Genomic DNA, 144,179 nt, shown 5'->3' on the forward strand with positions numbered 1-144,179 from the left:
TCACCCATAAATTTTTTTTTACCCTTAGATTAATGCTCATTTTGTCTAGGGGAATCGGCTAGTTGTTTTAAAATCGAAGCTGTACTTACCGTTTTAGAGAGCGATCTTCTCCGCCGCTTCCGGGTATGGTCTTCGGGACTGGGCGTTCCTATTTTGATTGACAGTCTTCCGACAGGCTTCCGACGGTCGCATCCATCGTGTCACGAGTAGCCGAAAGAAGCCGAACGTCGGTGCGGCTCTATACTGCGCCTGCGCACCGACGTTCGGCTACTTCCGTCGGAAGCCTGTCAATCAAAATAGGAACGCCCAGTCCCGCAGCCCATACCCGGAAGCGGCGGAGAAGATCGCTCTCTAAAACGGTAAGTACAGCTTCGATTTAAAAAAAAATAGCCGATTCCCCTTGACAAAATGAGCAGGAATCTAAGGTTAAATTTTTTTATTTCCGGGTGAACCTCCACTTTAACTCTCTTGTATTGTATTGTAACTGTACTGTTTCCATTAATATTTTAAGGTAAGTGCACTGCAAACTGTTGGTGCCATATAAATCCCGACATATAATATTAATAGTAATAAAAATACTCCCAACTTGTTCTGGGGTCATTGAACGCATTAAAATCTTTCAATCAGCAATTTTCAATATTGGTTTTCTTTAATGGAACTAATAAAATAAAAGGCAGAACATTACAAGTCTTTTGTTTTTTTTTGGATGTGCAAAGTGACAGACACTTAACGTTCGCTATTTGCTGTAGACTCGTATTGTTAATCTTTATTGGAATGTACAGAGAGTTGGTTTGTAGAAGAAGTGCAATTGATTAGGTACAGTTCACGTTCTGCATACGTCACTGCTCAAGCACCTGGGACGAATCTGGCAGTGGGACGGCCCTTTCGCTGATTTCTTCTAGTGCCAGTTGTAGCTATTTCAAGGCTCTCGTCTTCCGCTGAGCATACAGAGTACAACTAGACAAGAATAACTTCCCCATACTTCTCGCAACATGTGCTAGGTTGAAGATGGCTTTTCAAAGTTCACATCTGAAAATGCTTAACCCAACTTAACGTCTTGAGTTTTTTTTTTTGTTTTGTTATGAAGAAGAAACCCATTTATTTTGCAAGAACAATATTATATTCGACTGCAATTTTTTGGCAATGCCTCACTCCCGTCCAAGGAGCCCAACCAATATTCCCGAGGTCAACTGGGATACCGGACTGAAGGAAATGAATGAGACCTGGAAAGGAGCCGTCGCCTGTGTCGGGGTCGCAATCTTCTTCATTATGACAATTGGAATTATCTACTGGCAGGTGATGGACCAACCTAACAAAAACTGGATCTTGAAAGGACGGGTCAGTGGACTCATTTGGGAGAGAAATACTCACACTTTGATACTGCAGACTTTGAACGAAGAAAAAACTTTTGTGGAGATAGACGTAGGCAACTTTCCTGATATGGAGCAAAATTTTGTTAAGAATTTGTGTTGGCTCAATAAGACCGAATTTTGTTATACCTGGGATTCCATTACGGACCTGAAGATTAGTTTAGAACACAATTACTCAGCTGGTACTGAGTGTTATAATATTATCTGGACCCCAATACACTGTGATGTGAAGCTCAAGGTATGTCTATCGCGTTCTTATTTACCTGTTTGACGTTTGAATCCTAGGCTTCAGCAATGTTGTGTGCAATTGCCTTGATGTGCAAACATTTTAACCACTTAAGCCCCGGACCAAAATGCTGCCTAAAGACCCAAGGTGTTTTTACAGTTCGGGACTGCGTCGCTTTAACAGACAATTGCGCGGTCATGCGACGTGGCCCCCAAACAAAATTGGCGTCCCTTTTTTCCCCACAAATAGAGATTTCTTTGGGTGGTATTTGATCACCTCTGCGGTTTTTATTTTTTGCGGTAAAAAAAAAATAAAGCGACAATTTTGAAAAAAATGCTATATTTTTTACTTTTTGTTATAATAAATATCCCCCAAAAACATATATAAAAAAATTTTTTCCCTCAGTTTAGGCCGATACGTATTCTTCGACCTATTTTTAGTAAAAAAAAATCGCAATAAGCGTTTATCGATTGGTTTGCGCAAAATTTATAGCGTTTACAAAATAGGGGATAGTTTTATTGCATTTTTATTAATTATTTTTTTTTTACTACTAATGGCGGCGATCAGCGATTTTTTTCGTGACTGCAACATTATGGCGGACACTTCGGACAATTTTGACACATTTTTGGGACCATTGTCATTTTCACAGCAAAAAATGCATTTAAATTGCATTCTTTATTGTGAAAATGACAGTTGCAGTTTGGGAGTTAACCACAGGGGGCGCTGTAGAAGTTAGGGTGCACCTAGTGTGTGTTTACAACTGTAGGGGGGTGTGGCTGTAGGACTGACGTCATCGATTGTGTCTCCCCTATAAAGGGGATGACACGATCGATGCGCCGCCACAGTGAAGCACGGGGAAGCCGTGTTTACATACGGCTCTCCCCGTTCTTCAGCTCCGGGGAGCGATCGCGACGGAGCGGCTATAAACAAATAGCCGCGCCGTCGTCCCGGATCGCTCCCTGAGCGAACCCGACCGCCGCATGTAGCGGGGGGGGTTCCGATCGGACCCCCCACCCGCTAGAAGGACAGGACGTACATGAACGCCCATGTGCCTGTACGTGCCATTCTGTGGACGTACATTTACATGCGGCGGTCGGGAAGTGGTTAAATACTGTATTTATTGGCTTATAACACTCACTTTTTTACCCTGAAAATAGAGGGTAAACTGTGCCTGCGTGTTATACGCAGGGGGCTGTGGAAAGTTTTTTCCCTGAAACTTCTCTCTTAAAGTTATACGCCTGTGCGTGTTATACGCCGATAAATGCGGTACGTTCTTGGTTTTTTATAATATTGCATATACTCAGGGCTTTCTCAGAAAATAGGTGCAGGAACTCAATCACAACCCCCTCCCTCCAGGGGTGCGTTACCTGCAGAGTTCCGGGGTGCACTTGGTACATAGTACAGAGTTTAGGGATGCACTACATGCAGAGTTCGGGGGCGTGCTATGTACAGAGTGCAGAGTTCAGGCTTCATCCACAGCTGCTTACCTATGCATCCCCCATCCGCATTTCACTTTCACCCCTCTTCAGCTCTGACCTCTGCATGCAACTCCCCCCTCACTTCACCCATATTCCACCCCCCCCCCCCCTTTAAAAGATCCACCACCTTCCACATAACTTACTTTTGTTGCTGTATTAAAGGGGTTGTAAAGGTAAAAGTTTTTTCACCTTCTATGCATTAAGGTGAAAAATCATCTGTGGATTAGCGGCCCCCTGAGCCCCCCGTTTACTTACCTGACCTCGAAAGACCCGCTCTGTAAACGCGCAGCAGCTCGGCCGGCTTCTCGGCTCATTCATAGGTTGATTGAAAGCAGCGCAGCCATTGGCTCGTGCTGCTGTCAGTCACATCCAATGACGTAATGCGGAACGCCGGGGGTGGGGCCGAGTCATACAGTGAGCTGCTATAGCCGTCGGCTGTATCACTGGACCGCACCCGAAGGAACTCACCACCATGCGAGCTCGCTCACATGAAGGTGGTGAATTCTTACGGAGAGGAGCCGTGACAGCCACCGAGGGACCCCAGAAGACCAGGTTGGGGGCTACTCTGTGCAAAACGAGCTGCACAGTCGAGGCAAGTATAACATGTTTGTTATTTAAAACTTTTTTTTATCTTTAGTGTTCCTTTAAGCCAGGGATCTCCAAACTACAGCCCTCAATCTGTTGTGGAACTACACGTCCTATGAGTAGGGTGACCACATTTCCAAACTACCTTTCAGGGACACCCTCCCCTCCCAAAAATCAGCTTTTGCTGTAACGAATCACAGCACAGTGATTGGACAAAAGAGGCAGGATTTATGATTTCTCCAATCACAAGCAGGGGGCTGACATTCACAGACATGACTAGGCATGATGGGAATTGTAGTTCTTGAACACCTGGAGGGCCATAGTTTGGAGACTCCTGCTTTAAGCTGAAGCACCCACTTGGAAAGAGTAGGTAAGGGTTAAAACCCTTTAACTTTTTCTTTTTAAAGTCAGCAGCTACAAACACTGTAGCTGCTGACTTTTAATAAGGACACTTACCTGGCCAGTGAGCCCGCGATCCGTCCATCAGATCGGGTGCCGGTGCCACCATTTCAACTAAGGAAAACCGCCAGTGGTGCCTTGCGGCTTCACTGCCCGTTTCCTACTGCGCATTCGCGATTCGCATGGCGCTTTGTAAATGGCCAGCTGTCTTTTGGGGGGGACACAAGTCCCAGAAGACGGGGGGGGAACGAGGGAGGAAGTGAACTCAAAGCTCCGTGGTATTGGAAGTGGCAGCTAATATAAAAAAAAATTAGGGCGGATCGTCGCTTTAAAGCGGTAGTAAACCGCTGGGTGTTTTTTTTTTGTACACTGCAAGGTAAAGGCATAATGTGCTAGTATGTATCGCTGTGTGACTGACCGGAGCAGCAATGCAGTTTACGGCACAAGACTCTAAAGGAATGGCCCGGGGGGCCATTCTTTCAGAGCGCATGCAACGGTGACCTAGCCGGCAGCATGTACAGTAAATATCTCCTAAATGGTGCAAGTTTAGGAGATATTCACAGTACCTATAGGTAAACCTTGTAATGCCGCGTACACACCATCACTTTATGTGATGAAAAAAAAAAACGACGTTTTAAATCATGAAATAAAACAACATTTTCAAAAACGACGTTGCCTACACACCATCGGTTTTTTAAAATGCTCTAGCAAAGCGCGGTTATGTTCAGCACTCTTTTCCATTGAAGCTTGCTTCAAAACTTGCTTCTGAGCATGCGTGGGTTTAAAAACGTTGTTTTAAACGTCGTTTTGCCCACACACTATCATTTTAATTGACACAAAAAACTACGTTTTGAGCCACCCATACATGGGTCAAATTCCCCCAAAAAATCTTTCAGAAATCGTAATTAAGAACTTTTGCTTGAATTTCGCACCATAAGCCGGCCTGCTCAATGGCCGATTTTCGCCATCAAATTTGAGTGATCAGGCATGTTGGACATTTTTTGAAAAGCAAACAAATTTCAATTCAATGATAGGAAATCGTGCGAGAAATAAAATTGAAAAATAAATGTACATGAGCTGTGACCTGGAACTGGAAAGAAAAGAAGATTCCCTACCACAAAAATATTTTCTGTAACAACATGAGGTGAAATTAAAGGCTTGGCTGGTCGAATTTTGAAATCAATGGTGGCACAGACGGATCACTAAATGCATGAAGTTTCTTATCTGGACATTTCTCGTTCGGAATTGTATGCCCATTGCCCATGTATGGCCTGCATTAGAAAGCTGTTTCCAAAACAGTTGTTTTTCAATTGTAAGTTTTTCTTACACTTCTTGTTTTAGTCACAATTATACAATTTTGTACTTCATATTACTTTCTGTCCTGTTGACCATTATGTTCAGGACATATAGATAAGGTGGATCTCGCCAACAGAGATGCAGACAGCACATTGGAAGATTTTCCCATTACTACTGTTTCAGTGACTACACCAAGATTTAGATTTTTCCCTCATGCCGCGTACACATGACCGTTTTTCGGGTTTTAAAAAATTATGTTTTTTTTTTTATGTCGTTAAAAACTATCTTGTGTGGGCTCCAGAGCATTTTTCACGATGTTAAAAATGGGCAATAAAAATGCTCTAATTTTTCACGTAGTTTTTAACGTTGTCGTTTTTGACGTCGTAAAAAATGGTCGTGTGTGGGCTTTAACGACGTGAAAAAAAACGTGCATGCTCAGAAGCAAGTTATGAGACGGGAGTGCTCGTTCTGGTAAAACTACCGTTCGTAAGCACAGTAAGCACATTCATCACGCTGTAACAGACTGAAAAGCGCGAATCGTCTTTTAGGATGCATTGAGGTGAAAAAACGCAAAGCTTTACAACCCCTTTAAAGTGTAAGTTCACTTTTTTACAACATTTTTTAAAGGGAACTAACACCCTACATCAGCCTTTCTCAACCTTTTCAACACAGAGAAACCCTGAAAATAACTTTCTGGTTTCAGGGAACCCCTGCTAAAAAATTACTATTAGCTAGATTCAGAGAGATTGCCTTAACTTTAAGGCTTAGCGTATTTACGCTACGCCGCCTTAAGTCAGAGAGGCAAGTACTGTATTCTCAAAGTACTTGCCTCCTAACTTACGGCGGCGTATCGTAAATGCGGCGGGCGCAAGCGCGCCTAATTCAAATTCAGCTGAGGGGGCGTGTTTTATGTTAATATGCTTTGACCCGACGTGATTGACGTTTTTTTGCAACTGCGCATGCGCCGTGCGCCTACATTTCCCAGTGTGCATTTCCTAAGTCCGCCGCACGGGCCTATTGATTTCGACGTGGACGTAAACAACATAAATCCCTATTCAGGGACGACTTACGCAAACAACGTAAAATTTTCAAATTTCGAAGCGGGAACGGCGGCCATACTTTAACATTACTATTCCAGCTATTTGATGGAATAACTTTAGGCCTGATAATGCGTTACGGAAACGGCGTATCTGTTCTGAGTCAGCCGGGCGTACGTTCGTGAATAGGCGTAACTAGTGATTTACTTATTCTACGCCGACCGCAATGGAAGCGCCACCTAGCGGCCAGCCAAAATATTGCACCCTAAGATAGGACGGCGCAAGCCGTCGTATCTTAGATAGGTTTAAGTGTATCTCTGTTTGAGAATACACTTAAACCTAGGTCGGCGCAGATTCAGAGTTAGGTTGGCGTATCTACTGATACGCCGACCTAACTCTACCTAAATCTAGCTATATATCTACACGCAAGATACATTAGTGTGATGGTCACTGGGAAGAATGCTCCGTACACTTTTGGACATTGGGAAGAATTACCCCTTTACAAATACCTAAAAGGATCAGTGGTGTCAGTGGGAACCTATCTGAGAGGCAGAAGTTGCTCATTGCTCGAGGAACCCCCAGCAATCACTGGAGGAACCCTAGTTGGGAAACCCTGCCCTACACCTTTACTACCCCTCAGGCCCTACCTCCATGGATGATTAGCCGTCACTATCAACGCACACGGTGCAGCAGTCTAAGGATTTAAAAGCCATGATCTTCATCCCTTCGTTATTTCCTTAGAGCTTTTGGGATGGATCAGAGCGATTCCAATTTGTCAAAGTGGTCACGTTACAGCACATGACCAATCAGAATTGCTCTGATCCATCCTGGAAGCTCTAAGAAAGGAAGGAAACAAAGAGCAGGTCTTTCAAAACCCCAGACCACTGCACCGGCTGCATAGGTAGTGACAGCTATTCACCTATGGAGGTATGTGCAGCGGGAACCTGGGGGGTGGGAAGGGTGTAGGGTGGTAGTTCTTCTTTTCATTATATGTGAAATAGGGAATTTACACTTTCAGGGCTTATTTAGTAAGACAAATGTACAAAAATATTAAGGTGCAAATTTCTGCACTTAGGCAAAAAATAAGAACTGTAAAAATATATATTCAATATAAAATAATCAAAAGTGTATCCAAATAAGGGCAGCAGCAATCAACAATATTGCACAACTATAAATAAAAAGGATATTTAAAAAAATTAATGTGCTATCCCTCCAGAATGATTAAATATTTCATATATAGGTATGCAAACAGTGCTATTCCAATGTGATTAAAGCGGTAGTTCACCCTCACTCACATGATTTTACCATCGAGACAGGCATTGTAGCGCGAGCTACAGTATGCCTGTCCCGATTTTTTTAACCCCGAACTCACCTTGTAATCGTACATTGTAGATTTCGGCTCCCGCGGGGAATGGGCGTGCCTATGGAGAGGGAGGATGATTGACGGCCGGCCCTGGCACGTCACTCTCCCCGAAGACAGCCGGAGTAGGTCTCGGCTCTTCACGGCGCCTGCGCACAGGCTATGCGCAGGCGCCGTGAAGAGCCAAGCCTATTTCGGCTATTTCCGGAGAAGCGTGACGCGCCAGAGCCGGCCGTCAATCATCCTCCGTCTCCATAGGCACGCCCATTCCCCGGTATCTTCGATGTACGAGTACAAGGTGAGTACGGGGGTAAAAAAATCGGGACAGGCATACTGTAGCTCGCGCTACAATGCCTGATTTAATGGTAGAAGAAAAAAATATATATTTTTTTGCGTTCATAGGGTGAACCCCCGCTTTAATAATCAAATGGAAAACATAAAGATAGGATAAAATGGAGAACTCAAATAAATATAATCAATACATATATATATATATATATATATATATATATATATATAATCAGTAGTATTAGGGATGAGCTCGATGTTTGAGTTGAAACGTAAGTTTGACTCGAACATCAGGTGCATCGATGTCTGCGAAATCGCGGTGCATTGATGTCTGATGATTGGCCAAAGCATGCACCTGACCTGCATGCTTTGGCCAATCACAGTGCGCTCTGTTGCAAGAGCCTCGAAGCTCAATTTTTTTTTTTTTATGTTCATGGGCTCTGCTTCACCTGCCTTCCCTGACTGCACGTCCCTGCTATATACCCAAACACATGCACTCTCCGCGTCTCCTAAGACTCCCACTCTCTGCTCAATCCTCAGTCACATAGAAGGGACATAGAAGGGGCGTAATGTAGATGGAAAAAGGAAGGGACAGACTCATTGCGCAACATTCTTATACTCTAGATTTATTAAATTACAGTAATACAGGAAGGAAGATAGTAACATGCATGTATAATGCCACAATGTTTGGCGTCCCTGCAGACGAACTGATGCAACTGCTACTCTTGACTGCCCGACGTACGTTTTGTCCTAATGGACGTTGTCACTGGGGCGACTGAAACTATAAATGTACAAAAATGCAGTGAACCTGTACAACTAGTCAGAGTTGATCTGACATCAGAAAACTAAAATAGATTGATTGTTTGTATTATACTTTAAAGGCTGTTGCTGTCTTGTGAGTGACTAACTAAATAAGCCTGTTAGCATTCCATCAAAAAGTTTTAAAATGCCATTTAACTTTTTTTATTAGCCTGGGTTCACATTGCTGTGGGTTAGAAATCATGCAAATTCAGCTGAACTCGCAAGATTTCAACCCTGCAATGCAGTCCGACTTCGGGGCAATTTGACAGACATCTGTGTGAGTTCCTGCACAGATGTCTATACAAATCGCCCCCCGAAGTCTCCAAAAGTAGTACAGGAACTACTTGTTGGAATCGGGGGGGCACCGCACTGATTCGGACGGTGCCATTGCCGACAATAGCCGCCGATTTACCATTGCCATGCGATTTGACAAATGTGAACCTAGGCTTAGGGTGGATTTACTAGCAATAGAGACTGTTCTCCTGGCAAAACGAATGTCCACCTAGCTCAGTGAGCAAAATAAAGCTGTATTCACTTCAATAGATATGCTAGCTAAATTCCAGTTTATTTTATTTATTTTGCAGGTGAAAGAGTATTTACACAACACATTTATTTTGCTAAATGAATGGCCTAGACTCAAATACCGAATACACATTTTAATATACTTACTATTCTTAAGAGATTGCACAGCAGACATTGCTTGCTTTGCAGTCCACTTTGTCTAATTGGAACCTCACTCTCTGCTCATATCATTACCAATCACATTCATAGTTTTAAGGCTGGGTTAAATAGAATTAGTGTCTGTGATAAACTTAAAGGGTCACTAAAGGAAAAAAAATGTTTTGCTGAAATGACTGTTTACAGGGTATAGAGTCATAAAAGTTAACTGATTCCTTTTAAAAATGATTAAAAATAGATTAAATTCAATCATATAATGTGCCTGCAGTTTCACTTTTGTTTTTAAACTGGTTTCATGTTTCTGTGAAGTAAAGAGACCCACAGAACAAAAACAAACAAATCCAGGGCAGTGTTTTGTTTTTAAAATGAATCTGAGGCCTCGTACACACGGCCGAGGAACTCGACGTGCCAAACACATCGAGTTCCTCGGCCAGTTCAGCCCTGAAGCCGCCGAGGAGCTCGGCGGGCCGAGAGCTCCCATAGAACAACGAGAAAATAGAGAACATGTTCTCTATTTTCTCGACGAGTTCCTCGGCGGCTCCATCGGGCCGAAAGTGTACACACGACAGAGTTTCTCGGCAGAATCCGGCTCTGACCGAGTTTCTCGCCGAATTCTGCCGAGAAACTCTGTCGTGTGTACGAGGCCTCACACACAGCTTGGACCACAGTGAAAAGCTGCCATGAGATTTTTCATAAGGAGCCAGACAAGCAGGAAGTGTGAAGATCACAGCAGAATTATAGCAACTTCAAAACAAAAACGAACAATGAGGACATGAAACCAGGACTGCAGTAAGGTAAAGGAAGCTATTTAGCTATTTAGCTAAAAAAAAAATTCCTTTAGTGATCCTTTAAGCCAGGTACAGAAGGATGCATGAAAAAAAATGTCAGCTCTGGTCGGAGCAGCAGTACTAATCATGCAAGGTTAGTTCAGTGATCTCCTCCCATTGTGTTCTGATTGTGGGTTTGAACCCCCTGTCAGAACACTCTGAACATCGCTCTCTGCCATTGGCTGAGAGCGCTGATCGGGAGTCGGACAGATGCTGATTTTCCAGCATGCGCACCCAACAGAAGCCAGCAGAATGCCAGGCTTTTTTTTTTGCACCGGCAAATGTCTCCCGAGTCACGACATTCTGCCCGTGTGTACGGGGCTTTAGTCCCCGCATCCTTTTTATCAGTCTGTGCCTGCAAGGATGGTGTTCCATTATCCCCAGCAAGTTGTTTCTAGAATTACCAAATTACTGACAAGGCGGGAAGCCCCGTACACACGATCGGTTTTCCCGTTGGAAAAAGTCCAATGAGAGCTTTCGGTCGAGAATCCCGACCATGTGTATGCTCCATCAGACATTTTCCAACGGAAAAACTGCTGGAAAAAGATAGAGAGCAGGTTCTCTATTTTCCCATCAGGAAAAAATCCGCTTGGAATTTCCTATCGTGTGTACAAATTCTGACGTGCAAAATTCCGACGCATGCTCGGAAACAAATCGATGCATGCTCAGAAGCATACTACTTAATTTTCTCAGCTCGTTGTAGTCTTTTACGTCACCACGTTCTTGGCAGTCGAAAGTTCACCAAACTTTTGTGTGGCCGTATTTATGCAGGGCAGGCTTGAGCGGAATTCCGGATGGTTTTTCCGATGGGAAATCCGCTCGTGTGTACAGGGCAGTAGAGTGGACAGGCTCAGTACAGCAGTGTCTGGATGAAAAATGGAACTGTTGAGTTACTGAACTACTTTTTTTTGGTTGACTGCAATGTATCTAATTACATTGATACAAATAGATTAACCACTTCCGGACCACCGCATGTACATTTACGTCGGCAGAATGGCACGGACAGGCACATCCACGTACCTGTACGTGCCTGCCTAGACGTGGGTCGGGTGTCCGATTGGGACCCCCCGGGTACTTGCGGCGGTCCCCGTGGCTTCAGGAGCGATCCGGGACGACGGCGCGGCTATTCGTTTATAGCTGCCCCGTCGCGATCGCTCCCCGGAGCTGAAGAACGGGGGGAGCTGTATGTAAACACGGCTTCCCCGTGCTTCACTGTGGCGGCTGCATCGATCGAGTAATCCCTTATATAAGGGAGACTCGATCAATGACGTCAGTCCTACAGCCACACCCCCCTACAGTTGTAAACACACACTAGGTGAACCCTAACTCCTACAGCGCCCCCTGTGGTTAACTCCCAAACTGCAACTGTCATTTTCACAATAAACAATGAAAATGACAATGGTCCCAAAAATTTGTCAAAATTGTCCGAAGTGTCCGCCATAATGTCGCAGTCACGAAAAAAATCGCTGATCGCCGCTATTAGTAGTAAAAAAATAAATAAATAAAACTATCCCCTATTTTGTAAACACTATAAATTTTGCGCAAACCAATTGATAAACGCTTATTGCGTTTTTTTTTACCAAAAATAGGTAGAAGAATACGTATCGGCCTAAACTGAGGAAAAAAACATTTTTTAGATATGTTTTTGGGGGATATTTATTATAGCAAAAAGTAAAAAATATTGCATTTTTTTCAAAATTGTCGCTCTATTTTTGTTTATAGCGCAAAAAATAAAAACCGCAGAGGTGATCAAATACCACCAAAAGAAAGCTCTATTTGTGGGGAAAAAAGGACGCCAATTTTGTTTGGGAGCCACGTCGCACGACCGCGCAATTGTCTGTTAAATCGACGCAGTGCCGAATTGTAAAAACTCCTTGGGTCATTTAGCAGCATATTGGTCCGGTCCTTAAGTGGTTAAATATACATACGCTAGATACAGTACATCATCAAAAATACAGAAAATGATAGTACTATTCATGTACTGAAATTGTAGATGAATAGTAGTTTTCCTGTTTTAAACGATCATACAATTACAGGCTTATTTAGGAACAGTCAGTAAATAGCACAAATGTTCTATAAGCCATGGCGGCCTGCCAGACATTTGCTTCCCTTAGCCCATCTTGGACTGCGTTCATCAGAGCTAATATCACACAGATCTGGTTTGTATGGTTTTAGACGATAAGCCTATTACTGGTTGCAATTTGCTAACACATGAGTCACATGGATTCCATTAATCTGACCTGCTTTGCAATTCTTGGGTTTTTAAGCTTTTCACCCACTTCAACACTGATACCAGTAGTTGCTGTTTTACAGTTTCCAAAGCAAACAACCTTTGTGCATTCATCCGTGAGCCTCATTTACTAAAGTAAATTAACAAAAGCAGGGTTAAATCAATTGGGTATGCTTACATCGCAGGTTTGCACGAATGTGAGGATGTACACATGCACAGCCAGTGCAATCCCTGAACCAGTCTAGCTGATCCTACGCTGATGTTCAATGCATATAGTGCAGGTTTATTTGCCTTGTGCATTAAGGCCCAGATTCTCGTACGAGTTACGCCGGCGTATCTCCAGATACGCCGTCGTAACTCTGGGTTTGAGGCGTTGTATCTATGCGCCTGATTCTTAGAATCAGTTACACATAGATTTGTATTAGATCCGACCAGCGTAAGTCTCCTACGCCGTCGTATCTTAACTGCATATTTACGCTGGCCGCTAGGGGCGTGTACGCTGATTTACGCCTAGAAATATGTAAATCAGCTAGATACGCCAATTCACGAACGTATGCCCGGCCGACGCAGTACAGATACGCCGTTTACATTAGGCTTTTCCCAGCATAAAGTTACCCCTGCTATATGAGGCATAGATGAGGCGTAGATGAGGCGTAGCAATGTTAAGTATGGTCGTTGGAACAGCGTCAAATTTTTCACATTTTATGTTGTTTGCGTAAGTCATTCGAAAATAGGGCTGTGCGTCATTTACGTTCACGTCGAAAGCATTGGCTTCTTGCGGGTTAATTTGGAGCATGCGCACTGGGATACTTTCACGGACGGCGCATGCGCCGTTCGTAAAAAGCGTCATTTTTACGTGGGGTCACATTAAATTTACATAACACACGCCCACATCTTCCACATTTGAATTAGACGGGCTTACGCCGGCCTATTTACGCTATGCCGCCGCAACTTTGGTTTGAGAATACAGCACTTGCCTGACAAGGTTGCGGAGGCGTAACAAAAATAGGATACGTTACGCCCTCACAAAGATGAGCGCTTCTACGTGAATCCGGGCCTAAATATCTAATAATGCCGCTTTTGTGCATTCTGTTATGATAAAGTTTTTATCATTTCTGTTTTTGTAAAACTGTGACCAGTTTACTGAAATTAGCATATGCCAAAATAGGGACAGTTCTTACCAAGGGCGGCTGGTGCTCAAAATTTTTGGGGGGCCGCAAACAAACTTTTTTCCTGCACTGCAAGAAGATCACAAGGGTGTTCGCACCTATAGGATCCGGTTCCGGTAATCACGCTGCATTTTTGGCAACTGTTTTGGGGTGTCGCTAAGTTAACATTGACACCCCCTGCGGTTCACATGAACTCTGTGCAATTCAATGTGGTACAGGAAACGCACAGCATTAGCTGCGTTTCCCACACCGCATATATGTGAACTGAGACATATATAATTGCCTAAAAGAAAAAGTGATGAGCGCAACCTCTATATACACTCTCTAAAAGGGATCCGTGAAATTGGCCAAATTTTAAAACAGCTGTAAATAAGTGACCAGAAAAAATAAATTAATATTAATACGTACCACATGAGAATAAAGTGCAAGCGTGTAAACGATACAGAAAACTAAGGGGGGTGTGAAGGGTCACAGGACCCTTAAAACCACAGTGAAATAAAAAAATAATAGTTGTGTGAAGCCTAACCAAATGGCTGGTACTCCCAATCACACCAAAAAAGAACAAAAAACACAACAAAAAGCAAATGACAAATCAGTCCAATATAATCTTGCTCATGTATTGCCATAAAGTGTTTCAGGTAATAATCTAAAGTGCTTCAGATGATGATCCTCCTTACATGTGGGCTCACAGAGCGCTCACCTCACCACCAGGAAAAAACTAGCCTTAGATACTCTTAAACAGCTTGCTGAGAAGTTGGTAATCGTTATACACAGCTTCCTGATGTCCTTATTGCTGGCGACGATCTCCAGTAAAATGGAGGCTCACAATGTAGATGGGGAAAGATAAAAGAACAAAAAAACTCTCATTGTGAAATATGTAAAACAAAGAGCTTTAATAGAGCCAAAATAGGGTGCTTAAAAGCAGCATGAAAAAAACGGGCAGGGATATAAAAAACGTAAATACGGATGAAATTCATTTCACTTCCGGTCACATGCAAAACGTTTTTTTTTTCTTTTTTAGGTGTAAGCTACAGTTTAAAGCAAAATTGTTTTTTTGATGGAACCTCCACTTTAACCAGTCAAATTCCAAAAGGGGCCTGTCCTTACCATAAGTGCTGGACAGAAAGCCTAATTCCAATTACCCATTAAGGGCATATCCCATTACAGCAACTTAATGATGGCAAGGTCAAAAAACCACAGCTAAAGATGTGACAAACCATCCAAAGAGGGAAGGAGGGTGGGCAGCTCTTCAAAAAAGGGTCAGAATTCCCTGGGGGCAGTCCTTTTATTGAGCTCAGGCCCAACCCCATCACCCTGCGCTTCCACCAATCCTCTTTTGCCACTTCTATACCATATACTCCCAGATCCTGGCCATGCCCCCATCAGTCAATGCTCTCTTACCCTAAAGGGGATCAAGAGGCCTTCTTTTTAGTACCCTCTCTATGCATACGCCAACGCTAAGCATATCCTGACATCATCTGCACATCTTCTGCTGATCACACATTGTGCTTGCAGTGCTGGATGAGAAATACTGCCCATGGTATTTGCTGACTAGAGATGTAGTAATGTGAGATGGAAAATCCAAGTTAGTTTGTATATTATCTTTACTGCAGAGTATATAATGCGTGGTGTAGGATATAGGGGTGCAAGGATCAGCTATAAATATAGCTGGTACAATTTCACTGACAACTTGGAATAAAAATTTTAAGCAACGGGCAACTGGATTTTTGCTGCCTATGTTACAGGTACTACTATGGTCACCACTCTATGCCAGTCTGTAAAAATATAATTTCTTTTTTTAAACCAAACTCTAGGAAAACTGCTAAATACACAGATAGAATATAAAAATTGGAGCTGCTTTACCTGTTACACGGTTTGTATTTCTTTCCATCTTATCCTGTGGCCAAAGAGCAAAGCTACAGTGCCTTGACAAAGTATTCATACCCCTTGAAATTTTCCACATTTTGTCAGGTTACAACCAAAAACGTAAATGTATTTTTGGGATTTTATGTGATAGACCAACACAAAGGGGGTTATTTACGAAAGGCAAACACACTTTGCACAAAAATTGAAATTGCAGTGAAAGCGCACATGGAAGTGCAGTCGCTTTAAATCTGAGGGGTAGGTCTGAAATGAAGGGAAGCTCTGCTGATTTTATTATCTAATCATGTGCAAGCTAAAATGCTGTTTTTTATTTTCCTTGCATGTCCCCCTAAATAACCCTCAAAGTGGCACATAATTGTGAAGTAGAAGAAAAATGTTTTTTATTTTTTTTTTACAAATAAATATGTGAAAAGTGTGGCATGCATTTGCATTCAGCCCCCCTGAGTAAATACCTTGTAGAACCTCCTTTCGCTGCAATTACAGCTGCAAGATTTTTTGAGGGATGTCTCTACCAGCTTTCCATATTTAGAGAGTGCCTTTTTTTATATTTTTGATATCTTTGCAAAATAGCATAAGCTCTGTCAGATTGGATGGAGAGTGTCTGGGAACAGCAATTTTCAAGTCTTGCCACAGATTCTCAATTATATTTAGGCCTGGACTTTGACTGGGCCATATTAACACATGACTATGCTTTGATCTAAACCAGGGATCTCCAAATTACGGCCCTCCAGCTGTTGCGGAACTACACATCCCTTGAGGCATTGTAAAACTCTGACATTCACAGACATGACTCGGCATGACGGGAATTGTAGTTCCTGAACAACTGGAGGGAACATAGTTTGGAGACCCCTGATCTAAACCATTCCATTGTTTCTCTGGCTGTATATTTAGGGTCATTGTCCTGCAGGAAGGTGAACCCCCTGCCCCAGTCTCAATTATTTTGAAGACGCTAACAGGTTTTCTTCTAAGATTGCCCTGTATTTGGCTTCATCCATCCTCCCATCAACTCTGACCAGCTCCCCTGCCCTGCTGAAGAAAAGCATCCCCACAACATGATGCTGCCACCACCATGTTTCACAGTGGAGATGGTGTGTTCAGGGTGATGTGCAGTGTTAGTTTTCCACCACACATAGCGTTTGGCTTTCAGGCCAAAAAGTTAAATTTTGGTCTCATCTGACCAGAGCACCTTCTTCCATGTGTTTGCTGTGTCCCCCACATGGCTTCTCGCAAACTGTAAACAGGACTTCTTATGGCTTTCTTTCAACAATGGCTTTCTTCTTGTCACTCTTCCATAAAAGCATTTGACAGGCAGTGAGGAGGCATATTGCCTCTTCATCACCTGCTTTACCTCACACTAGCGCACCGCAACTGCGTGCTTTGCACACAGTTGCAAGGTGCTTGCAGAGCAGCGCTATTCACTTAAAGAGGACTTGTTTAACAGGGGGTATAATATCTGACATGGCATAGCACCGGGGCTGTAACATGTGTACACCCCTATCCACTGTCTCTGTTGTTAAAAAGGGTAGCAGTTGGTGGGCAATAAAAGCACAGCTCAACTGTGGGGTTTTACTGCCCCCCAACCTCACATGCGAAGGAGCCCTAAGGACTAAGGCCGAGTACACACGGTCGAACATGTCCGCTGAAACTGGTCCACGGACCAGTTTCCGCGGACATGTCCGACCGTGTGTACGGCCTAGCGGACAGGTTTCCAGCGGACAAAAGTTTCTTAGCAAGCTAAGAAACTTGTCCGCTGGAAACATGTCCGTCGGACATGTCAGATGGTTAGTACACCTAATCGGACATGTCCGCTGGTTATGACGTGTAACCAGCGTCCCGAAATCCCGCGCATGCGTCAAATTGATTCGACGCATGCGTGGAAGCATTGCACTTCCGTGTTTGAGAACGTCGGTGTCTTCTATGTCACCGCGTTCTCTGTCCGCAGGAATTTTGGTCTGATGGTGTGTACACACATCAGACCAAAAGCTCCCAGGAGACATGTCCGATGAAAACGGTCCGCGGACCGTTTTCATCGGACATATCTCCTCGTGTGTACGGGTCGCACAGGTACTAAGTCGCACAGGTACTCTGACACTGACACAGGTACTCTGACAATGACAATGACAGGTACTCTGACAATGTAAATAAGTGAATTGTTCATGTAGATGAGGTCGCCTGGTACTATAAAGGGAATTGACGGCTGTACGAACATAGCCACAGGTTCTAATTTGACAGATGTGCAGGTGTGAGTGAGTGGCCCTAAATGCACACTGTCAGTGTTCAGGGTTGTATACCTGCACCCACATGCCTGTCACAAACGGACCCGAGGTGTTCATACAGCAGCTGCGTTTCCATAGCGTAACAGTCTGCCTGCACACATCTCCAGGACATTCCACCTACATAAACAAACCACTGATTCACACTTTTATGCCGCGTACACACGATTGCACATTCCGACAAAAAAAACGTGGATTTTTTTTCCGATGGAATGTTGGCTAAAACTTGTGTTGCATACACACGGTCACACAAATGTTGTCAGAAATTCCGAACGTCAAGAACGCGGTGACAACACTACGACGAGCCGAGAAAAATTAAGTTCAATGATTCTGAGCATATGTCAAATTGATTTTGAGCATGTGTAGGATTTTTGTGCGTCGGAATTGCAGACAGACGATATTTCCGACAAGACCTTTTGTTGTCGGAAAAATTGAGAACCAGCTCTCAAACATTTGTTGTCAGAAATTCCGACAGCAAATGTCCGATGGATCGTACACACGGTTGGAATATCTGACCAAAAGCTCACATCGAACATTTGTTGTCAGAAATTTCGATCTTGTGTACGCGGCATAACAGGGCACAGCACCCATCTGAAGACCTCACTCACACCAGAGCTTAACCACTTCCCGACCTCCTCATGTACATATACGTCAGCAGAATGGCACGGACAGGCACAATCACGTACCTGTACGTCCTCTGCTAGACGTGGGTGGGGGGGTCCGATCGGGACCCCCCCGGTACATGCGGAGCGATCCGGGACGACGGCGCGGCTATTTGTTTATAGCCGCTCCGTCGCGATCGCTCCCCGGAGCTGAAGAACGGGGAGAGCCGTGTGTAAACCGTGCTTCACTGTGTCGGCGCATCGATCGCGTCATGCCCTTTATAGGGGAGACACGATCAATGACGTCATTCCTACAGCCACACACCCCTACACTAGTAAACACATACACAGTGATCCCTAACTCCTACAGCGCCCCCTGTGTTTAACTCCCAAACTGCAACTGTCATTTTCACAATAAACAATGCAATTTAAATGCATTTTTTGCTGTGAAAATGACAATTGTCCCAAAAATGTGTCAAAATTGTCCGAAGTGTCCGCCATAATGTCGCAGTCACGAAAAAAATCGCTGATCGCCGCCATTAGTAGTAAAAAAATAATAATAAATAAAAATGCAAAAAAACTATCCCCTATTTTGTAAACGCTATAAATTTTGCGCAAACCAACCGATAAACGATTATTGCGTTTTTTTTTACCAAAAATAGGTAAAAGAATACGTATCCGCCTAAACTGAGGGAAAAAAATGTTATATATGTTTTTGGGGGATATTTATTACAGCAAAAAGTAAAAAATATTGCATTTTTTTCAAAATTGTCGCTCTATTTTTGTTTATAGCGCAAAAAATAAAAACCGCAGAGGTGATCAAATACCACCAAAAGAAAGCTCTATTTGTGGGGAAAAAAAGACGCCAATTTTGTTTAGGAGCCACGTCGCACGACCGCGCAATTGTCTGTTAAAGCGACGCAGTCCCGAACTGTAAAAACCCCTTGGGTCTTTAGGCAGCATTTTGGTCCGGGGCTTAAGTGGTTAAAGGGTTTGTAAAGGAAATGTATTTTTTTTTTAAATAACAAACATGTCATACTTACCTCCACTGTGCAGTTCGTTTTGCACAGAGTGCCCCCCATCCACGTATTCTGGGGTCCCTCGGCGGCTGTCTCTGGTCCTCCCTGCAATTAGTCACCACAGTCATGCAAGAGCTCACATCGTGGTCACTAATTGAGGGCGCGCTCACGTGATACAGCGAGCGGCCATAGCCGCTCACTGTTTCACTCGGCCCCGCCCCTCGGCGCGCCGCGTCACTGGATGTGATTGACAGCAGCGCCAGCCAATGACTGCGCTTCTCTTAATCCATCCACGCTAGCCAATCAGTGGCCAGGCTGATCGGCGAAGAGAATATTGGGACCACACGGGACTTTCGAGGGGTCAGGTAAGTATAACGGGGCTCGAGGGGGGGGGGGGGCGGCAACATCAGATGTTTTTTCACCTTAATGCATAGATTGCATTAAGGTGAAAAAACATTTTTCTTAAAAACTCCTTTAATTTTTTAACTCATTACAGTTTTTCTTTTAGCTTTAGCAAGAATTTTGTTAATGATTTTAGTGTATTTTTAGCAAAAATATCATTTGAAATTTTTAGAGGTGGTCCCTGTCAAGTAGGTTGTACAGGACCCCATGATTTCTAACAGCAGCCCTTAATATACATAATGACAATAGTATTGTAAGAAGGGTTATTTTTACTAAACTGGTACAAAAGACGTGCACCAGGCCCACCAAAACACAAGGCCCACTTTCAGAACAAGTATTCGAGATCAGAAAGAAGGCGTGGTATAACATTTTTTTAGGCAGTTTTTTTTATTACTGGAGTTCTGCTTAACCATTTTTACCACCTCTGGAAGATTCATCCCCCTCAGGACTGGGCCATTTTTTTGTGATACGGCACTTCGTTACTTTAACTGACAGTTGCACGGTAATAAAAGCTGTACCCAATAATATTTATAGCATTTTTTCCACAAATAGAGCTTTCTTTTGGTGATATTTGCGTTTTGTATTTTTTTTTATTACAAACAAAAATACAATATTTAAGCCCCATTCACACTTTGGCAGCATGACTTTGGGGGCGACTCGGCAAGGCGACCTGAAGACGACTTCAGAGGCGACTTGCAAAATTACTTCTTTATAGAAGTCAATGCAAGTTGCCCCGAGTCGCCCCCGAAATTTGTACAAGAACCTTTTTCTAAGTCTATTGAATAGAACGGGACGTGACTTGTCAGGCGGCTCTCGCCCCTGACGAGTCGCCCATGTGTGAATGGGCTCTTAGGAAAGTAAAGCCCTTGGAAGGAAAGGGAAACTTGGTTCAAAGAAGTGCATAAAAGATGCTTTTCCTGCTAACAAAATCAAGGCAGGTAGCTTGTATTGTTTTGCTCTTAGGCAGGACATATACCTTTAAAATGGCTGACAGGTTCACTGTAGGAGTCCATCCTATGATGAAAATAACGTGACAAAATCTCTGTAGGAACGTTTATGCTTTTTTGTATTAGGTCTGTTCTGAGCTGTATTAAGAAGTTGTGGGAACTATTAAATCTCAGTAATCCAATTAGTACAAAACAAGGATTATTGACCTCAAAGTATACGTGATGTAAGAAAAGCTATAATACAGCATGGTTAAAGAATCTCTTTGATCTTCCAATTAAACCCCCTTTTTTCTATATGGAAAATTCTGTATTTACACTCTAAAACTCATAGCTAAATAGTTAGCAGACCCATACCTGCTTCAATTCTGCATATATTGTAGTAGGCATTTCAAATGCACTTAAAGTGGAGGTTCACCCTAAAAAAAAAAAATACCCAAAAAGGCAAAAAAAAAAAATATATACATTTTTATACTTGGTCAAAGGAAGAGCTGCGCTGTTGTAGGCTAAAATGTGACACTAGTGACAATGAAGTGCTAGATAAATATCAATTAAAATTATGAAACACTGACTGAGTGAAAAAAATTATATCTGTAAATAGGTCTGTGAGACCTCAATAAGATAACAAGAAGGGGTTAATTCCTAAATTAGGTAGAAACCTGAAAATTATCAAGTGAATGAATACCAGTCCGTATGATCAAACCAAAAAAATCCTTAGGAATACCATTAACAAAACGTCAAAGGTAACAAAATCTAAATATAATAAAAAACATTAATGCAGAGTATCCATATAAACTTAAACATCCCCAGTGTTCAACCAATCCAATAGTCCAGGAAAAAGTGCTGACAGGATAGTGCCTCCACCAAACAATAACACTGCCGCTTACCAGATGGATGTGATCTCTAATTATAGGAGATCAATATGCGCATATGGTTGAAATCCCAGCCTGGGGTCTCTATTGCTAGCATAAATCCCTCAGTGTGGTTCAATATTGCATAGAAGATGTCTCAAACAATGTAGCAATTCAGGATGCACACATAAAAAAAGGAAGGGTCTGGCATAGCGTAAAACCCTTAAAAATTTAAGTAACATAAAAATGAACACTTACATTGAAAAAAAGAGATAAGGCATATCAAATACAATCGAGCCGGCCGCCTCTTCGATTCAGCAGCCCGTATCTTCCGGGTCTGGCGCACGACGTGGTGACGTCAGAACGTCGTTCCTCCCAATGTTTTGTCACTAGAGGGACATGGTCACGGGATCCCGTGACCTTCTGGGACACACAGGGCAGTGTGCCCATTCACAAAGAGCCGCGCTTCACTGCCCGTTTCTCTTAGTGAGGATGGCGGTGCCAGGCCCTGGTCTGAGGGACGGATCGGCCTCGGTGGCCGACATTGCGGGCAACCTCAACAGGTAAGTGTGCTTATTAAAAGACAGTGTTTGCAGCTGCTGACTTTTACATTTTTTTTTACCGCCACACCTCCGTTTTGAGTTTTTTTGTAAAATATCCGCGCTAGATGTGTATATAGAAAAAAACACAAGTGATAAAAAAACAGCTGCTATCACAGGCCAATAGACAAACACCTGAAAACAATTACAAAATATAAAATGTAGCTCTATTGAAAAGTGAATAAAAGTGACATGATTTCAAAGAAATATATAAAACAATGTGACAATGTATAAGTGACAAACTCAAATTCATGAGCTTGTGGCGCGACTTCCTCCTGCAGGCCAATGAACTGAAATCTAGGTTTTTGGATAAAGGTTACCATGAAAATGGCCTAATGTCTACCATCAGGGAAGTTGGTCTTATGGACAGGAGAGATTTTCTGAAAAACAATAATTGTAGAAACAGTCCTAACAAGTCTTTTAAAAGTTCTTTCATTACTACTTTTTCTACCCAGCATTATGTTTTGAAGAGTATTTTCAGAAGCACTGTCCAGTTCTCAAAATGATAGTGTGCTGGGGCCTGTGCTTCCAGAAGAACCTTGTGTTATTTTTAGAGGTGTACCATCATTTAGACAGAAAATTGCTCATAATGTAATCGACCAGTGAAACTCATGTTTTTTCAGGAATTGAAAAGCTTTTTCCCATGTCGCAGATGTAACATCTCTGCACTCAATTATTTTAAAGGGAGAAGAATAGAGAGTTTTTGGTCTCAACTGGGCGGTAATATACCATCAATTATTTTATTACTTGTTCCACTAAGAATGTGGTTTACATGTTGCAGTGTAAATGTGGGAAACAATATGTGGGTCAAACCATTAGAGCCCTACAAGTCAGATAAGGTGAACATGTTGGCAACACGAAAAAGGGTTTCCCTGGCCATAGTGTTTCTAAACACTATGACCAATACCACCATATATAGGAAATTGGATTCTGTGGATGTATTTGGGAAAGTTTTTTCGCTACAGTTCGTTTGGCCTTACCATAAACTTGGAGGCCAATATGGTAGGCTGCTACCTTCTATATTGTTGGTGTTGCAAACGGACGATCTGGGGATGTTGACTCTCCTATGCATGCAATCATTAATTTCCGTTTCTCGTGGAACCTGCTTTTCTGGGACACTTGATTTTCTATTTTTTTGCTGATTATAGAGTTCCCCTTTTTTCTATTTTTCTGGACTTATATGGACTTTTTTTTTGATGAATTTGAGTTTGTCACTTATAAATTGTCACACTGTTTTATATATTGAAATCATGTCACTTTTATTCACATTTCAATAGCCCTGCACTTTATATATTTGTTTTTAATATAATTAGATATGTCCACCCACCATACCAGTATAGTAAATTTGAAGGATAATTGTACTCAAGGGCTTGTCTGATATGAAGTGAGGTTAGAACTTAGCCTTAGGCAGCGCTCTTTGGGTACAATGGGGGCATTAAGGGATATTTATCAAGTAGCAGAGCATTCCAGCACCACCAGAGTGCCAGGTGGAGAGATCTCTTGTATGACAGTCACAGTCTAATCCCAACATCATCCGAGGCAGGGCAGCAGTGCAGAAGCATTCCCACAGGTAAGTAACCACTAAACACCAGTACTTATTCTTATTCTTACAGACACCAACGTATTTAATAAAAATGCTAGAATTTAATGAAAAAATACATCTTATGGGCCGTACACACGACCGAACATGTCTGCTGAAACTGGTCCGCGGACCAGTTTCAGCAGACATGTTCGGTCGTGTGTAGGCCTGAGCGGACAGGATTCCAGCATACATTTGCCCGCCGGGCCTTTTCCCAGCGGGCAAATATTTCTGGACTTGTTTTAAAACAGCCCGCTGGAATCCTGCCCGCTCGGACATGTTCGGTCGTCTGTACAGACCTACCGTACATGTCCGAGCGCCCGCCATCCCTCGCATGCGTCAAATGACTTTGACGCATGCGTGGAAGCATTTAACTAGCAGGGCCGCCCACGTCGCAGCATCATCGTCGCGGCGACGGCGCGGACACGCCCCGCGTATTGTTTACGCGCGGATTTCTATATGATGGTGAGTACAGCCACCATACAGAAATCCCCGGGCAGACATGTACGGTGAAAACGGTCCGGCGGACCGGTTTCATCGTACATGTATGCTCGTCTGTACGCGGCATTAGAGTTTATTTATTAAAATGCTCAAATATATCCAAGGCCAACGTAAAAATTTGAAATTGTATTTATTATCCCAAGGACTTTACAAATGCCGATTAGGCAGCATTTGTATTTGAAGGAAAGAAAATGTATCTGTTTTGGAAAAGGATTTTTACATTAAGAGAGGTAAAGCTGTGGAATGCTTTAACAAAAGAGGTAGCGAGAACAATGGATGATTTCCTGGTAACTGATATTTAAAGATATAATTCACTAAAGGCTAAAAGAGCTATATATATATATACACACACACATACATAAAAAAATCACAAGTGGTGCAGCCAAGGTGTGTTCAGTCACCCATAAAAGTAAAAACCTCAAATAAAGGCCCTGCCAGTTAAATGCTACCACAATAATGTTAGCATAACATAAAAAAAAGCAATCGATAAAAGTATTCTCGACATGAAAAAATATAGTGACACATGTATAGACATGTACCGTACCTATACAAACTGAAAGATTTGCAATATATGTGAAAAAAAGTGAATACAAAATAACAATAAATATCCTTGTGTGCATAAGTCCTCAAAGTGAGATATATGTAAAAAAAAGAAACAATTGCATAACAGCAGTGCTCCAATGAACTTTAACAACTTCTTGTGTAAATAAAGTACTTCAAGCAAAATCTGGCAACACAGTGAACCACCACCTTACACTCTGGCCCCTTACCTTACATTTAGACCTACAAAATGGTAAGTTCTAACAGTGCTTGTCTCAATATATGGTATATGTCCACAGTCTCCACAGATATCTTCAGCCCCACTTGTATGCTATAGGAACACTCTTTATATGACGAGACTCCCATCAATGGGGAACTAGCAGACCTAAAGGAACCTTTTGTAATAATTTAACCCATCCCCACAAAGTGTTCAGCCTACATATAGCTAGATGACATGTCAGTTTTGTCCAATGAACTGGGATTGAACTGTGTTTGAAACAGTCTTGTGTCTTAGCTGAAGGAGGGGTTAGGGGGAAGAGAGGTAAGCTGCACTGAAAAAGCATTATGGACCAGCAGCAAGGGTGTTTTGGTGGTGCTGAGTAGGTGCATACCTTCTGATGGAGTGCCACATACACAATGGTAGCCTTTGAGTCTAAGGCCGCGTATACACGGTCGGTCAAAACCGATGAAAACGGACTGAAGGACCTTTTTATCGGTCCAAAACAATCGTGTGTGGGCCAGTAATCCTTCGGTCAAAAAATTTAGAACTTGCTTTCAAATTTCACCGATGGACGCCTAACCGATAGGTCAAAACCGACCGTTAGTACGCACGACCATCAGTTAAAAATTCACGCATGCTCAGAATCAAGTCGACGCATGCTTGGAAGCATTGAACTTCGTTTTTTTCAGCACGTCGTTGTGTTTTACGTCACCGCGTTCTGACACGATCAGTTTTTAACCGATGGTGTGTAGGCACATCAGACCATCAGTCAGCTTCATCGGTTAACCGACAAAAACGGTCCTGGCCAAAGTGTGTACGCGGCCTTAGAAGCAGAATACTAACTTGAGCCAGAAGGGGGAGATTTTTATGTGAAAATATTTTACAGCATTGGGTGCACAATTTAGTCAGGTGGTATTGGAACGGGCTATTTGGCTGGTACAAATGACAAATTCTTAAACATGCCACCACAAAGCATGTAAGTGTTTTTTTCTTTCCCTGGGACGTGCAGTATAGTGTGCATGTTGTGAGCATAAGTTAAGAGTGTTTTAGTTCTGCACAAAATTAGCGTATAGAGGCCATAAATTTAGCTATCAACTCTCCATCCTAATACTCACATGGCAGAAGATGAGTCATGTAAATTATTGCTGTCACCAAATTTAGACTTTGTTTTAAGTACAAGAGGTCACCACATTGAACAAGAACCTGATAGACAGTGTAAACAAATTATTTAACAGAGCTATAAGAGAGGCAGCATATAAATTAGGGCAATGAAAGGGCTGCACACATGCGTAAGGGGTATGAACAGCTGTAGTGAAAGGCTGACATGACTTACAATGTGTTTCCTTGAGACAAGTTGCTAACAATGCTGAAAAGGCAAATTGTTTGAATAACTCTTGTTCATGTGTCTCTCGGAATTAACTTGGACTCAAATACACTGCTAAATACCCAGAGTCTTTATCATGGTTTAGTATCATGCTTTACTCAAAATAATATAATTTAGAAATGCTGACATATTTCCCGATGGCTAATGTAAAGTCATGACAAACATAATATCCAACAGGGACATTTTCATGGGTCATAGTGCATACAGCAGTTTACATTCTGCATGGGCATATAGGTCTGATAATATATACTACGTAAAAAGATCATTCATTTGCCGCTCTAAATTGCATAGCTTCCAACAGGCTCTCATTTGGCGAAACATGTTAATTCCATACGCTTAATAATATCTAAGACTGACTGTCTAACACTGTATTGGTTTTATATGATATCGTTTTACTTTTGATGGACCTTCATCTTCTGAATGTGTTATAATAAAATTATGTTTTTTTAGTTTCAAAGTTTTTATTATTATCAAAACACAAAAAAAATGACATGAGATACATCAAAATCAAGATACAATGCACCATAACATAACAAAAAAATACCTCCCCTAGGCTTGGAGGCTTGCAAGTTCAGAAGGTATCTCACCATACACTTGCCTTGTAATTCCTGGTTTCAGAAGCCCTGAGGAGCTCCCCGACACCCCCTAAAAGGATCAAACTGTGCCGGGACAGCCACCCGGAGTGTAGCCAATGTCAATGGTGGGTCAAGAGACCCGCGAGTGTTGAGTTGAAATGTACTCTTAGCCTATGAGCCCCTAGGGGGTGGCTCTGAGATTTGAGAGCCTGGAGGCATTTTAACTTTATTGATAAACGGAACGTAGTTTAGGGCTACCCCATACCTAAGCAAGGTGGGTCAAAAAATTTAAGAAATAAATCATAAACAAAAAAGGGGCAAATAGAAGAAGAGAGGGGGGGGGGAAGAAGAGGGGAAATAACGACGATCCATTCAGCAGGAAGTGGGTTGGAGGGCAAGTGTTGAAGCTTACTTGTTATACTTGCATCCCGGGGAAGAGGGAGATACCCACGTGTTTGGCCCAAGGTTCCCAGGTGGATTCAAACTGTGCTTTTGAGTCTAGCAAAACCCTTGTCAATTTCTCTTGGGACATCATCCAAGATATTTTGCACTTGGCGGGCGAGAAAGAGACCCTGGGTTGTTTCCAGGCCTTCACAATACTCAGCTTAGCGCCAAAAGAATGTAGTGGATTAATTTGCAATTCCATTTAGGAGTCTTAGGGATATTAGCATTCAGGAGGGCTATTGCGGGGGTTCGAGGCCCATCACTATTTGGATAAGGTTAAACATCCTCTTCCAGAATTACCTGATTTTGGGGCATTCCCACCAGACGTGGGCCATGGAGCCATTCGTTTCACATTCCCTAAAGCACAAGGGGTTTGCAGAGGGATAGATGTGGGCTAATTTAGTAGGTGTAAGATACCATCTGGTCATCACTTTGAGGTTAGATTCTATTAGGGAAATATTATTTATCCCTGTAACGGTCACCACCGTTTACGATTTTCCATTCCACCAACCCACAACAGCTTATCCGACAATCCAGCTGACAGGACCCATTCTATTTCCCAGAATAACGAGACACAAAGCTCTGTTACTGGTTCCAAAATGAATGAATACTTTTAATGGTACACTCTCGGGTTTACAGTTACAAGCATGCTACAGTAGTTACAGGGACAATGAAACTCTCCACCCAAAACATCACACAATGGGTGGTTAACGAGTTCCCCCTCCAATCCACATCCAGACAGACACTCTGGCACAGCATTTAGAGGGGTTAATCACTACAGCTTGACAAGTCACATTCCACATCTTATCATCAATAGACTTTTCACACAAAACAGTGTCATTAGCATACACAATGAAATATCTCAGGAGCAGACCTAATTAACAAAATGGACACAGAATGCAATCACAGCAACTTAAACATCCCACAATAGGCAGCCAGACTGGCTACCAAGCTCCAATTCACATCACCACAGTAGCAGACTTAATTAGCATCTCAACAGTCTATGAGACATTCTTATTGACCTGTTGGGGGTCAGAATAAGCAACCTGTAATATTCCAAGATCCTGCAAGACATGAATTATCATTAATGTCCCATCTCATGTAATCCGAGATATCAGTTCTCAATCATCCTATGCCCAAAAGGGACATAGGATGAGCCTAGACCCAAGAGTCATTAGTGCAGCTTGCACAGGAGTACCCCCCATCCTTCAAAAGTCTCTGGGTGTCACTGGCCATTCCATTACAATCCCCTTATAGGCTCTGGAAAAGGATGTCCGCCATTTGTCAAGATTCCATTGAATTTGGAGATCGTTTTCCCATGCTGACATGTAAGGGGTTTTGCCTGCCTGCAGGGCTAGTGACTGGTTTATAACAGAGATTCCAACCCTCTGATCTGTGGCTTGTCCTGACCATAACTCATATGAAGTGAATCTAGGTGGGATGGGTTTTCCTTTCCATATCACACAGCTTATAAACCAGTCCTTCAAGGAAGGCAGGGTGCCCTCCCAATTGAAACAGGGCATAATAAAACCCATCTTAAAGAAACCCACCCTTGACCCCAAAGACCCAAAACATCGTCGTCCCATAACAGGCCTAAGCGTCTTCTCCAAGGTAATGGAGAAAGTAGTGGCACAACAGCTGCAACAGCATCTAGATACCCATAATTTGCTTCATCCTTTTCAATCGGGTTTCCGTCCCGGTCACGGGACAGAAACAGCAATGCTTTAAATATGGGATGATGTTCTCGAGGCCACAGACGAAGGAGAATCTTGTCTTCTGGTACTGTTGGACCTAAGCGCAGCTTTCGACATGGTAGACCACAAACTACTACTAACTCGGCTAGCTGAAGTAGCCAGAGTCGCGGAATGTGATCTATCCTGGTTCTCCTCCTTTTTGGAAAACAAATAGTGAAATTGGGACCTTTCACTTCTGAAAAACGCACGGTGTCATGCGGGGTCCCGCAAGGACCCCCCCTGTCGCCGGTACTGTTCAACATCTACCTCCGCCCTCTCTTTAAAATCATCAGTAGCCAAAAGCTACTTTACCACTCTTATGCAAATGACACACAACTGTACTTTCGCATCTGCAACAAAAAGGATCATCATCTAGGGCTAGAGAAATCCCTCTCTTTGATAGAAAACTGGATGACAAAGAGTTATCTTAAACTCAACGGATCGAAAACAGAACTTCTCCTGTTTCACACCAATCGAAAGAATCAACTGGTAACAACTTGGACACCCCCGCCCATTCTGGGCCAGATCATCACCCCTAGCACCAAAGTCAAAAGTCTTGGAGTCATCTTCGACACCTACATGACAATGGATGCACAAATAGGGTCAGCAGTCAGCGGATCGCACCATCTGCTGCGCCTACTACGCAGACTTATTCCATTTACTCCTAAAGAGGACATTGTAGTCGTGGTGGGAACAATTGTTAACTCCAGGCTGGACTATGCAAATGCTCTCTACCTCGGACTCCCAAAGTACCAAATCACCCGTCTGCAAGTCGTTCAAAATACGGCTGCTAGACTGGTGACTGGGAAAAAACCTTGGGAATCAATCTCTCCTTCACTGAGAACCCTTCATTGGTTACCAGTAAAAGACAGAATTACTTTCCAAGCACTCTGTCTGACGCACAAATGTGTTCAAGGAAATGCCCCCCAATATTTATGCGAAAAACTAAAAGCTCACAACCCCAATCGCATTCTGCGATCCACCAATCAAAACCTACTCCAAATACCAAAAACCAGATACAAGTCCAAGGGAGAACGAAGATTTGCGCTCCAGGGCCCCAGACTATGGAACGCTTTACCAACCAGCATTCGGTTGGAGGAGAATCACTTGACCTTTAGGAGAATGATCAAAACCCATCTCTTTTGAGTTCAAAGGAGAAATGGACAAACGAGCGCCCAGAGGCGATTTAGTTTGCATGTGCAGCGCTATATAAGTTTCTCACTCACTCACTCATATTTTGTGGAGAAAGTGTTGTATTTGGTGAAACTTGAATTGCTCCCCTCTCGGGATTCCAAGTTGTTGTTCACAGAATTTTATAGTCATTGGGCCTGTTGCAGTAAAGAAGTGTCCGATCTGATACAACCCCTTGTCTAGCCACTATTTAAAGAATTTTATGTCCTGACCAGGAGCGAAGTCAGGGATGTTGAAAATGTGGGCCAGGGGACGGCAGTTGGAGGTTAAGGAGGTATGGGTTTTCAATGTATCCCAAAGCATGAGGTATTGCGAAATAGTAAATAGTTGAGGGTGTAAGTGGGTGCCGTCTGTCTCTCTATTTGGATCCAGTCTGGTTTTTCGGTTCTGGAATAGACTGCAGAAAGTTAAGCAAGCCTTTGCCACTTGATAGTACCAAAGTAGTCTTGGCAACCCTAATCCACCCTGTGTACGCTGTCGGTATAGAGTGTTTCTTGGCAACCTGTGTCCAGCTCCTCCCTAGACAAACATGATAACTTTCCTTTGGAGAGATAACAAGTGGTCTTTCCTTAGTTTAATCGGGATAGCTCTAAATAAGTATAGCAGTCTAGGGAGGAGTGTCATTTTTATTGGTCCGCAACTCCGACTCAAGTCTCTGGTAGGTGAGTGGGAAGTTTGCGGAATACAGTTGTTCTATTTTGGCAGTAAGATTAATCCCTAGGTATTCTAGTGAAGAGACATTCCATCTAAACTTAAAGGAGCTTTTCAGCGTCTCTACTGTGGCTGGTTTAAGAGATATGTTGGGGGAATGGGATTTGTCATAGTTTACCCGGAGACCTGATGCCATTGTGAAATCATTCAGGAGTTTACAGAGGTTTTGGTGGGACGTGATAGGTGAAGTTATGAATAAGTAACATGTCGTCTGCGAAGAGGCCACACTTGTGTATTTGGGAACCACAGGAAATTCCTTGGATGTTGGGATTGGAGCGAATCGCAATTGCCAGTGTCTCAATGGCTATAGCGAATAATAACGGGGATAGGGGGCATCCCTGTCTGGTGCCTCTTGCTATGTTGAAAGGTTTAAAATGGTGCTCGCTGAGGTGAATCAGTGCTGTTGGTGTAGAGTAGAGGGAGTGTAGAATGCCCAGAAAGCAATTTCCGAATCCCCATTTCTTCAGTAAAGCGAATAGATAAGGCCATTCGACTGTGTCGAAGGCCTTGTGCAGGTCTAGGGATAAAAGTATCCCTGTCCTATCCTGATTGTAGAAGGGAGACTAGATCAATGGCCCTCCTGATTTGGTCTGGCCCCTGTCTGCCTGGAATGAACCCCACTTGATCTTTGTGGACATATCGATTTATAAAGGAGGCTAAGCGGTTGGCCAGGATTTTCGCCAAAATCTTGAGGTTGTTATTGATGAGGGAGATTGGTCTATAATTCTCAACTTCTTCGCGGGGGCCTATTTGGTTTGGGGATCACCGTTACATAGGCAGTATTGAGCTGAGGGTCTAAGGGAGACCCCTGTGCCTTTGGGTTAAATAATTTTTCCATGTGAGGCACTAACGTGTCTGCAAAGGCTTTGTAATATGGTGCGGATAAACCGTCGGGCCCAGGAGCTGAACCTATTTTGAGGTTTTAAATGACCTCACTTATTTCCTCAGCAGAGATGCTTGCCTCCATAACGTCCTTGTGTTCAGTGGTTAGAGTTAGTATCGATAGGTCTCAGAGAAAGCCGGAAATCAAGGGTTTCTTATTCGAGGGGGACATGCTATAGAGGCTGGTGTAGAACCCTCGGAAGGCCTCTAGAACCTTATTGGGGTCGGCAGAGGGAGGATTGCCTGCGACTCTAATCCTAGGTATGCAATGGATACGAAGCTGTGGGGAAAGCTTAGAGGCCAGCATAGGTCCAATTTTATATTTTTTGGGTAGAATTTAGCTCCACTCCAGCGGATGTGTTTCTCCTCTTTTGCTGTTGGAGCCAAATTCAATTCCAACCTGACAGCGTCCAATTGCTCTATTGGGGCTTTGGAGGGACACTTCTTGTGTTGGATTTTGATGGCAGTAAAAGTTTTTTCATGTTTTTTAATGTCTATTAGTCTTTCTATCTTAAGGTGCGTCACTATGCTGATGATTTTACCCCTAATGGTGGCTTTGTGGGCAGCCCATAGGGTCTTGGGGGAGATGTCATCTACATTGTTGACAAGGAGGTATTCCTTCAGGGATTTCTCTATTTTGGCGGTTTGAAGGGGGTCACTCAGGATGGATTAGTTATGTCGCCAGTGCGAACCCGTCGACCTAGCGAGGGAGTTTTGTATATTATGTAGTACTAGAGAGTGGTTTGAGAGTGGTTTGACCAGGCAGTGTCAATTATGGTCGCCTTCTGTGTCGATGGTATGAGGGTGGGGGGTACCAGAATATGATCTATTCTCGCATATGACTGATGGGGGGCTGAGAAGTGTGTATAGTCCCTTTTTAAGAGATTAAGTTCCCTCCATATGTCGACCAGGCCGTGAGAGTAAAGGGTTTTTGCTATGTTCAGGCTGGCTTTGGTGAGGCGTGTCAGTTGGGCCTTGTGGGGTTCGATTTGTCGAGTGCCTGGTCGAAAGCTATGTTCGAGTCCTCTCCAAAGATGACTTTTCCTTCAATAAGGGGTAGAAGGGTTTTGATGAGTGTTTGAAAGAATTTGGTTTGGCCTTTATTGGGGGCATAGTAAGAGATTATGGAGTAAATGTTACCTTCGGTAGTGCCTTTGACTAGGATAAATCTACCCTCAGGGTCTCTGTGGTCAGAGATGTAGGAAAACTTGCTATTCTTCAAGAACAGGATCGCTACTCCTTTAGTTTTGTTTGCGGCGTTCACCAAATAGAGTGTTGGAGTGTAGGAATTTGGGGTTGTAATGGATCGGAAAATGTGTCTCTTGGACCAAAACTATGTCTATTTTCAGGGATCGGTAATTTTCAAATGCTATTCTACGTTTACAGGGGGAGTTCAAACCCTGTGCATTGTGTGTGGCAATTCTGAGATCCTTCCCTGTCATGTTCACATTAGACATGGACAGAGGGGTGGAATGCTGTTGATGTAGCTGTCACTTATCCTTTGATGTCTTCTCCTTAAGGGCCCGGGTGTTGAAGAAGCTTTGTTCGGACCGATTTTGGGGGTCTGTATCATCAAACTTCCTGCTGAATGGCTCGAGAAAGGGGAGAGGTTAGGAAAGTAAGGGGAGGGAAAAGAAAAACAAAACAGAGAGCAGCGTCTTCTGGGAAGACAATCGGCACCTGGCGTGTAAGAGTCCTACCAGGTACCATCCAAATGGCATCGGCAACCTCTATCAGAGGGCCGATGACCCATACCACAGAGGAGAAAAATCTGTGTCTGGGAATGGGTGGATGCGCAAGGGTGTGACCCCTGACCCTTGCTTCTATGTCAAACTTAGTAATAACATAACTAACACAGCATAAAGTCCACATTTTGAGTAAGCATGGGATATATAGTGCACTGAGATCACAGTGGACGACCTGTGTGGGGTACCCCTGCAGAGGTCAACCCTACATTCCCCATCCCTCATATTGGGAGGGGAGGGAAGATGAGGGGTATTCCCCTGGATAATGGGAGTCGTTTAGTATTGTTGCGGCCGCCAAGGTCAGGACCCTGAGCTGGATCCAGCCGAGACCCCTGAGTACGGAAAGTTCTTAGAGACTTGGTTCACGAGACGAGGTGAAGAGTCTGTAGAGAGGGAACCTAGTTAGCAAACGTGTAAGTTCCTGAAAGTCGTGTTGTGGCTTGCAGATCAGACTTGAAATGTCCACATGTTCTAGGACGAGTGTTGAAACGTAGGAAGGCCTAATGATCAGCAACAAGAATTAGGTTTGAAGCTCCGGGCTCCATCAACAGAGGGGACTACTGTCCCGGGGTGGGATGCCCTATTGAGGGCTAATTGAAGAAATAGGTTTATGAGAGCGTCTTATGGGGGTCTGCCATCTTTGGATTTCTTGGTTTTGCCATTATTCCAGAGTGGGGAAACTGGGCATGTTGGAGGGGGTCTCTTGGTGGAGCCTCCTGGTACCGAAGTGAAGTCCATGGGTGCTTCCTGGGAAATCAGCTTGAGGTGGAGAAGGAGTTTTTCACCCTATGTGAGGGTAGAAAAGGAGTAAGCTTTACCTTGGATGGTAAATTTCACTCCAAAGAGGAAGGCCCGTCGATATTTGATATCCTGTTGGGACAGTACAGTAGGGAGGCCTCGGACTCAGAAGTTATATCACCCCCTGGACCTGTTCTCAAGGTCGTCTATCCTGGAAAGGGTAGTGTCCAGTTGGTCCTGGAGGATCTGGATATAGGCAGCATTCTGGTTGGTGTGTTTGACAGTAATGTCCAGTTTAGTTTCTATGGCTTCCATTCTGGGGCCGAGGTTGGCAAAATCAGATTTAATGTCTCTGGTGATTTGAGAAGCAGTATTAGCTAGACCCCTCTCCAAAAGGGTAGATAATTTAAGAAAAAGGTCATCCTTGCTCGGCTCAGCAGGGATTCAGTGGAGGCTGGGGAGAGAGCTAGAGGGTGTTGTGGGGTTCCCTGGGCCACTTGGGAGTATGTGAGTGTGGCTGCATAAATCACTTGCCTCAAGTCCTGTGAATTTTCTCCACAGGCCGCGTGTGGCTGTGCTGAGGAGGAGGATGCGGCAGCCGTCTTGGTACACCTGCCGCGGCCTGCTCGTTCGAATTTCCGGACCAAGGTCACATCTGGCAGGCAGGCCGGACATCCAGGGGGGGTCCCGGGAGTGTCCTGGTGTTGGATGGGGTGATCGTGTCCCGTTTAGGGACGTGCTGAGCCCACTGTGTGGATCGTGGGGCGGGGGTGATGCGGAGCTCCCGGCTCAGTCAGCCATCACGGAGCATATAAAATGATGTTTTTATACTATTGAGGTTAAATTTTTTTCCTCATTGGTTGGCACAATTAAAGTCATTTCCCCTGTGGTTGTTGAGGTCCCCTCCTCTTTTTTAGAATGTGGCTCTCCCTCTTACAGGGGTTATGTTGTGGTTTGTTATGTACTTGAATGGGATGGTGCCTCGATGAGGATTCATTTTATACCTTTGCCTGGCTCACACCTTCATTTGCATTGATAGGTATAGTCATATCCTGACTATACAAAACAAGGTATTTGTTAAAATGTAAGTTGACTGTATTGTATACAGACCCTCTGACTCTTAAACTGTCCACACAAAGTTGGATTTTGAGATTTGACGAAGGCCAGATTTTCAGTATTTTCTTTTCTCCCATAGGTCAGCTATTTTGTGTCACCCCCTTTGTACCTCTCCAACAACTGTTTTGGATACTTTTGCCCCACAAATAAGCACACACAAAAGACTCATACACAGAAGGGATTAAATAACAACTACTTAAAGCAGAGTTACAGTCATTTTAACAGGAGTTGGTTGGGCTTAATAAAACACATACAAACACAAAACTGCATTGACTTCATTGAGTATTTGAATTAAGAACAAGTTAGTATTATTAATTTATTCCTTAGTAAATAGGCCTTCAGGATTTGTCATTATCAGTGCCCTCTATGTTAAAGAAATATGCAGAGATTTGGATAATTACACATTAGCAGAATACAAAATTACAAAATACTTGGGATATGTTTGGAGGCCAGTGATTAGGAGCATTGGTCTTGAGGAAAGCATTTAGAAGGTTTATCTGCTATGCGGAATTCAAGTGGAGGAACACAGTCAGGATAAGTATTTCCTATGTTAACGGTGTCAGGATAAGGTTGCGGACATTTGTTACAGCTCATAAATCAGGGCGAATACCAAGTGATCAAAATTCAGTCTGGTTCACATTATACTGTGGTATTGTATTGCCTTTACTACCATATCCCTATTTATTTAAGAAGGTGCTACATTACTAGCCATGTTGGAAGCAAGTCAAGTCTTATTTTACACCTAAAAAGGGTGCTCTGTAAAATTATTTTTTAATTATTGTAAACAAACAATGAAAACCAATAAATGTATAGTCAGCTGCGCTACTCTGTGTAATGTTGTGCTGTGCTATAAAAACAGTGTTTGGGGGTCTGCTGCTATATAACTGTTGCGTGTTAAAAAATTGTAAAAATTAAAACTCAAAATGGTATAGCGCTCCCCTCTTCCTATCTGATATATTGCTATATAAATAAATACAAAACATAAACAATGACACAATACACAGTATAAAAACAGCACATAAAGAAATAGTTGTATAAATACAGTACAGACCAAACGTTTGGACTCACCTTCTCATTCAAAGAGTTTTCTTTATTTTCATGACTATGAAAATTGTAGATTCACACTGAAGGCATTAAAACTATGAATTAACACATGTGGAATTATACATAACAAAAAAGTGTGAAACAACTGAAAATATATTTCATATTCTAGGTTCTTCAAAGTAGCCACCTTTTGCTTTGATTACTGCTTTGCACACTCTTGAGTGAGTGAGTGAGTGACTTATATAGCGCAGCAAATGCGAACTTAATCGCCTCAAGGCGCTTGACATCCAGAGTCGTACCGGTCCTTCAGAAGAGGTGGGTCTTTAGTTTTTTCCTAAAGGCCCGATGGTTTTCCTCCAAGCGGATGGTAGTGGGTAGAGCATTCCAGAGCCGAGGTCCTTGGACCGAAAATCTGCGTTCTCCCCTCATCTTGGCATTCTCTTGATGAGCTTCAAGAGTTAGTCACCTGGTGCAGCACCCCATCACTCTCCTTCTTGGTCATATAGCCCTTACACAGCCTGGAGGTGTGTTTGGGGTCATTTCTCTGTTGAAAAATAAATGATGGTCCAACTAAACGCAAACCGGATGGAATAGCATGCCGCTGCAAGATGCTGTGGTAGCCATGCTGGTTCAGTATGCCTTCAATTTTGAATAAATCCCCAACAGTGTCACCAGCAAAGCACCCCCACACCATCACACCTCATCCTCCATGCTTCACAGTGGGAACCAGGCATGTAGAGTCCATCCGTTCACCTTTTCTGTGTCGCACAAAGACACTGGGGTTGGAACCAAAGTTCTCAAGTTTGGACTCATCAGACCAAAGCACAGATTTCCACTGGTCTAATGTCCATTCCTTGTGTTCTTTAGCCCAAAAAGTCTCTTCTGCTTATTGCCTTTCTTTAGCAGTGGTTTCCTAGCAGATATTCTACCGTGAAGGCCTGATTCACACAGTCTCCTCTTAACAGCTCTAGAGATGTGTCTGCTGCAAAAGGTGGCTACTTTGAAGAACCTAGAATATGAAATATATTTTCAGTTGTTTCACACTTTTTTGTTATGTATAATTCCACATGTGTTCATTCATAGTTTTGTTGCCTTCAGTGTGAATCTACAATTTTCAAAGTCATGAAAATAAAGAAAACTCTTTGAATGAGAAGGTGTGTCCAAACTTTTGGTCTGTACTGGAAGTGTCACCACTAGGCCACAAATGTTCAGGAAATATAAAGTGCTTGTGCATATGGGCCAGTGTTAAATATACTGGTAAAGGATAAAAATAAATGAAGAGACAGTAAAGTCCAAATCGTGAATCTGTGGGTATTGTGCAAACAAATAACACCTTCTCCCCCTTCCGCCTTCACATCTATGCACTCACCTCCATAAGAGACCAACGACTGGTCACCATGCGCCTTCCCCTTTAAGGGGTATATAGATCCTTTGGTAGATGATTATAACCTCCTTGGGTTCAAATTGATCCTAGGTAGTCCCCAGCAGTGGTGCTCATGGAAGGATAAAGGAAACTAACATTGTGCTAAATCGTTTTAAAACTTTTATGAAAAAATTCACAATATTAAACTCACATATTTTTGTGCACTAGCACTGGTGCACCCAGATCGCTTGCATCGCACATAAAGGGTGCTTTAATTAAGGAATATATTACAGTATTTTTGATGAAACTGATGACATAAAAATACCCTATGTAATATAAAGGGGTAACAGTACCTGCCATTGTACTAACAAGTAATGGTTATCGATTCTTGGCAACAAGCTGAAAAGTAAACAGTTTGTCAGTTGTATGTCATCTACCCCAACAACTACATTTTGCACTGCCTGGTTAGGTTTAATTTGACCATATTGTACATAAATGTATATTGGATATTGGATATAATACACCTCTTATATTTTAGGATTGCTTTTCAATGAAGAACATATCATGGTATGGTGGAGCAATCCTTAGTGCTCAACGCTGGCCGATGAACTTTGTCAATGCGGCTTTACAGCCATTTGTGATCAGTAACCTTAAATCCAGTGCTGGTGCTTATGGATCTGTTTTAGAAAGATATTTCCTGGGATCAACTGGTAAGATAAATCCACTCCAATGTAATCTGATATTATTACACTGCTTGTTTAGAGGTATGATCATTGGCTAAAATCAGTTCAATGACTGTAATACCAGGAACTTTTTTTCAATCAGAGTGAAAAATCGTATAGGTGAAAATATGAAATGAAACACCTAAAAAATCAAGTAAAAAAAATAGTGACTGTAACAAGCACACTATGAGGGAGATTTACTAAAACTGGTGCACATTGAATCGGGTGCAGCTGTGTATAGTACCCAATCAGCTTCTAGTAGAAACACACACAGATCCATAGCTCCACTCAAGACTGGAATCTCCTGCTCATGGACCACCTGGGTGTCGACCATCATAGTCCATCTCCACTCTTCAATAAAAATTGTAATAATCAGTGCATTGACTGCATACAATGATATCTCCAACCCAAAACCAGCCTTCCTTGACACGTTTTCATCACTGGCTTGTACACAATGATAGGAGATAGGACTTGCAAGAAATGCTAACTGGAGCACAGTTGATTTTTTTCTATTTTCAATCAGATTCTAGGTTTTAGGCCAGGTTCACACTAGTACTACACAACTGTTGTACGACTGTCATCCTACTTTGCCAATGCGACATCGGTCCTACTTCAGTCCTACTTTCATCTGACCTAAATGACCAGGATATGATTTTGCTCCGACTTTGAGATAATCCGACTTGTCCTTTGACTAATCAAAGCAATCCCAGTGTGACATACATTTATTTCCCTGCTGCTGTGGTCACCATGTCGATTGTCACAAGTCGGATGGCTAGGACGAGGATCCGACTTTGATCTGACTTCAATGATATTAAATGGGCTGAAAACAGACCAAAGTCTGACCAAAGTAGCGCAGGAACCTTTTCTAAAGTCGGACCAGTTAAGATGGCTCTTATAGGGAACCATTGATTTATACACGTCATGCAACGCATGCTCCCAAAGTCGGAGCGTATGTCGCACCAATGTGAACCGAGCCTTATCGGCAAAGCTTGATTGAACAAGCCGAAATTAGAAGCTATATGGTTACTATGCACAACTGTATCAAATTCTTTGTGCACCAGTTTGAGTAACTCTCCCATATAAGTAACAAGTGCAATACATACTGTAAAAAAAATGTCCATATGCAATCCAATTGTTTTGCAAAGTGATATCTGTAATGTGAAAACAGTGCACACTTTAGACTCAAGTGCTAAAACCAAATGATCTATTGTGCAAGAAAGGAATCACCAAGACTTCCACATGCCCAACGAGGACAGGATAAGTAAGTAAACCTTTAGGAATTGCAGACCTAAGCTTATTTGGTGAAGGTATATTGATGATGTCCTTCTACTGTGGGAAGGTAACATACAATCACTAAACAACTTTATACATGATTTTAATAACAACGATTGTGGTATATTTTTACAGCATGGTGCAAGCCAACAGGAGGTCTATTTTGTGGACTTGAGAATTAGGATTAAGAAAGGATCTATTTACACTACCACTTACTCATTTCGCTGGACAGCTGTCACCACGCCACATGTCTCAAATCAGTCCCCAAGTGCCAGTTTATTAGGTTGTAGCATACTTATATATTTTATGATGATTATTTATAACAAGCAGAATCTTAAATTACGGTTCTTGGGAATAGCATATGATAATGATAAACTGGAACAAGTTATAGCAGCGGTAGGTTGTAAGATGCTCTACGATAGACAAGAGATAAGATAAGATAAGAGGCTTAAAGCTAAAACGGATAACATTAGTCCTGATATACACAATTGGTCTTTTTTTTACAGTTATCTCTACTCATAATTTTCTTTTCAGAAACATTAAATATCAAGGTTATTTCCCCCCTTCTACTTAAATGTCCTTCAATTGTGTATAGGGGTGCTATATGTTATTGAGTGTTATTGATTGTTCTGTAAAACCAGTGGGCCAGATTCACAGACTTGCGTGGCGGCGTAACGTTACACCGCCGCAAGTTTTACGGGCAAGTGCTTGATTCACAAAGCACTTGCCTGTAAACTTGCAGCGGCGTAGCGTAAATCCGTCCGGCGCAAGCCCGCCTAATTCAAATGGGGCGTGTATCATACTGTATCAACGTACTGCGCATGCTCCGTTTTTAAATTTCCCGCCGTGCTTTGTGCGAAATGACGATGCACCGACGTAATTTTTTGAATGGCGACGTGTGTTACGTCCTTTCCTATTCCCAAACGACTTACGCAAAAAAAAAAAAATTGAAATTCGACGCGGGAACGACGGCCATACTTTAACATGGATGGTCTAATTTTACACCACCTAAATAGCACTCGTAACTTTATGATGGGAAAAGCCGACTAGCGACGACGTAAGAGAATGCGACAAATGCTGGTACCTTCGCGGATCGCCGTAAACAGCTAATTAGCATACCCGACGCGGAAAACGACGCAAACTCCACCCAGCGGGCGCCGAAGTATTACATCTAAGATCCGAAGGCGTACGAAGCCGTACGCCTGTCGGATCTTACCCAAATGCTGTCGTATCTTGGTTTGAGAATACAAACTAAAGATACGACGCGGGTAATTTGAAAGTACGCCGGCGTATCAGTACATATGCCGGCGTACTCTCGCTGTGAATCTGGCCCAGTATTTTTCCAAAATCTGAATGGTTTCTATCCTTGCAACAAATGTGCAATCTGTAAGTTAATTAAATTTAAGGGTAGAAGAACTTCATCACCTGCTCATCAAAAAAATTGTTTTGTATGCTCCAATGTCTATGCAGCCTACAATACGTAGGCCGCTGTATGTGTATTTTTCAAATGCACCTAAATGACCACATTGGGAACATTAGACAAGGTTTTTCATGCCAAAGTGTCTCTAAAAGAGTCCAGAGGGTACCATTTTTATGGGAATTGTTAAATTTCCCTCCAGCTGGAGAGAGAGTCTTATTAGATGTGAAATATCTAAACTGGAATCCCAATGAATGTATAATTTTAAAAAATTCACCCAAAATTTTGATGTAAATTTGTTTCACCAATAACAGTTAGGGTGGTCCCTTATTTCTGACAATTTTGGGTTTTCTGGTACATGATTTTTAGTCAAAATATATTACAGTAATCGCCTGTCTTTGTTTACATTATGCATATGATTTTTTGGCAGTAAGTATATTTATTCCTGTATATGGTGGGTAATACAGTATTTGGTATTTTATATATATACTTATACATTTATAGCAAATATGTTCTTATGTATTCTATTAAGGATAGTGTTTTTTTAAATCTTTGTTTTATTTTTTATTGCTGGGTGATACTTCTTTTGAAGAGGTTGCCTGAAGCATACTATTTAACAACAAGGTGGCATTAATAATGGCATCTATAAGTGGTTTTCTCTTTAATGCACATGGCAGAGGGGAACTTTCTCTTTCTGGATAATGGTATTTATATTGCGTGATGATCGTCATCGTATGATGAAAGGTATAGGGCCGAGCCTGACATGACGTGATGTAATCTTGCAAGCAACCGCAGCTTGGATTATCAGAGCTGGTTTCAAACTCATGAAAGTTGCACAGGAGGAGGACATCATCAATATACGTTTGCCAAAGAATAAACTCAAGTCTGCAATTTTTTGTCCTGTCCTCTGTGGAGATGTGGAAGTCTTGGTGCTTCCTTTCTTGAACAGAAGATTGTTTGCTCTTAGCACTTGAGTCTAAATTGTCCGCTGTTTTAACATTGGAGTTACCACTTTGCAACACACTGGGATTCCATATGGAGTGATAATATTTATGGATGCTTTTTTGCACTTGTCGCTTGTAGTGTGATTGTTTTGGTCACTATGTTTTAACTATATTTCGGTAATGTTTCATTTAATATTGTCACGTATGTGATTTTTCACTGTGATTTGAAATAATTGTTCAGTGCTTCACTTTTAGTTTTACTATATATTGAAATTTTCCATCAACAAATTGTGCTAACTTTTTTTTTATTATTAATGGTCTGAGCACAGGGGATATTTAATTATTTTTCATATTAAATGTTCAGCTGTCAGGATCATGAGCGTGGCTCAAGAAAAAAAAGGTACCCCATGTGTAAATCAGTGACCCTGGGCCAGATTCACAAAAGAGATATGACGGCGTATCTCTGTTTTAGGGCCGTTCTAACTATGCGACTGATTCATAGAATCAGTTACGCATAGCTAGCCCTAAGATCCGACAGGTGTAATTGAATTACACCGTCGGATCCTAGGATGCAATACTTCGGCCGCCGCTGGGGGGAGTTTGCGTCGTAAACCAGCGTCGGGTATGCAAATTAGCAGTTACGGCGATCCACGAAGGTTTTTCCCGTCGTTATATCGGCGCAAGTCTTAGATTCCCGTCGCAAAGATAGGGCTGCTATTAACATGGTGTAAAATTACTCCACCATGTTAAAGTATGCCCGTCTTTCCCGCGTCGCTTTGGATTTTTTTTGTTTTCCCGGCGTAAGTACGTTACGCACGTCGCGATTCTCAACACGTCGGCGCGTCGTAATTTCGCGCAAAGCACGTCGGGAAACTTGCGAACGGAGCACCCGCCCCATTTGAATTGGGCCACCTTGCGCCGGAGGTGTTTACGATACAGCGCCGCAAGTTTCCAGGTAAGTGCTTTGTGGATCGGGCACTTAGACTGAAAACTTGCGGCGGTGTAACGTAAACGGGTTACGCTGCGCCGCAGGTACGAGAATCTGGCCCCATGTACCAAGTACCTAGTGTAGCCCAGAAGAACCCACTTGGGGGTAGGTCTCTCATATGACCCATGCCTGGTGCCCAACAAGGAGGGTAACATGGAGGACGTAACAACCACCTTGTTACCTTGAAATGCCCACAAGTACACCTTTCTCTCTCTGGATAGTGGCACACTGAGAGGCAGAGCCAGCTGCTGGTTAGGAATCTGGGTGGATCCAGACATTATTATCAAGATGCCTCCAGAGTCTGGGCTGATTTTGGGTCACAGGAGAGCACAAGTAAGTGCACATCTGTGACATACAAGAGAAGTATGGCAAAAAAAGCTTTGACCATACTTCTCTTTTAAATAGTAGGTAGCATTAGCTACATACAGCATGCATCGCTTCTGTTCTGCAGCAGTTTAGGTGAAAAGTGTGATATCATCATTAATAAAAATTGGTGCTGAGTTCTTGTCCTCGGCTACAACGTGTTTGGTTACTTTGGAAGCTACCACTACTTACTGAAAATGTATGCTGACAGCATCTCAGAGACTAGTGTGCTAAAGAAACTGCTAAATTTCCAGAACACCAAATTGTGGCTCTATACTCACTGATGCCATTTTCTCTCACTTGATGTCATCTGGCCATTCTATAGCTTCCGGGGGGTTATGAACTGACCAATAACATCATTTATTCAGGTGGTCCCATTAGGTAACAGCCCATTTCTGCTTTTTTAGGAAATTGTCACCATGCTTTGTAGTAATGCATGTTAAAAATGCTTTTTTATTGTGTGTTGCAGAGCTCTAGGTTACTATCATTCATTTTGAATGGGCCCCAAAATTGCAGCTCTGTGGTGCACTGTAGCATAGGTGCACTCTGTAGATGTACCGGGGTGCAAATGGGCCATAATATATTTTTTTCAGCTTCCCAAGACATTTGGAACAATTTCATGCTCCCAACTTTGTAGGAACAGTTTGGGGATGGCCCCTTCCTGTTCCAACATGACTGAGCACCAGTGCTCAAAGCAAGGTCCATAAAGACATAGATTAGTTAGTTTGGGGTGGAGGAACTTGACTGGCCTGCACAAAGTCCTAACCTTAACCCGATAGAACACTTTTGGGATGAATTAGAATGGAGACTGCAAAAAAGGCCTTCTCGTCCACACCAGTGCCTGACCTCACAAATGCGTGTCTGGAAGAATGGTCAAACATTCCCACAGATACACTCCTAAACCTTGTGGATAGTCTTTCCAGAAGATTTGAAGCTGTTATAGCTGCAGAGGGTGGGAAAACTCAATATTGTACCCTACAGAGTAAGAATGGGATGCCATTAAAGTTCACGTACGTGTAAAGGCAGGTGTCCCAATACTTTTGACAATATCGTGTATCTCTCTTAAAGCGGGAGTTCACCCATTTATTAATTTTTTTCTCTTTTCCCCTTAGATTCCTGCTCGTTTTGTCTAGGGGAATCGGCTAGTTGTTTTAAAATATCAGCAGTACTTACCCGTTTTCGAGATGCATCTTCTCCGTCGCTTCCGGGTATGGGTCTTCGGGAGCGGGCGTTCCTTCTTGATTGACAGTCTTCCGAGAGGCTTCCGACGGTCGCATCCATTGCGTCACTAGTAGCCGAAAGAAGCCGAACGTCGGTGCGGCTCTATACTGTGCCTGCGCACCGACGTTCGGCTTCTTTCGGAAAATCGTGACGTGATGAATGCGACCGTCGGAAGCCTCTCGGAAGACTGTCAATCAAAATAGGAACGCCCATTCCCGCAGCCCATACCCGGAAGCGACGGAGAGGATACATCTCGTAAACCGTAAGTACTGCTCATATTTTAAAACAACTAGCCGATTCCCCTAGACAAAACGAGCATCCATCTAAGGGGAAATAGTGTATTGTAGGGGTGAACCTCCGCTTTAACTTTAAATGTCATAGTTTTAAGATTTTGTAAAGCTTGTTGTGTTATGACCTTGCCCTAAATTAGAGGCATGTGCCATTTTAGTAGTGAAAGTATACATTGGCAACAAGCCGGGGGCTTATATTTTTTTCCGGATTCTGCAGGCTATTCCTGTCCACCTTCCTATGCTGGTTATAGTTCCAGAGGAATGTACGAAGAGCTCTTCTTCTTTCAGGTGTGGGGTTACATATATTATAGAAAGAAGTATACAACATGAGATGAAAAAATCAATTAGTTGAGAGTTGTCAAGGTCTTCATTGGAGATTCTCATAAGGAACACATTATTAGGCCTGATCCAGACCTATGGCATTTTTAGTGCTTTTTGCATTTGCAGGTTTGCACCAGAATGTGTTCCATCGGAAACCATGTTAAATGGACTGAAGTGAAAATCTGCAAAACGCAAAAAACACAAATAGCCAGATTCAGATAGACTGGCTTACTTTTGAGGCGGTGTAGCGTATCGCATATACGCTACGCCACCGTAAGTCAAGAGGCAAGTGCTGTATTCACAAAGCACTTGCCTCCTAAATTACGGCGGCATAGCGTCAATGGGCCGGCGTAAGCGCGCCTAATTCAAATGAGGATGAGGGGGGCGTGTTTTATGTAAATTACTCGTGACCCAACGTGATTGACATTTTTTTACGAACGGCGCAAGCGCCGTCCGTGTACATATCCCAGTGTGCATTGCTCCAAAGTACGCCGCAAGGACGTATTGGTTTCGACGTGAACGTAAATGACGTCCAGCCCCATTCACGGACAACTTACGCAAACGACGTAAATTTTTCAAATTTCGACGCGGGAACGACGGCCATACTTAACATTGACTAGGCCAGCTATTTGTTCGACTAACTTTACGCCGGGAATCGCCTTACGTAAATGGTGTATCTTTACTGCGACAGGCAAGCGTACGTTCGTGAATCGGCGTATCTCTCTGATTTACGCATTCTAGGCGTAAATCAGCGTTCACGCCCCTAGCGGCCGGCGGAACTAGACAGCTAAGATACGATGGCGCAGGCCGTCGTATCTTAGCTAGGTTTAAGTGTATCTCAGTTTGAGAATACACTTAAACATACGACGGCTTAGATTCCGAGTTACGACGGCGTATCTACTGATACGCCGGCGTAACTCTTTGTGAATCTGGCTAATAAAATGCATAGGTGGGAATTAGGCCTAAGTGTAGGGTTGCCACTTTTTCTTCAAGCAAAACCCGAACACTTTAGAAGCGCACAGCAATTTTTTTTTACATAAACTATAGGATTGTAGCAGACCTGGGACACCTTTGGGTGCTCCAAAGAGAATGGTAATGTGGCATGCTTAGTGCCCCCTCACCCTCCTATAAGGCTTCCTATAAGGCCCTGTTCTAAATCACATTCCTGTTTGAATATTGTGTCTGGGTTTCAGGCAGACTGAAACCCGGACACATGATTCAAAACCTGAACTGCCCGGGTGAAACCCTACCTAAGAGTTAGAATGCAACGTACATAGACTGAACAGTTCTCCTGGGCTGTATTAATATTATTAATATTATTTATTATTATTATTATTATTATTATTATTAATAAATAAATAGTAATGTGTGCTGGTGCCTAATAATATCATGCCCCATCCCCTATTTGCATAGCCAAAGAACTAAGGGGCAGATTCACGTAGAGCCGCATAAAATTGTGCGGGCGTAACGTATCTGATTTACGTTACGCCTCCGCAACTTACACAGGCAAGTGCTGTATTCTCAAAGCACTTGCTCCGTAAGTTGCGGCGGCGTAGCGCAAATCGGCCGGCGTAAGCCCGCCTAATTCAAATTTGGATCAGGGGGGCGTGTTTTATTGCAAAACTACTGTGACCCGACATGATTGACGTTTTTTTGGAACGGCGCATGCGTCGTCCGTGGAATTTCCCAGTGTGCATTGCTCCAAAGTACGCCGCAAGGACATCATTGGTTTCGACGTGAACGTAAATGACGTCCAGCCCCATTCACAGACGACTTACGCAAACGACATAACTTTTTAAAATTTTGACGCGGGAACGACGGCCATACTTAACATTGGCAGGGGCAACTTTACGCCGGGAAAAGCCTAACGTAAACGTCGTAACTTTACTGCGTCGGCCGCGTGTACGTTCGGGAATTCGCGTATCTAGCTAATTTGCATACTCAACGCGGAATTCGAAGCGCCACCTAGCGGTCAAAAAAAAATGCAGTTAAGATCCGACGGCGTAAGAGACTTACGCCTGTCGGATCTAATGGATATCTATGCGTAACTGATTCTAAGAATCAGGCGCATAGATACGACGGCGCAACTCAGAGATACGACGGTGTATCTGGAGATACGCCGTCATATCTCGGTTGTGAATCTGGGCCTAAGTTCTTTGTATTATTAATAATAATATTTATAGTGTCATCATCTGCTCTGGTGCTATACAATAGAAGTCATACAGAGAATAAGTAATTCATACAGACAAGGGAGTGTAATGCCGGTAATGGAAATAAGACATTTCTTTGAAACAAACAAAGGTGAGTAATACAGATGACAGAAATGAATAAAAGATTTCCAATAATAAATACAGCTGTACATGAAAAGCACAAAGCAATAGACAAAGGCACAGGACAGAAACTTGTCTGTAAGCGATTACAATTATAAAACAGTCTACCAATCCTTAAAGTGGAGTTCCAACGACAATTAATATATATATATATATATTTTTAAATTCCTAAGTTAATAACATTTCAAAGTATCGCTCACTTCTTTAGTCAAATTCATCCCCCGATGTACGGTTTCATCTAAAAAACGAAGTTAGGAAATTTCTTCCTGGTCATTTTCATCTTGCTTGTGGGCATGTGAAGCCCACAAGCATACAGTTCCGGGATATAGTGCTGCTGAGCTTAATGATCAGGCCATTTTTTGCGATACAGCACTGCTTTACTTTACCTGACAATTGCGCAGTTGTGCAACACTGTACCCAGATAAAATAAAATTCCCCCACAAATAGAGCTTTCTTTTTGTGGTATTTGATCAACTCTGCGGTTTTTATTTTTTGCGCTATAAACAAAAAATGATTTGGAGCAATGTCACTCTGTCCCTTTTTCATCCTCATTTGTCCCTCATTTTGATCTGATCCATATAGTTTTATATAAAATGCACTTTTTATCCATCATAAAGTGTTTCCCAGTGCTAAACCTTTAATCTGATTTCCATATTGCCGCATCTGTAAATTCCAAAAGCCAATATAAAGCAATAGCAGTGGTAAAATAAAGCTTTTGTGGGTTTAACCAATCTTATTTTTTTGTACAATTCTCTTTTAAGGGGGCGTGACAAGGGGTGTGTCCTATGCCTGCATACTTTTGCTGATAGGTGTCCCTCATTCCCATCTCAGAAAGTCGGGAGGTATGTGCCACGGTTTACTACCGCTTTAAAGCAACCCCGTGGCCCCTGTAAAAATACAAGCGGTGTCAGCTCCAATTTTCTCTATGTGACAGGGGAATGGTGCCACTGAATTCTGATACCTGTGTTCTCTTCTGTTAACCCAATAAAGTTTATTTACTTGTAGAACTGTCCCCATAGGGCTTGCTGAATGTTGACTTCTTAGGCCTCATGTACATTGCTGCTGGTAAGCGGACGTTTAGGAGAAGTTGGGCATTTTTTCCAACTGCTCATGAACTCTCCTCTGTGTTATCTTATAAGTACATGTACACACAGTCATTTATAGTAGGCAGTTGAGTTTAGAGGCTTTTTCTGGAACCCTAATAAAATTTGTTCAGAAGCTGTGTTTAGAGGCATTTCAAGCGCCAAGTGCGGCTAAACGTGGTAACTTGCGTTTGGCAGCGTTTCATTCATAGACGTTTTTCATTTTAACCAAAAAATTACTAGATGCAAACGTGGCTAAACGCGGCATGTAAACGCAGCTAAACTGACGTTTTTAGATGCTGGTTTCTAGCTGTAAAGTTAAATCGTTCAGAAGAGGTTCATAGCTCCCAACTGTCTCTGAATTCGAGGGACTGTCTGTACCCGTGTAGCGCTACCCCCGCAGGAGCCGCTGGTTTGTTTTTGGGATCGGCATATTGAGTTACCTTAATGTGGCGTATGGGTGCAGTTGGAGAACAAAGCAGTGAGCAAAGGTCCAGACAGTGAATAAAGGGTTTTCCAATGCTTTTATTTCCTGGCCAACATGGCCAACATCAACTTCAAATAGGAAGAAAAGGTTGATGAGGAGAAAGGGAGAACCTTGCGATATCAGGCCTGGATATGAACGGAGCAGTCCTACTCTTAGTAGTATCAACTTGCAATTCATCCCCACTCTTTCTGAGTGGGTGAAGTGCCCCCGGACAGACCCCTCTCACAAGCCTGGCAGCCGAGGTGTCACTTAGATTTGCTGGGAGGAACAGATCTCTCTAACAGACCTGGCTCTAGGGCCTCGGCCACAAGCCAATTACTTTAGGTGAGCTAGATGGATAAATGGAGCGAATCCTCCCAGTAGATTTTAGCATAGGTCACCAGATGACAGCAAAGCGTACCTGTCAGCATTCCGGTCACCAGATCCCAGATTGGTTCGTTCAAGCCCTGTTGGACAACCTGCCTCCGGATTCTCCTCAAGCCGACCCCCCCAATCGAACGGCACCCAGCCTGGGATCCTTTCAATAGAACTGGGGACCCAGTAAGTCACTGGAGTCCCCTTTTACCTCCGGATGAGGTTCTGTGTAGCCTGCAATTCTGGCCTGGTGGGCCGCGCTGGCGGGGTCCATGGATGCGCGCACCCTGAAGGTGGATGCCGCACCTGGAACCGGGACCCTGCGAAAACTTGCCTAGCGCATGAGACCTGTCACAGATATATCCTCCCCCAGCATGCCCCGCAAGGGAAAAGCTCCTCTAATTGGCTGCTGGGGAAAGTTGCTCTGCCAGAACCCCTCTGGTGCCAACTGCTGGCAAGGGATAGTATTGCATCCCTGGAGCACAGACTGACACAGTGGACGTTTCTGGAGTGACAGAAGTCCCAATTTTAGCAAATTGTGAATGGGAGCAAAATAACTGTCCCATTACCCACTAACTTTAGCGTAGTGCCCATACTGAAAGTAAGGGGGCGCTACACCTGATTTGGAGCAATGTCCCTCTGTCCCTCATTCCTCCTCATGTGTCCTTCATTTTGGTCTGATCTATATAGTTGTATATAAAATGCACTTTGTATCTATCAAAAAGTGTTTTCCAGTGCTAAACCTTTCATCCAATTTTTAAATGGCTGCATTTGTAAATTCCAAAAGCCAATATAAGGGAATAGTAATGGTAAAAAAAGCACTTGTGGGTTTAACCAATCTTTTTTTTTGTACAATTCTCCTTTAAGGGGTCGTGACAAGGGGTGTGTCCTATGCCTGCATACTTTTGCTCATAGGTGTCCCTCATTCCCATCTCAAAAAGTTCGGAGGTATAGAGGTTGATCAACGTCCCGTGTACATGAAACCTTATACCACCTACACACGATCGGAATTTCTGATGAAAAAAGTCCATCTGACTTTTTTCATCGGAAATTCCGATTGTGTGTGGGCCCCATTGGACTCTGTTCCCATCTGTGTTTAGAAATAGAACATGTTTTATTTTTTTCCGATGGAAAAAAAACGATAGGAAATTCCTATCGTCTGTGTGCAACTCCGACGGAGAAAAAACCACGCATGCTCAGAATCAAGTCGACGCATGCTCGGAAGCATTGAACTTAATTTTCCTCAGCTCGTCGTAGTGTTTTACGTCATTGCGTTTTGGACGGTTGGAATTTGGTCCGACAGTGTGTATGCAAGACAGCTTGACCTGAATTCCAACAAAAAATTCTATCCCATCGGAAATCCTGATCGTGTGTGCGGGGCATAAGGCCTCTCTATAGTTACCTGCAGCTCGATCAGATAAACTTTTGCTGTTGGATTCGAACTTCTTGTGGCAATCATAAAAGGTTTTACCAATGCACTTAAAGTTCATCATTATTAAGTGGTAGCAGCAATTTTCGATCCTAAACTACAGTTTGCTTTTTATATGACATTCATTCACCATTCTGTAATAATCTTTAATCACTTATAAAATCACATTTAAACAAACCTGTTATTGAACGTCTTGATGGAGGACTTGGTCATCAGCTGCTATTATTACCACTTTCTTTCTGTTTGCAAAGATCTAATAGATGTATCCCTTGGATTTTCCTACTGCGCACACATCTAAACCATTTTAATAAATGTTCGTTTCAGGAAATTTGGCACCCATATGAAACACAACCATACAATTACAATCAAAACAAGGTAGTCATCTAATCAACAGTTCTTGTCTCTTTGGAACTATCATGATTCGTACAGTACCAATAACACATTCTGTTTTTGAAATGGACAACAAGTTTAACAATGTAACTTCATCAGAGATTTCCCAATGCGCTACCTGTAACTTACACTTACTATCCCCATCTTTCCTGGTCTGCTGAATGAGCTAAAATAACAAACTCGCCAGCCTAGCAAATACATCTCTGTCCTGATGTCATCTGGCAAAAGCAAATGCACTGCCTCCTGGGCCAGCACCATCTTTTTTTGTGACATCATCAGGAGGCCGTATGTCTCCTCCTAATATTTGGTCTCCTGATATTGCTTCACTGTGAATTAGGGTGACCACATTTCCAAACTGCCATTCAGGGAACCCCATGCAGAGGCGTACTAATGGGGGGGCAGGGGGGGCGGGCCGCCCCAGGTACCACACACTGGGGGGGTGTCAGGCCGGCACCCCCCTCCGCGATTTAAATGGTGGTATGTCCGCCGCGGGTTTAGACAGCGTCGAGAGGCGAGCTATAGGAGTGGCGCTGTGCTGTGCTGTGGCAAATTGGCGATGCGGGGGTGCGCAGGGTGGCACGACTGCGTGACCTACTATCCCCTCCTCTCGCGGCCGCGGGCTGCCTGTGCGATCCCGGATTACAGGCACAGCCCGGCTGAGTGAAGCCTCCCCCTCCTCTCTGTTTATGTGTAAAACAGGGGGAGGGGACCTGCTGTGCATGTGCCGGGCACTATCCGACGGACGGACACTTATCGACAGGACACCCGCGGCCGCAATGCTGATCAGAGGTACTGAAGGGGGGCTGCACTGAACGAGGGCTACACTAAAGGTGGGGGCTGCACTGAACGGGGGTTACACTAAAGGGGGGGCTGCACTTAACGGGGGTTACACTAAAGGGGGGGCTGCACTGAACGGGGGTTACACATGCACCTGCCCCCCCAAAAAAGAAATTTTTCTTGGCAAATTTTTGGACAAACAAAAGCAAACGGTGGTCACAAGTTTAGACAGGTGGTATACAATGTGCACTTGCTTTAACTAAGTCACTTCTAAAGCCTCGCTCTGAGACTCTGCAAATGTTATGGCACTGGTTGCTAGATGCCAGACAGGGCGGCCCTAGCAACCAGTTTGGAAATCAGCTTTTAGGGTGGCTGTGTCTCCTCATTTCATTCCGGGACACTATATTGTCCTAGAATGAATGTGCCCAAAACACAGGACACAAATGCAAGGGACAGTCCCTCCCCATCAGCAGAGCAGCGCAGGGAAGTGTCAGTGAGACACTAATGCATTAATTTTTTTTCCTTTTTGCTGCCATTTAGTTGTTGGCAATTGGACTTTTATACTATCTAATATACAGTATAATCATATGGGTACATTTACACTTACAGTGTGGTATTTATATTGTTTATATTTAAGATAATTTCCAGTTTTTATTTTCATGTTGGTTTACAGTTTCAGTTTTTTCTTTGCATTGTTACACAGGGCTTTTAGAGCATAACAAGATAGGCATAGACCTATATTTCCTCATGTTACAGGTGTGCTAAGCCGTTAACCTCCACAACCATTGTTCAGTTCATTACAATTTTTCGTATCTCTTACGTTTGTGTCTGTTTTATCTTGTTAGGTGTTTCAGTGGTGATCAACCCACGTGTTCCACTTTTCATGTCCATTGAGAAAAACAAGTCATTTTGTGTAAAGACACCTGCAAGCACAGAGAGGCTCCCTCTACAATATACAATCTGCATTGGACAGAATATCCGATCTGTTCACCAAGATGTAGGACTCCATCTTTATGAAAACCAAAGGACGCTTCCAAACATCAATATTTTCAGGTAACATTGTAATAAGAAATGTATCCTATTAAAACAATGTATACTAGGCGTTGTATGGCGAGAAAGGATGAAAGTGGCAGCTGTAGGTATTGGTCCGGATATGAATTTTTGTTTTTCACAATAAAAGGGTTTTTCACAATAGTTAAAGTGGTTGTAAACCCACTTTTTTTACTTTTATCTACAGGTAAGCCTATAACAAGGCTTACCTGTAGGTAAGGAGAATATCTCCTAAACCTGCACGGTTTAGGAGATATTCCCCTCGCAATGCGCGCGGGGCAAGCGCAGGGGGGATCTACGGCGAAAGGACCAGCAGCCGCCGGACCTTGCCGAGTGACGTCTTCGCCGCTCCAGCCAATCACAGCGCTGGAGCGACGATACCCGGAAGACACGCCGAGGCAAGATGAAATCTCGCTCGGCGTGGACCAGGTAAGTGCTAGACACCTCGTTCCGAGGTAAGTATTTCATATTGAGCTAATATGCGGTGCATATTAGCTCATTATGACTTTTGCCTTACAGGAGAAAAAAATATATAAAAATTTGATGTGGGTTTACAACCGCTTTAAGAGCCAATATGTTTGTGATCATATACAAATTACCATCAGGGTTTAGGTTTATTTTGCAAAAGCAATCTAGAAAGTTGTTTAATCATGAATTTTAGTAAATAATAGTTTAAGAGCCGGTTCACACAGGGGCAACACGACTTCCAGCACGACCTGGGAGGCAACTTGGACACGATTCGAGTATGAATCATCAGGCAACTTACAAGGCAACTTCAAGTCGCCTCCAGGACAGGAGGCTTTCCAGTGGCCAATCAAACAACAATCAGCTCTGGGAGAGGGAGGGGGAGGGAGGGGTTTGCCTGAGAAACGTATGTTATCTTCCTGTATTGTTGCTTCAGTTAAGACAGTGATCCGACTTCTGAGGCAACTTCCATTGAAATCAATGGGTACAAGTTGCCTACAAGTTGCCTAGAAGTCGGATTGAAGTAGTACAAGAACCTTTTCTGAAGTCGGAGCGACTGAAGTAGTGTGCATTAAGACGGCTCCATTCACTTCCATTGATTTTCTCAACCAGGCGACTTGGGACGACTTGAGGCAACTTCAAGTCGGATCCCAGGTCGCCCCAGTGTGAACCGGCTCTAAAGCTTGCATAGTAGAGTTTTCTGTTGTTTTAGTCCCTATGTTATGATTTTATAGCAACGCTGATGCCAATTAGAAGAAGGTAGATATTTGTTTGACCTTGCCATTACATCAAAATGAGTAAGGATTAACCACTTGCCGACCGCCGCATGTATATGTACGTCCACAGAATGGCACGTACAGGCATATGGGCGTACATGTACGTCCCTGCCTTTCCGCGGGTCGGGGGTCCGGTCGGATACCCGCGGGGAGCGATCCGGGACGACGGCGCGGCTATTCGTTTATAGCCGCTCTGTCGCGATCGCTCCCCGGAGCTGAAGAACGGGGAGAGCCGTAAGTAAACACGGCTTCCCCGTGCTTTACTGTGGAGGCTGCATCGATCGAGTGATCCCTTTTATAGGGAGACTCGATCGATGACGTCAGTCCTACAGTCACACCCCCCTACAGTTGTAAACACACACTAGGTGAACCCTAACTCCTACAGCGCCCCCTGTGGTTAACTCCCAAACTGCAACTGTCATTTTCACAATAAACAATGCAATTGAAATGCATTTTTTGCTGTGAAAATGACAATGGTCCCAAAAATGTGTCAAAATTGTCCGAAGTGTCCGCCATAATGTCGAAGTCACGAAAAAAAACGCTGATCGCCGCCATTAGTAGTAAAAAAAAAAAAAAATAATAAAAATGCAATAAAACTATCCCCTATTTTGTAAACGCTATAAATTTTGCGCAAACCAATCGATAAACGCTTATTGCGATTTTTTTTACCAAAAATAGGTAGAAGAATACGTATCGGCCTAAACTGAGAAAAAAATGTTTTATATATGTTTTTGGGGGATATTTATTATAGCAAAAAGTAAAAAATATTGCATTTTTTTCAAAATTGTCGCTCTATTTTTGTTTATAGCGCAAAAAATAAAAACCGCAGAGGTGATCAAATACCACCAAAAGAAAGCTCTATTTGTGGGGAAAAAAGGACACCAATTTTGTTTGGGAGCCATGTCGCACGACCGCGCAATTGTCTGTTAAAGCGACGCAGTGCCGAATCGCAAAACCTGGCCTGGGCATTTAGCAACAAAATGGTCCGGGGCTTAAGTGGTTAAAGAAAACATGTATTTAAGTGTTTTTTTTCCCTGCTCAGGATGCCAGTCTGGAGACACTATGGTAGATCAGACTCTGCTGCAAAACTTGAAAGAGAAGTCAAATCGTTCCATAATAAATTAAAGAGGTACGGCCTAGGAGAATGCCTCATATCTCTCAATGAACATTCCACTAAGTTACTTTCTAGCAAGGTAAGCCTCCACCTTGTTTGTCCCACATAGAAAACATCAGATTTCCCTCCGCAAACCAGACGCTATTTCCAATAAAAATGTATTGTGCACCTCCACTATCAACTGCAGTCTAGATCTGGGACAGCTTGGGTATGTAATGTTTCATATTCCCATCGCACACATTCCTGGTCTATACCAACTGGTTGCTGCTACGGCACAGTATTTTTGAGAGCCTATGCTCTCAAAAATACTGTGCCGTAGCAGCAACCAGCTGGATACTGGTTTAAGTCAAGGAGTAGATATTTGCCAGCACACCAAGGATCAGCACAAAGTGGCATCCACACAAGAAAGGTGCATCGTTTCGGAGTCACACAGGACCCCTTTGTCATCACATGCCTGATGAAGGGGTCCTGCGTGACTCCGAAACATTGCACCTTTCTTGTGTTGTGATCATGCAATAAACTACCCGTTTGAACGCCACATTTTACTCAAACATTCTGTTCATGAAACTTCTATGTTGTCCCATGTTGCCCTGAATTTTCCCCTAGAATTCTGGTTTCCTTTCACTATCTATAAGAGAGCAGTCAGGGCAAAGAGTTGAAAATGTTACTGTATATTTGCTGTCTCTTCTGGTATTAGTATAAACCATCAAATCAAGGACTCTTCCTCGATCACAACCATGAACAAAAATTGTTTCTGGACAGCCGCACTCTGAAAAAATTGTAGCCTTTATTAAAAGAAGGACAGCACTACAAATCACAGCAACATAAAATAAAACCCGACCTCTGACGAGTTTCGCACCAAAACTAGTGCTTAGTCATAGCTAAAAACCATGATGGGACAAAAGTGTTCACCAATCTCAACCTAAATTTCCCTTTAATTAAACGGTATCTGCTTTTCTTCTTTTTGGAAAATCTGTTTAAGGAAAGATATTCTTTATGAAGTCTTTATTAAGTAATATTTTTCCAAACAGATGAAGTCAAGTCCCATACACACGAGGAAAAATGCCAAGAGAGCTTTTGGCCAGGAAAACCGGACATGTGTATGCTCCCTTGCAGTTTTCCCAACAGGAAAACAGCCGGGAATCCCGTCGGGAAAATAGAGAACCTGCTCTTTATTTTCCTGTCTGGATTCCCAGCGTTTTTTTTCTGCCAGATCTACTACTTACCTATGGGAAACACTGTGAGGCAGTGCCGATGGAGCATACACACGGCCAGGATTCCCGGCCAAGGCTCCATGGCAGTTTTCCTGCCGGGTTCTCAGCTTTCCCCTCAGTTTTTGCGGCTGACTTTTTACCGCCGATAAAACTGAGTGTGTGTACAGGGCTTCAAACGTAAAACTTTGAAATGAAAAAGTAGCTTATCAGTTGCCCAAACATAAAAGTTTATGGTACTGTAAGTTGAACTGAATGCACAATTTTGTGATATTCTCTGGAGGCCAGCATGAGCAAACAATAATGAGTGGGTAGAGGATAATAAGGAACCCAGTAAAAACAGAATTTATGTTTTTTTGTTATCAAACTCATTTTTCTCCCTACAGTGTTTGTCTTTATGCTCCACCCTCTATCCATGTAAATTTGTTAAATTATATTATTGCCTGCAACCAGGGCTTTTCTTCTCAGCGAATAGGTGCAGGACCTTTCCCTTTCAGAGTCACCCCTTGTCTCCGTCCCCCTACCCACCTCCAAGCACTGTCCCTTGAATCCAACCCCTACCTACCTCCCGATATCACCCCTTTTGGAGAATACAGAACCAAGTAACATTTGTGGTGCTAAGTAATTTGTATGGAAAATAGACCAGCCTGCAACAAAAGATCCCTTCCAGCAGCAATGTACTGCTTGCAACAAAATACTCCCCCAGCAACAATAGACCTTGCCCATCAACAACAGATCCTCTCAACAACAATAGACCACTTGCAACAATAGATCCACAGCAGCAACACATTTCTACACAGCCAGCATCAATAGAAACCCTCCCTCAACAATAGATCCCCCTAGCAAGAACTGACCCCACAGCAACATAAGACCACCACAGCAACCATAGATCCCACACCAGCAACAATAGACCTCCCCAGAAACAATAGACCACCTCCTGTGACAATAGATCCCCCAGCAGCCAGTATCAATAGACCCTGCAGCACACCCCAGCACCCCTTGCAATTACATACATTCAGTGCTGGAGGTGCCGGAACTGCATTCCCCCATGTTTCCGCTGTAAAAAAAGCCCTGCCTGCAACAATATTACCAGGATGAAAGTGTCTGAGCAATGTAAAAGACTTTCCCTGTAATCAGTGAAAACAGAGCTACAATACCTTAAACACATATTCTGAGATTAAAACTAACTTAGCCGTGTCCAACAGTTGCCAAATTCTTAGCTTTTGCAACCACTCAAAAGGTAACCTGTAGTAAGTAAGTATGGATGCTGCCATTGCTGACCTCTATCTGTCACAATGATTCAGTGGCTTGAGTACTTTTTTTTTTTGTGTAAAATCTTTATTTGTGAACGGCATGATAGTACATCACAACACATGCACTTGAAACTGATAAAGACAGGAAAAATTCACTTCTTTTGCCGCGTACACACGGTCGGAATTTCCGACAAGAAAAGTTCAATCTGAGCTATTGGTTGGAAATTACGACTGCGTGTAGGCCCCATCAGACTTTTTCTATCGTAATTTCCGAGAAATTCCGATCGTCTGTAGGCAATTTCCGACGCGCAAAAAAACACGCATCAATTCGACGCATGCTCAGAATCATTGAACTTCATTTTTCTCTGCTCTTTGCAGTGTTGTACGTCACCGCGTTCTTCGCGGTCAGAATTTTGTGTGACTGTGTGTATGCAACACAACTTTGAGCCAAAATTCAGTCGGAAAAAAATACGTGGTTTTCTTGTCGGAATTTCCGATCGTGTGTACGCGCAGTGCTTTAACTGGGCGGGAACGCGGCGGTACTCAGTACCGCCACTTCCAAAAATGGCCCTGGAGAGTACCAGCACCTCTCCGTGTGCCCAGTACGTGGGTTTACAGTACCGGAACGCAGCCGGTGGGCTGGTCGAGTTGCGGGCCGGTAATGTGTGTCAGACAGGCAGCGCAGTCACAATAGAAACTGTATGCCACCCCGCCGGAGCCGACTCACTGCTGCCGAGTGCGCTCCTGGCTCCCTTTCCTCTGTCCTGTCACTCCTGTTCTGTGCGTTTCCTCGACCCCCCCCCCCCCCATGGAGGAGAGTTGGTTCATTCCCCGGCGTGCGCCGCGTGACGTCACGCCGGAGGCGAGGTGAGAGGAGGACTCGCGCAGGGAGCTGTGTCGGCGGCAAGGAAAGAAGCCCAAGTCACGAGGAGCCTCAGCTCAGCCTGCGTCTACAGTTCCTAGTGCTACTACTGTCTGGATCCTGGACTCAGGACTGCAACAGAAGAAAGTAAGAAAATAATTTACTGTATTGGAGGGAGGGGGGGGTTGGACTGAGGTGACCATCAGTTTTTTAATAAAAAAATGGCAGAAAAAAATATTTTTGAGTTATTTTGAGCTTGCCTTCTCTAACTAAAAAAAAACCCCATTAATTGCAGCCTCACTGTGCCCATCAAACGCAGCCACTGTGCCCATCAATTGTCGCCACTTTTCCCATCACACGCAGCCACTGTGCCACCAAACGCAGCCACTGTGCCATCACATGCAGCCACTGTGCGAACACACGCAGCCACAGTGCCATCAATTGTCGCCACTGTGCCATCACATGCAGCCACTGTGCCAACTCACACTGCCACTGTGCCATCAATTGTCGCCACTGTGCCATCACATGCAGCCACTGTGCCCATCACACGCAGCCACTGTGCCATCACACGCAGCCACTGTGCCATCACACGCAGCCACTGTGCCATCACACGCAGCCACTGTGCCACCATCAATTGTCGCCACTGTGCCCATCTAATGCAGCCACTGTGCCCATCAAATGCAGCCACTGTGCCCATCACACGCAGCCAAGGGTATTTTCATGTTCAGTATTGGGGGGGGGGGAGTACCGGCACCTCTTTTGGCCCACTTAAAGCACTGTGTACGCGGCATTAGGGAGCAGTCAAGTTTATTTTCTTATAGAAGCAACAAGGTCCTTTTAATGTAAGGTAAATATGTAAATGTACAGCTGTCTTTTGTATAAGTTATTTTAATGCTTCCTTCTTTATAGGACCACATACATAATACAGACCAAGCAGGAGAGACTCACAGACATCGCAGGGATCCATATACCCTTAAGCACCTCAATCTCTCAGTAACTACATCCCCATATGCAAGTTTTGACTGCGAGGAACTTCAAGATTATCTACATAAGGGACAGGAAAACTACTGGCTCAGTCTCCCTTCAAAATTAGATGGATCAATGGTATGATATGGTATAGTACCCATTATAATGGCATATATTTGGTTGGATTTACAATCACGCAGAGGAGATCTGTACCTAGGGGTATTAAAGGCTTAAGGACCAATTGAAAAACTGACAAAATCAATCAGTAAAGTTAGCCCAATTTTTTTGTATAATGTGAAAGATGATGTTACGCCGAGTAAAAAGATACCTAACATGTCACGCTTTAAAATTGCACACACTCATGGAATGGCGCCAAACTTCGGTACTTAAAAATCTCCATAGGCGACGCTTTCATTTTTTTTACAGGTTACTATTTTCGAGTTACAGAGGAGGTCTAGTGCTAGAATTTTTGCACACGCTCTAACGCACGCGACGATACCTCACATGTGGGGTTTGAACGGCGTTTACATATGTGGGTGGACTTGCATGCACGTTTGCTTCTAAGCGTGAGCTACCGGGGACAGGGGCGTTCTAAAAAAAAAAAATACGTATTTTATTTTTATTTTACTTCATTTTTTTATTTTTACACTTTTTAAAAAAAAAAAAAATTTGATCACTTTTATTCCTATTACAAGGAATGTAAACATCCCTTGTAATATGAATCACTGTGACAGGTCCTCTTTATGGAGAGATGTGGGGTCAAAAGGACCCCACATCTCTCATCCAGGCTTACAAGCATGAAATCGGTGAAAAAAATTCACCGATCTCACACCGACAGCCGCGATTGCGGATTTGTTTACTTCCGGGTACCGGGCGTGATGTCATAACGTCGCGCCCGGGCCTCCGACGGTCATAGAGATGACTGGTGACCATCTGGTCACCAGTCATCTCTATGTTTCCCAGCCAGCGCCGGCCGATTCGCTCTCCGGGCCCCCGATGGCACGGAGAGCGCGGAGAAGCACCGGATGCCGGCGGGAGGGGGGATGTCCCTTCCCGCTGCCTATAAGAACGATCAAGCAGCGGAACTGCCACTTTAATCATCATTCTTATCGTGCAGAGAATCGGCGGCTGAAGACGGTGATATCTGAATGATGCCTGTAGCTGCAGCCATCATTCAGATATCACCGCACAAATTCGAGGACGTCCATGGACGTCCTCGGTTGTCAAGTGGTTAAGCTAGTGCATTGTTGGTTCACTTACCTTTTTCCTTCGATTTCCCTTCTAAATGTTCCAAAGCCCGCAAAGTCCTTTCTTGTATTAAGAGAGGTAAAGACTCCAGAGAGATATCATTTTGCCCCTGTACAAATCATTAGTTGCTTGTGTCAAGTGCCCACATGTAGTCAATGCCTACCAGGGAAATAGTGTTCCGTTTTACTGTATGTATAAAAACGTAAACATATAACCAAAACTCTTTTTCTACTTTTCTTCTCATAGGCACCAATTCTGACAAGATGGAAAGGCCAATTTTCCGTGAGATTGAATATAAGCAACAATGGTGCTTCTAGATGGTACTTGAATAATGTAAAAAGTTTGATCAGCAAACTTGGTCCTAAATACATCATGTTTGAAGGGGCAGGAGGCAACACATTTCTAGAACAATCCATACAACCTCCAAGAGGCTTTGAGGCTGACCGATATACAGAAATGTTAGTTGGAGCAGTAACAAATTTGGGAAATTCTGCAATAGTTACAGCATGTACAAGGTAAAGTAACCAAATTCTCCATTATACTCATACCCAACTATAGAAATTATCTTGATGCTTTGTACTTTTTTTTTTTTTTTTTTTTGCTATTTATGTCTTAAACCATTTTCAATAGCTTTGGTTAAAGTGGATGTAAACCCGCCATATACTCCCAGTGAAGTGAACAGACTCAGATAATTAAAAGGGATGAACCAAATATCCCTACATAGGTTTTACATGTATATCTGCTGTCTTCACATTTATTTACTGTTTAGAATGTTCAGATCATTTTAACACAGAGTGTGATGTCTGGGCATACAGCCAAGATAGCTAAAATTGCTGATTGGAGGAAAGGCACACACCCCCTCTCATCACAGGCACAGACTCTCAGATGTGTTTTGTGACAGGGCCAGCTCCCTGTTAATCTATTTTAGTAACCTCCCCCGACAGAAATGTCAGGCTGCTTTTATCTGATGTGTCAGAGAATTTGTCAGGAGTTTTCAGGCTGATAACAGAGGAACGTCCACCCGGATTGATGGAGGGTTCCTGCCAGCGTCATTTTACAATGCGCCGGTAGGGAAGGGGTTAAAATCATACTTATTGTACCTAGGTGGATGCAGCTCCTTGAGCAGAGAGCTGGTGAATGATAGTTACCAGCTCTCTGCTCCACCCCCCTCCGCACTCACTGGAGCGCTGGGCTGTGGAGGGGGCGGGAGCGGTCAGCTCAGGCTCTCAGGGTCTTGCCATTTGATAGTGAGGGGACTGGCTTGTTCAAAAGCCCCCTTATTGGCCCTTCTACACTTGCTGGCCTAGTTCACTGGGAGCTCAAATATTGCACCAGCATGACTAGTGTAGTTCAGATAGCCCAAACTTATCCCCATAACCATCAACCCCCCGCCCCCCATTATTATTATTAACTTACCCCCCTTCTCCCATTAACGAGAGACACAGATGTTGGAGTAAAATGGCCATAATGGCCTATTTATTTAAACACTCAAATAGTTAATTAAATTAATTAAATAATACCAAATATTCCTTCATTAACAATTTAACCAAAACAACCTTTTATTAACACCAGTTTATTGGTCTTTGATGGCAACCTGGCCTAACCCTTAATTTCACCACTACACTGCGGTACCATTAACCATACCAGGCCTCCAGCCGTAACCAGCTCGGAGACATCCCCTTTTTCCCCGCAGTGCAACCATAACCGTATTCCAGCGGACACCGTTCCACTGGAATAACCCCAATAAGGGGCCCATCCCACAGATGAGCCCCCCACCACTTCCATCACATCTGTTAACTGCCACCATATAAGACCAAAGAACACCGCCCACGCTGCTATGACGACTCTTGCCACTGAACCTGAAATAAAAGAAAACAAACGCACAACACCAAAGACACACAACAAATAGGGAGGGTGGGTGGGAAAAACTGTCTCCTTGTGTAAATTCTTTCCCGCACTGAGCCTCGTGCGTCCCCGCCCCCTTTATATACCACTCCACCCCCTTGCTCTTCCCCATTAAGCACTGACCGCAGTGTGAAACGCGTAGGCTCCTATCTCCACTGTTCTGCTGTGTTTTGTAGTGTATTTGCCATCCTTTTTTTAATTAAAGACAACCCAAGGGGTTTTTGGAAGTGCGGCTGTCCATTTTTTTTAGCTTTCATTGTTCGCCTTGTGCATTGCCGACACTCCTGGTATCCTGAGAAGGTACTGATTATCCAGCATACCCACCTGGAGTGGTAATTCCTTTCTTCCTGTGTTGCCCATACCTCCACCCCAGTCATGCCCGGCCCTGCGTTATTCTGCCTTTTGTCCTTTCACTCCGGGCCTCACTGGATTCCTCTTGCACCCATTGTCGCTATTCATAACTATTCAGTTTAATTAAGGTTGTTCATATAGTCCAGGGATATGCAATTGGCGGACCTCCAGCTGTTGCCAAACTACAAGTCCCATGAGGCATAGCGAGACTCTGACAGCATCAAGCATGACACCCAGAGGCAGAGGCATGATGGGACTTGTAGTTTGGCAACATCTGGAGGTCCGCTAATTGCTTATCCCTGATATAGTCCATGAAAACATGTAGAGTATCTTTTTTGGCACAATATGACGTTGGATTGTATGTTTGGTATTGCTATACTAAATATGATATTAGATCCTAATGACATTACAAGGAACCCTGGGGCATCCCCTTCACAGAATTCTTGGCACTAGTTTGGCATTAGTTTGTTGGGGCCAAGTTGGCCCATACAAACTATTTTCCCTACTAAGTAATGCGGCTGCTGTGAGCACTATTTTATACTGTATTTGCATTAGCTACCGTGTGTTTTGGCAGTGGCTTGGGAGATTTCCTTTCTGCTGCCAGAACAAAATTGAGCCAGGCTAAAGTGCTTCTCAGCCATTAAGAGTGAGCCTTGTTTTATATCAATGAATACAAGAATTCCTGTAATTGGCCAAGATGGAAAGGCAGACAGATGACGTAATGATCTCCACCTCTATAGTATTGAAATAAAAAATATATACCGGTATATATATTTTGCAGTAAATGATCTCAATGTTCTCTTCTTAAACAGGTCCAGCTATCTGCCATTCTTCATCCAAATGAGCCCTCTGCAGTCAGACTGGAGCTACAGTGGCCTGAAAGGAATCATCCCATCTCTGCTGCACTACAGTTTGCTAGGATACAATTTTTTCATTCCAGATGCAATAGGTAATTTATTTTAGTCCATTCAATTTTCAGCCCACCTACCACAGACACCAGTTTGAATTCTTCACATATATTGCCATGCAGAATCTATTAGGCCTTGTACACACGATAGGATAGCCAGAGGACAACGGTCTGAAGGACACACCATCAGACCAAAATCCCCGTGGACAGAGAACGCGGTGACGTAGAAGACACTGACGTTCTCAAACACGGAAGTGCAATGCTTCCACGCATGCGTCAAATCAATTCGATGCATGCGTGGGATTTCAGGACGCTGGTTACACGTCATAACCAGCGGACATGTCCGATTAGGGGTACTAACCATCGGACATGTCCGACGGACATGTTTCCAGCGGACAAGTTTCTTAGCTTGCTAAGAAACTTTTGTCCGCTGGAAACCTGTCCGCTAGGCTGTACACACGGTTGGACATGTCCACGGAAACTGGTCCGCGGACCAGTTTCAGCGGACATGTTCGACCGTGTGTACGCGGCCTAAGACAACGGTCCTTCAGACCGTTGTCCTCTGGCTATCCTATCGTGTGTACGAGGCCTTAGATGGCACAGAGTACAGAAATATTATATTGTGAACAAATATTAAGCCCTGCCCCACTCCATCCAAAATGTAAAAAATTATTTTGGTGAAGCTTACAAATTACTTTACAAATCAGTTTACTAATCACATATATATATATATATATATATATATATATATATATATATATATATATATATATATATATATATATATATATATATATATATATATATATATTTACAGTATATATATATATATATTTATATATATATTGAACAGCAGACAAGTAAAACTACTGGTTGTATCCAGGACAGGAGGCAATTTATGAATATTTTTATTTTTCTTTAATTTATTCTTAGTTCACACTGATGTGGTGCAGGATTTTCAGCAATTCCTGCGCATTTTCCGCACCACATCACAATAGCACTCTGTTCATGTGAATAGCTGCGGGTGTCAATGTAAAGTTTGGCTGATTAGAATCGCATGGGTGTGAGCAAACCGATTCCAGTGCAGCAAAAAAAAAGGTGCATACGCCTTTTTTTAAATGATGTATAGGCTTAAATCGCGCTGCAAAGAATCGATTTGAACAGAATGAGAATGTGATTTGAACAGGAATGTGGTGTGATTTCTGTCCAAATCATGTGCGGTTTCCTGCACTGCATCAGTGTGAACCAGCACTAAATGTGGAAGCTGGAGTTTTCAGGCTGGATGATTGGATAACAAGCTAAAGAAGGTCTGGTTAAGCCTGGTACATACTAAGGCCTCGTACACACGATCGGAAATTCCGAACGTGTGTATGCCCCATCGGAGAAATTCCATCAGAAATTGCGATGAATTCCATCGGAGATTACATAGAGAAAATATTATCTTTTCCTCCGATGGAATTCCGTCGGAATTCCGATGTGAGTTTGGTCGGGCTAAAGTCCGATCGTGTGTACAGGGCATAACAGTTTTTTTTTTGTTCAACCCAGCAGCTTGAATGAAAAAAACTGACATCTCCGGTTGGAGCCGATGTACTAATGATCCAATATTAGTAGAGTGATCTCCTCCGCTGAGCTGTTGTGTTCTGACAGAGGGCCCCCCCACCAGATAACTTTGATCAGTGCTCTCAGCCATCGGGAGTCGGTCAGCTGCTGGTTTTCCAGCATGCTCGTCCAACAGAACATGGCCAAACGTCCGGCTTCTGTTGGACCGACTGACATACATATGGGCCAAATGTCAGAAGGTTTTTATTGACAGGCCGATGTCTTCTGACATTTGTCCCATGTGTATGGGGCTTTAACCTGGGCTATTTTGTGGATTAAGGAATCTTCTCTTGGTAACCAGGAGTTGGAAACAGCCGCTGAGGCTAGGTGGCATTGGCCATGGAAGAGGCACAGATGGTCATGAGGAGTCTTGGGTGGGCTGGATACCTGAAGGCACTGGTGGAGAGAATCCATTTGCCCACATGACAGTAAAAGTTAGAGCCCTTAAAAGGGCCAAAGGCCCAAAGGCCCAAAGAACAGATTCTAAGACACTGCCTTGTCTCCACCAGAGCGCCTGATAATGGAGATGGGTTTGGCTTCAGTCAATGTCCAGGTTTCAGCCCTTTGACTAGTGCACAAGCACACACCGACACTGGGTTGAGTAGATTTAATGCACAAGGAGATTAAGTGTTCCAGTCCCCTCTTGGCAAAACTCTTCTCTTAAGACACAAATTAGCAAGAATAGCAGAACACACTAAGGTGGCCAGTAGACCTCTGATCCCTCTAGTACAGTGGTTCTTAACCTTGTTGGAGGTACTGAACCGCACCAGTTTCATATGCGCATTCACCAAACCCTTCTTAATTGGAAACATAAAATATGATTTTTTCAAATTCAAAACATAGGTATATATTTAGGTATATGATTATACATAGGTGCACAAAATGAACAAAACCATTAAAGAACAAAACCATTAAGAACAAAGAATAAAACCATTAAAACATGATTTTCACACAAAAACAAAAACATAATAATGAATATTTACAGCAAATCAGTGTGACTTCTGCTGTTGTCTTTCAGAGACCAGTTCAGAAATGCGCAGCTTTACCTTGACAAGTGCCACTCTCGTGTAATTTTCGCAAAAAAAGTCTGTTCCTTTTCTTCGTTTTTATGTCCAGCATCCTCGAAAAGGATTGCTTGCAAAGATATGTTGTAACAAACGGTATGAAAATCTCCAGAGCTTTCTTAGCAATAAGAGGGTACTTTACCATTTGTTGACACCAAAACGTTGAGAGCGTTGTTGTTCTGAAGAGTTGCTGTTGAACCTGGCTCTGCTGAAGTTCAATGATTTCATCGAGGTATTCAACATTGACATCTGTTGTCTCAACACTAAACGTGAACGGCTGTCTCAACCATGCTGGATATGACTCTCTTGTAGGGAAGTATCCGTCGAGAGACTTTGCAAGCTCATCTAAGTGCGTGGCAATTGCTTGCTTCAGTTCCACGGGTACAGAAATGTCTCCGATTCCAGATACATCTTCGATCTTATTTACACAAGCGTCTAGCAGGGGAAAGTTTGCGAAGTTATCGTTCTCTATTCGTCCTTTCCATAACGGTAGCTTTTTTAAAAAAGCCTTCAGGTTTTCTTCCACTTCAATGATGTTGACTCCACCGCCCTGCATCTGTTGATTGAGATGATTGAGAGCTGCGAAGATATCAGTCATGTACGCTAAAATGAGAATGAATTTTTGAAGCAATCTGCATGACAATGTTGGTGCTCTTGCAAAAACAGGGCTAATTCCACACGCACGAAAAAAACACGATTCAGCACCTGTCCCCGGGATAACCACCAAACGTTAGAATGGTACAGAAGTACCTCGAATTTAGATCCCATTTCTTTACACAGCTCCCTGAAGATGCGGTGCCTCAGAGCACTATTTCGCACATAGTTCACGCATTTCACTACAATTTTTAATACTTCTGCCAGTTTTGGAGGCAAGGTTTTTGTTGCCAACGCATGCCTGTGCAGAATACAATGCGTAACAATGATGTGTGGTGCATCGGCTTTCACTAGCGCACCAAAACCAGACTTTCTTCCCAGCATGGCTGGAGCTCCATCCTAACAAACTGCAGAAACCATATCCCACGAAAGATTGTTGTCTTTGAAGAAGTCATCCACAAGTTTCTTCACATCGGTTGCCTTAGTTGTTGTAAGAGGCTTACAAAATAAAAAATCTTCCTTTATCACGTCGTCTTTCACATAGCACACGAATACTGCAAGCTGGCTAAGATTGGGAACGTCTGTGGTCTCGTCGAGTTGAAGGCTGAATTTTGCCGGGCTTGAAATCAGATCTGCAACTACTTGAGCCAAGATGTCTTTGCTCATGTCCTCTATTCTGTCGCTGATGGTGTCATTTGAAAGAGGAATTTGGGAAAACTTAAAGTGGAGTTTCCACCTGAAAAAAAAATTCCACCACAAATCTAAAAAAAAATAAAAAAAAAATAAATGGAAACATTTTTTTTACTTACCCTAAATAGCTGTTGCTATGTGGAAGTGCCAAATCTGCCTCTTCATCCTCCACGGTGGATCCTTTTCCTCCTCCTACACTCGGTGTCTTCTTGTGAATGGGGCGCGCTGCATTCTGGAAACTGTGTGTGTCCCAGAAAGCACCTGGCCCATTCACAAAGCGCGTACGATGCTATGAGGATCGGTTTGTTGATGGGTACAAAGCCGAGAACAGGCAGACTAGCCTTTTCATCGAATCTGGCTCTCCTCACCTTGAATTCAGCGAGCGTTGTGTTCTTGTATTTTCCATCTCCATGCAGCTTAAGGAAGTGTTCTCTTAGTTTTGCCGGTGCTAGACTAGAATTGCTCAACTTGGCATTGCAAATCATGCAGTTAGGAAGCTGACTCCAATCACGTTCCGTTATACATGTGAATCCATGTTGTACATATTCGTCCGACCACTTTCTTTTTTTGCTCAACATAATTGGTATGAAGGGATTAAAATATTAAGAAAGAAATCACACGACGTACCATCACGACAGTTACAATTCGACTACTGGGCTCGCCAAATTCCCTGCAGCACAGATAGGTCAAGCAATGTTGCGTGATCACCTGCAGCTAATGATGGAGTAGCGGGGCGTGTCATCACGAATCATATGAGTCGGGTGTGTGTCTTGACCTCCACCGAACCCGCGAGACTGACTCACCGAACCCCTGGGGTTCGATCGAACCCAGGTTAAGAACCACTGTTCTAGAGGGAACCCACAGGTATGGTATACAGGCTGGACCAGTTTAATTGGCTATCCTACTGCACACTTTTAATATCGGTGTGTACAAGGAGGAAAAAGGGACAATTAGAAGGTTCATATTCAACTGTTTTGTTTCTTCCTATTACGTTCTGTATTTTCAGTGGAGCGATTCTATTCTTTATCTGTACGGATAACCACATAGGAATTGCATGCAAATCCCTTCATTGAGTACTCCAACTCAGCTAGTATACTGTACTGTATTTACCTAAAATTCTTCATGAATTAAAACAGCTGATAGCTATTTCTTTAAAAAAAAAAAAAAGTACCTGCTCTGTATGACTTTGGAGAGTGGAGAAGTAGGGGGGGGGTTGCTTTTAATTGATATGGTTTTAATTTCTTTAAAATTCACAGTTATGTGGCTTCCTTCACTTTGCTTTGTGGTACATTTTTATTATGTAGGTATATTATGTAAATCCTATATTTTCCTCAGGTACACTAATTTAGAAACTGTATGGATGTTTAAATGGTGTGTGAAAACTCAAGTGTCTGCTATGAAGTGTATGGATAATAACCTGTATGAATGAACCAAGTTAAATAATGGTAAACTTAAAGTGTTTGTTACCCTAAAAAAAAAAAAAAAAATTACCCTGTTCCCTAAAGCATGTTATACAGCACAGTGCTTGTGCTGTGTAATTTGCCCCGTTCTCACCTAAAAAAAACCTGTCTGATCCTGCCTGACTATACCCTCCCCACTGTAAACTGACCACAATTTATCATGGCTGTTGAGCCCTGACGCCGTGGTCAGTTTACATGCCTCCATCATTCGCAGCCCTGCTCTGTCCTTCTCTGTCCGCCTCTCCCCCCTGCTCCCTGCCTGTCTGCTCATGTCAGTGCCCATCCCCTCTCCTTCTGCTGCAATCATAACTACAATAAAAACATCCCATCCCCTCTGTAACATAACATTATGTGCCCCTGTGTCTATTTTATATAAAAAAGCTGCCATGTGACTCCTCGGCTCTCTCTCGCTCCTCCCAGACTGACATCATTGGGAGTGCTCAGCCCCACCCACTATAGCTGTCAGCCAGGCAGAGGAGAGAGCAGAGGAGTCACATGAGCGCCGGGAGACGCTCTGATATAGGGTACAGTTTGGCAGCTTTTTTATATAACACAGACACAGGGACACATAACGATCTGTTACAGTGGGGATGGGATGTTTTTATTGTAGTTGCTTAGCAATCATTTTATTGTTTCAGCTTCTTGAAATGTGTTTATTTAAAGGTGGAACTCTAAGTGGGGAATTTGTAACAGAAGAGGAACTGTTTATCCGTTGGCTACAAATTGTCACCTTTCTACCTGTGATGTCTTTTAATACACCTCCGTGGGTTTGCTGCGACAACTGGGTAAGCTTTCTTAGCACTGCAATTGAAGGTTAAAGGTGAAGTCCAGACAGGTATAAGTGACACATATTATTTATATCCATAGGTGTGCGCAGCCTATTGCATTAGGGTGTGCACCCCAAAGCTCATACATGAGTGTGCGCATCCCAAAGCTCATATGCATGTGTGTGCATGGGTATATACTGACGATGTCAGTAGAGCAGTGGACGATGTCAGTAGAGCAGTGGACGGTGTCAGTAGAGCAGTGGACGGTGTCAGTAAAGAAGTGGACAGTGTCAGTAGAGATGTGGACGGTCTCATAAGGGCAGAGATAGGTGTCAGTAGGGCAGTTACAATATTATTGTAAATTATTATTTTTTTGCATTTTTTTTGGGAGAAATAAGCAGAATTTTTGTTTTTATTTGGTGAAATATCAGTGGTCTAAACCAGGGGTCTCAAACTCAAATTACCTGAGGGCCACAAGACGAGTTTTCATATCCCATGGGGGGCCGCATGCAAACTTTCAAACTTCAAAAAACAACAGTACTGGTGTCGGCGAACGCATTATTAACCCCCCAGCACTGGTGTCAGCGGACGCATTATTACCACCAGCACTGGTGTGAGCGGACGCATTATTACCCCCAGCACTGGTGTGAGTGGATGAATTATTAACCCTGACCACTACACTGCACACTGACCACTACACTGCACACTGACCACTACACTGCACACTGACCACTACACTGCACACTGACCACTACACTGCACACTGACCACTGATCACTACACAATGACCACTACACTGCACGATGACCACTACACACCCCACTGACCACTACACTACACACTGACCACTCACCATCAGGGCACAGCACATCAGGTCACAGAGCCCAGCACATCAGGGTACAGGGCACAGCGCACATCAGGGTACAGAGCCCAGCACATCAGGGTACAGGGCACAGCACATCAGGGTACAGAGCCCAGCATATCAGAGCACAGCACAACAGGCCACATCAGGGTACGGGGCATGGCAAGGCACATCAGGACAAGGCACATGGCACATCAGGGCACAACACATCAGGACAGGGCACATGGCACATCAGGGTACAGAGCCCAGCACATCAGGGTAAATGGGGCACATCAGGGTACATGGGGCACATCAGGACACATGGGGCACATGGAGCACAATCAGGGCACATCAGGGTACATGGGGCACATGAGGGCACAATCGGGGTACATGGGGCACATCAGGGTACATGGGACACATGAGGGCACACTGAGGGTACATGGGGCACATGACGTCACAATCAGGGTACATGGGGCACATGATGGCACAATCAGGGCACATGAGGGTACATGGGGCAAATGAGGCACATCAGGGTACATGGGGCACATCAGGGCACAATCAGGGCACATGAGGCACATGACGTCACAATCAGGGTACATGGGGCACATGAGGGCACAATTGGGGTACATGGGGCACAGGTCAGCGTTTACTTGTGGCTTTCTTCACATGCAGAGTAAAGCAGGAAGCGTCTGTAATAAGTTCACTTCTCTCTCATGTCACGCTGCGGCTGCTCCCTGCCCCCCGGCGGCCCCCTCTCTCTTCTCGTCCATCCCAGGTGATATCACAAGCAAATGGGGATGGACGAGAAGAGAGGGGGGGCCGCTGGGGGGGCGGGGACCAGCCGCAGCGTGACATGACAGACAAGTGAACTTATTACAGACGCTTCCTGCGCTACTCTGCATGTGAAGAAAATCTACTCCCCCCACTTCCGCGGCACCCCCCGCCCTGCCTGCGGGCCATTTATAACCGGTCCACGGGCCGCAAATGGCCCGCGGGCCGGTACTTTGAGACCCCTGGTCTAAACATTGGAAATATGCAGCACACTGGGTGATTAGGGTGTGCTCAGGCAGACCTGGCACACCCTGTACGCACGCCTATGTTTACATCTATGCATTTCTTTAAAAATGCTTAAATGGATTTTTAAAATACAACTTGCATTAGTATCTAAATCTGACTTTACATTAGGTTCTTGTATTATCGCGTTATATTATTTGAGAAAAGACACCTGCAGGGGGAAAAACTTGGATTATGTACTTATCTTTCCTCTGGCTTCTGCCCATGGCCCCCAGCCTAGGTGACATCATCCTCTTTCCAGCAAGATTCTGAGGAATACTGAGTAGCCCAAATTTCATTGAAAGGACAAGCTGTGCTGAAATACACAAAATTTTGAGTACTCAGCATTTCCTGGGATCCCATTGGCAGAATGATGGTGTTACCCAAAACCAAGGAAAGGCGAGTATATTATTAAACTTTTCCTGTTTTTTTTTATTATTTTTTTACTGCTTTTTTGCAACAGGGAGGGGGCCACACTTAAAAAGGGGGATCATGTTAACTGCAGCAGGAAAATTGAAGTTACTGACCTAGCTATGCTGCCCAGAAAGGAAATGTGGACCACTAGACCGGCCAATCTGATTACAAATATTTGACAGAATGTTTTTATACATATGTATTTCAAATGTGTATGCAATTGTTTGCCTGGGTGCACTCTTTAGAGCCATTTAGTCATACAGCTGTTGCAAGATTTTTAGCAGTGTAGTTGCAGTAGCAGTGTATGGAAACCATGGCTTGACACTGAAAGTGTGATCTCTAGATGGGACCCAGTTGTGGTGAAATAGCTCAACTTTCAGTCTAGCAGCTTGGCAGACAGTGACTCGATCCAAATTACATCCTGCATATTGTAGAAAGCTTTAAGCTTTAGAAAGCTGTACTTCAGGTTTTCTGCCACTTTTAATAGTTAATTTGAACCAAGCTGGTCCAAATGAACTATTTCCTTCACTAAGTGCTGCCTTGGTTCTAAGTGCTATGTACTCTAGCTTCAGTCTCTGTCTTACAGCCGGAACCCAGCACTATATACTATACTGTGTGTGTGTATATATATATATATATATATATATATATATATATACACACAATGGGCTAGATTCGGGTATGTCTGCGTAATTTTGAGGCGGCGTAGCGTATCGCATATACGCAAGTGCTGTATTCACAAAGCACTTGCCTCCTAAGTTACGGCGGCGTATCGTAAATGGGCCGGCCTAGGCGTGCCTAATTCAAATGTGGAACAGGGGGGCGTGTTTTATGTAAATTACTCGTGACCCGACGTGATTGACGTTTTTCACGAACGGCGCATTCACCGTCTGTGGACATATCCCAGTGTGCATTGCTCCAAAGTACGCCTCAAGGACATATTGGTTTCGACGTGAACGTAAATTATGTCCAGCCCCATTCACGGACGACTTACGCAAACAAATTTTCACATTTCGACACGGGAACGACGACCATACTTAACATTGGCTAGGCCAGCTATTTGTTCGACTAACTTTACGCCGGAAAAAGCCTTACGTAAAAGACGTAAAATAATGCGCCGGGCACACGTACGTTTCTGAATCGGCGTATCTAGCTCATTTGCATATTCTACGCCGAACTCAACGGAAGCGCCACCTAGCGACCAGCGTAAATATGCATCCTAAGATACGACGGAGTAGGAGACTTACGCCGCTCGTATCTTAGCCTAATTTAAGCGTATCTGGTTGCCAGAATACGCTTAAATTTACGACAGCGTAGATTCAGAATTACGACGGCGTATCTACTGATATGCAGGCGTAACTGTACCTGAATATAGCCCATAATAAATATATATATATATATATATAGATATATATATATATCTATATATATATAAAACCCAGGGGAAAGGTATTGAACGCATGAAGAAAGGGAAGTGCAGAAAGGCATGGAAAGCGAAGACACCAGCTGAACTAATTTTCAGCTTTCAGCGCTGTCATACTTTGAATGACAATTGCGCGGTCATGCACTGCTGTACCCAAACAAAATGTTTATCATTATCATATTGATCATAATGTGCTCAAAACCTTTCAATGTACAACAATATTATCAGTAATTACAAAGCAATCCTGCCCCTTATCAATGCAAATGAATATCGGCTGGTTTAGTCAGGGAACATCTCATGATAGGTAAAAGCAAAGAGCTCTCTTAAGACCTTCGCAACCTTATTGTTGCAAAACATACTGATGACATTGGTTACAGAAGGATTTCTAAACTTCTGAATGTTCCAGTGAGCACTGTTGGGGCCATAAGTGAAAAGAACATAAATTCACCATAAACCCACCAAGTCCATGTGCTCCTTGCAAGATTTATGACAGAGGAGTGAAAAGAATTATCAGAAGAGTTTTCCAAGAGCCAAGGACCAGTCGTGGACAGCTTCAGAAAGACCTGGAATTAGCAGGTACAATTGTTTGAAAGAAAACAATAAGTAATGCACTCAACCGATATGGCCTGGATGCAAGCTCACCACACAAGACTCAGTTGCTGAAGAAAAACCATGTTAAAACTTTTTAGATTTAGATTAGATTGCTCGTCTGGTCAGACCAAAATTTAACTCTTTGTCATGATACACATCATGTTTGGAGGTCAAATGGCACTGCACATCACCCCAAAAACACCCCTATACCAACTGTGAATTTTGGCGGTGGGAGCATCATGGGGCGGGGCTGGTTTTCAGCATACGGTATTGGTAAACTTCATATCTTCGAAGGAAAGATGAATGGAAAAATGTACCACGACATACTTGATAAAAAAACTGCTGCCATCTACCAGGATGATGAAGATGAAACGAGGGAGGACATTTCAGCAAGACAATGATCCCAAACACGTATAAACAAAAAGAGAAAATGCGCCAAACTAAGTGCAGTAAGTGGGTATTTAATTCAAGTAATTTTTACACAATAAGAATGGCTACTCACAAGACCAGTGATAACACAGGCATGTTAAGGAAGAAGCGGCTGGTCCGGTGTCACAACAAGTCTTCAACAGTTTCAACAGGCTGGTCTCATATCCTGGTCCCCTGGGCGATGGAAATGAAGGTCCAAGATGTTCAAGAGCCTTTTGGGAACCCCAGAGAGTACAGGAGCCGTGGATGCTGTTTCAAAAGCGGCGTGCGTTCCAGCGTGGAACGCAATGTATCGCCATACGACCGGAAGGGGCAGCCAATGGGATGACGCGTTTCTCAGCCTCCGCTGGTTCATCAGATCCATGGCGTCCAATAAGAGCGGACTTAATAAATAAGCAGGAAAGTGCCGTGATGGGTCAGCGGCGCCAATGGGCAAATGCACACAATGAAAAAATATATATAGGAAATGACTGGGAAAGATACAAAATATAAGTGGAATGGGGAATTAAAGCAAAAAATTTATTAAAAGGACCATTTTAAAAGAGGACCATTTTAAAAACTGACTACTTTAAAAACGAACATTTTTAAAAAAACATTTTAAAAAACGTTTTAAAAAACGAACAGCAACATATCATATCAATAGAACAAGCATGTCTAAACAAGTATTTTGGATAGAAAGAGAACACAAATAAGGGACTGAGAGGAATACAATCAGGAATTTTACATAAGCATGTGAACCTCCCTAGGTGGGTAAAATAGCACACATATATGCTAAGAACAGCACACATATATGCTAAGAACAAATAAAATAAAAATAATAAAAATAGAAATGAAGGTAAAAATAAAAATAAATATAAATATAAATATCAGAAAATTAATATTATTATCTGATCCATAAAGGATCGTAGATTCACCATACATGTACATGTATGTAAGATAGAAACTATGTATAAATAGAAAATGGAACCGACACATCCAGGACTAATCATAAATGGATGTATGTATATTTCATGAAACTGATGGCAATTCAGAATGTCAAAATAAACTAGTGCATAATGCACAGTGTATCTATAGATAGTGACACAATATACATAGATAACAAGAAAGACTAATACACAAGGCAATCCTGTAGTACCCTGTGTATATGTCAAATACGTATCAAAAAAAGGTTTATATGTATATATGTGCAAATATGAAAAAGTACCAAAAAACTATCATCAACCAAAGGACAGAGTATATTTAAAAGGTGAAAAGACCTGCATACATTAGATAATATTATTCGTCTCTATTTCCTCATTGAGGCCATGAGGCGACATCGTGTTTAAAGAATAAATCCAGAAAGTTTCCTGTCTACATAATCGCTGAAATCTCTCGACTGCAGTGGGGGTTTCGGGAATGGCCTCAATGACCCACACCTGCAGGAGAGAGATATCCTTATGATGGTAAATGGCAAAATGACGTGCAATACTAGACTTGGGGTCCCCAGCATGAACAGCACGTCGATGTTCCCCAAATCTGGTACGAAGGGCTCTAATGGTTCTACCCACATAAAAAAGTCCACAAGGACAAGAGATACAATAAATGACATAAGTCGTCGAGCAGTTATAAAAAGAATTCAAATTATAAGTTTTGTCATGGATGACAAAACTTTTTTGTCCATGCTTAACATGAGAACAAGTCAAACATTTGGCCTTTTTACATTGAAACAATCCGACAAGAGGAATGAGCGTGAGTTGTTTGAGCCTATTAAGTTTAGTATTACCAGAGGATTTTATTTTGCTGGGAGCAATCTTACTCTTGATGCTGGGAGCCCTACGATAGGCACATTTTGGCTGAACTGTAATGGATGAAGAAAGATGGGGATCCACAATAAGAATGGGCCAAATTCATCGTTAAAGGCTATCCTCCTAACCTTGTGGAAACCGCTTGTAATAATTATGATTCTGATTCCCTACCTTCATCCAGGAAAACAGACCAGGCCCCTACCACCCATTTTATTACTCAGTATCACGCTAAATACAAAAAAATGGAAAATATCATTAAAAAACATTGGCCCATTCTTATTCAGGATCCCCATCTTTCTTCATCCATTACAGTTCAGCCAAAATGTGCCTATCGTAGGGCTCCCAGCATCAAGAGTAAGATTGCTCCCAGCAAAATAAAATCCTCTGGTAATACTAAACTTAATAGGCTCAAACAACTCACGCTCATTCCTCTTGTCGGAATGTTTCAATGTAAAAAGGCCAAATGTTTGACTTGTTCTCATGTTAAGCATGGACAAAAAAGTTTTGTCATCCATGACAAAACTTATAATTTGAATTCTTTTTATAACTGCTCGACGACTTATGTCATTTATTGTATCTCTTGTCCTTGTGGACTTTTTTATGTGGGTAGAACCATTAGAGCCCTTCGTACCAGATTTGGGGAACATCGACGTGCTGTTCATGCTGGGGACCCCAAGTCTAGTATTGCACGTCATTTTGCCATTTACCATCATAAGGATATCTCTCTCCTGCAGGTGTGGGTCATTGAGGCCATTCCCGAAACCCCCACTGCAGTCGAGAGATTTCAGCGATTATGTAGACAGGAAACTTTCTGGATTTATTCTTTAAACACGATGTCGCCTCATGGCCTCAATGAGGAAATAGAGACGAATAATATTATCTAATGTATGCAGGTCTTTTCACCTTTTAAATATACTCTGTCCTTTGGTTGATGATAGTTTTTTGGTACTTTTTTATATTTGCACATATATACATATAAACCTTTTTTTGATACGTATTTGACATATACACAGGGTACTACAGGATTGCCTTGTGTATTAGTCTTTCTTGTTATCTATGTATATTGTGTCACTATCTATAGATTGACATTCTGAATTGCCATCAGTTTCATGAAATATACATACATCCATTTATGATTAGTCCTGGATGTGTCGGTTCCATTTTCTATTTATACATAGTTTCTATCTTACATACATGTACATGTATGGTGAATCTACGATCCTTTATGGATCAGATAATAATATTAATTTTCTGATATTTATATTTATTTTTATTTTTACCTTCATTTCTATTTTTATTATTTTAATTTTATTTGTTCTTAGCATATATGTGTGCTGTTCTTAGCATATATGTGTGCTATTTTACCCACCTAGGGAGGTTCACATGCTTATGTAAAATTCCTTATGTAAAATTCCTGATTGTATTCCTCTCAGTCCCTTATTTGTGTTCTCTTTCTATCCAAAATACTTGTTTAGACATGCTTGTTCTATTGATATGATATGTTGCTGTTCGTTTTTTAAAACATTTTTTAAAATGTTTTTTAAAAATGTTCGTTTTTAAAGTAGTCCGTTTTTAAAATGGTCCTCTTTTAAAATGGTCCTTTTAATTAATTTTTTGCTTTAATTCCCCATTCCACTTATATTTTGTATCTTTCCTATATATATTTTTTCATTGTGTGCATTTGCCCATTGGCGCCGCTGACCAATCACAGCACTTTCCTGCTTATTTATTACGTCCGCTCTTATTGGACGCCATGGATCTGATGAACCAGCGGAGGCTGAGAAACGCGTCATCCCATTGGCTGCCCGAAGTCCCTACGTCACTTCAGGTCGTACGGCGTTACGTTGCGTTCCACGCTGGAACGCACGCCGCTTTTGAAACAGCATCCACGTCTCCTGTACTCTCTGGGGTTCCCCAAAGGCTCTTGAACATCTTGGACCTTCATTTCCATCGCCCAGGGGACCAGGATATGAGACCAGCCTGTTGAAACTGTTGAAGACTTGTTGTGACACCGGACCAGCCGCTTCTTCCTTAACATGCCTGTGTTATCACTGGTCTTGTGAGTAGCCATTCTTATTGTGTAAAAATTACTTGAATTAAATACCCACTTACTGCACTTAGTTTGGCGCATTTTCTCTTTTTGTTTATACATATCTTTCAGAGTCTGCTTCTGCTTCAGGATTTTGCTGCCGCTAAAGTGCTATTGGACTTATATTGGACTATTGATTTATTAATTTTTAAGTTATTGACATGGACCTTATGATACGTGTACTTTTCAATTATTGACTGTGCTCTCCTGGTTATGCGCCATCTACCTATATGTATTATAATGATCCCAAACACAAAGCTAAGGAAACTCTCAATTGGTTTCAAAAAAAGAAAATTAAGCTGCCAGAATAGCCCAGCCAATCCCCTGACTAGAATCCAATAGAATATCTATGGAAAGAACTAAAGATCAGAGTTCATAGAAGAGGCCCACCGGAGCCTTCAAGATTTTTTGAAGACTGTGTGGAAGAATGGGCAAAAAAATCACACCTGAGAAACGCATGCGACTAGTTTCTCCATACAGGAGGCGTCTTGAAGCTGTCATTACCAACAAGAGATTTTGAAGTAATAAATACATTTCAGTTAGTGTTTTCAATTATTTTACCCTATGTGATTCCATTTTATTACACATAACATACCGTATTTATCGGGGTATAGCGCGCACCCCTAAAGTTGCCCCGAATTCCTGTGGAAAAAAGTTTTTTTGTACTTACAGTTTTGGTGTCTTGTGTCCATCGGCGGCCTCGTCGGGTCCGGCGTCCGTCTGCGGCTTCGGGTGTCCTCTTCGTCGGGTCCGGCGTCCTTCTGCGGCGTCCTCCCCGCTCGTTTCCCGCGCCGAGTTTGAATACTGCGCCGACATATACAGAGCGCAGTACACTCGTGTATCGTCGGGCAGGCTCGGCAACTCTCGCGCTGGACGTCAGCGCGAGAGGACCCGAGACTGCCCGACAATACACGAGTGTACTGCGCTCGGTATATGTCGGCGCAGTATTCAAACGCGGTGCGGGAAAGCGGGTATCGGCGTAAACCGCGCACCCACGATTTTGCCCTGATTTTCAGGGCAAAAAAGTGCGCGGTATACGCCGATAAATACGGTAATTTCTGAAATTACTTATTTTGGTTTCTTTGTATGTATGGATTGCATGGGTTGTTACGGACATGTGGTGAACATTTAATGTCAATATCACCTTCAGAATTATATTTACCTAGAAAAATGGTGACATGTTCAATACTTATTTTACCCGCTGTATATTACTATAATAATATAATATGTGTATAAATACATGGTATAGTATAATAAATAAAGCAGTATAAATAGTATAAACAGCATGTGATGGCAATAATCATGTACTGAATAGAATTCTGCTTATGTTTTAATGAGACAGGTACTCAATCTTACAAAGCGGTACATACAAAGACACCAAGACCTAGTTGTTCCCCTACTGATGAAATACACATATGAATGGCTTAGGACAGGAAACCCCATCTACAGGCCTGTCTGGTGGCTCAGCCCAGAGGACCCAGTGGCTTTCACAACGGATGATGAGTTTCTTATTGGAGATGAGGTAAGGAAAGGCTGAAAGCAAAAACAGAAAAATATATTATCAAAATGCTATAAACAATAGGAACAAGTACAATGCAGCAAATAAAAAACAACTAACACTTACCCATTACCGTATTATTAAGTATTGCAGTGGTTGCTGTTGACATATACTGTGACATTTCCAATCAAGAAGAGCTGACATCAGCATATAGAAGGAGACTTCAAATGTGTTGTCATGTGCAAGGGACATTGGTCCTGAAGAGCAAGGAGGCCAAATCTGCCTCATCTGTGCCCACAAATACCGCCTGCCAGTGCCCATAGTGCCCACAAGTGCCACCTATCAATGCCCACAAGTGCCTCCTATCAATTCCCACCAGTAGTGCCAATCAGTGCCTCATCAGTGCCACCTAGCAGTGCTGCCTATCAGTGTAACCTACCAGTGCTGATCAGTGCCCATCACTGCCACCCATCAGTGCCTATCACTGTCACCCATCAGTGCCCATCACTGCCACCCATAAGTGCCCATCACTGCCACCCATCAGTGCCACCTATCAGTGCCACCTATTAGTGCCACGTCAGTGCCCACATCAGGGGGGTACAGGCAGTACACCTGTAAGGGGCTCGGAGGTCCCCAGGGGCCCGGATGGCAACCCTCCTTTTTTTTAATTATTTTTTTATAAAAAAATATATATATTTTTTAATATATTTTTATTTTATTTTTTATTAAAGGGCCAATTTTTTTTTTTAGGGGTCCGGAGGTCCCCAGGGGCCCGGAGATCCCCAGGGCCCTGGATAACAACCCCTGTTTTGTATAAAAAAAAATATATTTTTTTTATATATTCTTTTATTTCTTTTATTTTTTATATATATATTATAATATTATTATTATTATAAAAAATGTGTATATATATATATATATATATATATATATATATATATATATATATGTGTATTTTATTAAAGGGCCCAGAGGTCCCCAGGGCCCCAGATGGCAACCCCCCTTTTTAAAAATAAATAATTTTAAATATATATTTTATATATATATATTTTTTTCTTTTTTTCTTTTTATTAAAGGGCCCAGCCAGAGGTCCCCAGGGCCCCGGATGGCAACCCCCCTTTTTTATATATATTTTTCTTTATTTCTTATTTTTTTGTAAAGGGGCCCCCCCGCTTCTCAATTCGTGGCAGCCTCCCCGCTTCTTAATTTCAGGCGGCAGCACCCCCCCCCGGTTCTCTTCTCCAGGGGGCCCATGCCTGAAGCTGTGTAAGGGGCCCCATAATTCCTGATGGCGGCTCTGATGCCCATCAGTGGCACCTCTCAATGTCACCTCTCAGTGCCCACCAGTGCCGCCTATCAGTGCCCATCAGTGCCGCTTTATCAGTGCCCATCAGTGCAGCCCATCGGTGCCCATCAGTGCAGTCTCATTAGTGTACATCAATAAAGGGGAAAAAAATACCTGTTTGCAAAATATAGTTTTTTTTTTTTTATTATTTGGTCTTTAAAAAAAAAAAATCACAGAGGTGATTGAATACCACCAAAAGAAAGCTCTATTTGTGGTACAGTGTTGTATGACCATGCAATTTTAATTCAGAGTGTATCAGCTCTGAAAGCTGAAAATTGGTCTGGACAGGAGGGGGGTTTAAGTGCCCAGTAAGCAAGTGGTTAAGGTAAAAAAAAAATCTCAGGACTGCTGCCTTATTCTTTTCTGACAACTTCTGTCCACAGTTCTGGTCCATAGTAATGTACTGACTATGCTGACGGCTCTCGTACTACCTGTCTTTTATTTAGATAAACTTTATGTTAAGATCAAAGATAGTCCTCAAGGCGTTCACAATTTTGCTACGCAATCAGTCCCCAACACCTGTATAATACAACTCAGAGGACAATTGAGAAGAAAAGACTTTCAGCCTTTAATAATACATATTACCAATCTACATAGATTGTTACATGTCTGAATGGACACACAGAGCAGTGGCTCAGATCGGGTGCCCCCATAGCAAGCTGCTTGCTGTGGGGGCAGGAGGGAGGGGCCAGGACTGCCCGCGAGAAGAGGAGGATCCGGGCTGCTCTGTGAAAAAGCACTGCCAGAGTAATTATGACATGTTTATTATTTTTAAACAAAAAAAAAAAAAACAAGACTTTAATATCACTTTAGGTTAATCATTATTTTTTTTTATTACTGAATTTGTTTAATATTTTCAGGTTAATTTTTTATATTTATTTTCAAATTAATTGAAAAAAATGAATTTAAAAATGAATTAGAATTGAAAACATATTGCAATTAATACCGTTAGATATGATAGTAAAATAAATTGATGATTCCTACTTAGGCTGCTTTGTAGAATAGACTAGAATAAAATAAAACAAATTAGAATATAAAGGAATATAATATAAAGGAACAGAATAGGATAGACCTCACGGATCACTAAACTCAACATTTTGAATCCCACAGACCACTTATATACACACACACAATGCTCCAGCTCTCTGTCCCCCCCTAGATCACACTGCTACCTTATACCCACAATGCTACGACTCTCTGCCCCCCCCCCCCTCATCCCCACACTCTGCATCACACTGCTTCCTTACGCAGACTCATTATTGGATCTCATCTATTGGAACTGGAGCCAGAACTACAGGGAGGGCATGGGTGCTCAACCTGTGGCTCTCCAGCTGTTGCGGAACTACAATTCCCATGAGGCATTGCAAGCCGCTGACAGGTACAAGCATGTCTCCCAAAGGCTGAGGCATTATGGGAATTGTAGTTTTGCAACAGCTGGAGAGCCACAGGTTGAGCACCCCTGGCATAGGGTATCAATGCACGCTCATAGTCAAAACTGTGAGCGCAAATTGGGAACAACACTGGAAACAACATTGGGCAGGATACATCCACCACAATGTTGATTTGCAGCAGAACCCCTGGGGAACACCAACATTTTCTCGTGGACCACGAACCACTGGTATAAAGGTCTAGGTCAGGGATATGCAATTAGCGGACCTCCAGCTGTTGGAGAACTACATGTCCCATGAGGCATAGCAAGACTCTGACAGCCACAAGTATGACACCGAGGAGCAGAGGCATGATGGGACTTGTAGTTTTGCAACAGCTGGAGGTCCACTAATTGCATATCCCTGGTCTAGGTGATTCTCAACCACACAGACCAGGGAGTGTGATCAATCCATGTTACCACACAAAAAGGTTTAGATCAGTGGACCATATTTCTCTTTTACTAAAACTTATTGAGTTTTTGCATTAAAAAAGAGAAGTAGAAGCAGTACATAGTTGAAGTAGAGACAAAAGGTGTTACTACACAGTATACAGATATTTCTCCCTAAATTTAGGGCTAGGATGGCAATAGCTTAAAAACATAGTATAACATGGACAGAGGGAAAACCAGCGAAGTTTCCATTTATGAGTATGAATTTGTAATTTGTAAAAAAAAAAAAATGGTAGAGCTTTCACAAAAAATGCCAAAGAAACAACACTAGGGTAAACAAAGCATACCGTGTTTCCCCGAAAATAAGACCTAGCGTTTGTAGCACTACCCCCGTAGGAGCTGCTGTTTTATTGTTTTGGCCTGCACGTTACCTCAACATTCGTCGTCTTGGGGAAGAAAGTCTAAAAGAATTCCAATGTCCACACAAGATGTAAAACCTCCAACTGTCAGGTTTTATTATTTTGCTGAAAAACTTGTGAAGAAGGTAGAAGGTTGAAGGGGAAGGGAAGGTGCACGGTACAGATCACTGGGGAAAAACCCCATAAACTCCAAAGTCATTCACCACTCCACTCTTGAGTGGGTTAATGCTCACCCGGATAGACCCCCCTCACCTGGCCTAGCAGCCGGAATGATGCCAGTTCGACAACAGTCTCTGCCACAGACTGATTGAGAACAAATTTGAACAGTCCGGAATCCTCTGTCACAGGATGTAATACCCGAACTTCCAGCCTTACAGCTAAAGTGCCTTTAAGCCGACCCGGTGAACTGTAGGACAACATAAGTTGTGGATCCTTCCTTAATAAGGTCACCAGGCCTATCCCGAGACATAAGCCTTCTGCTTGGTCTCCTCCAGGGCAGGTCCTTCCCTGGTTTCCTTCATTAAGTGTAGCTTCCTTCAATTAGATGGACAGCTTAGGATCCCTCTTGATTCGTAGGCCCCAGCTAGCATAACTGGGCCTACTAGTAGAGATGCAGCCTACGTGGTCCCGGGGCTGGAAATCACATACCTTGTGCCAGGAGGGCTACGAGGCGAAGGACCCCAAAATATGGCGTCTGCCCCTTAAGTATCCCTTCCTGGCATGCACAGCGGGGCACCACTCCCACTGGGCTGTTCCAGAGGAAAGATACTCAATGACCTATGGCTTGTCCTTGTTCAAACACTGGCCTGTGGGGGTATCCCCACCTACAGGCAACAGTGGGAAAATGCTATTAGGCACATCCACTGCCAGGACAGAGGCTAATTTAGAAAAAATCATACAGTCTGAGCCACACAATCGGCTCAGACACCCACTAAATTTAGCATAGCGCCCAGTCATTTGGGAGCAGGGCACTACACGTTATTTTCCAGGTAGACTGCAATATAAGCCCTACCCCAAAAATAAGCCCTAGTTTAAAATGCTTGTAAAATCCTATAATCCACACTATTACAGTAGTACTGTATATAATGTACAATGTGTGTGTTACTGTAATATAGTTGTGGGGAGGAGAGCTCTGGCAGGTCACAGAAGCACAGAACGGCACTATAACGAAGGTATTTGGCACAATTATATTACACAAACACACACATTGTACATTATATACTACTGTAATAGAGTGGACTATAGGATTTTACAAACATTTTAACTCAGTTTACACTGGGGATTCCTGTCAGGCAGGGAGGGAGAGGGGGAAAGAAGACAGCACATTACATGGTAAGACCCACCCAGAAAATAAGCCCTACTGTGTCTTTTGTTGCCAAAATTAATATAAGACCCAGGCTTGTTTTCGGGGAAACACGGTATCATGCTTTCCATTCAGTGGACCATTTTTCTGACATGTAAACTCCCCATAAAGCTTTATTTGATTTTTTTTTTTTTTATGAATTCACCTATTTCTGAAACATTTTGGGATCTACATTCTGGAAATGTGTGGTAGCTAGCTATTATATAAGTAAATCATCACTTACAATCTCTACATACTTCCTTTTATGGCTGTAATTCTCATATCTCAGATTTGAGAATTTTTTCCATCTGGACAATGTTTGAATTGTGGCCCATCATTCTGTGGTAGTAAACATTCCTGAGTTTATTGGCTGAAATCACCCATTTTAGGCCATGATCCCATTCAAACAGCTTTATGGATCATATTAGTATCTGACACTTTGATGTTGACTTCATTGGAAGTCCAGACTACTTCACACATCCACATCAATAAATCACAGACCCAGGCCTTTTAACGTAAAAAAGACAAAAGGAGAAATGATGTATTTTGAAGTTATGGCCAATTAGTCATTGTTTCCATCGCTGAGAGAACCTCTGAAACATCTGCACTCGCCTCAAATGATTCAGAGCTCAGGCTGCAAACATGACACTCTCAGAAAGAGCCAGTGACATGTGGATCAAGCTTCTTGAGCTTCCTTTTTATCACGCACATCAGAATTCTATTTTTTGAGTGGTTGTTAAGGTGATAGATGTAATTTTAAGAATGCCATATGAACGAGAGAGAGAGAATACCCCAGCTAATGTAGGCTGTAGAGATACCGTATTTATCGGGATGTTCCGCGCGCCGGCGTATAACGCGCACCCCCAACTTAGGAAGGTAGTTTAAGGAAAAAAGGATTTTAAGGAAAAAAAAACGCGGGGTCCGTCCAGCCTTGTGGGTGTCCGTTTGCGGCTTCCTTGCGAGGGGTCCGTCCAGGTGTCCGTCTGCGGCTTCCTTGCGGGGTCCATCCAGTCCATCCGCACCTTGCCCGGGGTTGCAGTGGTGTTCGTTTTTGAATTAGGCACCGAGCCGAGAGGAGCCAGATTTCCTGTGTGTTCAACTCCTCCCGGCTCCTCTCGGCTTGTCTCGGCTCCTCTTGTGTGGCTACGGGCGGAGCCGAGCGTGGCCGAGCCTAACTGAGTGCGCAGTACACTTGGCTCGGCTCGGTCTATTTTGGCGGCGCCCGGGAACAGCAGTATCGGCGTATATCGCGCACCCCCGATTTTCCCCTGATTTTAAGGGGAAAAAGTATGTGGTATACGCCGATAAATACGGTAATTTGCAAAAACTGGAATGAGAAAGTGTCAGTTTCCCATAGAAACCATTTTCGTTTGTATGCCTAACTGCTGTATACTTTTATATTTTTGGAAATTAGCTCATGTGTCACTCAAAACCACAAAGTACCATTAAATTCTCATTGTGCAAATAGTGTTTGAGCAGTGAGATAGTGAAAACATGTGCTCATATACATGGGCGTCTGCAGAACTTTTTTCAGGGGGGGGGCCTCATTTTAAGGTCACCCATGCTCTGATGCTTTTCAACAATGTTATTATCACAATATCACGGTCAGAGACTGCAGACGTAGTACAGGAGATGGTTAGAGACTGCAGACGTAGAACAGAAGATGGTCAGAGACTGCGGACATGGTACAGGAGATGGCCAGAGACGGCAAACGTAGTACAGGAGACGGTTAGAGACTGCGGACATGGTACAGGAGATGGTCAGAGACTGCGGACATGGTACAGGAGATGGTCAGAGACTGCATACATGTGGGTGGGTGACAGAGAGACAGAGGGAGGTGACAGAGAGAGACAGAGGGGGGTGAGTCAGAGAGAGAGAGAAGGGGTGACAGAGAGAGAGAGAGGGGGTGAGGCAGAGAGAGAGGGGGGTGACAGAGGGGGGTGATGGGAGTGAGAGAGAAAGACAGCTGGCAAGACCCATTTTCATTCTTGGTGAGGACAGGAGGTGCTCTGGTCTTTCCATCGGATCTATGATGTGACATGGAGCGGTCCCTGGCTGCTTGCATTTACTGCCCGCCATTGTTCTGTGAACCCTGGTCAGTCTGTCCTCCAGGCCTGGGAGCATTGAGGAGGTTTAAGGAGCCTTGTTTCGTACTGCGCATGCGCTGCACTTTGTGAATGGCCGGCAGGAAGGTGGCTGAACTTCCAGGTGATCTTGCTGTTGGAGCGGGTACCTGTCAAAACCATGTACCCGCTCCCCTGACAAATGTGGCACCAGAGGGGGAAGGCAAATAAGCGGAGCTTCCCCTTTTGGGTGGAGCTCCGCTTTAATACCTCCTTAGATTACATATTGATATTATACAATAGTTTAAGATGATCCAGGGACACAGGAATTTCCTCAACATGTTTCATTGAACAACGTTCACTTCCTCAGGAATAAATAATAAATATATAATAAAAAAAATCCTCTGCTAAGATAACACCCAGTCATTTCCTGAAAGATGGTGTGGGCAGATCTGCACATTTCCAAGATCAAAATTCCACTCTGAGCAATTCACTTTTCTTTTCAGATGCTGATTGCACCAATCACCGAAAAAGGTCATTTCCACCGAGATATTTACCTTCCTGGAAAGGGTTGCCAATGGATGGACACCAATACGTCACAGGTGTTTGATGGAGGAACCATGCTACAAAACTATAGCTGTGGCCTGCAGGAAATTCCAGTTTTTATAAAGAAAATCTAATATATGTAAAACTGTTACAGGTACTCACAGCCATTTGATTGTATTTGCCAGGACAAGTGATTTAATGTATATTTTCCATAATAGGTCAAGGTATGTGGCACAAATGATCACATCTGATGAATTCATGTCATTAAAACTGGATGAACAAAAGGCCAGGTTTGAATGTTTAACTTGGTGAGCAGTATACAAGTGGTAGTTGTGCTGAGCCATATCAATAGAAATGAAAATTAGAGGAATATTTAGAGGTGATCAAAGATAGTGTCCGTGTTCACCCGATCCGCTCTGCAGATGGATGGAAAAATAGGATTTTCCTCCGTCTGCAGAATCGGAGCATAGTGGACACTAATGAGATCGGGTGTCAGCTCCATATACAGATCCCCATAGGGATCTGTATATGGATGGATGAAAAAACGGACATACGGTCCGCATGTGTGAAAGGGGCCTTAGAAGTAATGCCGGGATGGAGCCTGTAACTAAAAACAAGAAGGTAATGGCAGCTGCTGTCTTTCTGTTTTCTCTAGTCCAATTTAAGCTCCATGACCATTGGTTTATAGAGAAGCCCCTCTTATTAGAGTGCTGCCTGCCATTAGCTGTCTTCACTAACTGTGAGATTGCTTAAGATCTATAGAGTTCTGCAAGTCTCTAGTACCTGCAATGTGTTCACATAATACCTTTAACCACTTAACCCCCGGACCATATTGCTGGTCAAAGACCAGAGCACTTTTTGCGATTCGGCACTGCGTCGCTTTAACTGACAATTGCGCGGTCGTGCGACGTGGCTCCCAAACAAAATTAGCATCCTTTTTTTCCCACAATTAGAGCTTTCTTTTGGTGGTATTTGATCACCTCTGCGGTTTTTCGTTTTTGCGCTATAGACAAAAATAGAGCGACAATTTTGAAAAAAAATGAATATTTTTTTTACTTTTTGCTATAATAAATATCCCCCAGAAATATATATAAAAAAAAGTTTTTTTTCCCCCAGTTTAGGCAGATACGTATTCTTCTACATATTTTTCGTAAAAAAACAACGCAATAAGCGTTTATTGATTGGGTTGCGCAAAAGTTATAGCGTTAACAAAATAGGGGGTATTTTTATGGCATTTTTATTAATATTTTTTTTTTACTAGTAATGGCGGCGATCAGCGATTTTTTTCGGTACTGTGACATTATGGCGGACACTTCGGACACTTTTGACACATTTTTGGGACCATTGGCATTTTTATAGCGATCAGTGCTATAAAAATGCATTGGATTACTATAAAAATGCCACTGGCAGTGAAGGGGTTAACACTAGGGGGCGGGGAAGGTGTTAAGTATGTTCCCTGGGTGTGTTCTAACTGTAGGGTGGGTGGCCTCACTAGGGGAAATGATTGATCGCTGTTCATACATTGTATGAACAGACGGTCAGGCATTTCCCCCCTGACAGGACCGAGAGCTGTGTTTACACACACAGCTCCCGGTCCCCGCTCTGTAACGAGCGATCGTGTGTGCCCCGGCGGCGATCGTGCCCACCGGGCGCACGCACGGGAGTCCGGGGCACGCGCCCCTAGTTGCCTGTGTGAGAGCCGACGTATAGCTATGGGCTCTCGCACAGGGGAGCCAACCTGCCGCCGTAAAATGATGGCGGCAGGTCGGCAAGAAGTTAAATGGATGATGGAGTAGAAAAAAAAATGTCATGCTTTTGGACACTCTATCTCAGGAGCCTACTGTTTGCATAATTTCAATTAATCAATTAATCCACTTGGGATGGAGGAACTTGACTGGCCTGCACAGAGTCCAGACCTCATACCGATAGAACACCTTTGAGATCAATTAGACTGGAGACTGCGAGCCAGGCCTTCTCATCCACATTAGTACCTGACTTCACAAATGCACTTCTGGAAGAATGGTCAAACATTCCATTAGACACACTTCTGAGATGGGAATGAAAGACACCTACCGGCATTAGCTAGCAAAAGTATGTAGGCATAGGACACACACCCTGCCACGCCCCCTTAAAGGAGAATTGTACAAAAAATGATTGGTTAAACCCACTAAGTGCTTTTTTGTATCACTTCTATTCCTTTAGATTGGCTTTTGGAATTTACAACAGCAGCAATTTAGACATTGAATGAAAGGTTTAGCTCTGGGAAACACTTTTTTGATAAATAGTGCATTTTATATACAGACCAAAATGAGGGCCAAATGAGGTGGAAAGAGGGACATAATGCACACCTATTTACACCCCTTATAACACTGATAAGCATAGTTAGGCAGCTTATAACATACCACCATTGGGATTCCATTAATACCCTTTAACACTGTCAGCTACTGTAATGGAAAGTATAGTCAGACATTATAGTCACTCTATGGTCCTCAGGCATAGCTCCCAACTGTCCCTGATTTTGAGGGACTGTCCCTGATTTGGAGCAATGTCCCTCTGTCCTTCCTTCCTCCTCATTTGTCCCTCATTCTGGTCTGATCTATATAATTGTATATAAAATTCACATTTTATCTATCAAAAAGTGTTTTCTAGCGCTAACCTTTCATCCAATTTCTAAATTGTTGCATTTGTAAATACTAAATGCCAATATAAAGGAATAGTAGTGGTGAAAAGCACTTATGAGTTTAACCAATCTTTTTTTTTGTACAATTCTCTTTTAAGGGTTTGTGACAGGGGGTGTGACCTATGACTACATATTTTTGTTAAAGCGGTTGTAAACCCGCATCCAAATTTTTTTTTTTCTCCTGCAAGGCAAAAGTCATAATGAGCTAATATGCACCGCATATTAGCTCATTATGAAATACTTACCTCGGAATGAGGTGTGTAGAACTTACCTGGTCCAAGCTGAGCGAGATGTCCTCTTGCCTGGCGTGTCTTCCGGGTATCGCCGCTCCAGCGCTGTGATTCGCTGGAGCGGCGATGACGTCATTCCGGCGCGTGCGTGCGGGAGATTTAAATTCGACAAGGTCCGGCGGCTGCCGGTCCTTTCGCCGTAGATCCCCCCTGGCATGCGCCGCGGCGCATTGCGAGGGGAATATCTCCTAAACCGTGCAGGTTTAGGAGATATTCTCCTTACTTACAGGTAAGCCTTATTATAGGCTTACCTGTAGGTAAAAGTCAAAAAAGTGGGTTTACAACCACTTTAATAGGTGTCCCTCATTCACATTTCAGAAAGTTGGGAGGTATGTCCTCAGGTGCAGGCAGAGCCTTAAGAGCCGGTTCACACTGGGGCGACTTGGGATCCCACTTGAAGTCGCCTCAAGTCGTCCCAAGTCGCGCTGTCGAGAATAACAATGCAAGTGAATAGGAGCGGTTTTAATACACACGACTCGAGTCGCTCCGACTTCAAAAGAAGTTCCTGTACTACTTCAATCCGACTTGTAGGCGATTTGTACCCATTGATTTCAATGGAAGTCTGATCCAAGTCTGATCACTGTCTTAACTGAAGCGACTTTCCAGGAAGATAACATACATTTCTCAGGCGAACCTCTCCCTCCCCTAGAGCTGATTGTTGTTTGATTGGCCACTGGAAAGTCTCCTGTCCTGGAGACGACTTCAAGTCGGGTTGTAAATCGCCCCAGATCGCCCTGTGGTTCATGCTCAAGTCGTGTCGGAGTCGCCTCTGAAAGTCGCGCTGGAAGTCGTGTCGCCCTAGTGTGAACCGACTCTAACTTCCTCCTTGCGAGTCGCTGCTGTGCTGGGCTTATGCTATGGTGACACTATTCCCGATCCAGTGAATGTATTTACACGTAATCAATGCACTGAAAAGTCTGTAGTTTTCATCCCCTAAACCAGTGGTTCTCAACCTTGTAGTGACCCCTTGATACAATTTCCCAAGTTGTGGGGACCCCTAAAAGTAAAATTATTTTCGTAACGTGGGTTGTCAGCACCCAAAGCAAGACAAGTAATTTGCTCCCCTAACATGCAGACATTTAGCGCTACCCTTATGGTACATTTTAGGATGTACTACTCTTTCTCTTTGTTCTCCTTTCTTTCCCTTTTGTCTCTCTTTATGCAAATGTCTTGTTTTTTTCCCCATACCTCTCTCTAGCCCACTTTTGTTTCAGTCCCCCCCTCTTTTCCTCTCTATTGCATGTATTCTTAATTTTTTACTCCTTGGTGGGGGGGTTTGGGGGGAATGGGATGAGTGGCAGTGCTGGCGGGAAATTGGAATCAGTGGCAGTGCTAGGGGGAGTTCTGATTAGCCAACTTAGGTGCTCTTGATCAAGGTCATCTGCTGATCTGAGAACTGTAGTCGGGACTTTAATGGCAACTATAATCACAGGTAGTGTTACTGTGTCTCCCGCTTCACTGTGTCTTCAACTTTGTGGTGTCTCGTAGCAGTGACACCTATGCCGAAATCAGGAGATCGGGTTTCCTCCAGCCCCTCTCACTTCACATTCCTCACCAGTCAGCAGACCTCTAGTCTCTTCCCCCCAGCCATGCCGTGAACCGAATGGGTGGCTGCAAAAAGGTTGAGTTGGCGGCTGCAGGCTCCAGCAACAGCCCAGCTGGGCAGCCACAGGTTCCAGGGACAGCCTTTCTGGGCAGCTGCGAAAAGACTGGGAGAGAAGTGCGGGCTTCAGGAACAGCCCAGGCTTTGGTGACCCCTGGCAAATTGTCATTCGACCCCCGAGGGGGTCCCGACCACCAGGTTGAGAACCAGCGCAGAAACCATCAATTTTACAATCCCTTTTCAGGCACAAAATGGGCCCCCTTTTCCTTAGAACCTCATAGCAGCTCCATGGACTGCTATGGCTGCTGTAATTTTGCCCTAGCGGTACAAGAACATGATCACTGTAACCATATTTCCTATTGTACTTATTTTGCCTTGGAATATAATTTGTATTTGATCTCCTGTGACATGTCACAGCAGCTTAAAATATAATCATAGTGTGTTGTGAATCTAAAAAAAACTTGTATACTGCTCTATTTATTTAAGTAAGTAAAACTTTGGTATCTACCTCTTTGTATAGATAACCCAATCCAACACCCCTTCAAATCTGTTTTATATACCTGAATCAAAGTATTGATGCTTGGTTGTAACATTATTAAAGTCTTACATTTTACCTTCTTGTGTGTTTCTTGCCTTTTTTCACATGGAAATCTCTGAACAATTGGGCCCTTGCATACATTTATAGTTGCTGTGCATCCCTTCTGGCATCTTAGGCCTCGTACACACGACCGGACATGTCCGCTGAAACTGGTCCGCTGACCAGTGTCAACGGACAGATCCGATCGGGTGTACAGGCTAGCGGACAGATTTCCAGCGGACAAATTTTTCTTAGCATGCTAAGAAACATGTCCGCTGGGAAGCTGTCCGGCGGACCGTTTTCATCGGACTGTCCGCTCGTCTGTACGGGGCCTTAGTGCACCTACGTGGGACAGGTGCAACATCTAGTCCCGCTACCTGCAGGGTGTTAAAATCTATGGTAGGCATCAGCTGGACAGCACTGGACACTGTATTAACCATTAACTGTATTAAATAGCTCAGCCGTTCTCATAGTCACATGGAGACCCATGACTAAGCCACGTGACGAGTGGCGTAACGCGTGGGGGAGGAGCCTATGTGACGGGAATACATCCTTGTGAGGAGACCATCGCACTGAGCGGCAGCTTGTAACTCTGAGCCTGTGTTTATCGGCGGATGTGTGAGTTGTTACACCGTCGGTGTAGTATCTTGTCCACCCCTCTGGCTTAAACAGTATTGTGCTATGAGGCTTGTCCTCTCTTTTCTTTTTCTTTTACATATTTCGATTGGAATGCTTCTGACTGAATTGTTCAAGAAGGTCTTTGTCTAATGAAAAGCAGTGGGAAGGAGACATCACCTGAGTGGCTTGAGTGCTGCAGATGGGAGTAGTTCATTAACCCATTATGAACTCACTGTTGTGTTATCATTAGACAGAATATTCATTCATGAGTGTTGTTGTTTTCTATTTATTTATTTTTAATATTCACTTAATTGAATGCTTATCACTCACCATATTGTACTAATCGGCACTAGTTGATATTAGCGCTATCTTTACCTATTACACGTATTAACCAGTTGCCAACCGTGTTACACAGATATACTGTGGCACAAGGGCACTGTTGAGCGAAAGTCCCGTACGGGTACATCCTACCCATTTTTGGCCACCAGCGGGCACGATCGCCGCCGGCCACGTGTGATTGCGAGCGCCAACAACACACAAATCCCTTTGCTGTTAGAAGAAAGGAGCCCTATTGTTTCTTCCTTGATCACCCTTGTTACTCTTTTTTATAGCGCAAAAAATAAAAACCGCAGAGGTGATCAAATACCACCAAAAGCAATTGTCAGTTAAAGCGACGCAGTGCCAAATTGTAAAAAGTGCTCTGGTCTCCAGGCAATGAGCCTGGATACTGCACCTGTCCCTTACAGGCGCACTAAAATGCTGGGAGCCACCACCGAGTAAGGGGGCCTTAAAAGAGAACTGCAGTGAAAACAAAGAAAAATGTCGGGTGAATTGGGCATCTTTGTTATTAAATTTTACTTTTTAATTTATAGAAAAAAATATCAGAACAAACCTGCCTCATAGTAATGAGATGTGGAAAAGAAGAAAACATGCAAAAAGGCACATAAAGCTCGATATGCTGACTGAGTAGAAGACTACATAATGTTAATATGCAATATATTCATATTCACCCAACAAAAAATTAAAAAATAAATTATCTATCTATCTATCTATTTATCTATCTATCTATCTATCTACTGTAGATATCTATCTATCTATCTATCTATCTATCTATCTATATATATATATATATATATATATATATATATATATATATATATATATATATATATATATATATATATATATATATATATATATATATATATATATATATATATATATATCCCTATATATATATAATATATATATTTATTTTTTTCTGTCTGTGATCCCACTGTCCAGAACACTGTTATACGCTGCCTGTGTGAACTGACTTGTGAAAGGACTATATACCGTGACTATTCTGATCTGTATGCTTTTTTTTGTTTTGGAGTAGCGACCCAAAAAGCACTGAAGCTAGTGTATCAGTGTATAACAGCAAGGCAACTAGCCAGGGCCGCCATCAGGAATTATGGGGCCCCTTACACAGCTTCAGGCATGGGCCCCCTGGAGCAGAGAACCGGGGGGGGGGGGTGCTGCCGCCATAAATTAAGAAGCGGGGGGGGGCTGCCGCGGATTGAGAAGCGGGGGGGGGCCTTTACACAAAAACGAAGAAATAAAGAAAAAAATATATAAAAAAAAGGGGGTTGCCATCTGGGGCCCTGGGGACCTCTGGGCCCTTTAATAAAAATAAAAAATATATATAAAAAAATATATATTTTTTTTTAAAAAAGGGGGTTGCCATCTGGGGGCCTGGGGACCTCTGGGCCCTTTAATAATATATATATATATATATATATATATATATATATATATATATATATATATATATATATATATATATAAATGTATGTGTGTGTGTATATATATATATATATATATATAGATATATAGATATATATATAAAGAAATTGCAAAAAAGGGGGGTTGCCATCCACGACCTCTGGGCCCTTTAATAATAATAAAAAAAAAAATATATATATATATATATATATAAAATTAAAAATAAACATTTATGGAAAAAAAGGGGGGTAGCCATCCAGGGCCCTGGGGACCTCAGGGCCCTTTAATAATAATAATAAAAAAAAATATATATATATATATATATATATATATATATATATATATACAAAAATAAAAAAATAAACATTTATTAAAAAAAAGGGGGGGGTTTGCCACACATGGGGCCCTGGGGACCTCTGAGCCCTTTAATAATAATATATATATATATATATATATATATATATATATATATATATATATATAAATATATATAAAGAAAAAAATATATATATATAAAAAAATATATATAAAAAAGATATATTTTTTTTATAAAAAAAGGGGGGTTGCCATCCGGGGCCCTATGGGCCCTTTATTAATAATAATAATAATAATAATAATAATAATAATATATGGGGACCTCCGGACCTCTAAAAAAAAAATGGCTCTTTATTAAAAAATAAAATAAAAACTATATATAAAAAATATTTTTTTTTATAAAAAATAAATAAAAAAAGGGGGATTGCCATCCGGGGCCCTATGGGCCCTTTATTAATAATAATAATAATAATAATAATAATAATAATATATGGGGACCTCCGGACCTCTAAAAAAAAAATGGCTCTTTATTAAAAAACAAAATAAAAATATATATAAAAAATATTTTTTTTTATAAAAAATAAATAAAAAAAGGGGGATTGCCATCCGGGGCCTCCGGGCCCCTGGGGACCTCTGGACCTCTAAAAAAAAAATTTGCCCTAAAAAAAAACCTTCCAGAATGAGGTCAACAATTGTAGTATTTCTCTGTTAACAGGTAATTTTAGTATGGTTAGCCTATCAGAGACGTATGGGGTTGTGGAGAAAAAAATTATACTCACCTAGGTGGATGCATTGGTCCAATGCCTCATCTGTCCCCCGGTGCTTCAAAGACTGAGATCTGATCGATCAAAAACCACAGAGTCTGCAGAGAGCCGGTGACTCTCAATCACCGGCTCTCTGCTTTGCCCCTCCAGTGCTCACTGGAGTGCTGGGCTGTGCAATGGGCTGGAGTGGCTGGATCAGGCTCTCAATGGCTTGCTTAGAGGCTGAGCCAGCCGCCGGTCCTGGCATCTGGGTGGATCCCAACTATAAAGTCATGAATAATCCAGAGCCTGGACCAGTTCTTTGACTTCAGTAGACAGTGGATATTAGCCTGCTGTCTAATAAATACAGGTCACAGGAGTGCAGAACTGCACTCCTATGATCCATGGGAGAAGTAGGGCCAAAATAGCTTTACTTCTCCTTTTAAAGTATATTTTTTACTTTATAACATCTTGGGTTGAAGACACCTCAGCTGCAAGTGTGATTTAACATCTGCTATCAGTATGTCTTGGCACTACCCATATAGGATAGACAGAGCTGTCAGCATTAGTATTTATCACATAATGCAAGTTTTGAAGCAATCTGAGGAATATTTCTCATATTTAGCTAAACGTCTGTGGTTTTGGACTGGAATTGGGTAACATTTGCTTTTCCAATATTTTTGGATTAATCCACATAATTCTGAAAGCCTCTCTATTGTACATTTTGTACATTCAATTTTAAAGTGGAATTAAATCCACAAATTATAAATGTAAACTATTGTGATTTACTAATCCTTAAATGTCCCCTCTGGTGATTTTGCCAACAACACACTTCCTGTCTTAGAGTGGCTCCATTCTGGATGGAGAAGCAATGGAGACACCCTTGGACAGCAGCATTGCCAATCAGGAGAGAACGTAGTGAGATTCACTAGCAGATTTAGATAGATTTCCCTAATAACTTGTCCAATAAATTAACAGCATTGCACAGTTTGGCTCAGATTCACAGAGAGCGGGCGCACATTACGCCACTGTAGCGAAAACAATGTACGCTACGCCAACGCAGCGCAGAGAGGCAAGCATGGAATTCACCAAGCCAGTGCTCCCAACGCTGCGCTGGGTTTCGAAGGCGTACGCCGGTGTAGGCAAGTTACGTCGGTGGGATGAAGCCTGTTTTTAGGCGCATCTTAGTTTGTGGGTCCACAGGTACGACGGCGCACATTTGCACTTACGTCGGCGTATGTTGTTATACGTCGGTGTAAGTGCTTTGTGAATCTGGGTCTTTGTTTTTATCTACAAACACCCCTTACCTACATAGGCAAATTTCCAGAAAGTATTTTTTTTTTCTGTATTTTTTACACTTATTTCCACCCTTTAAAGACCTTTAGATGTAATAAAGCTTATTTGGGGTTAAATTCATTTCAGTCTAAACTATGGGGTTTATTTGCGAAAGGCAAATCCACTTTGCACTGCAAGTGCAAAGTGCAGTCACTGTAGATCTGAGGGGTAGATCTGAATTAAGGGGAAGCTCTGCTGATTTTATCATCCAATCACGTACAAGCTAAAATGCTGTTTTTTATTTTCCTTGCATATCCTCCTCGGATCTACAGCGACTGCACTTCCAAATGCACTTTCAGTGCATTTTCAAGTGTACTTTGCACTTGTATTGCAAAGTGGATTTGCCTTTCGTAAATAACCCCTATGTCTAACAAAGTATCTTCACAATAAGTTTATAATTGGTAGGACCTAACCTTCAACATTAATATTGCAATGACTGTAATAGAGCAGTTCTCTTAAACAGTGCCCGTCTCAACTGGGCTTATACAAGATTCTAAATGGTCAGTTATGAACTAATCGAAGAAAATCGCTCTTTTATTTTATAATTGTAGCAATGTGGACTACAATTATAAAGTACAGTGATCCTCCGGTATTTCTATGCATCGTATGTCCCTCTAGTGCCCAGTGGTATCAACTGACATCATGTTTGTGAGCCAAGCTAAAGCGATTGTGGGATGAGTAGTTCCTCAGACTGATAATTGATTTGCATGACTTTGTATCTGGACTACATATCCCCAGGGATCTTTGCTACCATCAGAGAGATTGCTGGAAGGAACTATATAAGAAGCCAAGGCCCAGCCCTGCGCTCTCTTCCTCCTGGACCTGACGCAAGACGGACCTCTCCCACCACACGGGGCATCACATTCCAACCCAGATGAGAGGGGCCTAGCACTGCTTGCTGTTAGTGAGACATCCATTCAGCACCACTTTGGTCTCCTGCCAAACTGTGTTCTGAGTTTTGCATCAGGAGATCGATACGGCGGATCCGCTGCATGTGTTTTGCTACAGGAGCTGCTGTATGGAATGCATAAATTCAGCCTGGTCATTGGTGAGAGGGCAATTGCCCGCCTTTACAAATTCTTTTCTCGTGGGTTCACTGGGGCACTTTGCACAGACATGTTTACTTTGGGAGCAAGGCTGTCTTAATGAGAGGGCACACCTGGGCACTGCCCAGGGGCCCCAGCTGCATGGGGGGCCCTGCACTTTCCCCAAAGCAGCTGGTCCTTGAGCCCAAGGTGCCCCAAAATTGGGGGCCCCATGATGGTACTGAGAGTGATAAATACACAGGGGAGGCAGTCTGCCTCCTACCTATTTGATGTCTGTTTACCTGCACTGTCATTACTTTGCCCAGGGGCCCATGATGCTATTAAGACGGCCCTGAGTGGGAGTACTTTACTGAACCTATCTAGAACAGAACTGTGTATAGACACCTTTAGCTCTACCATTTCAAAAAACCTTATTGCTTGCTATTACACCTTATTGAATACAATTAATGAGCTCGTACTACCGATGAAGACCATCAGATCTGCAACAGGGACATTACTGTCATTATTGCTAGAAGGGCTCTTATATCATTGCCATTAGGTCTGACCTCTCATTAGGGTTAAAGGTTCATAGGCTGGCCTAGGTTTCCCCTTTAGAAGTTTGTGAGAATAACCATTTAATTGTGTTTATCCTCTCAGGTGCAAGCAGAACTCCACTGTACTTGTGTATATAATAGACTATTTTAACTGCAAATGTCTTGGCTTTTGTTATTTGGAGGAATTCCTTTGCTGAGTTAGCGCTGTTGCCTAAAACACAGCAGATCTATTACCTCCTCTTTGTGACAATATCTTCTTTGAACGGTTCTAGTAAACATTATCGGAACATAAAGAGTTGTCTGACTTATTGCTTTAAGGTGGTGCAAAGATGTCTGAACCAAGAGTGTCAGGTGGGTTGGAATGTTCATCAGGTCATGGCAGTGCAGATGAGCAGGTAAATCCAAGCAGTCCCTTAGGGGGGCCGTGCTACATACTGTTCCACAAACTCAGAAGCTCAGGGACCCTGTAAGAGGTCAGGTCATCGACAGACTAAGATAAAGTCAATATAGCCTTTTAAGAGGGCAAAGCTTTAGTAAGCGAGCCTGCACAATTTTAATATTAAAAGCTTGAATATTACATTTCTTGTATATACATGACTGGTTCTCTTTACAAAAGAATTACTGTGAACAACAGTGTCGGACAGGTCTCGCGTGCAACATGTGCATTTCATATGTCTATTATTGCTAAAAAATGTTACTGACTCACTTACTGTGTTCAGTTCTGGAGACATTAATTATATCATGCTGAGGTTTAATGAAATTCCAGTAATCCTGTGCCAACTGTGGCTGTGATAAAGTGATGTATCATGCACCCTCTAGTGGATGCTTAATAGGAATATGTGGAGCCTTAAAGTGTTACTAAACCCAGTAAAGGGGGAAGGGGGAGTACTCACAATGCCACATCCGTATTCATAAGAGAGAACAGTGTACAGCATGATGCTGTTTCCTGGGGGTCACATTGCACAAGCCTATTCACCAAATCCTACACCAACTTGCAGAACCTGTGATATATCTACATATATTACCTTCACTATATTTCCTATGGAACTTTTTCTGCCTCTATAGGGTCTCCAATATTCGGATGTGTATATCTACACCAGATTTTGTCAATTTCAAGATAGTGAGATTTATTCTCTGTTTTTGTACTCTTTTGTTGCCCGTCCTGAAGGAGCCTCACAGCAAAACGCTTAGACGCACAAGGGACCCAACTCATGCTTTTTAATATCTTGTATGGTTTTTTATTCTTGCACATAGTTTTTCTGAATTCTCTGTAATAAATATAAATATTTTTGCTAAATTCTATTGTTGTTTTGCCTTTAAAGCGGGGGTTCACCCTATTAAAAATAAAAAAAATAAAAAAATGTATTCTAGCATAAAATTCGGCATCGTAGCGTGAGCTACAGTATGCCGGTCTTACATTTTTTATCCCCGTACTCACTGTTTAATCCTACCTAGACGATTCCGACTGCCCACGGGGAATGGGCGTTCCAATCCAGACGGAAAGTGATTGACGGCCGGCTCTGGCGCGCCACGCTTCTCCGGAAATAGCCGAAATAGGCTTGGCTCTTCACGGCGCCTGCGCATAGCCTGTGCGCAGGCGCCGTGAAGAGCCGAGACCTACTCCGGCTGTCTTCGGGGAGCGTGACGTGCCAGAGTCGGCCGTCAATCACCCTCCCTCTTGCTAGGAACGCCCATTCCCCGCGGCAGACGGAATCGTCTAGGTACGATTAAACAGTGAGTACGGGGATAAAAAAATTAAGACCGGCATACTGTAGCTCGCGCTACGATGCCGAATTGTATGCTGAAATGTTGTTCAGCAGGGTGAACCACCGCTTTAAAGTCCAACCACTGGCTACTCTCCCTGAGTAAGCTTTTATGTTACTAAACCCACAACAGTCTGTATATGCAGAATCGTATGCTGGTTATTATGCTCACTGTGGAACTTTAGAGGTTAATCCTCTGCATTGTGTAAAAAGGCCCTCCTGCAATGTCTACCTTGGAAAGAACAAGCAAGGTAGTCAAGCTCAACCTGCACATGCTCAGTTGTGTCTTATGCTGGAGAGAACAGGTACTTGTTCTCAGAGATAGCCAGGTCACATGATATTGACATTACACATGTGGGTGTGTATACAGGCTGAAAATCTCCACCTTCCTGAACTCTCAGCACTGAAGAAACTGTGCAGTTTATGATGTAACTGTGGTATACAGATCATTCAAAAAGCTATATAGTGGCAATATTTTAATTTAAAAGATTTATAAGCTGTGGGTACTGTGGGGAGTGGATAGACTATTTTCATATTACTGGGTTTAATAACACTTTCACAGATCACTGATACAAGTAGCTCCACGGAAAAGCCAAGATATCAGTCTATAACAGACATGTAAGCTTGAATAACAGTGCAGATTTGGCAGCTCTTGTTTCATCCTTGAATAAGCAATTTTCACAATTCAGCTATAGACCCAATAAATTCCCTTTTGATCTTTACCTATGATACCAAAAGTGGTATGTACAGTAAAACCTTGGCTTGCAAGCATAATTTGTTCCAGAAACATGCTTGTAATACACTTGTATATCAAAGCATGTGACACAGTGACATCAGCACGTCGCTCCTCCCTGAGCGTTTCGTCACACCTGACGTCTTCTTGGCGATTGATAGCACTGTTCACCCAGGGGGTCCTATTCGCTTCCAGACCCTCCCAGTAAAGATGTCAGTAAGAACACTTCACGCTCAGATCCCTGGAATACAGCCCGTGGAGAGCCAGAAAGCTCACCGACTTCCCACGGGCTGTATTCCTGGGATCTGAGCGTTTGGTGCGGTCACTGTTTGTAACTGGTTCTCACCACTGTAAATTGCCATGCAGTGTCTTGGGACTTTACTCCGTTGATGACTCACAGCTGATTATCCTCTGCTGCTCTGTCATAATAGACTTGCCCTTACACTTGTTGTAACACTCACATCCCAGCAGCCCCAATCAAGTGCTGTTACCAGCCTTGAGAACAAATTGTTTCCCCCTTGTCTGCCATGAGGGGCTTTATCCGGCGCGCTCCATGTTGGTCCTTGACCCTCTGGTGATTACCTCCTGAAGAAGCGGTCATCCGCGAAACTGGTAGAGGTCTCCTTTTGACTTCACCTCACAACCATAGATACCTTACGGATTTCTGTTTATGTTCCACTGCTGTAACTAGTGTGAGGTTGATTGTCATAGCTGTGTTTTTAAACTGTATATTTTTTTTATGTACAATCATTTTTTTATTTTACTGTATCTATCTGTGTCATCAGTACCGAGAAAGTCCACATTATACAAAATTATTTTCTGGGTGATAGTTATTTATGGTTTACGGTACTAGCAGTCGTTACCATCCTATCCTCCGATGCCCCTCTTTCTATTAAATTCTGGATGATGGTACATTATACGATTATTTAAATAATTAATCTGAGGCTATACTCAAAATGTATGTCCTTTAACATGATAACATCATTTGGAAAGCCTGCTTTTATTTTAATTATTAGCTTTCATGAAAATAACATTTAGTGGTACTGATACTGTATAAAGGTTCTTGTTGGGGCATTTTGTGTTATTTGGTTACAATACTCTGCCCATCACCCACAATCCCCTGCCTGTAAACCACCCTATCACATGCTCTTTCATTTACTACAAAGCCCCCCCCCCCACCCAAAAATCAAATCAGCTACAGGTAATTTTAAAAAATAAGAAAGACAGGCCTCCAATGCTTCAGGGAGTGCTGGTAACATCACAGTACCTTCCCACTGCCTTCTAGGATAACTAGGTGCCCACAATAATATACTCCTGCAAAGGACATGAGTTTTGGGGGGGAAACCGATTTTTAGACAATTTGACTTTGGGAGGTGAAGGCTTTTAATGTTAATAGAGCAGGCTGTAAAATTAAACCTTAAAAGAAAAATATATTTAGCCAACAATTAAGAAATATGTATTGTGAAAAACCACATGCAGCCTGTTATCACTGTAGTGTACATGGACAGAGACAGGATGTAAAGAGGGTATAGGACATCAGAAGCATAATGATGTAAGAAAGGTAAAAAAAGGTGAAAAAAATGGATGCAAAAAAAAGGGAAAAACCCTTCCCTCCTTCCATCATCTAGTTACCAAGATGCACAACATTTTGCTTTAGACAACTACAGGACTACAGAGTTTGCATCTACTTTTACAGACCTGACAGTGCCTACAGGCTCCTACACTTATTGCTCATTATGCACTTTATTGACAGCAATTCTAATGCTTTCCCTAACACTGCTGAATCACATTATCAATATGGCTGCTGCGACCTCTTCTTTTTATAGTGACAGAGAAAACTTATTATAAAGCCACCCTTTTGGCCCTTCTAAGATAACTGACCTAAGTTAAAGGCCGGGAAGTGCATTTTATTTACTATTGAAAAAAAATTCCTTGGGTCCGCAAACCTTGAACATGCAGGATATGGCGTTGTCATGGATGTGCAATAAAGTCTAGCAGCTTACCTGATCTCCATGTGTTCATTAGAGGCCTGACCCTCTTTCTGACTGTCTTTTATCACCTTCCTCCCTGTATTGCTCCACCATAGGCCATCCCAGGAAGCCTATATTAACCACTGAACTGCTAGTCTGCTTTGCTGTTCAACCATGTTGTTAGCTTTAGTTCCTGTCTGCAGTGTGCTACGATTATCTTCCTGTGTACCATTTTTGGCTCGTCCCTGACTTCTCCTGTTTGCTTGTGATCCTGACCTTTTGCCTGTCCCTCGGTTACCCTTGTCTGCCTGTTGCCCTGACCTTGGCTTACCCATCACTACCGCTTGTCCTGCTTGCTGCTTCCCCTCTCTCCCTGCGGAGCGTGACCTAGGGGATCCCAGGGGTCGCGACCTGGATTCAGCTGCGGCGAAGGCCATCCTCACCACTAGAGGCTCTGGTGAACACAAAGCTGGGTCTTAGACTCCGCGCCCTGGGCGATCTTGGGTTCACGCTTCCTCTCTAATCGCAGCAGTCGGCCATAGGGTTCACTACCCTGTGGTGCATCCCTGACCCCAACGGGGTGCACTTGTCACCTGGCCACAGGTGACCTGACAGGCGTGAACCCATGTTAGAGTTGAACTTCATCGCTATTGCGAATTACTGTACAGTTATATAACAGCTAATCAGATCTCACTTTACTGTAGTTGGTTTAGGAATGATCATTTAGAAGTGTCAGTGTCTATGGGTTACTGGACTTCATCTCATTCTTTTCTCTGCCTTACAGAGAGGGAAACATATTACTACCTTCTCTACAGAAGCATTGCAGGCATGTTTCATGATACAGGGGTATATTAAGAAAGACATATGTTCCAGACTGTTTGGGAACTCCTGCTAAGATGTCATTTCATGCAGCAGGAAGCAAAATAGTTTCTTGTTTTACAGTCTATAAATATACTCAGCCCCTCCATGGTATGGCAACCTGATAAGGTTCTTTGCTGTGTGTAATACACGTCTTCTAGTTGGTTTGTTCCTGAATCTGCCAGTAATAGCGTTATTTGTATATGGCGGGTCACATCGTCAGGGCAAATTCCAAAAATAGGAATTACATAATAAAGCATTCCTGTGCTAATTACTGAATGTACCCACTCTTAGTCAGCACTTCACAGATAAGTACATCTTAGGGCTGTTTCAGGGGAAGATCACAACAATGGAGTTGGATCCGCCCACATGCCTGGACCGGCACTCAGCTCAGCCTCTTAATGAGCCTGAGCTGGCTGCTCCTGCCTCCTCCACAGCCCAGGGCTCCAGTGAGCGTATGGAGGGAAGAGCAGAGAGCTTCTGACCAACATTCAATAGCTCTCTGCTAAGGGAGCTGTGAGAACTGAGCGATCTGCGGTGTTAGGGGCGCCGGGGGACAGATGCAGCATCGCCACCCACGTGCACTAGCAGACCACGTGCACTCGCACCCTATGTGCACTCGCAGCCAGCGTGCACGCACAGACCACATGCATTTGCAGCCTACGTGCACTCGCAGACCACGTGCACTCACAGCACTCGTGTACTCACTGCCCGCCACGTGCACTCACAATACACAGGTACACACAATACATAAGTATACACAACACACAGGTACTAACGATCCACACACTACTCAAACAAAACTCAGGTACTCACAATACACAGGTACTCCCAACACTCACAATACTCAGGGTACTACCTGACACTAATACTCAATACAGCCCACATGCACTCGTGTACTTACAATACACAGATACACACTCACACTACACAGGTACTTTGACTCCTGTTATAAACTCTGGTTTTAAACTCACCACTTAGTCCAGTTCCACTTAGTCTAAGTTCCAGTAAGCAAAAAGGTGGCAAGCTCAAAGATGAGCAGGCTCAAAAGGAGTTATACAGAAAGTTACATAAGCCTCAAGCACCTGTGACCAATTAACTACTCCCTTAATTAGTAGGCTGAAGGAAGGACCCCCCCAAAAAAAACCAAAAAATTGCAACACAGCAATCACCAGCAGTCAAAAGCAAAACTTGTTCACACTCTCCACTCAAGGTTCCCACTGTTCAGCTTCCAACCAACAGGTCACATGATACAAATGTTATAAATTGAGTTGCAGTTCAGAGAGTAAAATAAGTATTTGATCCCCAAGCAAAACATGACTTAGTACTTGGTGGAGAAACCCTTGTTGGCAAGCACAGAGGTGAGACGTTTCTTCTAGTTGGTTACCAGGTTTGCACACATCTCAGGAGGGATTTCGTTCCACTCTTTTTTTACAGATCTTCTCTAAATCCTTAAGGTCTCTTGGCTGTCGCTTGGCAACTCGAAGTTTAATTTCCCTTCATACATTTTCTATAGGATTAAGGTGTGAAGACTGGCTAGGCCACTCCATGACCTTAACGTGCTTCTTCTTGAGCCACTTCTTTGTTGCCTTGGCGGTATGTTTCGGCCCATTGTCATGCTGAAAGACCCATCCACGACCCATCTTCAGTGTTCTGGCTGAGGGAAGAAGGTTCTCATCCAAGATTTTACAATACATGGCCCCATCCATTGGCCCCTCAATGTGGCAAAGTCAGTCTGTACCTTTAGCAGAGAAACAGCCCCAAAGCATAATGTTTCCAACTCCGTGCTTGACTGTAGGGATGGTGTTCTTAGGCCGTGTACACACGATCAGTCCATCCGATGAGAACGGTCCGAAGGACCGTTGTCATCGGTTAACCGATGAAGCTGACTGATGGTCCGTCGTGCCTACACACCATTGGTTAAATAACCGATCCTGTCAGAACGCGGTGACATAAAACACAACAAAGTGCTGAGAAAAATGAGGTTCAATGCTTCCAAGCACGCCTCAACTTGATTCTGAGCACGCGCGGGTTTTTAACCGCTTTTGCATACTAACAATCGGTTTTGACCTATCGGTTAGGCGTCCATCGGTTAAATTTTAAAGCAAGTTCTCATTTTTTGGACCGAAGGATAACTGACCAATGGGGCCCACACACAATCGGTTTTGACCGATCGTGTGTACGCGGCCTTAGGGTCATAGTCAGCATTTTTCTTCCTCCAAACACATAAGTCGCAAAACATGAATTCTTGCTGTGCTGTGGGAAGCCCAGTATAGAACAGATTTGTTTTTATGCTTATTATGCCCTGTACACACGGTCGGAATTTCCAATGGAAAAAGTCCAATGGGAGCTTTTCATCAGATATTCCGACCGTGTGTATGCACATACGGACTTTTTCCGTCGGAAATTCCGACGGACTTAGATAGAGAACATGTTCTCTATTTTTCCAACGGAAAAAAATCCTATTGGAAAAATCCGTTTGTCTGTATGGAATTCTGACGCACTAAAAACCATGCATGCTCAGAATCAAGTCGATGCATGCTCGGAAGCATTGAACTTAATTTTTCGGAATTTGGTGTGATCGTGTGTATGCAAGACAGCTTGAGCAGAATTCCGTCGAAAAAAAAAACATCCGAGTTTATTCCGACTGAAAAAACGGTCGTGTGTACAGGGCATAACAAAAAATAACAAGGCCCATATTCAGAAAGAATCGCGTAAGTTTGGGCGGGTGTAGCGTATCTCATATACACTACGCCGCCGTAACTTAGAGAGGCTGGTACCGTATTCAGAAACAACTTGCGTCCTAAGTTACGGCGGCGTAGTGTATATGGGCCGGCGTAAGCCCGCGTAATTCAAAGTAGGTTGGCAGTGGGCGTGTTTTATTAAAATAAACCGTGACCCCATGCAAATGAGGGGCCGAACGAACGGCGCATGCGCCGTCTGTGGACGTATCCCAGTGCACATGCGCAGAATCACGTCGCAAATACTCAATGCTTTCGACGTGAACGTAAACTACGCCCAGCCCCATTCACGTATGAATTACGCAAACAACGTAAACCACGTAAAATTCGACGCTGTTCCACCGTCCATACTTAGGCTGCATTCACACTATAACGCCGCGTATTTTGCCGCTACAAATTGCGGCGTATTGTACCGCGATTCTCAGCGACAATACAGGTCTCTTTTCTTTTTTTTTTTACAACACATTGTTGTCTATGCCGAACGCCGAAAGCCGCCTGAAAAAAAGGGTCCGAGACTTGTTTTCAGGCGGCAGGTGTACGGCGTTTTGGCGTTCGGCGTGAGATGTAAACCATCTCCATAGACAAGAATGTAAAATCACCCGTCCAGCGGCACGAGCGTCGGGCGTAAATACGCGAAGGTGTGAATGCAGCCTTAACATTGGCTGCGCCTCATATAGCAGGTAGCAGGGGTAACTTTATGCCGGTCATACGCCTTATGTAAACGACGTATATTGATACGCCGGGCGCAAGTACGTTCGTGAATCGGCGTATCTTACTAATTTGCATATTTTGAATGAGAACGCCGAATGCGTTCAGCGTAACTATGCGCCCACGATACGCCGGCGTAGGCAAGTTACGTCGGACGGCTTAAGCCATGTTTTCAGGCGTATCTCTCTTTGTAAATCGGCGTAAAGATGCGACGGCGCACATTTGAAATTAAGGCGGCGTATCTGGAGATACGCCGCGGAAATGGTTTCTGAATCCAGGCCCAAGTGTTTATGTTAATTTTTATGAAAAGGGTAGTAAAAAGGAGTGGTCAATTTTTACTGGTGCCCCTCATATTTTAGGGGGGGGGGGGCAGGAACAATAGCATGTATTAGTAATGTATTACTATTACTAATACCCAAGAGGGCTGTCATCAGGTTGACCCAAAGACATAAAACTATAACCCAGTCATGGTCATTGTCATATCATCTTGTCTTTGGCCAGCTTAAAGCGGGAGTTCAACCAATTCCTTTTTTTTTTTTTTTTTCCCCCTTAGCTTCCTGCTCGTTTTGTCTAGGGGAATTGGCTATTTGTTTTAAAATATGATCCGTACTTACCCGTTTTCGAGATGCATCTTCTTCCGTCGCTTCCGGGTATGGGTCTTCGGGAGCGGGCGTTCCTTCTTGATTGACAGTCTTCCGAGAGGCTTCCGACGGTCGCATCCATCGCGTCACTCGTAGCCGAAAGAAGCCGAACGTCGGTGCGGCTCTATACTGCGCCTGCGCACCGACGTTCGGCTTCTTTCGGAAAATCGTGACGCGATGGATGCGACCGTCGGAAGCCTCTCGGAAGACTGTCAATCAAGAAGGAACGCCCATTCCCGCAGCCCATACCCGGAAGCGACGGAGAGGATGCATCTCGTAAACGGGTAAGTACGGATCATATTTTAAAACAAATAGCCGATTCCCCTAGACAAAACGAGCAGGAATCTAAGGGGGAAAAGTGCCCTCTAAGGGTGAACCCCCGCTTTAAAAATCAAAGAGAGTTTTGATATGGATTTAAAAGACAGTCAACATGATGCAAAATTTAGAAAGCTGTTCTCCGGGACTAAAATAAATATACTTCAGTTGGTCTGCCAGATTGTTTACAACCTAAAAATGCTTCCGCCTGCCACTTAAGCCAAGTGAAAGTTAGTAATGTCTTTAAAATACCAGGTGCATGGCAACAGATCAATAATAATTATGCAGGGGGGGGGGGGTCTTTTTCAAGAGCTTGGCCCTAGTATGGAATGGGAAGTCCATTAAAAGGTTTGCCTGCTGCTCACTTTCGACTTTTCCCATTGAATTTATTGTGTTTGGTCATAAAGTTTAAAACTAGAATGCAATAAGTCCCCTTTCTTCACAAGCTATCATCTTTCCGTAGTGGAATTCACATAATGGTTTTCTTTATTAGTCCAAACCGCATGGCTATTTCCAGAGACAAATGTACGTGAATAATAATTTACGAGAGGTAATTTTGTTACTTTGTGGCTAGAGGAAAATCCTATGTATGTGAAAAAGCCTGGAGAATGCAAAGGCTGTTCCAGGATTATATTTTGGCTGCCTTCGGATTTACTACATTGTGCCCCAGGAGAGATAGAGATTAAAGTAAAACTATTTAGGGCCGTCTTTAATATTGATTGGACCCTCAAGAAAAACAGAAATGGACGGCGCATAAACATAGTGCATTACCAGACATAATTTAATAATATTTTTTTTGTATAAAAGTGGGTACTCACAAAATACAACTGACAAAAGGCCATAAACACAGTGCAGAGCCTAGCTCTGAGGAAGGGGGTGCACCCCCGAAACGCATTAGTTGTACCCCATGTTCTGTGCTTGTCCATGCACTGTAATTATGGCCTTTTGTCAATTGCATTTTGTGAGTACCCACTTTTATACAATTTTTTTATTATTATTAAATTATCTCTGGTAATGCACTAGGTGTGCGCGCCTTCCATTTCTGTTTTTCTTGTAGTTCCTTTCGGATTACCCCATCTGAGGAAGGCAGCATCCACCTAGCTTTGGGATACCATATATACCTTTTACACCACCATTTTATCTGATAGCTGTTACGTCACACCTTGGAAGACCTATTAGCGCTGGAAGTGACTGTGGGCCAGATTCTCGTAGACTTGCGTATCTATGTGGCGGCGTAACGCATCTGATTTACGTTATGCCACCGCAAGTTTTTCAGGCAAGTGCTTTATTCACAAAGCAATTGCCTGTAAAGTTGCGGTGGCGTAGCGTAAATCACACGGCGGAATTCAAATTCGGCGGGTAGGGGGCGTGTATTATTTAAATGAAGCGAGTCCCTGCGCTGAACAAACTGCGCATGCGCCGTCCCTAAAATATCCCAGTGTGCATTGCTCCAAATGACGTCATTGGCAAATTATTTAGTCACATCACCCCCTGCCTCCATCCCCCTCTGCCACCAACACCCCCTGCCTTTACCCCCCTCTGTGGTGCCACAATCTCCCCCTGCCTCCATTCTCCCTCTTCCTCCAATCTCCCCCTGCCTCCAATCTCCCCCTGCCTCCAATCTCCCCCAGGCGCCCTGCCTCTAATCACCCCCTGCCTCCAACGTCCCCTGCCTTTATCCCCCTCTGCGGTGCCACCAACAACCCCTGTCTCCATCCCCCACCCTCTGCGGTGCCACCATCCCCCTCTGCGGTGCCACCAACACCCCCTGCCTCCAATCTCCCCCTGCCTCCATTGCCCCCTGCCTCCATCCCTCTCTGCGGTGCCACTGCAGCCATCATCACCCTCTGCCTCCAGTCACCCCCTGCCTCCAATCTCCATGCGCAGTTCCAAGCTGAACTAATCTCGGCTATTTTTACTGGCACATTCCCGCAACCACGGACATTTACGAACGGGGGGGAAAAAATGCCCGTTTTTACAAATTGGCTGTAAAAATACGGACGGTTGGCAACACTGACCTAGAGGAAATTACAGATTGTGGTTCCTAGCTATTAGGAACGCACAATCTACATTTCCTCACTGAACTGAACAGGGATGTGCGTGTTCACAGACACACACGTTCCTGTTCTTCCTCTCGTGCCTGGAGATCGCTCGCGGATGGCGGTCATGAGCATTGGAACTCCCGCGATGTAGCCTGCTAGCCCGCTTAAAGTGACCGACGTACAGCTACGACGGTTCGCCAGCCTGTCGCAGTATAACTGCAGCGGCTGGTCCGTAATCGGTTAAGCCATCCGATGTTTGTATAGCCACAAGTATACTTGGAAACAGGAACAAAGTGGACAGAGAAAGTTAATTAAAGTAGAACTGTAGGCAAAACTTTTTCGTCCCCATTCTAATGCTCAATTCGAACTTCAGCAAGTAAATTTTACCACGTCTAGATGCCTAAATTCATTGGCCCGGATTCACAGACATCGGCGCACATTTATGCCGCCGTAGCGTATCTCCTTTACGCTACGCCGACGCAGCGCAGAGAGGCAAGCACTGGATTCACAAAGCCAGTGCTGCCAAAACTGCGCTGGGTTTCCTAGGCGTAAGCCGGCGTAGGTGGAAGTGGGCGTGAGCCATGCAAATGAGGCGTGACCCCATGCAAATGATGGGCCGAGCGCCAGACAGATACTTATAACGAACGGCGCATGCGCCGTCCCGTGGACACATCCCAGTGCGCATGCTCAGAATCACGTCGGAACTACTCCCTTAGATACGTCGGATCACTGCCTACGGCGTGAACGTAACCTACGCCTAGTCATATTCACGTCCAACGTAAACTACATAAAATACGTCGGCTTGTGTTCCCTTTGCATGGATGCTGCTGAGTTACACCTCCTTTATGGGACATAACTTTACGCCGGACGTATGACTTTACGCGCACTGCGTCGGACGGACGGATGTTCGTGAATGGGCGTATCTCCCTCATTTGCATATTTGAATAGAAAATCAATGGGAGCGGCAAATACGTCCAGTGTAAATATGCGCCCACTCTACGCCGGCGTTGGCAAGTTACGTCGGTCGGATGAAGCCTATTTTCAGGCGTATCTTAGTTTCTGAGTCCGGCGCATAGATACGACGGCGCATATTTGCACTTACGCGGCGTATCTGGAGATATGTCGCGTAAGTGCTTTGTGAATCCGGGCCATTGTCGTGCTCGCCCCCTCCTTTGGACTACGGGAGAGTCAGGACGCTCTCTACGTTGCAGATAGAGAAAGTAGCTGTGTGTTAGTGGGCGTCCTGACTCTCCTGTAGTCCAAGGGAGGGGGCGAGCACGACACTCCACACCAGGGAGAAAGCCTTGCATTACTGTGTGGAGTTACAGACAGAAGAACAGGAAGTGAGGATTTCTCAGAAGAAATAAGGACATTTAAAAGCAAAATGGAAGGATGAGGTAAGTGAAGGAGGACTGCACTAAGGTAAAGGAAGCTATTTAGGGAAAAAATTGTAGCCTAAACAACCCCTTAAGCCTGGAGTTACTCTTTGAAAAGAAAGATTTTCCTTTATTGGACATAACAAGGTACTTTAGGAATTTCAAACAAAGCAATGATGTTTGTAAGCACAATAATTCAACCTGGAAAATCATTTGCGTTGTAAAATTAGACAAGGAATATAGTGCTGAGTCTCTCAGTTAAATATATGTCTCTAAAAGAGCCATTACTGTGCTCTGTGCATTAGCATGTACGGCATGCTCTACTGACTCTCCCACATCAATAACAATTTGCCCTGGTTATTTTACCAGAACAAATAAGGTCATGATTTATTAATGCCATTGTCAATAAAATATCCGAACTATTATATTCCAAGAAGCAGGCAGTGATGTCATTTACAGATTTGCTTGTGTTTTCATAAGCCCAGCCAAAAGTATCCGATAAAATAATATATAACTTCTATAACTATATATTCAAATTCTTCCTCCCAACCTTGTTTTAAAAGCCCAACTCCAGGCACCTTGATAAAGTTACACTTTCTAACATCTTAATATTTTGTTTAACCACTTGCTTACTGGGCACTTAAACCCCCCCCCCCCCCCCCTCCTGCCCAGACCAATTGTCAGCTTTAAAAATAAATAAAAAGACAGAATAAAAAAAAAATACAAAACCTGTTTATATTTTGTTATAACATTTTGCAAACAGGTAATCTTTCTCCTTCATTGATGTACGCTGATGAGGCTGCACTGATGGGCACCGATGGGCTGCATTGATGGGCACCGTTGGGCTGCATTGATTGGCACTGATAGGCAGCACTGGTGGGCACTGAGAGGCGGCACTGGTGGGCACTGAGAGGCGGCACTGGTGGTCACTGAGAGGTGGCACTGAGAGTTATCACTGATGGGTGGCACTGAAGAGCATTGATAGGTGGCACTGAGAAATAGCACTGATAGGTGGCACTGATAGCTAGCAGTAATGGGCACTGATAGGTAGCAGTGATGGGCACTGGTAGGTGACACTGATAGGCAGCACTGCTAGGTGGCACTGATGAGGCACTGATTGGCACAACTGGTGGGCATTGATAGGTGGCACTCGTGGGCATTGATAGGTGGCACTCGTGGGCATTGATAGGTGGCACTTTTTTCCAGAAGAAACAACAAAACAGGCGCCACTTAGAAAACTGTAAACTTTAATATAAAATCAGCATCAAAGCACTCACATAGAAGTTGCTGTATACAGGCATGTAGAGCTTGAAAAAGGTGCGCACTGTGACTTTCAGCTATTCACGGCACACGCACCGAAACGCGTTGCATTTTGGTCCTTTGAAGTGACGTCATCCCCTCCTCACACCGTTGCGTCCCAGCGTGCGCTCCAGCCCTCCATCTGGTTACCGCACAGCTCACCCGGAAACCACCTGTGGTCAACCAGGCATTTGCTTCTCCATGTGCAGCACAAGTGCAGCAAACGGATTATACAGCAACAGGGGACTACACACCACGGCTGAGAACTGACTGCCTTCCGGACCACATCTACATGCCTGTATACAGCAACTTCTATGTGAGTGCTTTGATGCTGATTTTATATTAAAGTTTACAGTTTTCTAAGTGGCGCCTGTTTTGTTGTTTCTTCTGTTTCATGTTTGGAGTTCGGCTTCGGCTCCCCACGCAAGGCTGCCCAGATTTAAAGACTGTTCTCATACTCTAGAGCTTTCAGCTCAAAGGACTTTTATTGGAAAATCATTATATCTTCTGTTAGTGTGCGCCATTACTGTAAATGTTGTGACACTTATTTGCACTGGTGGGCACTGGCAGGTGGCACAGGAAGGTGGAACTGGCAGGCGGTAATGGTGGGCATAGATGAGGCAGATGTGCCTCTTCGGGACCGATGTCACGTGCACATAAGCCGGTGATCGGCTTTTTTTTCTCCTCACGTTGACAGTGTGAGGAGAAAAAAAAAAAACGATTACCTAGCTTTTGTTTACATCAAGTGATCAGCTGTCATTGTGAATGCGGACCTACACAATCCTAAGCTTGCTTGAAAATGTTGATTTTGGGGGGAATTTTTGTAAAAATGCATTCACACTTAGCGAACACATGCAGACAAAGAAAAATTTGACAGTTTTACTTGTATACAGGACCAAAACTAGGAGGTGGGGGGCAGGGCGAAACCTGCCCCGGGTGCTGCAATGAGAGGCGCATGGGGCACTGAAAATCCTATAGTGTTCCAATAGTTTCAAGCCTCACCTTTCCTACCTGGAGTAAGAGGGGCATCGCTGGGAAGGAACAAGAGCGCACAAAAGCAGGCCTTAATAAAGACTTGCTTCTTGGCTCACCTCTTCTTTCCCAGTGTTTCCGCTGGGGGAGAGGGCGAACTGAGTCTTTTCCCCAGGTAAAAAGAATGTCTAGCTTCGCCTCTGCTTGTATATTTGCTGTCTTCACTATTCTACACCCTTTCAAAAGTGCAGATCGTGTTAAAAATCTTTCTTCATCTGCCAGCAGTACATAGGGAAGGGTATAGAGGCTGTTCCCCTTACACTGTGTCAGAGCTGATAAGAGAAAGGGACACACCCCCTCCACATAGGCAGAGGAACAAAGGAACATGCAGAGCTGTATTCTGAATAGGCAAGTTCAGTGCTTATCTTCCTCCCTGACACCAATTTTTAGCTCATGTTTTGTTCATGTTTCGGAGAACTTGTCAGATGTGACTCATTCTGATAACAGAGGAACAACGCACCAGAGAGAAACAACACTTAGAGCTTTGGAGAGAGACATAAACACTACAGATATATGTGCTTAGTTCAAATTTCATGAATGGGGTTTACAACCACTTTCCTCAAGATAAAGAGTGTCCCCTTGACTCCTGTGATGACCTCAAAGTGAATAACTCTACGCCAAGTTCACTATATGGACCACTTATGTATGTATACATATTGATCATATCCCCCTTAATCTCCTCTTCTCAAGAGAGAATAAGTTCAGTTCAGCGTTCTTAACCTTCACCTCTACACCAAAGGCAATCCACAAAAGACAGCCTGCTCTCTTAAAGGGTTAGTAAATGAAAAAAAAAAATTCAATAAAAATAACAAACATGTTATACTTATCTCCACTGTGCAGTTCGTTTTGCACAGAGTGGCCCGATCCACGTCTTCCGGGGTCCCTCGGCGGCTGTCTCTGGTCCTCCCCGCAATTACTGGCCACAGTCATGCGAGAGCTCGCATGGTGGTGAGTAATTGCGTGCGTGCTCTCGTGATACAGCGAGCGGCCATAGCCGCTCACTGTATCACTCGGCCCCGCCCCTCTGCGTGCCGCGTCACTGGATGTGATTGACAGCAGCGCCAGCCAATGGCTGCGCTGCTCTCAATCCATCCACTCTAGCCAATCAGCGGCCAGGCTGAGCAGCAAAGAGGATCTCGGGACCGTGCGGGACTTTCAAGGGGTCAGGTAAGTATAACGGGGGCTCGGGGGGGGGGGAAGCGACAGCATCAGATGTTTATTCACCTTAATGCATAGATTGGATTAAGGTGAAAAAAACATTTTCCTTTACAACTCCTTTAAAGAAGATCTTTTTTTACACCCCTGCCAACCAAGTTTTTAGCATTTCAGATACTCACCCTCTCAGAATTTTGCTCCGCTCAATCCCCTACCGCCTTCTTATACAGCGTCAATCGCCAGGCCTCATGATGACGCATCTCTAGGCCCGCCCCCTCCTCCTTTATCAATGGAGCACTATGCTTCCTGGGATATGTGTTCATCACATATCCCAGGAGTCAAAGGGAGGACAGTGCACATCATTTGCCTAGGTGAATGACATGCACAAAGGGGCGGCCCCAAACATTTTCTAAAAAAGAAGTTAATAAACAAAAAAAGTGCGCTCCCTGTGGAAAGGCGGAGAGAAGTGCGGAGAGGAAAAAAGATCCACTTTAACTTTTTCTGCTCCTATTAAGTGTACTGCATGCAGTATTTAGCCGTGTTGCAGCACAGCTGCACCAAAACTCTTCTTGGCCCGGTGTACGGGTAGCAGAGTAGTAGCTGCTTTAGAGGAGATATTGCACCAGCAGGCACTGCAGTACTTTCTGAATGCCAAAAAAAAAAGGCACAGAGTTGAAACAGAACATGGTTCTGCTGCCAGCAGGATTATTAATGTGCATGGAACGGCGCATTATGCAATATCATAAAGGTAGCGTTGCCATTAAATAATTAAAGTGGTTTACTGGCAAGCAATTCTAATTGATTTTTTTAACTTTGTTTTCATCCCTTTTTAGATTTACAGAATATGTGGCTTCTTGCAAGGAAACTTTGGCCTGACCATTCTGCCTGTTCAAAGCAATTTGTGTTCTCTGTACACAGTAAAATATGCAAGCTGATCATTTCACTTACTATACCATAGAAATGAGACAAAGGCCATCAGTTACAGTATTCCAATACTTTTCCCTTACTGGACAAAGTAACAGATTAACTTTACAGGAGGTAACAGATCAAGGGCCAGATTCAGAAAGAATGGCTTACGTTTAGGCGGGCGTAGCGCATCTCATATACGCTACGCCGCCGTAACTTAGAGAGGCGAGTACCGTATTCACAAAGAACTTGGGCCCTAAGTTACGGCGGCGTAGCGTAAATGGGCTGGCGTAAGCCCGCGTAATTCAAAGTAGGCTGGTAGGGGGCGTGTTGTATGGAAATGAATCGTAACCCCATGTAAATGACGCACCTAACGAACGGCGCATGCGCGCGTATGCTCAGTATCATGTCAAATTTTCTCCCTAAGTTACGCCGGCTCAATGCTTAGTCGACGTGAACGTAACCTATGCCCATCCCCATTCACGTACGACATAAAATACGACGCTGTTCCGACTTTCTGACGTCCATACCTTAACATGACTTACCCCTGCTTTATGAGGGGTAAAGTTTCGCCGGTCGTACGCCTTATGTAAACAGTGTATTTTAATACGCCAGGTGCAAGTACGTTCGTGAATCGGCGTATCTAGCTCATTTGCATATTCGACGCGGAAATATACGGAGGCGCCCCTAGCAGCCAGCGGAAATATGCACCCAAGATACGACGGCGTAGGAGACTTACGTCAGTCGTATCTTGGCCGAATTCAAGCATAACTGATTCTAAGAATCAGGCGCATAGATACGACGGCGCTCATTCGGACATACGACGGCGTATCAGTAGAAACGCCATTGTAAGTCCTTTCTGAATCTGGCCCCGAACCTGTTCTCACTTTTTCATGCACCCAACCCCACCACTAATGCTGGCCATATACTATACGGGAAAAAAAATCCGAAATCCAGTCATTTAGAGACAGTTAATTAGTTTTTCGGACAGTTAATGGGCACAAAACCGATAATCGTTGGGACGTTTTTGAGCCGAAAAAACGAAGGACATTAAAAGGTAAGCCTAGATTACGGCTTACCTGTAGGTGCAATAAATATCTCCCTAACCTACACGGTTAAAGCGGTAGTAAACTCAGACCATCTGCACCTAAATTTCAAAGATTGAATAGTGAAAAATCATTTTAAAACATTGCGCTGCAAACTGAAGCCACTTAGGATGTTTCTTACTTTTATTTTCCAAGTAAAGCATCTGCTCTTTTCCGGGTGCAGCCGCCGCCAGCCGGGTGCAGCCGCCGCCATATTAAGTGTTGTGCGACGGCAGAGGGGAACGAGGAGCACTTTCAGGGACTTCGATTTCAGGTAAGAGCATACTAGCTCATTACGCCTTTCTCTTGCAGGTGTTTTTTTTTTTTTTTTCAGGATTAGTTTAAGAGGGTTTACTTCCTCTTTAATTATTACATTGTTTTTTCCACTTCACAAAATGTAGCATTGCCTATTTCAACTTCTCCTAACTTACCTTTTCCAAGCTAGCACAGCAGTTTTTGCTCATTTGCTAATGTGCTAGCAGTGTCCAAATCCGCATTAGACATAGAGACAGTAATCTTCATCTTCACACACAATGAGATTGAGCAAATTTTGCAATAAAAATGACTGACAAAGCGATAACTAAAATAAAAATGGTATTTGGTAAGCTCCAATCACTTACATTACTGGGAACACAATGCCCTGCCAAATTTATGAGTCACAGACTTCAGCGCAGTTAAATGCAGCAGTGACCCTGTTGACATACTGTACAGTACAGCATATATTTTACACAATGTAATTTATTCAATCAGTAAAAGAAGCCAAAGAGTGCAATGTCTTCTCTCGTACCTAATGACAAAAGGTACATTTTACATTTACTGTCTTTCGTTAAAGAGATAATGAACCCAAAATACTGTTTCGCAAAAAAAAAAAATCTCAAACCTTTAGGCTAGGTTCACATTATTGTGGGTTGGGAATGCTCTTTATCAGACGTGTGGGGGTTCCATTAATTCTTAATGGTATTCCCATGCATCTGCAAATGAGGCGTGTTTCCTTGTGTAGAAAAAAAACTGCGCTGGAAAATAAACCTAATACTAAGCTGTAACACAAACTGAAATACACACAAATAAAAATACAATAAATGATATGGTTGGGCTCTAAATACTGTACAAGTGAAACCTTAACCTTAAAAACATATATCAAATGATGTGTATCAAAAAGCAGTCCCAACTGTGAAGTTATTGACTCTTAGGCAGATTCAGAGCGAGTTACGCCGGCGTATCAGTAGATACGCCGTCATAAATCTGAATCTGTGCCGTCGTAAATTTAAGCGTATTTTGGAAACCAGATACGCTTAAATTAGGCTAAGATACGAGCAGCGTAAGTCTCCTACGCCGTCGTATCTTAAAGTGTAATTTTTAGGCTGGCCGCTAGGTGGCGCTTCCGTTGAGTTCGGCGTAGAATATGTAAATGACTAGATACGCCGATTCACGAACGTACGTGCGCCCGTCGCAGTAAAGATACACCGTTTCCGTAAGAGATACGCCGCGTAAAGATAAAGCTGCCCCTAGGAGGCGTAGTCAATGTTAAGTATGGCCGTCGTTCCCGCGTCGAAATTTGAAAATTTTACGTTGTTTGCGTAAGTCGTCCGTGAATGGGGCTGGACGTAATTTACGTTCACGTCGAAAACAATACGTCCTTGCGGCGTACTTTGGAGCAATGCACACTGGGATATGTACATGGACGGCGCATGCGCCGTTCGTAAAAAACGTCAATCACGTCGGGTCACGAGTAATTAACATAAAACACGCCCCCTATCCTCATTTGAATTAGGCGCGCTTACGCCGGTCGCATTTACGCTACGCCGCAGTAAGTTAGGAGGCAAGTACTTTGTGAATACAGTACTTGCCTCTCTGACTTACGGCGGCGTAGCGTAAATACGATACGCTACGCCGCCGGAAAGATGTCGCGCCGTACCTGAATCTAGGTAACAGTGTATAGTCCTATGACAATCAGTCAAAATTCTAAAATAATTCCTTTGCAGTACTGTAGGTAAATCAACATGTTGACAATTCGATGAAAATCTTGTGACTTTTCCTTGACAGACACCGTGAATCCACCACCATATAAGATGTTCGCTTACCAGCTGAACAGGCTACAAGTGCCTGTGGCTATCACCCAGCCAGGGCCTTTTCCTCAGTGATGTTCCAACAGCGATCTGGTCACCGCACCAACGAAAGTCGTCTGATCAGGAACGTGTTTGAATGGATCCTCCACTGTAAGCCCATACGCAGCTCAGCAGGTGATGAAACGAGCGTTGCTCAGAAAGAACTGCAAAAAGTAGCCATAGGTAAAACCTGCTGTTTTTTTTTAATTTAAAGTATAAAATATAAAACAAGATCGCCTGCAAGGCATAAAAATAAAGGATATGTTTAAAAATTATGCGGCCGGCAGCAGTACACATGCCCATGCAAACAAATGGGACGTATCACGTGGTGGCGTCAGCACGTCGCTCCTCTCAATGCGTTTCGTCACTAATCTGACGTTGTCCTGGGGCACAGGCGGAGTACTGACGCACCACTTATTATAGGAAATACAAACAGCTAAACCTCGCTCTGACTCGTAAGTAGCTGACTTAAAGCGCCATTTTGTATATGGGAAAACAGGCTAATGGTGCCAGTTCTTCACACCTTGTACCCCAAAGGCTAAAAATAATGCCAATCTGCCTGTATAGCCCTCATCCAACAGGCCACACTATACCTACACAGTGTAGTTGCTATGTCACAGCAGCCCACCTGGAAAGCACAGCATGATGGTAATGGCTCCTAAATGGGGACATAGCTGTAAAATCGTCTATACCGGCACTAATCACTAACCAGCCTAGACATCAGATAACCACCCCAAAATATCAAACACACTAAATAAACTAAAAAAAAAAAAGATATATAAAAATATATCAAAAAATGGTTACAAGCAAAGACAGCTATTACATGCCGGGCAGACACCATACTGATATCCTGGTATATGTCGTACACCCATGCATATAATAGAAAACCATAAGAACAATAAAAAAAAAATGGTCATATCGGTCGATGATATTATAGGTCGATCGGTCGCATAAACTGACAGAACAGGTCAAGCAAATAAGCTAACGGAATGAACCTAATCCTTCAGTTACATAAGCTCTCTGGAGCAAATGAATCTATCCTCCCCCTAAAGCAAGAACGGGAACAATTACGATTTAACCACACTTATGCCACGTACAGACGTTTTTAAAAACGTCATTTAAAATGACCGTGTGTGGGGAAAACGTCGTTTTATGTCTTGTGAAAAACGACAAAAAAAAATTGTCGTTTTTCAAAACGTCGTTTTTTGTGTCATAAAAAATCACTGTGTGTAGCTAAAACAAAGTTTAAAACTACGTTTTTAAACCCGCGCATGCTCAGAAGCAAGTTATGAAGCGAGCTTCAATGGAAAAGAGTGCTGAACGTAACCGCGCTTTGCTAGAGCATTTTGAAAAAACGATGGTGTGTAGGCAACGTCGTTTTTTAAAATGAAGTTTCAAAAACGTTGTTTTATTTCATGATTTAAAACGTTGTTTTATTTCATCACAAAAAACGTCCGTGTGTACGCGGCATAAAAAGGTACAACTGGTCAGACAACGTAAAAAACAATCCATGCTAAACAGAGACCAATGACCCCCTGTAGATTGTTAGTCACAAGATATCTATGGTACTCGTCTAAACCATAAAATTGTACATACAAATCGGCCGATATCATCAAAAACACAGCACAAGACTAAACGTTAATATATACCACATACACACCCATTGTGCCCATCGATGGGTGTCGATTGGATGCCCAAATGTATATCTTATAGACACTAAACAGGAGGGCAAATCGGCCGATAATCAAAATCAGTAGAGATGCCCCCCACATATCTATATAAAAATCGTAGGGTGCCTAAATTTTAGGATTAGCTCCCCAAGATTCAGATCGAGTTTAGTAGATAGTCACAACCTCCTCTAATCATAAACCTGCTAAGAATTTAAATAGAAAGGGAAAATCAAGCATTATCTATGAATGCATTGATGTCTACATCGACGTTCAGACCATAGGGGACATACGTCTTTAACCTATGTACCCCTTTCTGATGCTCATTAAGACAGACCTGGAGGGGGCGCTTGGTCCTGCCCACATACTGCAGTCCACAAGGGCACTGCAGTAGGTAGACCACCCCCTCTGAGGAGCTTTGTAATAAATGGCTTGATCTTATGTTCTTTGGATATGACACTGGAAACAAAACTCTTTGTCCTCCTAGTCTTACACCCATTCAAAGAGCACACTTGGCATCTTCTACATTGGTAATAACTGGTAAACTCCCCAAAAATGTTAGGTTTATTGGTAGGAGGATTTATAATATTGGGAGCCAATCTGTCTCTTAAAGGGGGAATACCTATAAAGATCACATGAGGTCTAGTAGGCAAGATGGTCTTTAATACCCTGCCAGTGTTTATTTATAGTATGTTTAATATTATGATGTTGGTTAGAAAAGTGTTACCTTTATCTTGTGAAGGGGGTCTCTCTTTCAATAAATCTGCCCTGTCCATCAATCTTACCTGATTAAAAGTATCAGATAGGGCCTCAGAGGTATACCCCTTGTCTAAACATTTCTGTGAGAATTTCAGCTTGCACCAAGAATTGGTCGGGATCTGTACAATTTCGCTCAGCCTCATTTATTGGCTTTTGGGTACTGATTGAAGCCAAGAGGCGTGATGACAACTTCCCACCGGAATATAATAATTCATATCTGTGGATTTGAAGAATGTAGAGGTGACAAACATATCACCTCTAACAGATATCTTCAAATCCAGGAAATTGATCTCCTTACAGGCATATAGTGAAAATCTGAAGTGAATCCACCACCGGAAATAAATGGAGGCTTACCAGAATCAGTGGACCCAAATAGGCTTATACCTAATGGGTCATACAGGCTTGTAAATGATGGTATCCTACTTCTAGAGGTATCTTAGATGGCAGGCAGGAGGGAGAAATCCAGTGCGATGTAATGAACGTACCAGGAGAAGGATTAACTCAATAACAGCCTTTGATGTTTAAGGATTTGGACCCATATGAGTGGTTCAAAATCTCAGCTCATGGAGAGGAGAAAAGAGAAAAGGCAAAGATGCACATAGTGTAATTCTGTATAAAAAGTTTACTTGGCAGTAAAGCAGGAAAATTACACTCACATTTCAGCAGTTAAAATCAGGCATAAAATCAAGCAGCAGTAGGGTCAGCGGGTTCCCGACGCGTTTCGATCAATTAGATCATCATCTGGGGTGATCGAAACCCGCTGACCCTACTGCTGCTTGATCATCACATACAATACAGGAACATTAACACTGTATGGTATCCTGAGTGCTGCTGGTAGTGCCGCCTATCAGTGCAGCCTCATCAGTGCCCATTAGTGCAGCCTCATCAGTGCCCATCAGTGCAGTTTATCAGTGCCACCTCATCAGTGCCCATCAGTGCAGACCATCAGTGCCACCTCATCAGTGCACATCAGTGCAGCCTCATCAGGTCACATCAGTGAAGAAGAAAAATTACTTATTTGCAAAATTTTATAACAGAAACTAAGACAAAAAATGTTTACAAAATGTTCTGTCTTTTTGTTTGTTTAGCAAAAGAAAGTGCTATTTGTCTCAAAAAAAAAAAAAAAAAACATACAAATGTCATATGTGTACAATGTTGCATGACTGCGCAATTGTAATTCAAAGTGCGAGCGTGCTAAAAGCTGAAAATTGGTCTGGGCAGGAAGGGGGTGAAAGTGCCCGTTATTGAAGAGGTTAAAAAAGGGCGAAGTGATTGTTTAAGTGACTTGTTTTTGAGGTGTATTTATCAAGTTATCACACATGTGGGCGTGTATACAGGTTGCAGTGAAAATCTCCTCCTACCTGAACTCCCCGCACTGGAGAAACTGTGCAGTTTATCATGTAACCGTGGTATACAGATCATCCAAAAAGGTTTATAGTGGCAATATTTTAATGAAAAAATAAGATTTATAAGCTATGGGCACTTGGGGGGTGTGGATGAACTATTTTCATATTACTGGGGAAGCCCACAGATTAACAGTTAGTTTAAGACCAGTTTGTGCCTTTTCTTTTATTCCTACTGAAATGAAATGGTAGAGAAGCAATGGTTTGAGTAAGTAAGCCAACAGATTGTTGAATGTGTTACACTGCTATCTCTTTTGACAACTGACCAACTATCATGAATACGTCACAATTCGCTGAGACAAGAGTACGTTTTAAACATGCTTTTCCCAACCTGAAAGTGTATTTCCTACTTGAAACAAAATTGGGATAACACCTACTTTATATTTGTTAAATTTTGCTAATGGAATGTGAACATGTATTAAAATATTTAAAAAAATTACGCTTACCCTTTTTATTTGCTCTTTTCTGAAAAATCCAAAACTGAAGTTTTGCTCTGCAATATGAAGGAAAGGGGCTGAGGAGTTAATTTTTACCATAATTCCGTGCTGTGTTGGCAGGTCTTATAATCAGTTACAATCTAAATGAGCACATTGGGCCAGATCCACAAAGAGCCAGCGTAATGTAAATGTTTCCATTTAAGTTACACTGCCTTAAAATTTATACCTAAGTGCCCGATCCACAAAGCACTTACCTAGAAATTTTGGGCTGTGTAACTTAAATTCCGCCGGTGCAAGGCGTTCCTCTTCAAATGGGGGCGATTCCCATTTAAATTAGGCGCGCTCCCGCGCCGGCCGTACTGCGCATGCTCGTGACGTCATTTTCCCTACGTGCATAGCGCGAAATTACGTTACGCCGAGCTTTGTGGATCGCGTCGGGTCAATAAAGTTGCGTCGGGGAAAAAAAAAGATACGGCGAAAAAAAAAAAATTCAAAACAAAAAAAAAAAATCGCGTCGCTGGACAGAAGGGTCTGCTTTTACATGGTGTAAACAGTTTACACTTTGTAAAAGCAGCCCTAATGTTGCGTTTGCAAACTAAAACTTATGGAGAAAAAACGAAGCGTAAAAGCTTTGTGGATCTTCCTAAGTGCTAATTTGCATACCCGAGGCGGCATTTCGACACGAAATGCCCCCAGTGGCGGATGCGGTACTGCATCCTAAGATCCGGCAGTGTAAGTCCCTTACACATGCCGGATCTTCTGCCTAACTATGGGAAACTGATTCTGTGGATCAGTTCCATAATTAGAAACAGGGATACGACGGCGTAACAGCAGTTACGCCGGCGTATCCCTTTTGAGGATCTGGCCCATTGTCTTTCTAACAAAGGGTTAAAGGGCTAGAAGCCGGGCTTCTGCATTGTATGTTGATGAGGGGAAATTCAGTCTGTCCCCACTTTCTTTGAGGGCATATACACTTTGAACTTGGTAGCTTGCATTCTGTCCAGAGGCCTTCCCAACGAAAAACATGTAAAAGAGAAAAAAAATGTTTTAGGCATGCTGTGTGAATACATAATAAACATATAGGGCCAGATCCACAAAGAACTGCCTATCTTTAGGCAGGCGTAGCGTATCTCAGATACACTACGCCGCCGTAACTTAAAGCGGAGGTTCCTTATCCAGAAAGAATTTGCGCCATAAGTTACGGCGGCGTAGTGTAAATGTGTTGGCGTAAGGGTGCGAAATTGAAATGACTAAGATGTGGGCGTGTGTTATGTTAATTCATCTTGACCCCACGTAAATGACGTTTTTTTTTAACAGCGCATGCGCCGTCCGTGGGAGTATCCCAGTGCGCATGCTCGAAATCACGTCGCAAATAGTCAATGCTTTCGACGTGAACGTAATTTACGCAAAGCCCTATTCGCGAACGTTTTACGCAAACGATGTAAACGATGGAAAATTCTACGCTGTCCCGACGTCCATACTTAACATTGCGTACACCTCATAGAGGCAGGGGTAACGTTACGCCGAAAATATCCTTACGTAAACGACGTAAAAAAATGCGCCGGGCGGACGTACGTTTGAGAATCGGCGTATCTAGCTAATTTGCATACTCTACGCGGAAATCAACGGAAGCGCCACCTAGTGGCCAGCGTAAATATGCATCTAAGATCCGACGGCGTACTAAGACGTACGTCAGTCGGATCTAGCCCACATTCAGGCGTATCTTGTTTTGTGGATACAAAACAAAGATACGACGACGCATCGTAGAACTTACGCGGCGTATCAATAGATACGCCGCCGTAAGTTCTTTGTGGATGTGGCCCATAGTGAGCTTTTCTCAAATTTAACTGCTGATGCTAAAGTGGGAATATACATGTGTAAAATACTTGCAAGTGCTTGCTTAATGAAAGTATAATGAATGGTGTTGTGTCACCACCTAGTGGTCCACTACAGTAAATAGGGAGGTTAATATATTTTTGGATTGAAAAAATATATATAAAAAAAAAAAAAGTCAGACATATAATCAATTTAAAATCTCCTTCACTTACTTTATATTCTGATGTGTATTAGGAAATAATTTATATCCAGATGGGCCGAATGTACATTTAGTCATCAGACTAAGCCAATTAGATGAGGCTATGAACCAACTGCTCAACAAAAAAAGAGACTTGCTCAGAGACCATTATAATAATCTCAGTCTCTCAGTCTCAGTCTCTCATGCCGCGTACACACGATCATTTTTCAGCATGTCGAAAAAAGAACGTTTTCCCAACTTCATCATTAAAACGTCGTTATCCATACACCATAATTTTTAAAAAATGATCTAGCAAAGCGCGGTGACGTACACCACGTACGACGGCACCATAAAGGGGAAGTTCCATTCGCCTTTGGGCTGCTTTAGCTGATTCCGTGTTAGTAAAAGACGATTCACGCCTTTTTGTCTGTTACAGCGTGATGAATGTGCTCACTCCATTATGAACGGTAGTTTTACCAGAACGAGCGCTCCTGTCTCATAACTTGCTTCTGAGCATGCACAGGTTTTTCACGTTGTTTTAGCCCACACATGATCATTTTTTATAACCCCAAAAAATGTTTAAAACGTTTAAAAACGACGTTAAAAAATGCAGCATGTTCGAAAAAAAAATTTTAGTCGTTTTTCAGAACCTGAAAAACGATGTGAAGCCCACACTCGATCATTTTAAATGTCGTTTTTGAAAAACAACGTTTTTTTCATGCTGAAAAATGATCGTGTGTACGTGGCATCAGTCTCTCATTCTGAGTCTCTTAGTCTCTCAGTCTCTTAGTGTCTCAGTCTCTCAGTCTCTTAGGCCCCGTACACACGACCGAACATGTCTGCTGAAACTGGTCCGCGGACCAGTTTCAGCAGACAGGTTCGGTCGTGTGTATGCCAGAGCGGACAGGATTCCAGCGTACATTTGCCCGCCGGGCCTTTTTCCAGCGGGCAAATATTTCTGAACATGTTTTAAAACATGCCCGCTGGAATTCTGCACCTCGGACATGTTCGGTCGTCTGTACAGACCTACCGTACATGTCCGAGCGCCCCGCCATCCCTCGCATGCGTCGAATGACTTTGACGCATGCGTGGAAGCATTGAACTGGCAGGGCCGCGCACGTCGCCGCGTCATCGTCGCGGCGACGGCGTGGACACGCCCCGCGTATTGTTTACGCGCGGATTTCTGTATGATGGTGAGTACAGCCATCATACAGAAATCCCCGGGCAGACATGTACGGTGAAAACGGTCCGGCGGACCGGTTTCATCGTACATGTTTGCTCGTGTGTACGCGGCCTTAGTCTCTCAGTCTCAGTCTCAGTCTCTTAGTCTCTCAGTCTCAGTCTCTCAGTCTCAGTCTCTTAGTCTCAGTCTCTTAGTCTCAGTCTCAGTCTCTTAGTCTCAGTCTCTCAGTCTCAGTCTCTCCGTCTCAGTCTCTCCGTCTCAGTCTCTCCGTCTCAGTCTCTCCGTCTCAGTCTCTCCGTCTCAGTCTCTCCGTCTCAGTCTCTCCGTCTCAGTCTCTCCATCTCAGTCTCTCCGTCTCAGTCCCAGTCCCAGTCTCTCAGTCTCAGTCCCAGTCTCTCAGTCTCAGTCTCTCTGTCTCAGTCTCTCAGTCTCAGTCCCAGTCTCTCAGTCTCAGTCTCAGTCTCTCAGTCTCAGGCCCCGTACACACAGTCGTACAAAACCGATGAGAATGGACCGAGGTTCAGTTTCATCGGTCCAAACCGACCGTGTGTATAGCCCATCGGTCTGTTTTCCTTCGGTCCAAAATTTTAAAACATGCTTCAAAACCGAAACGATGAACCGCTGCCCGATCGGTCCAAACCGATGGTTAGTACAGAAAAGCATTGGTTCAAAACCCGCGCATGCTCAGAATCAAGTCGACGCATGCTTGGAAGCATTGAACTTCGTTTTATTCAGCACGTCGTGTGTTTTACGTCACCGCGTTCTGACCCGATCGGTTTTTGGAACGATGGTGTGTACGCACATCAGACCATCAGGCCACTTCAGCGTGAACCGATGAAAACGGTCCGTCGAACCATTCTCATCGGTTTGGAACGACCGTGTGTACGGGGCCTCAGTCTCTCAGTCTCTCTGTCTCTCAGTCTCTCAGTCTCTCAGTCTCTCAGTCTCTCAGTCTCTGTCTCTCATTCTCAGTCTCTGATGCCGCGTACACACGGTCGTTTTTCTAATACTACACTTCTCTCCCCAGACTGACAATGCTGCTGTCCAAAGGTGCCCCTGTGCTTATTCATCCAGACTGGGGACACTCTAATACAGGAGGTTTCTGGTTAGATTACTAGGTGAAAACAGAGGAGGAAAAGCCTAAAAAAAAAGAAAACTAATACAGCCAGCACATCTAATATTTGGGAAGCTGCATTTTTGGTTTTGGGTTTAATACCGCTTTAACCTCTCTAGGCATTGACAAAGAAAGCTGTAAGTTCCCTAAAGTCACCACTAGATGCCAGTAAAATACTTGTCAAAGAAAATTACCATAGGGTCATTTTAGTTAAAGAGATTTTTTCAAAAAAGGAAAGAATAACAAAAAGTTCACAGTGCACAATTTATCATTAACTACATTAATGGTCTTGTTGCTCATCCTGCTCTAAACTGACCTTTTTTCACAGGACAGGAGTCACTAATTGAAAATGCAAATGTTTAAAGGAAAATGTTGTAACATTTCCAATAGTAGAGTTGCTTGGATAAATATAACCTATAAAATTACACAGAGCGGCATGGTTGTCCATTGAGTAATTACGAGTGATGAGCATTGCACAGATCCTTGGTCCCAATGGTGTTCTCCTCTCTGCCCCTGCGGAAATCAACCAGTGCTTTTCCTTCTACTATCAACAGTTGTATAGCTCCTGGACGACTTTTAAGCATAGAGACCTGACTGCCTATCTAGAGACCGTTGATATCCCAGTCCTCACTTCTGCCTATGCAGATAAACTGGATGCCCCCATTAGGATGGAGGAAATACAGTAGGCGCTCAAGATGATGCAGATGGGCAAGACACCGGGACCTGACGGTATCCAAGTTGAATTCAATAAAATGTATGCAGAAGGACTAGCTCCCCAGTTCTAATCACTACTCAGGCCCGTCGGAACCCGACAGGCAAACCAAACAACTGCTTGGGGCCCCGAGCTGGCCAGGGGCCCCAGCAGGTCAGGCCCTTGCCACACCGCTGCTTCCTCTTGCAGTCCGGTCGGCCGCGCGGAACAGGAGATTCAGTTTCCTGTTCCCAGCCAGACTGACAGGAAGTGCACACACTGAGTGTTCACTTCCTTTCAGTCCGGCCCGGGAACAGCAAACTGAATCTCCTGTTCCACGCGGCCGACCGGACTGCAGGAGAAGGCAATGGGTTAAATACCATCATTACAGCCCTAATTCATCCCGATCAGGCGGGTTTTATGCCAGTTCGGACATAAAAATCCTGCGTTTGCATACCCATATTGCGATAACTGATCCCAAAAGCACTGGGGTGGTGGCCTCTCTCTTATTTTATAATCAAATTGTATTATTATTAACTTCAACGTTCCATTCAACATTGTACATTCTTATGTTCCATCATTTACATAAAAGACATAAATGAACATTGCAGGAAAAAAAACTATACAGATTTGTCTTATCAAAAACCTATCAGTTATTCTACCCCCACCCCCCTAAAGAGAAAAAAAAATGAAAGAATATAATTAGTAGTTCACCGACCCTCCCCCCCCCCCCCCATCATCAATATCACCCCTGGCTACGATGGAGTATCTACTCTGTCCCTACCCACTCCATTCCTTCTACTTAAATTGTGTGTTCTCCTACTGTGTAGGCCTTCTAATCGGTGGAGTGAGGTTATCTATGGGCGGTCCTGTCTAGATTTGGTCTTGGGCCCCGGTTCCTGTCCTGGTTATGAATACTCTATATGCCCACCATAAAGCACATATCTCGGAAATTTGTCAGAGATCTTTTCCTTGGGGAAGGGTATACGTCAAGGCTGCCCACCGTCACTGGCACTGTTTGCCCTGGTCTTGGAACTGCTTGCCATTCTCCTTAGATAGGATTAGAGGGTCCGGGGAATACGGGTGGGTCCACTAGAAGAGAAACTATCCTTATACGCGGATGACCCCCTACTGTACCTGGTGGATGCTTCCTCTTCACAACAATCAGCATTGGCCCTTTTTCGTTCAGATTGGATCGGCATCAATTGGGACAAATCGGCGCTGTTCCTGCTACACCCATCATTACCCCGCACAGATACACACACTACGTTAGGTAGATGAATTTACATACCTGGGGGTAAAGGTGGGTACCACGGCTGTAGGATACCTTACTAGAAATGTGTACCCAGTACTGGAGCAGCATGCTCAGCGGTGTAAGACACTTGGCGGAATCTCCCGCTTACACCGGTTGGTCGAGGGAATCTACTTAAAAATTATTGTTTAACCAAACTTCTGTATTTTCTCAAACAAACTCCAACTCCCATCCCTAGGTCCTTTTTTCGGACTGGAAATTGTCATGACCTCCTATATTTGGGCTGACCAACCCCCAGGGGTAGCAAGACAAATTCTTTATTTCCCATTATCGGGTGGCGGGTTGTCACTCCCCAATTTTTTACTCTACTACTGGGCAGCGGTTCTTGTCCCTGTGCGGTGGGGGTTCTCCCAACCTAAGCAAAACCCTGCGGTAACTTTGGAGACGGCCCTCCTGGGGACCTATGCAGCACTGTCTAATTTAGTTTTTCGGGGTTGTAAGGCTCACTCTTCTGTGATGGACCCTATGAAGACTACGATCCGGGTATGGCAGTTTTCTAGAGTGGTAGGCCAGAAACCATCTTGTGTCTCTGCCCACATGCTGCTCTGGGGTAACCATATGCGCCCTCACCTACATAAACTTGTGGGGAATCCTTACATTAAGGCATGTGATGACAGACGGTAGAGTTATGTCATTTCAGGAGATGAGACAGACATTCCGTATTCCTAGATCATTTCAATGAGACATGCCCTGTCTCCCCGCAGTGCTGTAGTCCCGGGGGTGGGGGGGGGTGAGCACGCTGACTAACCCCCAGCCAGAACAGCTGGGATAATGGGGGCAAGCTTACCGAGGAGGAACAGGAAGTGAGGAATTCAGACAAAGAAAAAAAACATTTAGAAGGGAAATCAAAGGAAAAGGTAAGTGAACCAACAATTCACTAGCTTAAAGGAACGTATTAAGAAAATAAAAAATGAACCTTTACAACCCCTTTAACCTTAAAATATGAAGTGAATAAAAATCTCAAGTGTAGCAATCTTTAGCTTGGAGTCAGTAAATTGTTATGCTGGCCATACAATAAGCATTTTTCGGAAGATTTAAAAACTCTTTAAATAAGCTCTTGATCCTCAAAGCAACTAAAGTGGTCAGAGTAACCTACCACCAACCGGTACTGGGAAATAGTGCTAGGTTACCTGAGCCTGTTTGAAATGCAAATTTCTTAAAGTAAGATAGGCATTACAATGTGCAGTAAATTATAGACATAGTTCAAAAGACAACAGTTTTTAATTGTAAGTGAAAAACTTCCATGTAGTGTAATCTGTATTATGTTCAGTCGCACAGATTCATGTGTATGCAAAGGCAAAATAAAAAACAAATGCAGTATATCGCTACAATACATACGCATTTCGCCATGCTTTATCCCATTAAAGTACAGAAAATACCTGTTGATCTGCCAGAAATGCACTCAATTCCTAATCTCTGTGGTGGGCAGACATTGGTGTGTGCAGCCTATTGCATTAGGGTGCGCACCCCAGAGCAAAAACACACATCACATGCATGTATATCAGAAGAGCAGTGGACGGTGTCAGTAGAGCAGAGATTAGTGTCGGTAGGGCAGTAGATGGTGTCAGTAGTTTAAGATTTTTCTTATTTTTTCAATTTTATTTTTAATTCTTTTTTTTAGGAGCCCTGTTGGGGGGCTTTGGTGAAATATCAAGGGTCTAAACCAGTGGTCTCCAAACTATGGCCTGGGGGCCAGATGCGGCCCTTTGCTTGCCTTTATCCCGCCCTTGGGGCAATATTTAATTCTCAACACCAACTATGGGGCATAATTCCTCCCACTGACACCAATGAAGGGGCACAAGACACCAACTTTGGACCACAGTTCCTCCCAATGACACTAATGATGGGGGACAATTCCTCCCAGTGACACCAACGATGGGGCATGATTCTTCCCACCCAATGGCACCAATGAATGAGCACAATTCCTGTCACTGAAACCAAACATGGGGCATTGTTTACTCCCACTGATGCCGGGACATTTCTAACTCCAATGGCCACAGGCCAGCCCCCCTAAATTCTAAAGGACAGTAAACTGGCCCCTTATTTAGAAAGTTTAGAGAGCCCTGATCTAGAGGACCAGGTGATGGCTTAAATTAATGCAAGGTAAACCCAGGGTACTATGAAGATTCAGAGTACATGCCTCAAGTTCCAGAGTCTAGCAGTGCCCCTGATAAGAACATCTAGATTTAAAATGTACAGTATGTATTGACTATTGCAAATCCCTTCTCATTGGCCTGCCTCTCCATAGACCATCCCCTCTTCAGTCTATCATGAATGCTGCTGCCAGACTTATCCACCTTACCAACCGCTCAGTTTCTGCCAACCCTCTCCCCCAATCCCTACACTGACTCCTAATCACCCAGCGAATTAAATTCAAAATACTAACCACAACATACAAAGCCATTCACAACTCTTCTTCGAGCTACATCACCAATCTTGTCTCCAAATATCACCCAAAACTTCCTCCCCGCTCTTCTCATGACTTCCTACTCTCAAGCTCTTTCATCTCCTCCTCCCATGCTCATCTCCAGGATTTCTCCAGAGCCTCTCCCATCCTCTGGAACTCGCTACCTCAACCTGTCCAGCTATCCCCTACTCTTGCTACCTTCAGGCGATCCCTGAAAACTCAGCTCTTCAGGAAAGCATATCACGTCTCCAGCTAATCTTTTACCAATTCCATCAGCTTATTCCCCACAGTTACAATCTTTTGTACCACCTGCCCCACCCTATTAGATTGTAAACTCTTCTGAGTGGGGCCCTCTTAATCCTCTTTTTTGTATTATAACTGTATTGTCTCCCTTTTATATTGTAAAGCGCTGCATAAACTGTTGGCGCTATATAAATCCTGAATAATAATAATAATAATAATATGTATGATTTGAAGCTTGTAGTAAATATTCAGTGGAATCACTGTTGGCATGTATCGAATCTATTTCTTCTAAAACATGCTCCTTCTGGAGTTACAGCATTGTATAACAGTAGCTTTGGCATAGGCTCCACTGCTGTTTGCACTTTTTGTGGGATGTAAGGTTAATAGATTTTTGATTACGCGGGTAAAATGTTCTCTCTTCCCCCTGCAGCTTCAATAATATTTTGGCAGCTTTATCAGGTATTTCAGGCATTTCTTAACTTGCTGCGTGTAACACTTCTTTTTTTGTAAGCGTTTAAAGCGGTATTAAACCCAAAACCAAAAATATCATATATTGCAGTTTACTACTCCTTGTGATCAAGAAGTTTCAATATAATAGATTTTAGTTTTGGAGTTTAGTACTAGGGATGAGCTTTATGTTTGGGTCGAACATGAGTTCGACTCGAACATTGGCTTTGCCGAATAGCGAACAATTTGGGGTGGTAGCGGCAACTTCGAAAGCCGCGGAACTCCCTTTAAAAGTCTATGGGAGAAATCAAAAGTGCGAATTTCAAAGGTTAATATGCAAGTTATTGTCACAAAAAGTGCTTGGGGACCTGGGTCCTGCCCCAGGGGACATGTATCAATGCAAAGACATTTTTTAAAAACTGACCTTTTTTGGGAGCAGTGATTTTAATAATGCTTAAAGTGAAACAATAAAAGTGAAATATTCCTTTAAATTTCATACCTGGGGGGTGGCTATAGTATGCCTGTAAAGTAGCGCATGTTTCCCATGTTTATAATAGTCTCTGCACAAAATGACATTTCTAAAGGAAAAAAGTTCATAAAAAACTACTCGCGGCTATAATGAATTGTCCGGTCCTGGAAATACAGATAAAAGTCATTGAAAAAAACAACATGGGTTCCCCCCTCCCCCGCCCCCCAGTCCATTACCAGACCCTTTGGGTCTGGTATGAATATTAAGGGGAACCCCGAACCAAAAAAAAAATGCGTGGGGGTTGTGAGGGATCTCAGATACCCCAGGTGGGCACATCCGCCAGACCTGTGTCTCCAGTCCTCCAAATAAACCCGCAGCCTGCAGATTCGCCATAACCAGCCCTTAACCCCCCACACAGGTGTTGAGGATTAAACATGCAGAGCATCAACTCTTTATTAAGTACAAAACATACACCTTGAAACACAGTTAGGGACACTCCCCTTAGCCTTGTCATAGAGGGGGGTAGGGGACAAGGAAGAACCAATAGGAACTCAAAACTTGTACATTGAAACATAAATTACAGTTGAAACATAAAGGGATTATCATAAGCAAGCAGCCCCTCCTTACACATCCCCTGCGGAGAGATTGCTCCAGTCCAGACCATTGTGCCATGAACCAACACAATTAAACACAGCAACAAGAGGGGGCGATGGGGGAGAAGGGATGTAGAGGGGGGCTTATCGGAATCTGGAAGCCCTCTTTAATAAAGGGGACCCCCAGATGCCAGCCCACCCCACTATGTGAATTGGTAACGGGGTACATTGTATTTTCACCCAAAAAAGTCAGAAAAAGGGAAAGAAAAACACACACACCAAGTCCTTTAATAAAAAAAAAATATTCCATGAGTCCAACCCGCACTACGAACAATACCGCCTCTATAGGAGGCTCCCAGCCGAATGACAAGCAACCCATCTGACAGTTGTTTTATAACCGAGGGCAGGGCCACCTGTGATGCAAGGGGGTTTCTGGCGGTTTCCCCATGGTGTCACAGGCGACCCAGCCCACTCTGACGCATCATGGGAAACCCCCGTTGCGTCGGAGGGGGTGGGGTCACGTCCACGTCACGGGTGGCCCTTCCCTCGGTTATAAAACAGTTATCAGACGTGTCGCCCGTCATTCAGCTGGGAGCCTCCTATGGAGGCGGTATCGTTCATAGCGGCGAGTTGGACTCCTAGAAGGATTACAGCGACCCAGGTCCCCAAACACTTTTTATGACAATAACTTGCATATTAGCTTTTAAAATTATTACTTTTGATTTTTCATGTTCGTGTCCCATAGACTTTAACGGTGTTCGCGTGTTCGAACGAATATTTTGTCTGTTCACATGTTCTGCTGCGAACCGAACCGGGGTGTTCGGCTCTTTTGTTCTGGAAAGGCTAACTTTACCTTTTGGACCATGTTACTTGCATTCAGGGTGTAACATGTAACATTTTGCTAATGGGACCTTCTCTGCCCCAGCACCAAACCTATCCTCCCTGTGACAGTGTGCGGAGGTTCTTCTCCCCCACAGCAGCACTCTTGAAATCTGTGAGGCTGTATGGGGCTCCATCTGCACAACCATGTCATGCAATCACAGAGATGTCTATCCACCATGGCAGACAGACTTGTAGTTGTAATTTTTTAACAGTAGTGCAGTGATCGCTGCATTTGCAATCCATTGACACTAAGGCCCCTTTCACACTGGGGCGGGAGGTGCAGTGGCGGTATAGCGCCGCTATTTTTAGGCAGTATTCGGCCGCTAGCGGTGCGGTTTTAACCCCCGCTAGCAGCCAAAAAAGGGTTAATACCGCCGGCAATGCGCCTCTGCAGAGGCACATTGCCGGCGGTATAGCCACGGTGTTCCATTGTTTTAAATGGGAAGGAGCAGTGGAGGAGCAGTAAACACATCGCTCCTCTCACCGCTCCAAAGATGCTGCTAGCAGGACTTTTGGAGCGGTTCCACCAGCGCATTGACTGCAGGGCGGGAGTTTTTCAGGCAGTATTTAGGTGCTATTTTTAGCGCTAAACCGCCTGAAAAACTCCTCAGTGTAAAAGGGGTCTTATACAGCTCTCTAACTGAAAGTCCATTCCTCGATACAGGCACGGAGCTGAAGCAAGAGTCTGCAGGAGCCTGGCATTGTATTGTTGATCCACAGATAGTGGTTGCAGTGCTTTGTAAGCTGATTAGCAAAAATAAATAATAAATGCACATTTTTTGTTAAAGATATACAGTATGTGCATTTATTACTTAAAAAAAAAAAAGAGGCAGACTTAGCCTTTAAATTACAGAAAAGAAAATGGGCAAATAGTAATTTCCTAACTAACAACAACAAATCTGGTTTCATCCTTTTCATTTTAATGAGACCAGGAAAGTGGACCTGTACCTGGGAAATCCCTGGACATGTTAAAGTGGTTGTAAAGGCAAAAGTTTTTTTTATCTTAATTCACATGCATTTAGATCAAAAGCCTTCTGTGTGCAGCAGCCCCCCTAATACTTACCCGAGTCCCATCTCGATCCAGCATTGTGCACCAGTTCCTCTGCTATCTGGGACTCTCCCTCCTGATTGGCTGAGGCACAGCAGCAGCGCCATTGGCTCAATCAAAGTCAGTCAACCAATGAGGAGAGAAAGGGGGTGAGGCCGAACCACGTGTCTGAATGGACACACAAAGCTGCGGCTTGGGTGCCCCCATAGAAAGCTGCTTGCTGTGGGGGCACTCAACAAGAAGGAGGGGCCAGGAGCACCGACGAGGGACACGAAAAAAGGAGGATCTGAGCTGCTCTGTGCAAATCCACTGCACAGAGCAGGTAAGTATAACATGTTTGTTACTTTTAAAGAAAAGACTTTAGTATCACTTTAAATGTTCTTACCAATGTAAACTGAACTTCCTTGTTGACCTCAAGTTTACCTCCTGATTAAATAACAGATAGGTAGATAAGGATCACTTTTCTCCTAGGGTCACTACTCTTCTTTCAAATACTATTAATGATTAAATAAATAAGAGTCTATTACCTGCATTGATATATTGCTTTATAAACAGGGCCGCCATCAGGGGGGTACAGGCATTACACATGTAAGGGGCCAAATGGTCCAGGGGACTGATAGAACACAGCAATTCTCAATGAAACTGGAGAAAATAGATGAATACAGTGAGCTTCAAATGAGGAGAGGGACAGGGAGGAGGGTGAATGTTGAACCTGAAAAGTGCTTTGAGGGAATAGGAGGATTCAAACCCCACTACCTTTCGGTCCACTAGCCCTGGGAGAGTAAGTCCACAGGAGGCCACCATAGGAGAGAGCAACAGGAGAAGGAAAGTCAGATTCTTGAATTTAGGTCTCAGTAGTTGCAAGTAGGTTCAGGGAGTTTGTGATAAATAGGTCATGGACGGTGGTGAGTTTGTAACAAATAGAGCTGGCATTCCAAAGGGTACAAGAGAAAGGGAGGCTGGTTCTATGCAAAAGAGGAATAGAGGAATGATCAATTTTGTTTAGTGCTGTGCTGCTCCTGTTTTCCTTAATAAGCTGCTGGGATCTGAATGATAGATGCCAGGATGCCAGATATATTGTACAGCTTTCCTGGTTGGTTTCCACAAGGAGCATAGCCTGAGTCAACCACAAGGAAAATAGCCCTCTATGCTGCCAATTTCCTCGAGATTTTCTTATATTTCTTTCCAGCTGGAAAGCTGGTCATCTGATGGAGCGCTTTAGTCTAATTGAAAGTTTTGGTATTGTAATCTATTAAAAACTAGGGCACGATGAGCCTCTAGAAAGCAGGAACATTTTTAGGATAAGAAAAAAAAAATCTACAGGTGGTTCTCAAAAAATTAGCATATTGTGATGAAGTTCATTATTTTCTGTAATGTACTGATAAACATTAGACTTTCATATATTTTAGATTCATTACACACAACTGAAGTAGTTCAAGCCTTTTTATAGTTTTAATATTGATGATTTTGGCATACAGCTCATGAAAACCCAAAATTCCTATCTCAAAAAATTAGCATATTTCATCCGACCAATAAAAGAAAAATGTTTTTAATAAAAAAAAAAGTCAACCTTCAAATAATTCTGTTCAGTTATGCACTCAATACTTGGTCGGGAATCCTTTTGCAGAAATGACTGCTTCAATGCGGCGTGGCATGGAGGCAATCAGCCTGTGGCACTGCTGAGGTGTTATGGAGGCCCAGGATGCTTCGGTAGCGGCCTTAAGCTCATCCAGAGTGTTGGGTCTTGCGTCTCTCAACTTTCTCTTCCCAATATCCCACAGATTCTCTATGGGGTTCAGGTCAGGAGAGTTGGCAGGCCAATTGAGCACAGTAATACCATGGTCAGTAAACAATTTACCAGTGGTTTTGGCACTGTGAGCAGGTGCCAGGTTGTGCCGAAAAATGAAATCTTCATCTCCATAAAGCTTTTCAGCAGATGGAAGCATGAAGTGCTCCAAAATCTCCTGATAGCTAGCTGCATTCACCCTGCCCTTGATAAAACACAGTGGACCAACACCAGCAGCTGACATGGCACCCCAGACCATCACTGACTGTGGGTACTTGACATTGGACTTCAGGCATTTTGGCATTTCCCTCTCCCCAGTCTTCCTCCAGACTCTGGCACCTTGATTACCGAATGACATGCAAAATTTGCTTTCATCCGAAAAAAGTACTTTGGACCACTGAGCAACAGTCCAGTGTTGCTTCTCTGTAGCCCAAAGTGGCTTGACCTGGGGAATGCGGCACCTGTAGCCCATTTCCTGCTCACGCTTGTACACGGTGGCTCTGGATGTTTCTACTCCAGACTCAGTCCACTGCTTCTGCAGGTCCCCCAAGGTCTGGAATCGGTCCTTCTCCACAATCTTCCTCAGGGTCCGGTCACCTCTTCTCGTTGTGCAGCGTTTTCTGCCACACTTTTTCCTTCCCACAGACTTCCCACTGAGGTGCCTTGATACAGCACTCTGGGAACAGCCTATTCGTTCAGAAATTTCTTTCTGTGTCTTACCCTCTTGCTTGAAAGTGTCAATGATGGCCTTCTGGACAGCAGTCAGGTCGGCAGTCTTACCCATGATTGCGATTTGGAGTAATGAACCAGGCTGGGAGTTTTTAAAAGCCTCAGGAATCTTTTGCAGGTGTTTAGAGTTAATTAGTTGATTCAGATGATTAGGTTAAGAGCTCGTTTAGAGAACCTTTTCATGATATGCTAATTTTTGGAGATAGGAATTTGGGGTTTTCATGAGCTGTATGCCAAAATCATCAATATTAAAACAATAAAAAGGCTTGAACTACTTCAGTTGTGTGTAATGAATCTAAAATATATGAAAGTCTAATGTTTATCAGTACATTACAGAAAATAATGAACTTTATCACAATATGCTAATTTTTTGAGAACCACCTGTATATAACTTTGTCCAAATACAAAGACTAGTTTATTGTCCTTCAGACTTTAGGAGGGCCGGATTGTGGCCGGCAGGAGTAGAAATTGTCCTAGAATCAGTGGGAGTAAACATCGCCACATTTGGTATTGGGGGGGGGGGGGATAGTGCAGCATGTTCGGAATTTTTTTTGTCGTTTTTCAGAACCCGAAAAATGATGTGAAGCCCACACACCATCATTTTAAATGATTTTTTTTCATGCCGAAAAATGATCGTGTGTATGCGGCATTACAAAGGGGTTTTCACATTTTGGAGATATTTTTCTTACACTGTCTGTTGGCTCTACAGGACAGAAAGTGAAGGAAAATCCCCTCAATAGGACAAAGGTGCTAAAAAATTTGGGAGTTTTAACTCTTCCAACTCTATCCCAAAAAATAGTTTAGATATAATTTAACGTGCCATTGCGAAGAGCCAACTCTGAAGAACAAGAAATTGGAAAGCTTGCAGAAATTCTAATTTCAGAAACTAGTGACAAACAGCTACAAAACACATAGCAGAAACCTGTCTGGCGATATCATCTCATGAACACATGCTTGATGGGTTTCTCAACATTTTTTTTAATATTTCAATGTTTTTTCCCGGTGATTACTGTCTTAAATAATATAGCAATTGTCTGAATTGCATAAAACCATTATTTAGCTTCACTTACCTTTCACTTGTTAAAGTCTACCAAAAGGCAACATTTATTTTTGTTTTGGATAGAGTGGAGAGGGATTAGGCCTCGTACACACGAAAGGATCACCAGAGGACACCGGTCTGAAGGACCGTTTTCATCAGTCCAAACCGATCGTGTGTAGGCCCCATAGGTTATTTAACCATAGGTCCAAAAAATTAGAACTTGCTTTAAAATGCAACCAATGGACTGGTAACCGATAGGTCAAAACCGATCGTTAGTATGCAAAAGCCTCGGTTAAAAACCTGCGCATGCTCAGAATCAAGTCGACGCATGCTTGGAAGCATTGAACTTCGGTTTTTTCAGCACGTTGTTGTGTTTTACGTCACCGCGTTCTGACACGATCATTTTTTTAATTGATGGTGTGTACGCACGACGGACCATCAGTCAGCTTCATCGGTTAACCGATGAGAACGGTCCTTCGGACCGTTCTCATCGGATGGTTTGATCGTGTGTACAAGGCTTTAGTATACATTTTGGTGTAAACTAAAGCCATTCGGTAAGATTTAAGGCAAGTTGCCCAATGTGGCCCGACACTGCTGGAGCGAACCAGCCGTTTTCATGTCCATGTTTTGCCAAAGCCTGTGTTTTTAATCAGAATAGGCGACGTGTCAGAAAGTGTAACGGAAGTGACGTTTCGTCGCCGCCATCTTGCTACACCCCGCACTCGTCCATAGTAATGATACACTGAGAAGGGGGAAAGCGGACATTTTGTTACACCCACTGGAGTTTTGCATTTTACACGTTTTTCTAACAGTAAACTGCGTTTATATAGTCAAATACAGTACTTACAACTCTGTTTTACTCTTTAGATGTTCATTTTTAAAAGCAGCGAACTTCTGTCAGATTGACAAACCTGTAAGATCAGCAGGCTTGCCGCGGTTTTAAAATTCAACATCTAAACAGTAAGGCGGAGTTGTAAGTATTGAATTTCCCTTTATAAACTCAGTTTACTGTGAAAAAAAAGTGTGAAATGCAAAACTCCGGTGGGTGTAACAAGATGTCCGCTTACCCCCTTCTCAGTGTATCCTTACTTTGGACAACGTCACTTCGGTTACACTCTCTAACGGGTCGCCTAATCTGACAAAACACCGGCTTGGCAGGCTGCTTGCATATCCCTTGATCATATCACAGAATGCCAGAAGTATGCAAATAAGTAGAGCAATGCAAATGAGAGCTCAGCTTAAATGAACTTGCAATCTAAAGCCTCGTACACACAAACAGACTTTCTGCGGACAAAGCCTCTGACTTTTGTTGTGAACTTGTATTGCATACAAACGGTAAGGAATTGTCGGCTAACAAACACAAAACTATGTGTTTTTTCAGCTCTTTAGCGCCACCCTTTGCACAACTTCTGCTAATGTTGTGTTATGGTTAGCATTGCTTCTGAGCATGCGTGTTTGTACTTTGGCGTTTTGTGTACACACGATCGGATAAGCCGACAACACACATTTGTTGGCGGACAATTTACCCACTTGAGACCCGCGCTATTGACAAAAGACGTCAACAGCGCGGCTCTCAGGTGCCAACTGGACGTCTTTGGACGTCATTTAAAGTGCATAGCCTCTGGGGGGCACGCAGCGGGTAAACACTGTCCCGGCGCATTGCTGGGAAGCCGATGCTTGTACCTGGCGGCCGCGATGTTCGCCGGGTACACGCGATCGTCGGGAACACAGCAGGGATGTGGAGCTCTGTGTGTAAACACAGAGCTCCACGTGCTGTCAGAGGAGAGGAGACCGATCTGTGTCCCTTGTACATAGGGACACAGCATCGGTCACCTCCCCCAGTCACCCCCCTCCCCCCACACAGTTAGAACACACCCAGGGTACATATTTAACCCCTTCCTCACCCCCTAGTGTTAACCCCTTCACTGCCAGTCACATTTATACAGTAATTAGTGCATTTTTATAGCACAGATCGCTGTATAAATTTGAATGGTCCCAAATTTGTGTCAAAAGTGTCCGATACGTCCGTCGCAATATCGCAGTCCCAATAAACAATCGCAGATCGCCGCCATTACTAGTAAAAAAAAAATAATAATAATTCTGTCCCCTATTTTGTAGGCGCTATAACTTTTGTGCAAACCAGTCGCTTATTGCGATTTTTTTATTTTTTTACAAAAATACGTCAAAAAATATGGCCTTAACTGAGAAAAAAAATATTTAAAAAAAAAAAAAAATGGGATATTTATTATAGCAACAAGTAAAAAATATATATATTTTTTTTAAATTGTCGCTCTTTTTTTGTTTATAGCGCAAAAAATAAAAACCGCAGAGGTGATCAAATACCACCAAAATAAAGCTCTATTTGTGGGGAAAAGAGCCACGTCGCACGACCGCGCAAATGTCAGTTAAAGCGACGCAGTGCCGGAAGCTGAAATTTCGCCTGGGCACGAAGGGGGTTTATGTGTCCAGTAAGCAAGTGGTTAAAGCATGCTATCCCACATTTGTTGGCGGAAAATCCGACAACACTTGTCCGATGGAGCATACAAACGGTCGGATTATCCGACAACAGCCTGTCATCACACAATTCCCATCGGATTATCCGATCGTGTGTACGCGCCTTAAATAATAACATTATGCAGAGTTTTTCCTCCTAGTCAAATATCAGTTATATTATACAAGTCCCATGGGATGACCTTGTGTCAGATGACCTGTTCCTGTATTGACACGTAGTCGTGGATCAATATGTTCTAGGCTTACAGCAAACAGGTTTAAAAGGTAGGAGAGCTACTTAGCGTGCCGAAATAAAACGTAATGCCTAACCTATTTAATGTATGCATTGCCCTACAAGGAAGTACTGTGGTACCAAAATCCGATCACAATCCCAGCAGGGTGACATAAGACAAGAGCGTCTGTCTAATTCATATCTGGCTTTTCAAGAGAGGTGACCTTTCCCCTACTTCTGAGATCACCATGTGACCAGTGCTTGCCTTGGGTGGGGGGGGGGGGGGGGGGGCTGGGTTGGACGTTTAGAAGATAACACTCTGCATTCCGAATGCCCTTCAATTGACACCATATAAATTCCACGCACATTGTACATGGATGGTTTTACACTTGTTTTGCTTTCGTTTTCACTCTTACATCACTTATCTTACATCTGCAAATTTCTCTCAGGATTTTGTAGTTCTTGTATTCTAATCTCTGGCCTGTAAAAAGTAACAAAATCGCTTCACGCAGATTTTTAAAAAGCATGATGTTTAGTTGTTTATACACAACTGCACGCTGGAATTATGTCATACAGTATATCTGTGTTTTGAAGG

General features: G+C 43.3%; 1 protein-coding gene across 1 annotated transcript; it reads left to right on the forward strand.

The window, feature by feature from the left end:
* The first annotated feature begins 890 nt into the window (after window positions 1–890).
* On the forward strand, window positions 891–88,898 carry LOC120917233 (SITS-binding protein-like). The gene is made up of 10 exons (XM_040328371.1): window positions 891–1,608; window positions 38,623–38,794; window positions 53,317–53,524; window positions 55,805–55,955; window positions 60,112–60,306; window positions 61,663–61,931; window positions 64,485–64,621; window positions 70,650–70,771; window positions 80,720–80,899; window positions 88,367–88,898. Exons 1-10 carry the CDS (start codon window positions 1,144–1,146, stop codon window positions 88,538–88,540), a joined length of 2,073 nt encoding a protein of 690 aa, XP_040184305.1. The 5' UTR covers window positions 891–1,143; the 3' UTR covers window positions 88,541–88,898.
* Window positions 88,899–144,179: the final 55,281 nt, after the last annotated feature.

The sequence above is a fragment of the Rana temporaria genome, chromosome 11, assembly GCF_905171775.1.
Source record: "Rana temporaria chromosome 11, aRanTem1.1, whole genome shotgun sequence".
Classification (NCBI taxonomy): domain Eukaryota; kingdom Metazoa; phylum Chordata; class Amphibia; order Anura; family Ranidae; genus Rana; species Rana temporaria.

What these genes read in the sequence shown, in the direction of transcription:
- LOC120917233 (XM_040328371.1), top strand. Translation starts at nt 1,144, where the DNA reads ATGCCTCACTCCCGTCCAAGGAGCCCAACCAATATTCCCGAGGTCAAC. An exon ending in ATATTTCCTGGGATCAACTG is followed by an intron (nt 38,795 to 53,316) that starts GTAAGATAAATC and finishes TTATCTTGTTAG; the next exon opens with GTGTTTCAGTGGTGATCAAC. An exon ending in CCAAACATCAATATTTTCAG is followed by an intron (nt 53,525 to 55,804) that starts GTAACATTGTAA and finishes TTCCCTGCTCAG; the next exon opens with GATGCCAGTCTGGAGACACT.